We start from the raw sequence: 144179 nt of genomic DNA, 5'->3' as shown, positions 1-144179 counted from the left end.
CTCTATCTCACTCCAACTATATTTCCAGTATGTGCATAGATATATTTAATCACAGCACTCAAAATAGATCCTAAAGTGAAAGAATGGTTCCTCTTCCTCTTACCCATCATCCTTTGAGAAAGTAATAAAATGCCCTCATGCTCACTTAAAATAATTTCAAAACTTTTGCAAACATTCTGGCAGGAGGTGGGAAGTTTAAAAAAAAATCCCCTCAAAAAAACAAACTTTTGGCCATATTCTGCTCCCATTGAACTAAAGAGGAAGTTTTGAAGTTGACTTCATCAGGAGCAGGATTAGGCTCTCTGTCCTATTTGATCCAATTTCAAAAGATTTCTATTATTTTTCACAGCTAATTTATTTCAGATTGTGACAGATGCAAGAACCTTTCCTCAGAGTATCTTCCTTAACTGGCAGGTCAGCTTCTTAACTACAGTACAGCTTGGCTGATCAATTGTTGTATTTTTTGCCCCTTCATTTCTAAAGAAGGGTATAGCCCGCAAAAGCCGGATAAAAGAAATGAATGAAGTTATTTAACTTTGAGCAAATATGAGAGATTAACCTACCAAATATTAAACCCCTTAGCTAGCAGAGCACTGAGCTTATGGTTTCAGCTGTTTTCCAGCACATTATAGTGAATAATTACTGGCTTTAAAAGGCTGGGAGATGATAAAGAATAATGGTAAAGGTAAATGAAAAATGAATTTTTACTGCTGATACAAAGGAAGAGGGATATTGCATATAAGTATATTGTTTGGGAAGCTTTAAGACAATGAAAAGAAAACCCATCCCTGTAGATACCTTGTGACTGTGCTCTATATTATCTAACCTCTGGAGAAAGCCTGAGTTATTGAATGAGGAGACAAATCTTAAGTTGTTTTTCTTTATATTGAGTAAGCTATTTCAAGAAATGGAGCTTTTATCTGCGCACAGCTGAAGAGACAGAGAAAGGGAAACCAAAACCAAATGTAATGGTGAAGACAAATTTAGACTAAAGCAATGCAGAGAATGTTACATTTCACAAATCTGCTTAGTGCTTATCAAAGTAAACAGGGGCAAATATCCAGTAGCTCTCTGCTGAATCTGTGGCAAAGGGGAGGCGGGTGTGATAGGGAAAAGCATCGAGAGAAAGTGCAATAAATGGAGGAAGGTAAAAGTCATTGAGACAAATAATTTTTTTAAGCCCAGCCAATCACATTGTAGGACTGGGGCTTTAGTTATGATTAGAGATATGGTCAAAAGATTTCCATCAAAACTGTTCTCTCAGCGAAAAGTGAGTATTTGACAAAACAATTATTTGCACGAGATGTCTACTTTCTCTGAAAAACTTCTACTGTTTTCAATCAAACATCCAAGAACCAAAATATTTTCCCCAGAATCCACACTGCCTCATGAGAGCTGTAATTCAGTTCCTTCACGTTCACTTCTCCTGTATGGACCAGGCTTTCAGGTAGGACTACATCTCCCATGAGCGGGGCAAAGTCTTGCTTAGTGTTTTTAAAATACAGTCTGGAGCTTATCACATACACCATGGACTCCTTGCATTTCTCTTTACCCATCCATGAGCTACTTATGTGCCATCCCACCTTTATTTCAGACACTCCCTGCAACTCCCTATCCCTTCCCATCCTGTTATGAACCTGTTTCCCATTCCCCCCCTCCTTCCAAATGTAAAAGGCTTAGGTACTCCCTGTTTACAAGAACTACAAACTTTTTGATACAAAATGGTGTTCAAAAGTTATTTTGTCACATATAGGCAAAAGTGTCATCAAGTGGAATGTAGGCCCTTGCTTTGCTCAGCCAGTTATGTTTTCCTTTCTTGCATATATAAATTACCAGCCACTATTGTTAAGGAACTAAAAGGTACTTACAAAATAAACTCTCAGAAGTTTATGTAAATTCTATTTTACATTATTGACAGACTGGTATATCCGTGCTCTACAGTGGCACAGCTGCAGCTACACTGCTGTAGCACAAATGCTTACTACAGTGACAGACAGGTTTTTCCACCCCCTCAAGAGATGGTAAGTAGATCAACAGAAAAATTCATTTGTCCACCTACCTGTGTCTGTGGAAATTTTTCACAGCCCTGAGAGATGTATCTAGGTTGACCTAAGTTTTAGGTGTAGATCAGACTGAAGCCTAGATGTGTGAACAGTAGAATTTCATTATTCAAAGGAACAGTCACTTTATTGTTTTTTATTATAGCTTATTGCAACACAGTTGAAGCCCTGATTTCCCCCCCCAAAAAAAAGATTTATGCACATGCTTAACTTGTATGCTCTAGGAATACTGCCACTGAAAAGAACCCAAACTAACCACACAAACAATAATTATCTAATTTGCTGCATATAAATTAAGATTGTGGTAAATCTTTGTAGAAACAGAGCCTTGCATTAACAAACAATATGCTATTTAAAGTGAATTTTTTTTTTTAGTTTCTGGAGAGTCTCACAAGAAGCTTTATTTTACATTGATAGTACAAATGTCTAGTAATATTATCAGTAAGAATCTTATTATCTTTCATGTGTCTGAGTGTTTGTAAAGCAGTTCAGGACCAACACGCTAGTGCAATTTTCACTAATGTGGATAATTCCCAGTGAGTTATGTTGTTGTTAATTATATTCAATATCCTCAGAGTTAGTGTGGAAGAGTATCGCAGCAGGACAATCTAATAAATTGTTCAGAGAGGCTGAGAAAAACCTACCAAGATTATTTTAAGTATTTAACAAAAAAAAAACAACCCTACCAATCAACAAGGAATACCATCTCTAACGAAATTCCTACAGGCCCATGTTCCTCCAGGTGACCCTTCCTCCTGCAACTTTGACTTCCAGCTAAAAGTCAGGAAATTTTGAAAAGGGCTTCCCACCTAGAACCCACTGGGGGGAAAGGGAAGTCCCTCCCATTTCTCTGGCTGGGTTATCAATCACCCAATATCATTTCCTCCCTCCTGGCTACACAAGTGCTTCACCCCATCACAATTATCAACATATCCATTTTATAAGTAAACTCAGGCACGTAAGCGTCTCCTTGCTGGGGCTGAGAATAGAACACAAGAATTCTGACTCTCAATAAATCTAAAACCAAAATGGAACCAGATTGCTGGCACTTAAAATTAAAAAGGTCATAGAGCAGTTTTTAAAATAAGGGCTGGGGAAAGCTGACAGGTGCGGAGAAGCACGTGGTTCAAATGGTGACATCCCTTACGAGAGGATCTATCAGTGGAGATTCTTTATGTCCTAGCAAGGAGGAGAGGATGGAAGATGATAAAATACAGGTAGGCTCTGGATAAGAAACAGTCAAATGAAAAAAAAAGTCCCATTCAATTACATTATGTAGCAGACAGCTAAAAAGTGACAAGTTTTTAAAGTGCTTATATACCAATGCTAGAAGTCTAAATAATAAGATGGGTGAACTAGAGTACCTCATATTAAATGAGGATGTTGATATACTAGGCATCACAGAAACTTAGTGAAATGAGGATAATCAGTGGAACACAGTAATACCAGGCTACAAAATATATCGGAAGGGCAGAACAGGTTGTGCTGATGGGGGAGTGGCATTGTATGAAAGAAAGCGTAGAATCAAATGAAGTAAAAATCTTAAATTAAACAACTGTACCATAGAGTTTCTATGGATAGTAATCCCATGCTTTAATAATAAGAATATAGCAGTGGGGATATATTGCCGACCATCTGATGGTGATAGTGACTGTGAAATGCTCAGGGAGATTAGAGAGGCTATTAAAATTAAAAACACAATAATAATGGGGGATTTCAACTATCTCCATATTGATTGGGCACATATTACCTCAGCACAGGATGCAGAGAGAGTTTCTTGCCACCTTAAATGACTGCTTCTTGGAGCAGCTAGTCCTGGAACCCACAAGAGGAGAGGCAATACTTGATTTAGTCCTAAATGGAGCACAGGATCTGGTCCAAGAGATGAATATAGCTGGACAGCTTGGTAATAGTGACCATAATATAATTAAATTTAACATCCCTGTGGCCGGGTAAACACCACAGCAGCCCAACACGATAGCATTTAATTTCAGAAAGGAGAACTACACAAAAATGAGGAAAAAGAATGAGGAGTACTTGTGGCACCTTAGAGACTAACAAATTTTTTGAGCACAAACTTTTGTGGGCTAAAACCCACTTGATCAGATGCATGCGGTGGAATATACAGTAGGAAGATGGATATACACAGAGGAAATGAAAAAATGGGTGTTGCCGTACTAACTATAATGAGAGTAATCAGTTAACGTGAGCTATTATCAGCAGGAGAAAAAAAACGTTTTGTAGTGATAATCAGGATGATCCATTTCCAACAGTTGACAAGAAGGTGTGAGTAACAGTAGGGGAAAAATAGTGTGGGGAAATAGGTTTTACTTTCTGTAATGACCCATCCACTCTCAGTCTTTATTCAAGCCTAATTTAATGGTGTCCAGTTTTCAAATTAATTTCAGTTCTGCAGTTTCTCGTTGGAGACTGTTTTTTTTTAACATTTTTTTGTTGAATAATTGCGACTTTTAGCTCTGTAATTGAGTGACCAGGAAGGTTGCAGTGTTCTCTGACTGGTTTTTGAATGTTATAATTCTTGACATCTGATTTGTATCCATAGTCTCTACACAAAAGAATATCTGGTTTGGCCAATCTACATGGCAGACGGGCATTGCTGGCACATGATGGCATATATCACATTGGTAGATGTGCAGGTGAATGAGCCTCAATAGAAATTAAAAGGCACAGTGCCAAAAGTAAAATCCCTGCATGCTGCATGGAAACTTTTTAAAAACATCATAATAGCGGCTCAACTTAAATATATACCCAAAATTAAAAAACATAGTAAAAGAATCAATGAAGTGTCACCGTGGCTAAACAACAAAGTAAAAGAAGTAGTGAGAGGCAAAAAGGCATTCTTTAAAATGTGGAAGTTAAATCCTAGAGAGGAAAATAGAAAGGAGCCTAAAGTCTGGCAAGTAAAGTGTAAAAATATAATTAGGAAGTCCAAAAAAGAAATTGAACAGATAGCCAAAGACTCAAAAAGTAATAGCACTTTAAAAAAAAAAAAACAGTAAGCCTGCTAAACAACTGGTGGGGCCACTGGATGATCGAGATGCTTAAGGAGCACTCAATAAGCAATCAATAAGGCCACTGCAGAAAAACTAAATGAATTATTTGCATTGGTCTTCACGGCTGAGGATGTGAGTGAGATTCCCAAATCTGAGCCATTGTTTTTAGGCAACAAATCTGAGGAACTGTCCCAGATTGAGGTGTCACTAGAGGAGGTTTTGGAAGAAATTGATAAACTAAACAGTAATAAGTCACCAGGACCAGATGTTATTCACCCAAGAGTTCTGAAGGAACTCAGATGTGAAATTGCAGAACTAACCTATTATTTAAATCAGCTTCAGTACTGAATGACTGGAGGATAGCTAATATGATGCCAATTTTCAAAAAGGGCTCCGGAGATGATCCCAGCAATTATAGGCCGGCAAGGGACCAGGCAAACTGATTGAAATTATAGTAAAGAACAAATATGTCAGACACAAAGATGAACATAATTTGCTGGGGAAGAGTCAACATGGTTTTTGTAAAGGGAAATCATGCCTCACCAATCTACTAGAATATTCTGAGGGGGTCAACAAGCATGTGGACAAGAGGGATCCAGTGGATATAGTATACTTAGATTTTCAAAACACCTTTGATGAAGTCCCTCACCAAAGACTCTTAAGCAAAGTAACTGTCATGGGATAAGAGGGAATGTCCTCTCATGGACTGGTAACTTGTTAAAAGATAGGAAACAAAGGGTAGGAATAAATGGTCAGTTTTCAGAATGGAGAAAAATAAATAGTAGTGTCCCCCAGGGGTCTGTACTGGGACCAGTCCTATTCAATGTATTAATAAATGATCTGGAAAAAGGGGTAAACAGTGAGGAGGCAAAATTTGCAGATGATACAAAACGACTCAAGATAGTTAAGTCCCAGGCAGACCGCAAAGAGCTGCAAAAGGATCTCTCAAAACTGACTGACTGGGCAACAAAATGGCAGATGAAATTCAGTGTTGATAAATGCAAAGTTATGCACTTTGGAAAACATAACCCCAAATATACATATAAAATGATGGGGGTCTAAATTAGCTGCTACCACTCAAGAAAGATCTTGGAGTGATTGGGGACAGTTCTTTGAAAACATCCACTCAATGTGTGGTGGTGATCAAAAAAGCAAACAGACCATTGGGAATCATTAGGAAAGGGATAGATAATAGGACAGAAAATATCATGTTGCCTCTCTATAAATCCATGGTTCACCCACATCTTGAATATTGTGTGCAGATATGATCACCCCATCTCAAAAATATATATATATATATTGGAATTGAAAAAGGTTCAGAAGAGGGCAACAAAAATTCTTAGGGGTATGGAATGGCTTCTGTATCAGGAGAGATTAATAAGACCGGGATTTTTCAGCTTGGAAAGAACAGATAACTAAGGGGGGATATGATAGAGGTCTATAAAATCATGACTGGTGTGGAGAAAGTAAATAAGGAAGTGTTGTTTATTCTTTCTCATAACCCAAGAACTAGAGGCCACCAAATGAAATTAATAGGCAGCAGATTTAAAACAAACAAAAGGAAGTATTTCTTCACACAACACACAGTCAATTTGTGGAACTCCTTCCCAGAGGATGTTGTGAAAGCCAAGACAATAACAGGATTAAAAAAAAAACTAGATAAATTCATGGAGGATAGGTCCCTCAATGGCTATAAGCCAGGATGGGTGGGGATGGTGTCCCTAGCCTCTGTTTGCCAGAAGCTGGGAATGGGTGAGAGGGGATGGATCACTAGATGATTACATATTCTATTCATTCCTTCTGGAGCAGCTGGCATTGACCACTGCTGGAAGACACAATATTGGGCTAGCTGGACCTTTGGTCTGACCCATGGCCATATTTATGTAATAAAAAGCTGAAGGTGTTAAATTATGTTTTTATGGGTGTTAAAATGGGTATTACATCAAGTTAAATTTACAGAACTGAAATTAACTCAGCTGAAATATATACATCTTATAGGGACTTGCCTACATAGAGAAATTGACTGATGTAGCTCTGTTCTAAGTCTGCGGGTCAAATTTCCAGTGTAGACAAGACCCCAGTCTAGATAGGGCCATAGAAGAGTAGCAGGTTCTACTCATACAGCATGGAAAGAACTACAGAAGGAAATTAAATAAGAGTTCACTGCAAGCAGGTTTTTAAAATAGCAAATAAAGGGTCTCCTTATTCTTAGATTAACAATATATATAATCCCCAGTGACAAATGCAAAGGGAAAATATTCTTTATAAACAGTCAATAAGAAGATGGGAGGTTTCAAGGGTGCAGTAAATTTGTAAATAAAAGGCTAGTTTAATGACTATAAGAAAAGCTTTCATCGGGGTTTCCATTGCTTTCATCCATTGTTCTTAGAGTTTGTTCTTAGCATATTACTAGCAATAATCACACTTTGAAAAAAAAATGATGCAGGAGGGAGGGACCCTTTTTTCAACAAAGCAAACATTCCCTGACAAATATGAAGCTTTGCAAATTCATCTCTATTTCTAGAAAAGTCAGACACTCATACAGAGTATAGTTCAGGAGTCAGCAACCTTTCGGAAGTGGTGTGCCGCATCTTCATTTATTATTGAAAATCAGTTCAAATACTGCCTTTGGCACTCATGCAATAGGTTGCCTATCTGTGGTATAGTTGCTTCTTCCAATATTCAGCTTTTCTAAACAGGGACCAACATGAGTGTTTGCATGTGTGTGTTAGCATAAGCAACTGACTAACTGGGCTAATAGTTGTCAAACCACTCATATTTTGCAGACACACCTATAAAAATGTATATGCATTCACTCTATTCTTTCAGTTATTCAATACTGCATTTAGCAAAAGGTTAGTGTAGGTGTGGCAAGTACTCTATAATCTTGCAGGGTGACCTAGTAACTTTGTTAAAAGGCACATGTCTCTCCCTCCTCCCCTTCCCTTTTCAATTACAATGGGTAAAAAAAATACTTTTATATAGGTGATTAAAATTTGAGTGGTCTCATGCATTTTAGAACTGTTTACCTGTGATTTAAAACCAGTATCTGTTGATCAAAGAGATAAGCTGTCTCCGTTCTGTCTCGTGATTAGTACTTTCATAGGCCCTTCTCCACCTTCAGTTAATTTCTTTTAGTTTTACCTGAGTAAGAATGAATGGATGAATACAAGTTTGAAGTTTTCTATTATAAGTTGACATATTATTTTGCCTAGCTTTACATTATGATGTCTGATGTAATGGTTCTTCAATTTAAGTTTTAACAGCTGCTGCAGAGAATTGCAATTGGATAATCACAACCACACAATTACTTTGAAGTTGCCATGTCACAATAAAACCTGCAGTTTCTTGCTAATGCTGCACTGGGTGTTATTAACAGCCAGCTGGGGGAGAAGATTTTTTAACATGTCCTCAAACTTGTTAGCTGTTTCTGCTAACTTCATCTTGAGAACTGCAGAGCAGATAAATTAATACTGTATTCTTAATGGAAGTTTCACATGTAAAAGAAACTGAAATAAAGTTTGGCCTCATTTCCTTAAGCATTTGTTTATAACAGCAGAGCTGAAAGAATCTTACTGCTTGAAAGTCCATTTTCTGAATTAAGAAAAAATATAGTGCAAATTGCATTGAGATTGTGACACTTTGATAACATAAATAATTGACCTGGTTGAACATTAAGGATAGAAGAGAAACTCTGTCTATTTACCAGCTCCATCACAGAGAAAAAGTCATCCGCTTTTTCTTTACTATCAAAATATTTTACACGTACTGAAGGGTAGTAAATGTTACACTTCCCCACCCCTTGTCAGAAACTGCAATGATTAACTTGTTAGACAGAAAACTCTGGTATCACAGCCTCTCTCTGAGATGGGACATCATCAATGATTATAAATATTTACTTGAAAATAATGTCAGAGTTAGACTTAATTGAAATGCTAAGTCTTTGTTTGCTTCTCCTAGTTCAGTACAGCTGAAACAACAAAACCAGTTAGACAACTTTTTTTGGTCAGGTATGTACTGAATTACTGGCAATAAGCTTCAGAGTGCTTGAAAAAGTTTGTTGTTGTTGTTGTTGTTTTTTTTACAGCCAATTGATTTCTTCTTCCGAATCCTTACACTGTGGCTTCATTTGACTATCTTCCTTGCTTTTTTTAAGGGATGTTTGTTGCTGGTTCAGATCATTACAGTATCCATTTTGGAGCCAGACACATAGGATTTAGTTTAAAAAAAAAATAAAAAAAAAATGGCTGTAGCTTCCTTTTATGAAAACATCAATGGGCTACAATACAGGCTTTTTCATGATTAAAGTTATTATACATAGGCCATGTATACTTGTGGGGTGGGGGGACTGGGTTTTGTTTCTGTTTGTTTGCTAGAAAAGGTAAGGAATACTTGGAACATGAAGATAAAGGGAATTTCCTTCATGCTTTTTCACATATGTCATTAGAGATGTTTGTCTGGAATACAGCGCCTGAAAACAAATTTCACGAGAGTTTTTCCTGAGTAGGAATTTAGAGATTAACCAAATCAGTCTCAGAGAGTTTATCTAGATTAGGGAAATTTGCTCTGTCTGTCTGTCCAGGTACTTTTACGCCCCCCATCTGAGGGTATACCTACAATACTTTGAGAACGGTGGCAGCTGTCTCACTATAATATAGACGTTTCCGACGTTGATGGAAAGGGTTTTTCTGTTGATGCAAGTAATCAACCTACTCAAGGTGATAGCTAGGCTAAAGGAAGAAGGAGGACTTTATGTAAGGTAAGTGCTGTTATCCCCATTTTATATCAGGGAAACTGAGGCCCGGCTCCTCAAAGGTATTTAGGCACCTATGTCCCACTGACAGACTAAGGGCCAGATTTTTAAAGGTATGCATAAAGACAAAATTTTTCAAACCACCTTGGAGTCTAACTCCTGTTGAGTCAATAGATGTTAGGATTTTCAAAAGTACCTAGATGCCTATCTGCATCTTTATGCACTTTAAAATTCTGGCACTAAGTGACATGGCCAAGGTCACACAGGAAGTCTGTGGTGGAGCAGGCAATTGAACCCAGGTTTTTGAAGTCCCTGACTAAGGCCCTACCACTGGACCTTCCTTCCTCTCAGTCCTAGTGTGTTGATGTTGTTATTGTATCACAGGGAATGTTGCACTAATGGAAGCGGACATTCTCTTGTAATCTCTTGACTCCAGCAGCTGAGTCTTTAAGAAATACTAAAATAAAATAAATACTAGTTTCAAATATGGAAATACTCACGATACAATCACGAGAGTGGTCAACACTGCAAACTATTTACAATCCTGGTGCAGAAGGGGAAAAGTAACATAGCATTGTCTACATCTGGTCATTTTACAGGTGTAGACAAAGCCACAGAGTTCTGAAGATGATTTCTATATCATTAACTCTGAGGGAGAAACAGACAAAACTGGGACAATGTTCAGTCTTTTTTTTTTTTAAAGCAGGCATTGTAAATTGCATACCATAAAGAGAAAAATGGCTTTTGAAGGGCATATCAATTTCTGTTCTATAGACAATACCTCCGAAGAGTAAGTAGGAGTTGGTGTCAGAATTTTCCCACACAGTCCTCTTTTCACAAAGAAACAGAGGAGAAAAAATGCAGTTTATCACTGTGTATGTCAGAGAGTACGCGAAGATTCTCTTCTGTGTCATAAGAAAAATGTGGTGATGCATACCAGGATGTGGGTGACTCAAAGGTTAGTGCTAATATTATGCAAAATAAATGTGTGTAAGATGGGGAAACAGATCTACAGTAGAATGGTACACACTATATATACCCCATTAAACACACACAAACACACACAGGCAAAATATCTAGAAACTCATTAAAAACACATACACAGAGCCAGACAAATGTGTGGTTTTTTTTTTCAAACTATGACTTATAACTTCGAATAAGAATTTTTCAAAGGCTATAAATAGGTGACATTTATAGTTCTCTAATTGTGCTTCGTGAATTTGGTTGGTAAGGTTGTTTAACAAAAGCACGAAAGCACATTCACAGTGCTTCGTAAGAGCCAGATTCTGCCACTCTTACTCAATTGAGTTGTGTCATTGATTTCAACAGGACTACTGTACTTATCCTGCAAGGTACAACTCAGCCTGAATAAGGGTGGCAGAACCTAGCTCGATAATATTGAATCATAATCTGGATCATTTAGGGACAGTTATTGCCACCACTCTGCATGTAAAGTACCATCTTCCTCCATATTGATTCCAGTTGATTGCAAGATGACTCAGGGTATCAAAATCTAGCTGTTAGTTTGCTTCTTTCAAAATTTATTTTTATTGTGGCAGCACTTAATGGACCCAACCAGGCCTAGATTTCTATTGTGCAGAGCCCTGAACAAACACCTACGCAAACATATGTCCATGTTTTTACAAAGGTACTTAGATGCCTATAGATGTAGATTGATGCCTAGTGGAATTTTTAAAAGTGCCTAATCAGGTTAGTTGTCTAACACCCAATGAAAGTTAGGCACCTACCCTGCTATAGTGCTTCTGAAAAATCCTCCTAGGCATCTGTCTGTATCTTTAGCTATGTAAGTACCGTTGCAAATGTAAATGGCTCTATAGTCCCTGCCTTGAAGATCTTACAGTTTTGGTAAAGTATTTTCTCACAGTGGTAGAACTATTAGTGACAGAACTCACAGCTACTTCATACTGTGCTGTGACCAAAGCAAAAACAACAAATCAAACTTTCATAAGTCGGGTTTTCCCCATCTACAGAAGCTTACTAGTCTGATGTGATTACTGTGTCATCACCTTGCATATTGGAAGAGTAGGCCTCTGTGACTCAGAAAACAAAGGCAGAGTGGGTGAAAAGAGCCCATGACGTAATATACCAACCTTCAGAGAGTGAGAAATTCCATCTCGATAAGTAATGGCAAATCCAAATATGTGCAAGTCCAGCTTTTGCAATTCTGGACTAGATTGTGCAATTTTTAATTTACGTTAGTGTGCATTTACCTGATCACTTTGACACTGAGCTCAATAGAGTTACCCCAGCATCAGGAATTCTTGCATAATCTAGTCCTGTCATATGTTCTAATTGTACAGGATACTCAGGATAGTGAATCTGCCGCCCTTCCTCCCATTGACTGAAATTCACCCCGTGAAGAGATAGGAAAACCTTACACAATAAATACATGCATCCGATGAAGTGGGTATTCACCCACGAAAGCTCATGCTCCAAAACATCTGTTAGTCTATAAGGTGCCACAGGACTCTTTGCTGCTTTTACACAATATTGAGTCTCCCTTCTGGCCCTGTGTGCCCTGTGCTGACCGATGGGTGCATTTCACCCACTGTTGCTTTACTCCACAAGTATTCCTATTGCTCGACTACTCAAGTAAGTAAAGTACAACTCTAGGTGATTAAAGACAGCAGAGCAATGACTAATCCTACGGAAGCAGGTAAAAGGTTCTCAGTCTGGCACCAGAGTACTGCATTTGAAATGAAACCATTAAAGAAGTGCCTTTTATTAGGAGACAAAGAATTATGAAGCTGTTGTTAATGATGCATATGTTGGCTTCTTTAATGCTCTAATATTTAGTAGCAGTGAGGCAGTTGTTGTTTTTTTTTGTAGGGGGGTTGCCCATTTACTTTTTTGTTAAAGTTTATTGATAGGAGTTGCTCATGCAGTGCTGGCAATAGCAGGCAATGTTGCTTTCACTGTCATTAGATCAGCTTTAAGCACCTCTTAGAAACACAGAATAGTTACACACGGTGGTAGTGCTGCTTTTTATTAAATGTGCAACGTTGGTGTGTGTTGGCTCAAATGGCCCTACAAGCAGCAGTGAAGGCAAGTGGGTAGGACACCACTGTCTAAATCTGGAGACCTGAGTTCTAGTTCCGATACTGAGGTCAGTGGGCTCATGGGCAATTGCTGTCACCTCTCTGCCTCAGTTTCCCCAAATGAGGCTAATGATTCTTATTCACCTTTTTAAAGAGCTTTGCAGCTTTATGGGTGAAGGATAACATTTTCTAAAGCTCTTAAGTGACTTAGGCTCCTAAGTCCCATTTTCAAAAGTGACTCAGAATCAGATTTGCAAAGATCTTTAGGCATGCAGCTACATGCCTCCTGGGATTTTCAAAAGTATCTAAGCAGGTTTGCCATCTAATGACCATTGAAAGTCAATGAAACTTAGGTGCTTTTGTAAATCCCCCTAGACACTTTTGAAAATCTGGCCCTTGATCCCATTGACTTTCAATGAGACGAAGGCTTTGTCTACACTACAAAATTAAGTTGACCTAAGTTAGGTTAATGTAAAGCCATAGCGGTAAATATTGCGGTGGCTCATGTCCATGCTACACCCCCTATGTCAGTGGTGTGCATTCTCACCAGGATCGCTTCCAACGACTTAACTGTGTAGGCATTGTAGGGCGCTGTGAGCCCTGATGGGGGGCTGACAGCTTGGACTGTTAGCCCCAGGGTGTAGGGCTCTAGCTGTGAGCCCCATGCAGGGCTGACAGCCAACAGGTGATATAAGAAATGCAGTGTCTACACAGACACTATGTCGCCCTAACTGTATCGATCTAAGCCCCATGTGTCTTGCAAAGGTGGAGTTATTAGGCAACTTCCATTGTCAGGAGCAACATTGTAATGTAGACACTTACAGAGCTCGGTCGACATAAGCTGCCTTACTTCAGCCTAACTCTGTAGTGAAGACAAAGCCTTAGACTCCTAAATGCCTAAGATGCTTTCAAAAATGGGGCTTAGAAACTAAGCCATTTAGGAGCTTTTGGAAATGTTACCTGAAAAATGTTAAGCATTATTCTGTACTAGCTTCCAAGGTATCCAGCAAGTATACAGGCCGGTGATATTGTCTCCTGAGCCTCAGTCTGAGGCAGTTCATCATCCTGTTAACAGAGGATATCATTCCTTTTGGCGGGAGGAGAATGCAATGCATTCTGCTGTAGTGTAATATGATGAATGAGCAACAGTTATGGGAATCTGTTTGAAAACTGAAAAGTATATTTATTACCGATGCTCACTATTTACATTTGACAGATAGCATTTGCCTCCAACTTACTGAGCCAGAAGCAGAACAGATGTTCGGGAAAGCAAACTAATTTCCTGCCATTTGTGAACTGATCAGAAATTGAAACACTAGCATGCTGACACTTCTTTATTTTTGATCTTATTCATGTTTTGAAAGGAAAAGAAAAGACCACTAGGAGCTAAATTCAGATAGGAATGGACTGCACATTCTTGTTTCCTGTTTTAACCCAAAACCTTTCTGTCAAGGAAATAGAAAAGAGCGAGACTGATTCCCCACAACCTCTTGCAACTTGGCGTTACAAACTCTGTTTGTTTGAAATTGGCACAGTGAATAAGGAGGAAGAGAGAGAGAACAGGTTGGTGTTCTCTCTCACATCTAGCTACTATAACAATTGCTTTGTATGTAAATAAGGCAGCTTGGGCTGGAGTCAAATGCTGCTTGCAAGCAGGCAGCTGTGCTCTAAGAGTCATTGTCGCAAACCCAAGGCACTGCCCCATAATGAGGAACAAGGAATAGGGAACCTTTCCCGTTTGGGTTTTCAAAAACGTTGTTGCTGAGCTTCATTCAACGTTGTGACTGAAGCCAAACAATCTCTGTGTTGTAACAGCGCTACAGAATAGGAATTTAGGGCCAAATCCAAACCTGGTGTAAATGGGCTCAACTCCATTCAAAACTGCACCAATTCTCTAGCTCTAATTCCAGGGCAACTCCTTCGTTATAAACAATTTATGTATTATTATGAATCCCAGTGGGAGATCTCTGGGCATGTGTTTATGAGTTTATATTTTCCAGCCCTGAGAAGGCTTAGGATTTTCTCTGTCTTGGGTCAGATGAAGGAGGTTACATAACAGCAGTAGAAAGCACTGTCTTTTCCCAAAATTGTCTATCACTCTGGGAAACACTGGGCATATATTTGGAAGACCCTGATAGGTCATTTGGCCCATCAATATTCAGTATCCTTTGCCCATATTGCAAATCATAGTAAGATTCAGAGCTGGTACCATATCGGTTTTTGACTTCTTACTGTATACCCTGGCACTATAGGTTGCCAAATGGAAGATACGTATCTGATGAGCAGAAGGATATTCTGTTTAATGAGGGCAGACGGTAATAACTAAAGAAATGTGAAGCCTTTCAGAAGTTATGATTAGGTCTATGGAAAATCTTTCACACTGAAACCTAGAGGAGTTAGGTAAAGGGGCAAGGAAAGAAGCAAAAGCTGATACATATCTTGCCAAACTTTAATAGGTTTTACAAACCTGTCACTCCAGGTGAGTCTTCTTTACTGTAGCTAGAAAGTTTTTGTTTAGTTTTTGACTGAGTTTCATGCTTTCATAACAGATGGTTGGACAAATCCTCATAAACCCGCATGCATACAAAGAGCGTGACTTGTTTTGCCTTTACCATACTGAGTCGGAGGAACACACCCAAACTTACGAAACCTTGAGTGAAACTAACTCAAACGTTACCTCTCTCACAGTGTACAAACAATGAGGCTGTTACACACAGAATATTCTTTTCTGCATTTCATTCTGACTGTTCTCCACAGCTGGGGTAAACTTGCGTAGCTCAGTTGAAGTCAACAAGATTTCACATGCTTAAAGTCAAAACAAGTGCCTTGTTGGATTCAAAGCAGCATGCTTGCCTCTTGGCAGAATTGAGCCCTGTGTCTTATAAAAATAAGCACATATCTAAGTACCTTTGTTCATTCAGGGCCTGAGTGAATGCAGCAGCATTTCTCCTTCATTCACACTCCCCAATCACCTCTAACAGTAGTCAGCATTTGATAGATGCCCATATTAACTAATATCTCTAGCCCACTCACTTTCTGCCGTAGACAGAAATCCCCTCCCAGCTACCACAGCCATGTAACAATGAAACGTGGATTCTGCAGCAATCCTGTGGAAGGCTATTTGGTCTTGGGGGTTTTGGACCAGGCTCAAGGAGCATTCCAAAAGAAAGGGGCCCTCACAAAGAATGCTTTAGCAGCCGCTCACTCTCCCTTATCCTTATGGGGTCTATTAACAATGTCAAGAGAACTTGGAGAGCGACAACAAAAGTAACTAGCTTTCTGGAGGGATTTATTTTTAAGAAAAGGGTAAAAGAACTAAACATGGTCAAGTGGTGACTAAGGGAGGAGATGATAATTGTCTACAAACAATTTAAGGTTGTAAGTAGCAAGGAGTGCTATGAATAGTGTAGGCTAAGAATGAAATTGACCAAAGGGAAAATTACGCTGAATAGCAATGAAATCTTCTAGACTGGAATATTTTGTTAACAGGGGGGAGAAGGAGGCAGGGGGAGGGCTTGAGTCATTTTAAAACCAGACTGGATGAGGAACTGGAGAATATACTATAAGGAGCAAGACCGAGCTATATCCAAGGCTGAATTTCAAGCTATGAACCACTGGGACAGCTGTGCTGCTCTGGGGAAATGCAGATGACTAAGCCCAGGATGAAGTATGTGAGAGCTGGGCACAAAGCATTCATGATTACAGGGATCCAGCTACAAAATAATTTTCTAAAACTGACTTTGCAACAATGGAAGTCCCCCATTTTTTGCCTAAAATAGCTACGTCTGGAACATAACAATTGATGATTTCACAGGGGTAGAAAGGATAGCCTCCCTGAATGAAGAGCAAATTGGAAATATGTAATAAGAATTTACAGTGATCATCCTCATTGTCTTATTAAGTCAAAATCAGATTTTAAGTTTTTCCATGGAAGTCAATGGAATTCCATGAGGGATTAATCTGACCCTTTTTAAAATGTATAAAAGCAATTTTTGTACACAGTGAAGTTGATTTACACTGCTTTTGGAATATCTATTTAATCCATTGTGCTTTTCAATAGATGTCCTTTTGTGTTATTTATTTGAATTGAGCTTCATTAGAAATTAAAAAATGGAAAATATTTCTATTACAGCTGTGTAGAGGATAGCAGTTCTATTTTGCGAAGAATTTTGAGATTTAAAATTTGTCTTTGTTCCAAATCTGAAAATGTTGAGACGTCTCCCAATAAGAGACATTTTGGAGATATGTAGCTTGGCATAGGATAAATGTTTGCTTTTTTCACTCATCTGATCTTGCAGTATGTCTTTTTCCTTACTGTACATTATTGACGCAACTAATATTGAACCATGAAGATGGGATTATAGAAAGTTAATAATGCTAAAAGAAATTAATCTGACAGGATTAAAAGTTTTTGTTGGTTTGTTTCAAGACTATGCCACTACAGCTTGAGATGTGTGCTGATTCCTACCAATATTCTCATTTCAGCTGAAAAGTCTGATTTTCACAGCTTAGGTATGCAACTGTATGTGGTACCTACATACATACTTGTACCTCTAATTTGTGTATGCACACAGATATGTCTTAACAGACATTTGGCATGTAGTTACCCAATCTGTGCAAGCAATCCTAGGAGCAGAGTCCCAGAGAGAAATGAAGAAAGGTTAACACCTCCAAAAATGCCCCACAGTTTCCAGAATTTAAAGTTTTAGTTTAGGTTCTCAAATGGACAAAGATTCATAGATTAGTGCTGGCCAACATAGTAAAATGGTGTTTTTAAGTATACTTGTAGAGAGAACATACTGATATTAACTAGCTTGATATTGACCCATTTATTTGTTTGCTTGCAACTGAGCCTGTTTTTATACACAACTATGTTCAGTGAACATAGAAGTTGCATGAATCCTAGTGTAAATAAATATTTTGGTAGAGCATTCACTACCAGAAGTGTTCTTGTGGCCATTCTGAAAATCCATTTTCATTATTTGCCTAATAGCTAATTTGCAGATGGAACTGTCCCCCCAATATCTCATTTGAGTCATCCAATCAGGAAACAGAAATAATACATGACCAAACACATGACAAGAAAAATGAATTACAATGAATTCTCTTTTTGGCCAGTTCATGAACAAATGATAGGCTAACATTTGTTTGCATAAACATTTGCTGAATAGTTTTGAGTAACAAAACAAGAAACAAAAACAGATTTTAGGAACAGAAGAAAAGGCTAAATTGGATAAATCATTTACTGTGAATCAGTGAAATCTAAAAGTGGCTTATTACCTTATTCTATCAAGTTTTTATTTATCCAACAGATCCACCTATCCCAAATTTTCCCATTTATACAAATGGCAGTCCCAGGCACACCCCAGATGTGAAGTGAGCAACAATGAATAATTATTTGGATGAGAAGGGGAGAAAAGGCTCTGAACTTTTCAAACCTCTTAGTTCAGGTTCAGGTTAGTTCTCATTTTATGCAAACTAGTTTTCCCAAAGTTAATTTTCACTTACATTATCACTGCTACCCACCTTCCTCCGAAAGATTATAAAACTTTTCATGCTAGTATCCAAGTCTTTACTTCCTAGAAGTGAAAACATCAACTTCCCTTTGTGTAACCGTATATGCTGTTACATACAAATGGTTAAAGGCTTCTAGCTGTTTTATCTGTAGAGAAGGGCCTAGTCCCACAGAAACTGGATTCGGATCCAAACTTCCCTAGCTTTGGTGGCTTCCAGAACTGAGAGATTTAATTTGGTTCCATCTCTATTTATCAATCTTTTCAAAAAAAAAAAAAAAAAAAAGCCTGGTGCTTCTTGTTAAAAAGGGCCTGACCCTGCCAAGTACTAACCCCTCTCAACTTGGATTTACTTCATTTAGAGTTGAGAGTATTTCCTGCAAGGAATCATTCAGCACTATGCAGACTGCATCCTTAATTGTACTCTAGAGTAACATGTTTTCCTCTCGTAGAATTGTGTTGACAAACCTAAAATGAGTGTAGAGTTCTCAGAGCCAAGACGGTCTTTTTCCAAGAACACAGGTATCGCTTAAAAAAAAAAATCTGTACCAACTGGTTCAGAAGCATGGTACATGTGGGAAGCAGCATTTTGCACTCTTCTCACAATGTTGCATCCGTTGTGTGCAATAATAAAACCAGCACTCAGACCCTGAGAGATAAGTTGCATGCTTATTTGATCTTTAGGCTTTGATACTACGTTAACAGCTAGGAAATCTTTATTAGAAGCAGAGTAGCCCAGTGCGTTCTGTTAGGCAGAGGCAGATCTGCGGTGGTGTGTATGTGTGTTTCCAGTCTCAGTGAGTTGGAGCAGGCAAGCAGAGAAGTTTGTCCATATACATTGTGTATCTGAACACAATATAAACTGTTTACACTCTGCTTCAAGTTTTCATTCATTAAAGCAGGGCTATAGTCAGAGAAGTGATTCTTTAAAATACGCTCAACATTTCTACTCCCTTCTGTATCTCTGACTGATTTTAGTGGCAACAGGTTATTACTTCTGCTGTCTTACAGCGGTAGATACATGGGATCTTTAGGTGGACATAAAACAGACTAGAGCTGGTCAGCCAAATTCATCACTAGCATAGTGCATTCTGTTATGACAGGGGTGAATTTGGCTCTGTCTGATTAAAAAGTGGCCTTACCCTGGCTATGACTAAAGTATAGACATACTCTGTGAGTCAATGAAACCTCTTGTCACTTTGTCAGCGGACATGTGTGTAAGTACAATCTGAAGGGCCAGTGCCTGCCTGGATAGTCTGTTTGGAAAGTGGATACTTGAGTTAGTCTCTGACTGTCCTCTACGCTCTCTAATCGATCAAGGCGAGGGTTCTCCTTCTTTGCATTGTTTGATGGGGGGCATTTAATTCTTGCTAGCAGAGGCTATGTCTTTCCTACAGCTTATGTCTGCATAATTTATGTCCCTCAGGTGGATGAATAAATCACCCACCTAAGCAACTCCTGCTGATGTAGCTACTGCTGCTTGCAGGGGCTGGAGTAGTTAAACCAATGGGAGACCCCTCTCCTCTCAGCTTAGAGCAGCTATGTTACAGAGCTGTGGCCTTAGACTTTGTTCAACACTCCCCGTTCTCTGCCACCTTCTCCTTGCTGCGACCATGACCTATGTACACGAACTGCACTGGCAGAAGTGTTGCTCGAGTGGAAATGTGACAGGATTGCCTGAGCCATTTACACTTTATCTATTATGATATGTGATTCCAATAGACAGTTAGCTACAGATACAGCTTTGGAGTCCGACCAAACTTCTCAAGGTTTAAAAATGAAATTATAAGCACAAAGGCCCAGCACCATGTTTGCTTTCTTTTTCCATTTCACATAAGTACCTGTTCACACCCTGATTACTTCACCCACCCCTGCCAGCCATGTGAGTAAAGATTGCGGGACTGCTCTCATTTTTCTGGACAACAGGCCTGTATTGATACATCTATCAGTATCACTCTTGAGACCCCAGCATACTGTATCCTACCAGGTCAGTGCCAGTATCCTGAAATACTCACCAAACCAACAAAATGTTGAACTTGAACAGTGGATCCCACCTAATTAGTTAATGATAATTGAAGATCTACCAATCTCCTAGAACTGGAAGGGACCTTGAAAGGTCATCAAGTCCAGCCCCCTGCCTTCACTAGCAGGACCAAGTACTGATTTTTGCCCCGGATCCCTAAGTGGCCCCCTCAAGGATTGAGCTTACAACCCTCAGTTTAGCAGGCCAATGCTCAAACCACTGAGCTATCTCTCCCCCTCCCCTTTTTTAAATGGGAATTATTGATATACCTATCTCCTAGAACTGGAAGCCTAAAACACTCAGAAGAGAGAATCCTTTATTTTGTGGTAACTGCCTCTGCATAATGGAACACGTGCTTTTGCAGCAGATAACATCTGTCTCTGAAGCTAAAGTATGGGTCCCAATCCCACACATCCCACCCAGGCTTTGGAACTGGATCCAGGACTCTGTCACTCTCTGTAGTGACCTAACCAGAAGACTGAATCTGCACATCTGGAATTTTGCAGGGTAAAATGACTGGGGTCCAGACTCTTACAGAGAGCTCTCAAACCCATCTTTATTTAGAAGTATAATAGTCATGCAAGAGCTTGGGCATTTGCCTTTCATGAGTAAGGGTTGACTGAGAAACGTTTGGGTTTATTATACATAAATAAGCTCCCTCCCCTTCTCAGTTAAGTATTTGCATTACCATAGTGCAGCGTTTCCCAAACTTGGGACACTGCTAGTGCAGAGAGAGCCTCTGGCGGGCCAGGCCGGTTTGTGTACCCGCTGCGTCCGCAGGTCTGGCCAATCATGGCTCCCACTGGCTGCGGTTCACTGCTCTAGGCCAATGGTTGCTGCTGGAAGTGACGGTCAGTACGTTCCTCGGCCTGCACTGCTTACAGCAGCTCCCATTGGCCTGGAGCAGCGAACCGCGGCCAGTGGGAGCTGCAAACAGCTGGACCTGCGGACGGAGCAGGTGAACAAATCGGCCCAGCTGCCAGGGGCTTTCCCTACACAAGCGGCGACCCCAGTTTGGGAAATACTGCCATAGTGCCTAGAAGTCTGTCATAGATCTGTACCCCATTGTGCTAGGTGCTGTCCAAATACAGAATAAAAAGACAGTCCCCACCCGAAACAGCTTACAACTAAAGTATGAAGATAAATATTTCTTTATGACAAAGGGTTTCCACTGGTAAAAACATTTTCTACACTGGTTGTCCCAGTTGTGTTTTTAAAACCCAAATACATTTGCAGAATACAGAAAACATTGGCATATTGAAGCACATTTGTCACTTCTTGCTCGAGCAGGGGCTGAGTATGCTCCATGCTGAGTATGGACGTCAGAGTGGTTAAAACACCTGTTTTCTGTCAAGACTACTGCTTTCACTGTTGCTACAACCCAGGGAACCACATGGATGGTAAATTATGGATCGTTAGCTTTCCTGGTGTAGACAAGGCCTTCTTTTCACTAGTCATTGAAGTACTGGCTAAGTTCTGATTGTTGTAACATGCAGGCAGACATGTACAATTGTGTTCCTAATTTACACATGCAATCGCTACAATTGCACCTGGAAATTGGTTAGCGATGCAAGCAAATAGCTAGTTATACATCTCACTAGCCATCTACACACACACCTGATTTACACATGCAATCACAAATAACTGCAAACACAAACTGGTCATACATTTGTGTGTACCTCTGACATGTAGTTCTGAAAAATCACACTGTGAGTTTGCTTAACTGCTTACAATTTTTAGAGTCGCCGACCCTATTCATTTTGCACCAAGCATGCATTAACAGTGTCAATTAGTTATAGCTAATAGTATTGCTTTCTTCTTTAGAAGCCATTGGTAGGTAGAAAAGTGTTTTTTTTCAGTAACAGATATTTCTCAGGTCTTATACAGAAGAATGTAAGTTGTTTTCCAGGAAGGATATGATAAGTATATGTCACAATTTTTCAAAGCAATGTGGTGAAGCACACAGGTAAGTAAATGAGCTCACTGCAGCTGAGTTTCCTGCTCACTGCAAACAGTAGTCGATCTCTCACCCCATCTCTTGTTTTGAGTGCAACCTTCTCCTATTTTTTATTATTAAAATTTTGTTTAATTAAACATTATGTATACACAAATGGGCCAGCAAGACAAGAAGAGGGGGGAGAAAAAAGTTAATCACAAACCTCTTTCCATGCAGCATAATATAGTATCATTGGTTCTTCAGACCCACTTTTTTTTTTTTTTTTTTTTTTTGTGGTGGTGGTGGTGGTGGTGGTGGTGGTGACGGTGGTGGTGTAATGCAACAGAAGGAGCCAGGGGGTTGAAAAAGGTTAACTGGCTTTTTTGAAGGGGGGGAAAAAAAAAATACATTTTCCTTGTTTCATATAGTTCCTGTCATTTCTGTACTGCTCACTTTAGCTGAAGTCCCTTTTACGCAAACACAAACTTTGACATGAATATTGTGGTAATTTTTAATGATTTCACAATTGTACAGATTGTGGAAGTGATGTTTAGAGAATGGGAGGGGACAGCTGCCATACTCTTTTGTCCCTTTCTGTAGCGTTTTCCCTTGCCCATCGTTGTCAATGTCTCTGTTTATCTGTCCATATCTCTCCAACTTGATAAGCCCTGGTTCAGAAAAGCATTCCTCTTCAGGGGAGCACTTGCTTAATTTTAAGTCAATGGGACTTCAGCACATGTTCAGAATTAAACATGTGCTTAAGGGCTCACCTGAATATGCACATACTCAAGTGCTTTGCTGAATAGAGATCACTCTGAGGAGAAAATATTGATATTTATCTAATATGAATACTATCTCCCTTCACACAGGGGAAGTGGGCACAACCATCAATAAGTACATGGTGCAGTGATTACCAGGGACAAGAGAGAGGTTGACCTGTACCTTCTACCAAAGGAAAGCAAAGATGATAAAAAGGAGGATAAATAGGAGTGGAAATAAGCTGCTGCTCCACATCATCCACAGTTCTTAGCATGTGCCACCATTTTGTTGGGGCTGTGGAAGTGTTGTTCTTGTACAGAACCTGTGTGAAATAATACAGGGGCTAGTCTTGCTCATTATGAAAATGTGTGAGGGTCTGAACGCATTGGTGCAGCAGCCCCTCATCTGCCTCTCTCTGTGAGCAGAAGATTCTTAGAAACTAGAAAGCACAGAGTTTACCAAAATGGTGTCTTCCATTGTCTTCTCATGCAGTGATATTACATCTGATGCTGAGGGACCTGAAGCCACCTTCTCTCTATCCTGCTGATCTAGATATAAAGCTTTTATTTATTCTTCTTGGTTCACCTACTTTCTGAGCCAGTTTCTACAAGAAACAACCACCAGGTAAAAAGATTGCAGTGCAACTGTCTGAATAGTTTTAGTGACTCCAGCTCCTAAGAAACTAAATCCAACTGCCCTCTACTGGCCACCGGGGGAAGACATTTGGAATGATAGCGTGGGTGGGGAAAGGCAGTAAGAACAAGAGGGAAGTGAAATTAAGCAACAGTAGAAGGAAACTGTGTTAATACAATGGGCATGGCCCCAAAATTGCTCAGATAGCAGGACGAACAACAAAGCCTGCCAACAATTAATAATGTACAGTACATGCTGAGTACTGTATTGCTGGTATGAACACAATAACAAGCCAGGACGTGGAAACAACTTCTGTCTCGGGGAAAAATAGAATTGAAACCTGTTTTAAGTCATTATTTTTCCTGTCTCAGAAGACATTTAACACAGGAGCTTTGTGGCTTTGTTTTAATCATTCCATTTTGGTAGAGAGAAAGAATTGGGATTATTCAGTATTTAATGTCTGTATTTACAGCTAAGAAAAGCAGCTGTGCACAACAGTACCTCAGGAAGACAGGCCTGGAAACAATGAGATCGTGTGTACTTTAGAGAACTTAATCCATGAGACCCTAGAAACTGGGGGTTGTGTGGATAAGAGTATGCATACACACATGCACTGACAAAAGCAGTTCATGGAAAATCTGTTTCAAAAAGACAGGTCTCTCTGGATAGTACAGTTTGCCCCAGCCCTGTTAAAACAGCAGACACCTTTGTGAGGTTTTATTGCTCAAAGTGGTGTCACTGTGCTGATGGTAAGTTCATAACATGGTTTACTAAACTTGGGAGATCATCTATAATACTCTGTAATATAAAGGTATAAGAACACACAGAATGTATAGAGTGCAATACCCTTCAGGGTCTTCACAACCTCAGTAAAAGTTAGAAACAAACTGAACTAATACTGCAGAACAACTCCAATAATCTGCTGGGGGAAAAAGCAGAAAAAACAAGATGTATCAGTGCTGAAAATAATATTTTTTAAAAAATCTGGCAAAACTTTCTCATGTTGTATAATAGAAAACACAAATAGTGTTTTTATTTCTGCTTTAGTTTAGAGACCATGTCTAAGGCATTTATAAGGGAGGCAAAGACCTTGGGGAAGTTAGCAGTAAAGTAGGAGAACTGGGCTGCGACTTCAAATCATCATCTAATGACTAAGAATGGAGTTCAACTGCAGCATGAGGAAGCTACTCAGGAAAGTTGTAGTCTTGCCTTTGCAGGTGGTAGGGGGAGATCCTATGATCTGGTACAACCTTTATGAAACTGGATGGTATTGCAATTATTCACTGGAAAATAAGCAGTCAGACTATACATCTCTGCAGTTGTCATTTCATCTTTCTGCTTTACCACTTGTTGTGACTCAGGCACTGAACTGCATTTCTGACACAGGTTCTGGATAATTACCATGTTGTGATTGTAGGAGCTCTATGTGAGGCCTGATTCCAATCTCACCTACACCTATTTTATGCAGCTGTAACACCATTAATGTCAATTTAACTGAGATGAGAACCAATCCATACCTTCTAAATAATTGTAAGGTGTTTGAAAGAATAGCATCAAAACCTTGAGCAGAGTCAAAGATTCTTGAATTGTGTTGGCTAGTACTTATTACATTTATTTAGTCATTTATATTACAGCAGCACTCTAAGGCTTAGATCAAGGAACCTGGCCCCATTATGCCAGGCACCTATACAAATATGGAGTTAAGAGACCATTCTTGCCCTGAAGAGCTTAAAATTTTGATCTGCTTTTTGACCCTAAAGAGACTGGCTCTTTCTGAATAAAATGTATGTTTCTATCTAGCTTTTCCCACTGTCCATTCATAAAAAGGATTGTGGTTTTAATATAAACACACACAATAACATTATTTTCGATATTAGTGATGCTTTTGTCAGCTCCATCTTTAATAATTTACTGCTGGGAGTAGTCAGCCCATATGGCTCTGCAGTTGTTTGTTTGCAGTCCATCTCTCTCCATCAGCACCTCCCTTTAACAACCAGCCTTGCCTGAGTTACAGAACACAACAATCCTAGACTTAAAATCATGTTCATTATTTGGCTCATGCATAAGCCTCTCACACGCCGGATATTAAACCATAAACATCTCAAGATTAGTTTTAATATTGAAAAGTTGAATTTCTATAAAAAGCAATAGGGAAAAATTTGAAATGGAAAAAAGCTATTTTGACTAAGCTGTGGCTAACTGGATGCCTGTAACCAGAACACTCACTTCATTTGAATCATAACTTAGATGTGCCTGAAATATTGTTCCTGGGAGTCCATTGTTATCGGAACCGTCCATTGGAAATAGGGCTGGATTATGATATATGCCGAGAGAGTCTGCTTATATATACTCAGATGAAACATATATAGAAATCATTTTATATGTTCCTGGCAGGTCATTCTGAACAGCACCAAGGACTTGATTTGACATTGAACAGTGTTTCACTAAAGTTAATGGAGTTGAGAGATCATAGGATTAGGGTGCAAATTATGGACAAGGTCCTTATATCTGCTCTGGCCCCTTTGTAACAGGTAAAAGCCAGCGGAGTAACACAAGAAGTCCCTAAAAACCTAACACTAGAGTGAGGAAGGATTTCCTGGTGCAGGTACTGTGGAGGACACCATCACAAGCCTGGGTGTAGCATTTATTAGGGCCACGGCTGCAGCCCATAGGGCAGGCCTGGGAAGCCATTGTAATTTAGATAGAATCCCAGGACTGTCTAAATTATGCCAGGGGCCTTCTAGGCAGCCCAGGATTAGCAGGGCACAAGGATATCTTAAAGCTGCGCTAGTTGCCCCCTCCAGCTTGGCTGGGGTTTTTGCACTAAAGTGCATTATGAAATCTCACCCCATGAATATAAACATGCTACAATCTGGCTGGACCACAAATTCCCCTCTTGCAGTGGGTTCCAGAGGTTTTTTTTTTTTTTTTTTTATAAACCAGTCAACCAACCAACTCCCAAATCACAACATTTTGACTTCAGTTAAAAGAAACTGTACTACTTCTATCACTTGCTTCAGTTATTTGCACTGACTGGAATAGCATCATATTATCTAAATGGGAAAATCATTTTTGGAAGCAGATATTACCTTACCTTGCCAAATCTGATCTTTCATTGTAGCCCAGTAGAGAATTTTCTTGCTGGCTATACAGTAATATCTAAAGAACTGATTTAGAAAATCTGGAGCGGTCCAGTGTATATGTTAATAATGAATTAATACCATTGGTTACAAGAATTAATTTAAGGCTGTTCAGTGAGACTTTCAGAATTGTCTAAGAGATTTACGTGCCCAGTTCCCACAGACTTTTAATGAGAGTTGGATGCTTAACTTCCTTAGGCACTCCTGAAAAATCCCACTCATTAATGTTAGTTTATGGCTTATATTTCTCCCCCCAAACAAGTGAGCATGACAAGTGTAATGAGAGGAGCAAAACAACTCAAATTGTGGGGTGGAAGGAAGTATCAATACTCCTGCTCTGATAATATAAGGCTAGACTTTGATCTTAGTTACACCTGTATACATCTGGAATAACTCCATCAGAGCTATACTAGGTTAAAACATCACTGGAATTACTGTAAATTAAAATAAATATTGGGTCCATAGTATATTTTTCCAAAGCATATAGGATCCTACCCTGCGTTCTGCTAATCTGGCAAAATGAGTGCTGAGCTGGGATTGGGTCCAGAGTGAGTAAAATAGTTGCAAGTGACTACTGATTTTGGATATCCCAGTTCTTGGATGCTCAATTTAAGGAACTTTAAAGGTGCCTGATTTTCAAGATTTTCTGAAAACTGGCTCCCCTTTAAGGTTTCTCAGATTAGGCACCCCAAAATTTACGCACCCAAAATCAGAGTCTGCTCGGAAAATCTTGGTAGATTGTGTGCATGTAAAGAGACATCTGTGAACAAAAAAAGTTTAAGGAATATTGTAGGCAAAACTTGAAGAACTATTTCTATCCTAGAATAGAAATATTTACAAGTAGTTCTGTCAGTTCTCAGTTGTAATTGTAGTGGTGCTCATTTCCAAGCCGTAAAAAGCAACTACCCTGTGTAATTGACTAGGAATGGTAAATGCCAATGCTTGTCCTGCTGACAGTGGTTAAGATTTTTTTCCCCTAAAGATGGAAAAACAAAGCAGAAACTTGATGGAAATGGAGGAAAGTATATTCACTTCTTCCATTGGTAGCTGAAACAGATCCAAAATAAGTGTCTCTAAGCTAACACACTGCCATTGCAGGAGACATGAGGATGAACACTTAATTCAGGGCTAAAGTAAAATAAACTCTCTCTTACCATATGGCACCTTGACAAAAGCATATGCTTTAAGTACTTCACTGTCCATTTTATATCCCCTCACTTTGAGTCAGCCATAATGATTGTCACATGTCGGTGAAAGAATGAAGACTTTTGAATCCATTGAGACTTTCCTTAACCCCTTCCACACCACTCCGAATGACATGCTTCAAACAGACAGGCCCAACATCTTTCTCAGGCCCCTTTTGTCACTCCCTTTAAAGCCATTCACATTAGGAATGCCATACATTTAAAAGGAAGTGTGCAGCATCTAATGTGTTTGTTGTTAAAGGAGAACCACAGTGCTAATATAAACAATGAGGCAAGGGTGGAAATCTGTGCTAAAAGGCACCACTTAAAAAAAAAAAAAAAAAAAAGATTGAAGATAACATTCATCATCGAAAGCTTAACGTCCTCTTTAAAAAAAGTTACCCCTTTGTAAATTCTCTGCTACTTTCTGACAAAGACACTCCAGAATTTATCACTCTAACTTCAAAGATGTCTATGTCCAATGCAACCGTGTGTGTTAATGCTGTCCGTGTGATGCCACAGAGTAGTTCTGAAATGTCTTTTGAGAATTAAACACAGGAATTTACAGGGAGAAGCAATATGTGCAGTATGCTCTCTCGTGTATTCCTGAGTCAAGTTACAAATTTTAGCATTGTTGTTTACCTTTAAATTAATATTGACCGAGATAAGTTATTCCAATATAAGAGCCTAAAATTAGGCTCCTAAATCCATATTTAGGCACCTAAATAAAAGTGGCCTGCTTTTCAGAGGCAATGAGAGCCTGCCACTTCTTTTGGCCCTGCAGGCGCTCAGCTCTTCTGAAAAATCAGTCCCCCCCACTTCTTTTGGGAACTGCAGGTGCTCAGCTCTTCTGAAAAATCAGTTCCCCCCCCCCCCCCTTTTAGTGCCTAAATACAGATTTAGGAGAAGCTAAGGCCTGGTGTACAGTTGAAAGTTTTACTGGTATCACTGTTTCAGTGAGGGATGTGGTTTTTAGTTTAGAAGCTTCTGTGTGTATGTCATTATACCAGCATGAAAATGCCTTATATTGCTATAGTTATTTCTTATTCCCCTGCAAGAATAGTTTACTAATACGAAGCACCTCAATACTGATGTAACTGCATCCACATTAGCCGACAATAATGACACAGTTAAAGTGCTATAACTTTCTAGCTTAGATAAGGCCTAATTTTAGGCACTCAACTTTGAGCTATTGATATTGAGCTCAATTTCAAATCAGTCTGTAGAACTATGCCTGTTTCTCTGTCTCCATACCAGTGAACCATCTCAGTGAAAGCTGCCATTCTACTGATATTTCACAGCGGAGATTGTGTGATAATTGTAAAGCAGGGCTTGGAGATTCCAGGTACAATTAAATGTAAAAGAAAGAAGGGACTTTCAAAATAGTCACTGGGTTCTGTTATTTCTGTTAAGTGCTAACACATGAGCACTTGGTTATCTGCGTTTTGTTGCATCCTATCCCTCAGCCTTAAACTGTATGCTAGGATGTCTGCAAAGAACCTTGCATACCTTTGATGTTCAATGTCTTATGTTCTTTCTATGCCTACACAATGCCAATTTAAATTGAAAACCCTTTTAAGTCAGGGACCTTGTATTTTCTGTGTCTATTCAACCTCTAGCATATTTAGGTCAAAAATAAATACATAAAAAGAGTGAGTATATTTCTTCTAAGGCCTACATTACTCAATTAAATCATTTTAAATCTTTCTCAGATAGATTTAACTTAGGTGTCTACTCTAGGGATTTGCACTGGTTTGCCTAGATCAATTTTAAACCTAGTTTAGTTAAACCAATGCAACTACCTAGTGCAGACAAGGTCTTTGTTCTGTTGTTTGTATGTGTGCAGTTAAAACTGGCTTAAGTATAGCTAGGGTCTTCTTGTTAGCTGGTGTAGCCTGAGGAAATCATTTTGTCTGACTAGCTGTATTTAATCTAAGCTATCTATTCATTTACCTAGATATTTGCATCAGCAAAGCATTGTATATTCATAGATGATTTGATATCACTTGCTGGGTGGTGGAAGCAAGTGCCTGTCTGTTTATAATCCGATATTCAGAAGAAATATTGTAGAATATACAGAAGTCTGTTTGCTCACAGGGAAGTTATAGTCCCCTGCAGAAAGTCTGAGTGAAAGGGCTTTGGGAAGGAGAGAAGTAACGTAGGGATAGAGACAGGTTGCAGGACATCTGCACCAACAGGCTGCAGCTGCTAATATGGCTGTTGCACTGTAGTAATGATTATGGTCTGCTACATGCCACCCACTACCTCCCACCCCCATAAACATATCCAGGTGTAGGTTGAGGCCAGCAGTCATGCAGGCCACTGACTTGCTGGCAAAAACCCAACCACTCCTCCAGGCTGCTCTCAATAATACCACTCCTCATGCTCTTGGAGAGAGCTCCTGCAGTGTCCCACCCTTGTGAACACCCCCACTGCATGAGATACAGTAGAACCAGGGCAGGTCTGGTTTGAACTGGGCCTTCCAGAGCCAAGGTGGGGTGGGAGAATTTCACCTCCGGTGAGCAGACGTGTGTGTTTCTAGCTATCTTCCATACAGAGTTATGTAACTACAGCGGGTGGAGGCAGGTGATGTGGTAACCACACATTTTTTCCAACAATGCAAATAGGTGTGTTTAAAAATTTGCTTCTGAGACAGGTTTCATTTTACATGCAAATTTTCCTATTCGCAATTCCTCTCTTCTTCCTTATTAGCCCAAATAAAGTTAACTAGCCAAAACTGCAGAGAGAGATGTTCCTATGAATCCCATGTCTGAACGCAGTAGGACAGATGCTGATCTCATTACTGTGGTGTAAAACTGAAGTAACACAGGTGAAGTCTTTGGGGTTTCTCTAGACTTACAGCAGTGTAACAAAGCAGAATTTGGCTCGGTGTGTCAACATTCAGAGAAGATACCACAGATATTACTCACTGCTATCTTATATTTTTACTCACTGTGTAAACTTCTGTATGGTCAAATGGACACAGATGGCCAAGCAACACAGTATTATTGATATGTCCAATAATCTAATCAACTATTTGTAGGATTTGGCCCCAGAGATATTTCCTGATAGTTAAAAGACTGTTTAGTCTAAAAAAGGTTGTAGCATAAGCCTATGGGCAGCTATGATTTCTAGGTAGCACAGGTATCATTTATTTTAATTGTCTGTTCAGCATGTATTTCTGAAAGGAAGCCTCTGTATACTATTAGTGTGTCCTATGGACTGTCTGTTGGGGTTTCTTCAGCCAATGGCGTCCCCCCCAACTTGATTCAGGGTGTTAGGACAAGTCTACCTCAGTTTCCCCTTTGTTTGCCCAATCTCCATTTAGACCCACATCTGGTAATACCTCACTATGATTCCAGCCAGATGTTTAATAGTCTACCCCCTCTCAGGGCAGTAAATAATCTTGTGGGTCAGGAGACCAGTAGTGAAGGATCAGTAGTGTCTGGCTTTTGGGGGTTCAGATGCTTTTGTTCTTCAGGCTTTACTGCCATGAGAGGGGAGAGACTAGCACTGATAGAGGAACCTAGGGTTCCAATCTAGGGATCCTGTGTGAAGCACTCGGAATCAGTTTCTCCCATCCCTTATTGCTTTCTACTATGTGTCTCTTGTAGGCTATTTCCCATACTCACATACTGTGATCCTCTTTTGGAGGTCCGACTATCTGAGCAGTTTCCCACTTGTCCAGTGATGAAGACCCCTGCTCTCAGTGTGCTCCTTGGTAGCCATCTCTCCCTTCTGCCCTGCAGCCTTTTTATCTCTCCAGCTTTTGCAGGGCTACCAATCAGCCCTAGCTGAGGAGCTGTTAATCCTTTAATGTCTGTGACAGCATGGGCTCTGTGCACCCTATAACACAGATCCAAAGAAGGGCCAATTCATACAGTAACTTCGCATTGCAAGCAGAACCCGTCATGTTAAGTAGCCAGCAGAGCTTTCCCTCTGCCACATTCAAGGCATCATTCCTCTTTTTTGTAACTGTCAGTCGTTTAGGGTGGACATACTATATCATGGATACAGAAAGCATCACTCCACTACAAGCAGGGATCATCCACAGTTAACGTCACTGAATTATGATTTTCTGTTTGTTCTTCATCCCAAGTTTGTCCTGAGACCTATAACTAGTAGGGGCCAAATCATCAGCTGGTACAAATGAATGTGCTTCTGTGAAGTCAGTGATGTTAACTTACACCAACTGAGGATCTGGCCCTATAGCCAGTTGGAAAAAATTGACAAAAATAAACTTTCTGTGAGAAAAATTTAAATTACATTTGGTGAGAATTTTGCAAATTCATCCCCTGGCCCCTATTTGTAATGAAGAATTTATTAGAGTTAAAATTTATTTAAAAATTCTCTAAGTGCTTTAATTGGGGTTGATCTACAATGTTCAAATCTTGATCTGAACTTGTCAAAGGTCTGGGGTTTGTTTTCATCAGAGTTCTGCTTCCTGCCCTGCTGTACTAAAGACACATGCAGTTAACAGACTGCAGTAATCAGAAAGTGCTTTTCTCTCCTTTCAGGAAATTCTGCATGTTTAAAAAAAATCCTTAGATAAGAGTGGATAATCTCAAATACCTCCAGTGCTGCGTTACCTGTACACAGTGCGGTGAGATAAGGAAGAAGTTTGGACTTTATTCTTTACCGATTTAAACACAAATGGTTAATGCTTCCTTTCATGTAGCTTGGATTCTTTTTAATGGTTTACTAGGCAACAGATTTAATAGGAAATGATTAAGTAAAACTAAGGAGTCTTGATAAGAGACTTATTCTCCAAGACTTCTCATTGGTGTGGCTTTTTTAAAAAACAGCAAACAATAATGCATGCTTTATGCTGAGGGATCTTCAGCCTTAGTCAGGGCTGGTGCAGAATTTCCTGTTTTTGTGCTGTCAGAATGGCTAAACTGCTCAAACTGCCAGTAAAGACCTAGGGTGTTTATCCAGAAGAGGTGGAGTCTGTAGCCATTCCAGGCTCTTCACTGATATTCTCAAGTGCACATATGGAAGTTAGAGCAGTTCCACATGTAACCCCCGAAACATGGCCAAATCCCTCTGCAGATGCTAGTAGCACTTTCTGCTTGTCACTTCACAAAGGATGTACTGTTTTTGTTGTTTTAAACAATGGATTTTTTTGCGTAAATCAGCTGAAATGAATCTTGTGAACTGCTATAGGCACAACAGACAGCAGGTTAACCATAAAAACCAGTGCTCTTACTCACATTGCAATTTGAAATTCATCTGCACATGCTGGCCAGTGCTTTGTTACCCACTTGCAGAGCTAGATTAGCATCTCAGATCTGAATCTGGCTCCTAATCTCTTAAAGCAAAGAAGCCATTGCACACAATGGGTAAGATTCTGATCTGATAGGATTCGGATCTGACTCACATAAGGATGCTTTCGATTAAGTGCAATGTAAGGCTATATTTACACTAGCACTTTTGTTGGTAAAACTTTTGTCAGACTATGTCTATACTACAGCCAGGATTGACGCTCTGAGATCAATCCACTGGCGGTCGATTTAGCGGGTCTAGTGAAGACCCACCAAATCGGCAGCAGATCGCATGCCAGTCGACCCCTGTGCTCTACCCCAACGAGTAAGGTAAGTTGACGGGAGAGTTTCTCCCATCGACCCCCTGCAGTGTAGACCCCGCAGTAACTCAGTCTAAGGTGCATTGACTCCAGCTACATTGTTCACGTACCTGGAGTTGCGTAGCGTAGCTCGACTTACTGCAGTAATGTAGACCAGTGGTCTCCAAACTTTTTTGATCATGCACCTTTATCAGTAAAAATTTTTTGAGCATGCACCCTGTGCCACGCTGCAGGGCCGGTTTTACTATTTTTGCTGCCGCACGCAATAAATAAATAAATAAAGCCGCTTGGGCTCCCAGTCGAACTGCTGAAGCAAAAAAAAAAAAAAAAAAGCTGCCTGAACTTCTGAAGCGGCACTGCTCTGGTGGCACTCCTCCTGCCACACACCTGAAGGATCCTCTTGCGCACCCCCTGGGGTGCATGCACGCCACTTTGGAGACCACTGATGTAGACATATAGGGCTGACCGATATAAGTTTCACTGACAGAAGCACCAGTGTGGACAGTGCTATAGCTACCGCCGCTCGTTGGAGATGGTTTAATTATGCCGATGAGAGAGCTCTCTCCTGTTGGCAGAGTGGCTACATGGGAGATCCTACAGCTGCAGAGGTACATCTGTAAGGTCTGTAGTGTAGACATAGCCTAAGTAGGATGACCAGACAGCAAATGTGAAAAATCAGGACGGGGGTGGAAGGTAATAGCCTATATAAGAAAAAGAACCAAAAATTGGGACTGTCCCTATAAAATTGGGACATCTGGTCACCCTAAGCTTAAGTGAGACCAGAACCAGGCCCTATGTGGTTATTAAGGGCTTGTCTACACTGGCACTTTACAGCGCTGCAACTTCCTCACTCAGAGTCCTCAGCGCTGCAAGTTTCAATGCTGTAAAGCACCAGTGTAGACAGGGCACCAGTGCTGGGAGCCATGCTCCCAGCGTCGATAGCTACGCTCCTTGTAGAGGTGGTTTTCTTATAGCGCTGGGAGAGCTCTCTCCCGGTGCTGTGCTGCAACTACACAGCCATGTTAAAGCACTGCTGCTGTTGCTAGTGAAGACATGCCCTAATATGAAAATGTTAAATATACAATAAGGTGTAAATCTTCAACAGAGCCACCACCTGTATAGGCACACACCATGAGCAATTCTACGTTTGCATGAAGTTCAGTTTGGTTGTTTGTTAAAACTTTTTTTCCTATCAGATAAGAATGTTATAGGAGTAATATCTATGCCACAAAGCTTCCATAATTAATCTACTTTATTTAATCTACTGAATAGTTTTTATTTCTTTTTGATTTCACTTCAGTAGCATCCTGGACAACATGCCTTTTTTAAAATATAAGCATCTACAGAACTTTATCTTGATCTCTAGTCACAGACCAGCCTTCCTCTTCTTGACCCACATGTAGGGAAAGCCAGAGAAAAAAATGTAATGTCAGTAGCATTAATAATTCAATCAGAAAAGGATCTTGCAGGAACGGCACTGAACTAGGACCCATTTAAACCAAATTCAGTTCCCAGCTGCAGATTCCTTGAAGGACTCTAGGCAAGTCACTTAGGGTCAGATTTTCAAAAGCCCTCAGTCTGAATTTTGTTGTGCCTCAGTTTCCCATCCATAAAGAGGGATGATGACACTTAATTTTCCCCACCCTTTGCCTGTTTAGATTGTATGGCCCAGATCTACAAAAGTATTGATTTTAATGGAAGTTAAGAGCCATTTGTGGATCTGGGCCTAAGCTCTTTGGCAAGGAGCTCGTCTGTGTCTGTACAGTGCTTAGCACAATTGTTGATTTGTATTCCTGTAGCACCTACGAGATCCAGTCATGGACCAGGACCCCATTGTGCTAGGTGCTGTACAAACACACAGCAAAAAGGATGCTTTCTGTCCCAAAGACTTGTCTAAATAGAAGGCAAAAGACAACCATTATATGCAGGCAGCCAGACAGATGGGGGGAAGAATGGGGCTCTGTTTTTTACAGGTCTCTAGGCAATACTTAGTACAGAAATAAAACACTAAAATCAAATTCCATATTTTGGCTGTTTTTAAAATTCCGCTTCTATTTCTGCATAAAATCCACATCAGACTGTTTGACACTGGAAATTACATTGGTTTACTCAAGTTGTGCTACTGAGTCAGCTCAGGACAGTTCCAGGCTTGAAAATATCAACTATTGGCCTCTCCTTGTTTAACAATGTTGGGCACCTGGCCAGTTTCCAAAGAAAGAATTTGTTTGCAGGTTGAAAAATCTGCAGCGCAGAACTTCACAAGAATCTAATTGTTTTTCTGCATTTCCAGTGCATAGCCTGGCTGAAAGAAAACTAATCCTGTAATGAGCAGAACACATGGCTGTGGAGCGCAAAACAACTTAACTGTTGAATGAGCTCTTTTATGGAGGGCAGTCCATAAATCACTGTCAGTTGAAGGGAGGCATTTCTTATGCGAATGGCAGCTATTTATTTAAACTCATTTCCTAGGAAGTTTACTTATTCCCGAGACAGCAGTTTTGGCTTTAAATTTTTATTTCTTTAGAAATTCTACTTTAAGATCACTGGATATTTTGCAACATTCTGATGTAGTGTGATTTGCTATTCAAAAGCTTAAATATAAAGATATAGCTGATTCAGTACAGTTCTTCATGTGATTTCTTGACAACTGGGGCTCAACACAGTATTTTGGTCTGGGAACCAAGAAACATTAGCAACCTTTCCCTTTGTCTTTGGCTGTGGCTTTAACAAAGCCCTACCTCCCGAATAAGCTCTCAATCTTTACTTTATGTGAACATCTACCATCTAAATAATATTTAAATTTAGTAACATGGCACTGAGATCGAGGAAGCTCAACTGAATGGTCGATTCGTCCCCTACAACCTTTTTTTCCTCCTAGGGCTGCATGTTGTGCTGCTTTATGAGAAGTCTGATGCTGCTTCTTCAGAGCTTGTAATCTTCCTGTTATCAGAGAGGAATCAAATGAAAGGGGTAGTTCCTGTGTAAGGGGGCCCTGCCAACGCTAACCACTATTTCGTCAGTATTAGCCACTCAGTGGCATGAAATCATCTGCAATTGCTCTGGACTTTTTTGAACTGAAAAATTGTTTGTGTGACTGGTTTCAAAATTTCCTTAAATTTGACTTTAAAAAGGTTGAGATGGAAATAAAATGTTTAGATTTTGTTGAAATAAAAATGTTCAAATTTTTTTTACACTTTTGATTTGTGCCACCCTATACCCACCCAAAAAAGACATGAAATGAGTTCCCCCCCCTAAAAATGTCAGTGAACAAAAAAGAAAATCCTTTATTCATACTGCTCTGTGTGGCAGTCACTTCCCTGATTCCATTGTAGAGATAAATTTCTCTTCTAAGGAAGATTTGGCCTTCACACAGACTTTTTAGCATTATAACAAGTCAGCTTAGGAGAGTGACCTTTTGTTTTGTTTTGGTTTTTTTTGTAACTGAAAGAGTTATTCTGCTACAACCTCTATTGTGGCTGCAGCTATACTGGTATCAACATGCCTTGCATCAGTGAAAGTAGCAGGCTTATTGCTGGTTTCGTGCCACATTAAACTTTCTTGTGTGAAGTGGAACAGTGAGAAAATGGGACGTTAACTTAAATCTGATCAAGCTGGATATAACGGGACTGATTCTCCTGTCATTTACACCAGCGTAAATGAGAATTAACTCAATGCAGTCAATGGAATTACATAGGTGTACAACCAATACGTGGATCAGGCCCACGACGCATATAGTGGTTTTCTACAATTACTCTTGATTTATATCACTATACATGACGTCAGATTAAAGGCCCATTGTGGTTGGGAGAAGAACAGACAGTGCTGTAATTATTAAAAGACCATTGTAGCTTTCTGATGCTGGCGCTAGTTTAGGTAATCAGTTGCAAGACTATGGGTTTGAGAGGCCCACTGAAGCATTATCTTCTACCTACAAAGGATCCTAATGAGAGAGACAGATCTCTTCACCTCTTCTTTCATAATTCTAATCAGTAATATAGTTCTGCAGATGCTACAGAATCCATCTGCCTACAATGATGATATCTGGAAAGGACTGAAGTTTCAAATCTGAATTCAGTTCTAATCGATTCTTGCACTGAGGGAGTATGACATATTTATTCCACTGCCAAGCATGGTGTGGATGTGTAATTTATCCTTGCTTCCATATCAATGATCAAAGAACAGGGACAACCTGAGTCCCTGTATAAGGATCTTCAGTTAAGGACTAAAGATGCAAATGATTTTTTTTTTAAAGGAAACACATTTGGTTGTATATTGATTTATGTATGATTTAATAATCTATAATTCAGATGCTACTATGCATTAAAATGTCAGTCCCACAGTTCCCTGTTTGAGTTAGTATAAGGGTTTAATTAACCACAGAAATCTGAAATCATTTGTAAAATTTATTAACCCTGATTATTACAAGAGTTTGGTAAAGCAGGGAGAATCCTGGTAAGTTTTAGGGTTGCTTTTTATTAGGATTAATTACAGATATGAATGGAGATGAGTAACTGACAAAACAACTAAGGTTTTTATTTTTTCTAAATCTGAAAAAAATTAACAAGATTATAGAGACATCCTCTGAATTAGTAGTAGAGTGGAGATACTAGCGCCCCCTTGTGCTGTATGAATAGTTTAAGTATTTGTATTTTTTATTCTACCTCACCAAGCCAAAAGAAGAAACTGTGCTTTAAATCATTTCAAGCCTTTGCATTTTAGCCTTTTAATTTACATTAATAGTATGCAGACCAATCTGAAGCATAATCTTAAAACCACTGATTCTATTATACTGCAGATCTTGCTAATTACAGCATAATGACAAACTACATAAGGGTTGGTTGGTATTTACTTTTAAATATAAATTTTATCAAAATATGATTTTTTTTCATGACTGCTTTAAAGCTCTGTAGCTGAGAATTCTTTGTTTACTGCTTTGCCACAAAAACTGTATTCCTTTCCTCACATGCATTTGCTCTGCTATTCATCTTTTTCACTGCCACTTGCTGACCTCACCTATACTTCCTCTCATCCCCATAGACTTAAAAATCATTCACATGACCTTCCTTTAATTATAATATTACAGATTGTTTGTTTCTCAGTGACCTTTACAGTTACTTACTAACATCTAATGAACAAATTCTGTAAATGATACACCTCAAATGTATACAAACTTTGCCTTTAGCCTTCAGCATGGCCCTCTTTTGATGATGGCCATATAAAGGAAAATAATGAGACATCTTTACTGCACAGGAGCTCAGAGAGAGTGGCTGATTCTTCAGCAGCCAAGCATATTCATTACTTGGATTTTCCAGCAGGTAGAATAGACACTGGATCTGTTTGCACTTCAGCATCTGACATCCGTTTCGGCCCCTGAGAAAGAATATATAGAAACGTAAAAATAATTGAACAATGCCAAAGAACAATTACATCTGCAATTATGTTTTAGTTCTTTGATGTTACTTCTCTTCTCTCCTCAATTCTCCTCCTTTAATCAGTTTTAAATACTACTGAGAGCTGGAGCCACATCTGCACACTCCCCACAATGGGAGTAAAATGGTGCAAGCCACAACTATACCTCAACAATGGCTGTTGCTCATTCTCTCTGGTTATTGTTTTCAGAGAACTGCACTAACCAACCATGCTATATTATTGTGGTTCTAGAATAGTTCTCAGTAAAATATCATTGTCTAAACTGGTTACTGCACCCAGGGCCGCCCAGAGGGGTGGGGGCAAGTTGGGAAATTTGCCCCGGCCCCTGCTGGGGCCCCGTGAGCCCTGGCCCAGCAGCGGTCCGGGTCTTCAGCCGCATTTTGGCGGTCGGGGGCCCTTCAGTGCTGCTGAAGACAGGGAGTGACTGAAGGGCCCCTTGCCACCGAAATGCTGCCAAAGACCCGGACCGCTGCCGGGTGAGTACAAGTGCCACAGTTCCCCTGCTTTGTCCCAGGCCCCCTGAATCCTCTGGGCAGCCCTGACTGCACCCATACTAGAGCCCTTCAAAAGGGCTTAGGAGTTCTGCTCCCAGTTTAAAGGAACATTTACGTATATAGGTATTTGAAAATGCCATAATGATATTGCATTAGTAATGCCCTGTCTACCCTACAAACCCAACTGTTCTGGTAACTGTTCATGACACTCTTCTGTCCCGATTATAACAACCATGGGTGAGTTGCATCAGCTCTAGTCACAACACAGACATGGCTCTGTCTTACATTAGGTGAAATTTTCCAAGCAATTAAACCATACTGTAAAGCCAGTTTTAGGTGATTTGGGGTGCCCTGGCCCATTTTTAGTCATCTTGAAACCAGCACAATAAATAGAAATATGCAAAAATCAGTTTAATAATTCTGAAGGACAGGCTTCTTAAACAGTCTAAATCCAAACCCATGTCTAAACTACACAGCTAATCTATTTTAAAATTTAGTTTAGTAAACCATATTTAAAACCAGTTAAAAGATTTCCTGCAGTAGACCAGTGCTATGTGTTAGCTAGGCTTACACAGCCATACCTACCATTCTGTCAAACTGTGTGTATTTAGTACGTTATTGGAAAATCTAGACATCTATCACTCACAACTTCAGCAGTGGGTCTACTGCCTGGAGAGGACATGCACACAGGGTGGCACCAATAATGCATGGAGAATTGCACTCTGGGACATAGTTTCACAGAGAAGTGGGAGAAACGAAGACTAGCCAAACTAGCATGGTTAGGGAATCCTCCCCCTTGCTCATGAAGCAACAGCAGGTACTTTGACATGTTATTGACTTGCTGGCCATTTTATTTTTCTTGTTCTAAAAAATTGCAGTATAACACCTCTTCACCCTTAAGAATCACCACCATCACCTCAGTTGGCCAAAGAGGGCACTGTTCTGTCCTGTGCAATCTGTGTTGAACCAGATGCAGGCAGGTGCGACTCCAGTGATTGTAACTGAGTTGCCCCCGCTTACACCAAAGTTGAATTTGAACCACTGTGTCTAGAACTAGATGGCTTCTAACTGGTTATGCCCTGCAGGCAGCACAAGCTGTCTTTTTAAATGCATCAACATTGGTAGTTGACCATAATTATAAATCAACACAAAACAAGCTAGTCATTCCAAATTGGGCCAGTAAAAAGAGTCTGAACATCAATTAAAAGATTTCCCAATGTTAGATGATTAGCTTGAAGTCTGTTAGCTGTAACTGTGTCTGTGCAATGCATGAGTACAGTAACTTGAGAAATAAGATACTATTGTTTGCCCTGTTTCCTATAAATACTGCAGGCGAGAAGTGAACTTATTTTGACTGACTGAGCACACTTGCCAAATAGCATCATTTATTAATGTTCACCTTTAGTATATCCTGATCGCACCCATTTTCAAAATGTCTTGCTAAATAAAACTGGAAGCTGGAAAGGACGCTGGCCTGTGATTCTTCTTATCTAGAATTTTCAAGGCTCTTGTGTCTATGAAACAAAGTGTTGATACCTCTGTGGTAATAAGCAAGTTCCAGATCTGCCCTCAGATACGTGGGCATGGTTCCCATCAGTCCAAACTCTGCTCTCAGTTATTCCTGGGCACCCTCTTTGAGGGCTACCCTGTAACACATTTAATTTGGATTGTATCTAAGTGTGGGATCAGGACTGTAGTGATAGAATGGCAGTTCTGATTCAGAGTGCACTCAACAAAAGCATTGCCTCCGCGCACACTGTACTGAAGAGACTGATTCAGATAGTTCCTGAGAATGTTTTCATGTGTGGAATACCTACAGGTTCCATTTATTTTATTTTGAGTTGTCCTATTTCCAAAAATCAGGCTATTAATCCCAAGCTTTAGTAAATGTACATTTTCCTGATTCTCACTCTACCCTAAATTCCTTTGCAGTTTATGTTGTGAATTCCTCTTTTGCTTATGTAACAGACACAGAATTGTGTAGCTTTTTTCAATGAAATTCAGATAGTCAGTGACCCTTGTTCTCTGACAGACCTGTGCTATCGGTGTTGTAATTTTGTCTAATAGCATAATCTGTTCCACTAGTAGCTAGGAACAGATGTCTGATCTCAAGTTCCTAATCTAGTGCATCCCTGCACGTTCCGTTCCCTTTATATTATATCCTTTTCCAGAAGAATCAATACTTTCAGGGCACAGCGTTTTTTAAAACAGCTGGCCAGAATTCAGGGGACAATCCAGTGGACTTTGCCATGAAAATGCACAATAGAGACAAGTAAGGTCTAGAGAACCTCCACTTCTGCTAAAATATCTTCTATCCCCATTTTATCAGTCCTGAGCTCAGCACTTTATCAGAGAAACTGTTACCAGATTTCTGGACTGATGCTTTGAATGGACGATACTATGAGTGGTTTATGTATAGTCTAATACTCTGAGTTTAACCATTACAATTTGTTGTGTGGACTTTACCACTTTTTTTGGTTGGGTCTCTTCAGAACTATCATTGTTATATTGTAAAGTGTTGGTCTTTGGAAGGATTGGGGATTGACTTCCTTAGATATGGGTAAAAAATTGAGTTATAAATGTCTGAAGGAGTGGTATTATGCTGTCAAATATTTCAATCTGGGGAACACTTCTGTTTTGAATGCTGAATATTCTTCCTGATTGGAGAGGTCAAAACATCCTCTCCTCTGTGCAGCAAGATCTGGTAGTGGATTGTCTTTCCCAGTTGAAGAGCTAGCCAGCTGGCCAGATAAACTATAAATCTAAAACCTTTCCACTATATACATATATATATATATATATATATAAGGAGTTATTCTGCTCACGAAAGAGGAAAGATACCAGAGTATTTTAGGGCTCTGTTAATACAACAGAAAATGATGCATTGCATGGCCAAAGTATTATCAGGCAGGAGAAATACAAAGTAGCAAAGAAAAATATCTCAGACTCTCTCTTTTTATTCTCCCTTCACTTTACTTGCTTGTAGCAGTATCCCTCTTTTTCTGCACACAATCTCACCTCTCTTGGTGCAAAAGCCTTCTTTACTCTGTGTCTGAGAAATCCTCCTGCCCCACTGACTCTCATATAAAAACATATTCTCTTGTTTGCCTCCTAATCTCTTTGCAAATATTCTAATGCTATCGCTATTTAAGGCCATGTCTCCACTTACAAGCTTACAGCAGAACAACTGTACCAATACAGCTGTGCTGCAGGAAGAGGGCTCATGTAGCCATGTTATGCCAATCGGAGAGACCTCTCCTGTCAACATAATAACACCAGCTCAAGGTGGTAGCTATGTCAGTGGGAGACCATCTCCCACTGACACAGTGCCATGCACATGAGTGCTTATACCAGCAAAATTTGTGGCTTAGGAAGGTGAGTTTTTTTACACTTGTGAGCGACAAAAGGTTTGCTGATGTAAGTGCTAGTGTAGATATGGCCTAGCTGTATGAAAAGTTTCTGGATGCAGCTTGTATGAATGACACAGTACAAAATAAAGAACTATTGTCTACAAATACAGAAGCCCTTTTTCACTCATTGACTTCAGTGAGAATTTTGACTGAGAAAGGACACAGTATTTAATTTCTGCAGAATTCAAACCATGCAATTCTCCATTATCTCTAGAAACAATAGAGGTAGTAAATATTTGCCTGGTCAACTTGTAACCCATGTGAGGACTCCTTCTACTCAGTTCACATAAAAGGTTAACAAATCTACTACAGCTGCCAGCTAAATCCTTTAGATCAGTGCTTCTCAAAGTTGGGCTGCCACTTGTGGAGGGAAAGCCCCTGGCAGTCTAGGCCAGTTTGTTCACCTGCTGGGTCTGCAGGTTTGGCCGATCGCGGCTCCCACTGGCCACGGTTCACTGCTCCAGGCCAATGGGGGCTGCAGGAAGGGCGGACAGCACATCCCTCATCCCGCGCCACTTCCCAAAGCCCCCATTGGGAGCCGCAGTGGGAGCCGCGATCGGCCAAACCTGCGGACGCAGCAGGTAAACAAACCAGCCCAGACCACCAGGGGCTTTCCCTGAACAAACAGCGGACGGGCTTTGAGAAGCACTGCTTTAGATCAAGCAATAGAAGCGCAAGGTTTTACACCAGAAGGTCTCAGGTTCAAATACTGCATTTGGCCAAAATGGGATTGGTTTCAAATATACATAATATGAGCTGAGTTTTCCAGACATGTGAACACACTGTATGCTTGTCAGTCATGTGGTGCATACACACACATTTATATACTTGTGCATATTGGAGACTTGTACACAGATTTGGGTGGGTGGGAAAGTACACACACACTCGGGAGCACATGTCTAATAACTGGGACCAGTTTGTACAAGATACAAACAGTAGGTATAAACAAGATCCTGCTTCTCCCAGAGAATGCTGAGCAACAAGATCTACCCTTGACTTCAGTGGGAGCTGCAGACTGGGCTTTATTTGTAATGAAAGAGGTGCTGCAGCTCAAGCAATTTTTTACTTTCATAACTGACGTAGTGAGCACAGTGGTGCTGGGGCTATGAACTGCCAAGCCTAGAGATGTTGGGGCTCAACCCTGGCAAGCCCCAGCATGAATTAATCACTGGCTGCAGATGAATGGAAGTCAACGGAAGTTGTTATACTTAGCATCCCTGAACATCTGGGGTGAAATCCTGGCTCCATTGATTTCAATGGCAAAATACCCCCAGATTTTAAGGAGGCCAGGATTTCACTCAAGGCCTCTAAATAATACATATATGTTAAAGAAGGGGAAAAAAATTGTAAGTGGCTTCATTATTATGAAGAGATCATGCAGAAAGAGTTAAGTTTCTTTCGTTCTCCTTCCCTGGCCAATATACAAATTTTTTGTAATGAAACTAGCACAGTGTAGGATAGATCACAATTCTGTGAAATGAATGTAAATCAAACACTCCTTATGATGTGGAAAAACGTCTGCCACAAACTGAGTCATATTGTTCTGAACAACATCTTAACTTTATAATGTAATGTTCGAAAACGGCTAGTTTTCAAATCAGTGTCAATTTAAATTCTGTTCTACTTGCTTTTTCCTCTTCTAGGCAGTGGTGGTTGGCTCTGTTTTATTTTCTTTCCTAGTCACCTTATGAGCAGAGCCGGGGGGGGGAAAAGTTTAAAATTAACCTATCACAACCAGATTCATCACAGCTAAAGTGGCCTCATCGTTTTGTGTTCTTCCCAGCAGTGGGTATTCTTGGCAAAGTCCATTTGGGATGTAAAAAGATGTGGCTAGCCTTGGATGAGGGTCTGAAGTCAGGAGTGATCCCATAGCACATTGTACTCAGTCTCTCTGTTGTGGTAGGGAGAGCGGAACAAGTTGCTTCCTGCCAATTGATTTTATGAAAAGCTACTAGAAAATGCTTGAGTCCTCTGTTCTTGGCATTGGTTGTTTAGAGAGAAGGCTTCTTAACAGAGGCAAGTGGCTATCTGTGAACTAGCTTTTGCATTGCTCACCATGAGAGAGAGAGTGTCGGTGAGGTAATGTCTTTTATTGGGCCAACTTCTGCTGCTGAAAGAGACACATTTTTGAGCTAGAGAGAGCTCTTCTTCAGGTCTGGGAAATGTAATCAGAGGCTCCCAGCCAAATACAAGGTGGGACAGATTGTTAAGCATAAGGAGTTAACACATGTTGCAAGAGACTATTCACAATGAAGTGGGCAATGAACACCTCTGCAGTCATAGGACAAAGGGGGATTAGTAGATTGCAGATTGTTGTAATGAGACATAAAATCAATGTCTCCGTTTATGATTTTTAATATCTAGCAAGATTATGAATTTTAGCTCCCACACTCATCTTTTGAAGGTGTGGTGCAGCTTTACTTTGAGGATGAGGACTGAGAGGTCAGATATGGAGAGTGATGGTTTTGTAAAAAGCATTCACCCGCAGGTGTTAGGGTATTTCTGTCTTATCATTTTTTTCTGTGTCAGTTCATTTGAGAGCTTAGTCGTTGTCTGGTTTTACCCACATTGTTTTTCTTTGGGGGACTTAATAAAAGATATTACCTCACCCACCCTGTCTCTCTCATATCCTGGGACCAACACAACAACAACAACTTTGCTCACCAAGCCCTCACTAGATGAATGAGAGAAAGGAAGCAGAAGGAGCCATACCCATTGTATACGCCGAACAAGCACTAGATGTGCAAGCATCCCCCAAGCTCATGAGAGTTCAGATGTTCAGTCAACAAAATTTTCCCAAAAAATCTAAATTTCAGGGATGTGAAATGCCACACAGTAAAGTGGCAAAGAAAAATCCACACACATGTTCCCAAGATATTTTCCATCTGCTCTAATGTTGATTGGCAGCTATGTTCCCATTTTCCCCTGCCTCTGGCTGAAAATGTGCTGCTGTAAGGCCCTGATCCTGAAAGCTGCTCCATGTAAGTGGACTCCAGTGCCGCCCCATTGAAGTTAATAGCATGTACCAGTGCAGGGGTCTGCTCACAAGAGGCAGCTTGCAGGGTCATTTAAATCAGCTGAATCCCGATTTTAAAAGCAACAATTAATTTAACGTACTAAGCCCTTAAAAAAGCCTCCAAATGACTGTCTCTTCTCTATTTTCTTGAAGGTTGAGTCCTTTGCAGTGTCTCCTCCATTCTGGATTGAGGCGGTGGTTATGGTTTGCTGTTCTCTGGAGTCTTGCTGATCTTGGGTTTCCTGTTTGCTCAGCTCTGTTGTAGACGTTTTGTCTTTTGAACTCTCCTTGCTCTTCTGGCCCACAGGTTCACTTTCCGTTGGGGCGCCTGGCCTCTCTGTGGAGCCTAATGTCTAAAGCAGTTTCAAACAATGGTTATTTTTAGTGGAAAATATAAACATTGTGGCAGGAGGTTCATAAATATAGTAAAAAATCAAAGGCCACCTCCAATGTACAGAGCTCGGGCCTGATTCAGCAGCCTTTACTTAGGACAGTAGCCCCAGTGAGACTGAGATCACTTATGCGAGTAAAGACTGAGGATCAGGCCCTTTCTGCATAGCCTTTATTTTTATATATTTCTATGGTGAAGCTTCTTTAGCAGGCAGCAGCATGTGATTTAAAAAAAGAAAAGACTGTATATTTATAGATCTAGAGAATTACATGCATGCTGTCACAGCTGCAAAGATATAACGGTCTCTGCATCCCAAGCTGCAAAGTCACTATAGAAGCTCGAAAGTGCAAGGGAAGGAGCAATAAAGACAGGTAGCAGGGTGCCTGAAGCAGAGGTAAAAATATTCCATCTATAAAATTACAATATTCCACCAGGTGATTAACAAGCCATGATTTGGCCATGGAAGTCCAGTGCCGTAGAAAATGCTGCATGGAATTGCAAAAGGAGACACTGTGAATTCCTTAAAACACAAACAACATTACAGAGCAGACAAATAGAGTGAAGGCAAGAACTCAAACTGAGAAAACAACTGGAGAGGGTCAAAGTTCACGAATCAAGATTCAGATCTGAAGAACAAATAAAATAACTGATGATTCTGTCAGTTTATGTGGTGGCAGATTACTGGTTACATTTGTGCTAAAACAGTTGCTTGCAAATGGGAATTTCTTTTTGCATCATATAAGACTTGTCAAAACTATATTGACATCTATTCAGTTAAAAAGAATCATGGTAGTGGAGCATACAAATTAGACGTATTTAGACCATCTGCAAATTTGGCCCTTGCAGCCTAGAGATGCTCTCATGGTTTAACAAGTTGCAGTGTTGCCAACTCTTTTGATTTTATTGTGAGTCTCGTAGTAGTGGTTGATTTTCTTAAAGCTCCATATCCTGGAATCATGTGATTACAAGAGAATATCAGCTTTCATTAAAAACAAAGTAAGTCTTTAGTTATCATGGTTACAGAGAAAGTTCAAAAAGTATAAACTCTAAAGGCTCAAAAACCAGGAGACAAAGAAAAAGAACCCAAAATCTATTATTAAAAAAAAACCATCATGATTTTTAAGCTGATCACATAATTTTGGGGGCCTGATTTGTGATTTTTGAATTCCTGGGGTTGGCAATACTACAACTGGTCTATGTCACATAAATCCCTCTTTCCTTTGCATCATAGAATCATAGGGTTCGAAAGGACCACAAGGGTCATCTAGTCTAACTCCCTGCCAAGACTGCAGGATTTGTTGTGCCTAAACTATCCAAGACAGATGACTATTGAGCTTTCTTTTGAAAACCTCCAGTGAAGGAGCTTCGACAATCCCCTTAGGCAGTCGGTTTCGTTATCCTACTGTTCTTACAGTTAGGAAGTTTTTTCTGAGATTTAATCTAAGGCTATGTCTACACTAGCATTTTTGTCAATAAAACTTTTGTCGGTCAGTGATGTGGAGAAAAAGACACCCCGCCCCCTGACCAAAATAAGTCTCACCGACAGAAGTGCCTGTCTGGAGAGTGCTGTTGGTGGGAGACGCTCTCCCACTGACATAGCTACCATTGCTCATTGGGAGTGGTTTAATTAAGCCGACAGGAGAGCTCTCTCCCTCCAGCAGAGAGTGGCTACATGGGACACCTTACTGCAGCACAGATGCAGTGGTACAGCTATGCCACTGTAAGGTCTGTAGTGTAGACAGAACCTAAATCTGCTATGGTGTAGTTTGAACCCATTGCCTCTTGTCCTGTCCTCTGTGGCAAGAGAGAACTTTTCTCCATTTTTAAGGCAGCCTTCCAAGTATTTGTCCTCCCTTAATCTCCAAACTAAACATACCCAGTTCAGCCTTTGCTAATATGGCTTGCATTCCATCCCTTTGACCATCTTTGTTACTCGCCTCTGGATCCATTCCAGTTTCTCTACATTCTTACTATATATATACAGCTCACACCAAAATCTTGCAGGTCAGAGAACCTTTGATTCTATATCCATGTCAATTCCCCTGCTGTTTAAGACTGAACAACTTAATTCTTTGACTAAGGCTACATCTACACTACAGCCTATGTTGGCATAATTTATGCCACAGGGGTGTGAAACCTCCCCCCGAGCAACATAAGTTATAAAGACATCACCGCTCATCTGCGCAGCGCTGTGTCACAACACAGCTTCTGCTGCTAGCGGAGATGGTTTTATGATGCTGACGGGAGAGGTCTCTCCTGTCAACATAGAGCATCGAGTCTTCACCAGACACGCTGCAGCAGCACACCTGTATTGGTACAGCTGTGCTGCTGCAGTGGTGTCCTTACAGACATGGCCTCAGTTATATTGTCTTTATTTTCAACTGTGAACCCTTGTTCCTTTTCTTTTGGGTAGGTAGTATGTCTATGTATTGCTTGCTCATATATTGATTTCTCAACCTTTATATAAAATCAAACCTATATCATTTCTCTGGAATTCCCTCATTCTGCTTTGGCACATAAGCCAATCCATCAAATTTAGAGCTATAATTGGGTTGATCATGCAGTTTGAGCAACAGCACTATACACCATGCTGAGGCCAGCAGTGTCTCATAGGGCAAAAGAATATTCTTAAGGCAAACTCAGAGTTCTTCAGGAACTGCCAGATTTATCTACACAGACACTACACTGTATCTTGTAAATAATTGCATATCGGGTAAAAAAGCTGGTTTTTATGTGTTCCGTGGGCACCCAAAACTTACAAATGGGGTTTCTGAGGGTGCAAGGAATGCAAGGAAAAGTGTTGCATAAAAACAAATTTAATTCTGTCTATCCTTATTCTGACTAATTTCAATGTCAAACGAGAAGCACTCATTTGCTTGCCTCCTGCTTTGTTTGACAAGATACTTGTCTCTCTTATTTGCCATAGATTGCTTTTTGAAATGTCACTATTTAGTGGATTGGCAGACCTGGATGAACTAGAAATAATCAAAGTACAAAGGTTCTTGTGCTACAACATGGGATGTGTCTGAGGCCATGTCCACCCTACAGGTGTACGGTGGTATAATTGCTTCCGTCATTGTAGGAATTCTGCCTCCCCGAGTGATGGTAGATAGGTTAAAAGAAGCATTTTTCCATCGACCCAGCGGCATCAACATAGGTCAGCATTGCTAGAGCAGTCAATGGTGTGGATTTTTTCACGCACATGAGCACCATGGCTATGTTAACCTAAGTTTTAAGTGCAGAGTAGGCCTAAGTTCCAAGATGTGAGGACAGAGTCTAGCCCTGATTAACACCCTATGAAATCAATGGGATCATACAGGTTGTAAAGTTAGGGCAGATTCTGGCCTATCATGTTTATTCAATTGTGTGAGTTCCTGATAGTTATTGTAGTTTTTCAGGCCAAATCCAAACTGCCTTCAATGAGAGTGTTCTGATAAATGTATCAAGCGGATTTTGGCCTTTGCTGTTACTCAGAAAAAGCACTTTAAACAATATCAGTAATATTTTTTTTCAGACCAAGCAGAAAAAAATCAGATAATCTCTTTGAGGTGTTTCATATTAATCTTGAAAGGCAGGAAATTGACACATTTAATATTGATGGGAGTGACATCAGGAAATACAAACTGAAACCTATGAATAATGAACCATGTTAATGTTTCTCATTTTAAAGGCTGATCTTCATCTGACAAACTGCATTACTTTTTTTGGAGTTAATTTACTCCCACGGAAAAAAGTAATAAAAAAGATTAGCAGGATAGTATTTTTCCTGTCATGTTTTACTAAGGCTTGATTCAAAGATTTTTAAGTCAGTAAAAAGATTCCTGATGACTTCATCGAGCTCTGGATCTGTCCCCTAATGAAGTTATTTCCCATACAACATGTCAGTAATGAAGAGAGAAATGGAATCAGAGCATTCCAAGAAAAACTACAAAAGATAAATTAAGGCAGGTGTTTGATACAACAGCATAACCAGTTAAAAACAGGGAAAAATATTAAAATAAAGTGAACAATGGACTGATTCTTCTCAATGTAAGTGAGAGGAGAATCAGGCCCAATGCATACATGCTTTTTCTAGAAATATGGTAGGTAATTGGTAGCAACTGACAATTTAAAAAAAGAAAAAGAAAAAAGTACAGAATATGAGTCCAGGACGGTAGTCATCTGAGAAGCCTCATTGTAAGTAAAGAATTGTTAGCTTATAAGAGTAAAGGTTTCAGAATCAAACCTTATATCTTCTGTGATCTCTATAAGAGTTTAAGCTAATCTTAGCTGATTATTCTATCAGTGGATGTTACACAACAGAAAAACACTTTCCTGATGATAAAAATGAGAATGAAGAAAGAAGGTCTGATAGGTCAAGTTTCATCACAGCTTTAATTTTGCTACTGAGTTACAGAAAACCATAACAGTCCATACATGGCCAGATCCTTAGCTAGTGTCAGTTGATTTAGCTCTAGTGACTTAAATGGAGGTCTACTGATTTACCCCAGCTGAGGATCTGGCTTATAGTAAAGATGACAGCTTTTGAGTTTCTACTAGAAAAGTCAGTGATTTTATAAAGAAATCTTGGCACAATAAGGAATATAAAGGGACACGATCGGAAGTTTTGGCTCACGCTTTAGGTTTTGTTTAAAGAAAAACAAAACAAAGAAATGTTTTCCTGATTTTTGTTAAATTTTAGTGAAAGTTTTTACTTTAAATTTAATTCTTCTTCCATAATGTTTGTTGGAAAATAATAATCTCTCCAATATGCATGTGAAGCACTAGAAAATAACCAACTCAAAAGAGATCTGTTTAATTTCACTGTTCAAGGTGATTGAAGTGCAGAAGTAAACAAATAGCATAATGGCTGTAAAGGAAAATAGGTTATAAAAATTGGTTCATTTCACTAATTATTTGATTATGAAAATGAAAAACATGTCGAATTTTTTTTAACCTTCATTCATCCCTGTTAAGCAACAATGAATGGAAGAGATTCCATAGACATGATACCATCTTTTTACAATCAGTGATTTTTTGTACTAAAAAGCCAATCAGATACATAAGTGGGAAATAAGCTACAGTGAAACCCATCACCAAGAGATGAATAAATCCAAACACTTACTTGGTGACTGGAGTCTGGGCCGTTTACCTCTTCTGAACTGGTAACCCCTCCATCATTTTTGACTGACTAAAATAACAAAGGAATATAGGTCTTCCAAGCTTTAAGCATCGATTCAATATTAACTCAAAAGTCTAAAGCAGTGGTTCCCAAACTTGTTCCGCCGCTTGTGCAGGGAAGGCCCCTGGCAGACTGGACCTGTTTATATACCTGCCGTGTCTGCATGTCTGGCTGATCGTGGCTCCCACTGGCCGCGGTTCGCTGCTCTGGGCCAATGGGAGCTGCTGGAAGCAGCACGGGCTGAGGGACGTACCAGCTGCTGCTTCCAGCAGCTCCCATTGGTCTGGAGCAGCGAACCGTGGCCAGTGGGAGCTACGATCAGCCGAACCTGCGGACGCGGCAGGTACACAAACCGGCCCAGCCCACCAGGGGCTTTCCCTGCACAAGCAGCAGAACAAGTTTGGGAACCACTGGTCTAAAGGCTTAATTTAAGCACATCATTCCTAACAGCGTAAATGCAAAACAAAACCATCACATCTCAAAGTATCTGCAAACACTATTGAAATAGATCCCCTTCCATGGCTGTATCTCCAAGATAAATTTTTGCATATGTATTTCAATGCAGCTCTGTAGTCTTTTGGAAGGCAATTTTCCTGTTGAGGGCTGTACAATATCAACAGCGTCTCACTGGATTCATGATTGTGTAATATGATGAGTGGGATGGATGGTGCTATCATCCCTGCCATCAAAGTTAACTAGGGACGTGATTCTGGCTTACAGCTCTAAAACAACTCACCTTTATAGGATTATCCTCTTGAGAGGTTGTACTTGTACTTTATTTCTACATATGTGCTTAAAGCTGCGGCTGACAATTTAAAACCTGTTGAGATTTGCACGTTTTCACCATTGCTCTACATTTCCCACCCCAAATTACGTATTCTGTTTTATGCCTTAGCTCTCAAAGAAGCGTGTGCATATAGGCAACAATCCTTCTTGGCCTCAGCTCTTCTTGGCCAGAATAATCAAAGTAGACCCCAAGGCTGTAGCAGAGACGATGTGTTCAAAGTAAACCTTGACTCTGAATTACATTTTAAAAGAATGATCCAATGTACCCATATTTTTATAAGATATATAATTAGTTTTATGGATGGATATTATAAAAGGATTCATTAAAATTTGGGTTAGGTTTTAGATTGAAATTAATGTTTAAAAAATTACTAGAACAATGTAAAAATACGTCTAAGGGTCTGACTGGGTTCTGTTTCCAATAATATAACATGGTATTCTGTTACACATTGCTTAGCCATGGAGTATAAAGTGAACCCCAGTATTTCAAAGTTCCCAAGCTTGAATTTCATTTTTCATTGCATAAGTGCAATGAAAACAATGAAAGGATGTGACTTTTTTGCTCTAAAGATAGACTAAGTGGATTTGTGGTTTTCTGCAGCTTGTAGATTTATCACTTGCAATACAACATTATCAGCTCAATCCTGAGTGCAATCTCATAGCAAAGATCTCTTTTTGGTGTATGATTCTTTTCCTTTCTCTCTAGCTGTTGAAAATCAATACTAAATAGGAGTTTGTTCAAAAGCTAAAGATTTTAAAGGGGTTTATTATGGGTAACCAAATTTGGGGAAAGCATTATTCTCTTAGGAACAGGTCTTGGCTTGGTTGATCAATTATCTAGTTATATTAATGATGGTTACTATCTGTGGGAGAGGTTGAAGAAACGGGAGAGAGGAAGCAATGTGTGATCTTTGTTACATCAAAGTTAGTACCCAAGTCTATGGTGTATGACGATTGTATAGCGATAAGATCGAGTTTGCATTTCTATTTCAGTGACTCTTATTCATATATGTTTAAGATGAATTTTAACAATAAGTAAGTTTACCAAAATAGGAGTCACTCTACTGCCTTTTATACATAGGAAAGAAGAATAACTTTAACAAACCTTCAGTAATCTCTCATAACTCAAACGACTAATTATCAGTGGAGCACAGTTAACCATGGGCTAAATTAGTGGTGGGCAACCTGCAGCCACATACAGCATGTCAGGGTAATCCGCTGGTGGGCTGCAAGACAGTTTGTTTACACTGACTATCTGCAGGCACGGCTGCCCGCAGCTCCCAGTGGCTATGGTTCACTGATCCTGGCCAATGAGAGCTGTGGGAAGCGGCATGGGCTGTAGACCACAGGTTGCCCACCACTGTGCAAAATCCTACAATCCTTATCCAAGGAAAATTCCCATTTGTTTCAATGGAAGTTTTACTGAAGACTTCACCCTAAAGAACTGCTCTTTTCTTGTGTCCCACTTTAACCAATTTAGGGTTGCTATTGATAGGCTTCTGAAAGTGTTTCCATGACAAGGAAGGTGGGTCAACATGACAAGATAGTGGACAGGGTGGGGACAGGGAACAGCTTTGCTAAATACAGGCTACACTTTTGTGAGTAATGACTGTTAGTTAGAATTGGGTCAGTGTAAAATACCTATATCAATACTATACTTGAGGAAGTTGTTACTAAGGACCTGACTACACTGGGAAATTGACTGGCATAGTTATTCTGGAATAACTCCCCACATGAGCACTCCATTCTGAAACAAAATGTGACTTTATTCTGGAATAATTACTTTGCTTCTGATGCAGATTAGTAATTCTGGAATAAAATCTCTTTTTTATTTCAGAATAATGTCCACATGATGGAGTTATTCCCGAATATCTAAATTATACCAGAATAGCTCTAGCAGAATAGTTTTTTTGGAATAGGTAAGAGCATAAGAACATCATAACTGCCATACTGGGTCAGACCAAAAGTCCATCTAGCCCAGTACCTTGTCTTCCAACAGTGGCCAATGCCAGGTTCCCCAGAGGGAATGAACAGAACAGGTAATCATCAAGTGATCCATCATCTGTCACCCATTCCCAGCTTCTAGCAAACAGAGGCTAGGGACACCTTCCTTGCCCAACCTGGCTAATAGTCGTTGAGGTATGCCAGTCAATTTCCCCCACATAGAAAAGAACTCAATCCCAGTTTTTCCATTGACCTCAGGTTTATCGCTCCACTCAGTGTGATCAGAGAAAGGAGAGAAATTTTATACTGTTCAAAAGTTTCCTCATAATATCTGTAGATATTCATGGTATATGATACATACTTGTTTTGATCAATTAAGCCTGAGTGGCAGGTCAGGATTTGGGATCCATGCTTGATTACAGATGTGGCCTATAGTTGAGCAAAATAATGCTGACATTCCTTTATGTTTAATATTGTTATAAGGGGTTGGAGTGAGTCAGTACTTGGTGGTCTGTCCTACTAGGCCTTCCCTACTGACTCCAGTAGGTGGTGGTGTATTTACTCTACATAACGAGGTTTTAGGATTGTCTCTCTCTGAGTCACTCTGAAGGTTAAAATGTATGAGTTACTGTGGAATGATGGAAGCAGCTACAAGCATGACTGAGAAGCACTTTTCGCTCAGAATATCACCAGATTTAATCATAACTGGGTTTCATGGTCTGTTACAGCTCTATGTTTAGTTCTCATACGTTTATATTTCACAAATTACATCTGTGTGATGTACAGATATGGTGTACAGCTGTGCCATGCTAAGAGTCCAAGACCATTATGATATCAGAGGTAACTCAACCGAACACCACCCTTTCTGTATAGCTAATCTGCATGCAACAATTTCATAGGTTGTATGAGGGAGATTGTACAGCTGGGGGCCAATTGCCACTCATACAAACCAGCATAAATCTGCCAGCACAACCCCTTTGGGGGACACACCATCACAATCAACCACACAGCTACACAATAACTTCAAACACGTATAGTCTCTCACAGCAGCACACACCTCTCATCCACCACCCACACAAATCCATACAAGTTTCCCAGCACAATACAACACAATTAGCACACACAACCTCAAACATCATTCTGAAGGCTAGAATGTCTGTTGAGTCAGTGTGAAGCAATGGAAACAGCAAGAAACATGTCTGAGAGCTCTTTTTGTTCAGAATATCATCAGGTTCAATCATCACTGCAGTCTCCTACTGTCCAGTTTTTAAGTTGCCAGCCATTTTCAGCTTTTTTTTTTACCTATGACATTATGAATTACTCTGACAGTGTTTCATTTAAAAAAACTCCACACATATTTCTAGCCCTTATAGTTCTAAATGTCAAGAATGTTAGACATACTAATGCTCATAATTTTAGCAGAAAAGCCCAACTACTATTGACTTGTAAGTGAGGGTTATGCTCTTGGCAAAACTTGGTTTGAGTAGAGTAGCACCACGTTCCCCCACCCCCCACTCTGCCCCCTGACTGTTATTAGCACTCTTCTCACTCACGGTGAATTAAGGGAGAATGGATTCCTTGGGACTGGAACCATATGATTGCAAGAGAACCTATCTCGGTCAAAAGCAGAACAGCAGGTGGACCAGAGATGTTCTGTCTATACTCTCTTGTATAAAAGAATAATCAAGAAGTCAGGAATAGAAGAAAGACAGGACTTCATCTAGAGCAGGAACCTGACAGGAAGAATCTAGTCTAGGAGAAAGAGGAACAGTCCACCCAGGTAGTCCAAAAAGTTTTGTTCTACTCAGGCCTTGGTTAGCCTTGATCAACCTCTGTCCTCACTGTATTGGACAAACCTCTCCTCTTCTTGCTCAACTGAGGGGCCGTAAGAATATTTTCACTGTCTAATATCCTGTGGACCATAGATGACAGAACATGTGGTCCAAGGCATTTCTCAATAGGCACACAGGAAATAATAACTTGTTGTATTTCCTCTGTGGAAATCTAATCTATGAGTTATGAAAAAATAGGGACCTCCTTCTGTCACTAGTAATCAAAGATAAACTATATAAATCTTCATCAAATAACCTAAGGCTCTAAGGTTGTCTCTTGTGTTCCATTAAGGAGAGAGCTCTTCTGCTCAACCAAAATGCTAGAAGCAACACTAAAACTGCTGTAGGCTCATAACATCTCAAAACCAGATTTTTGCCTCCAATGAAAAAAAGACAAATTCCACCATTCTTGCATATAACTGGTTCATTTTGAATAACCTTTGGATGGCCATTGGTTTTTGTCCTCAAGTTGCCAAATTGCTCCAGGCTCAGGACCCCCATTTGTGAAAAGTCCACTAGGGAGATTATTGTTATGGGAAGTGACTGCTACCTCCATGCTGATGGGAAGGCCCACACTGCCCAAAAGTGGTTTGCTGAAACTGGAAAGGGGTCATGCCTATGGTGCATGGCATGTACTGATCCCCTGCAGTAGCTTCTCCCAACAGGTTTCATACAATCCTGGAAGTCTATGGTGACAATACTGACTGTCCGCTCCCTTGCTAAGTATCCTTCTCAGGGTGCAGGGGGATTAGTTGATTGAATCCAGGATCTTTGATTTTTCTTTCAAAAGTAATAATTCTCCACAACTGCTCTCTTTTAATGGAAGAAGAGCAATTGTAAATCGCTCCTCCATCTGGAACATACTTTACTGACAGAGGAAGGTGTTAGAATCCCTGTAAAGTTTCCAATTATGGAATAACCCACCATAGGTTAGTGCTTGGTCGGTTTGTATCTATCAAGGGCTGTATAGAGCCCCCGTCACTGTAATATCTGAATACCTTACAAACAATCCTTCCAGCACCCCACCAATTGGGGATAATAATATCCCCATTTTACAGATAGGGAACCGTGGTACAGAGAGATTAAGTGACTTGTCTAAAGTCACATAGGAAATCTGTGGCAGAGCCAGAAATGAACCCAGGTATACTGAATCCTAGTCCATAGCCTTAAATAGAAGACCATCCTTCTCTTAAACTTCAGGATTAATATCTCTTTTTGTTTCGTGGGATAATATAATTGTGGATGTTCTCATTTATTGTGGATGTTCTCATTATCAATATAAATATATGCTCTGGTTTTGAATCATGCTGAATGCTTGGCCCTGATGATATCTTGTAGCAGAGAGTTCTACTGCTAAATTATTCATTCATTTATATAATATATAGAGAATATTTCCTTTTGAATAATGCTTAATATTGCTGCTTTTCATTTTTATTGACTGTTCCTTTGTTTACCTACTTCAGTAAATAGAGGTGAAGGATCCCTTTACTTTTCTGACTCATCAAGTTAACCTGAAGGTGTCAAATGAAACACAACATAGACAAAATCTCGTATATTTGTGGCAATTGGGGAAGCGAGAGCCTTTTGGATCCCCTTCCACGAGCGAAGGGGAAAAAACAGAAACCCAGGTAATCAGTTTTAAAAATAAGAAAGTTTCTACTTCAATAGCTTCAATAATTGTAATGATACATCTATTGCCTAAAGGAATATAACAACAACAGCTAAGCTAGAGATAAACCACTACCCAGCCAAGAAACTTGTGGCCTGCAATCATGAGGCCCTGCAACGTTCCATTCCAGATACAAACTCCCCTTGTAATAATCATTTAAGTATCAGAGGCCTTGAATAAATATTTTTTTAAGATACTATCTCTTAAGGATTTATTGCCTGTTCTACCCATGACAAGGGAACAGGAGATTTTCCTAAGGAAGTGTCAGATGAGCTGGTGGCCTGTCTCAAGTGTGTGGCACATCTTGTACAGCCGAGGGTATTTCTTTTAGTCATTTCTCACAGCTCCAGTAGCCTCCTTGCCACAGTGTCACATGTTATGACTCTTTAGTTGTAGTATCAGGAAGCACATTTTGGCACAGGTTGGGTTTTCTCCTATTTTGTAGGCGAGATCTAAACACGTAAGTCATTGCTTTAGCTTTGGAGCTTTAGGTAGCAGGTGCTAAAGATTAAACTCATCACCCACATGTAGGAGGCATATAGGCAGCAGTGAAAAGTTGAAAGGTACACTCCAAGCACCATGTGCCTGACTGTTCAGTCAGACATCCCATAGTGTCCTTCCCAGGGAGACGTACAGATGAAATCGAATAGCCTTTGAGTAGAAATTACAGCTACTAGCACAGGTCCCCATAATATCCAGCTGTTCTGTTCAAAGAGATTACCCACCACACACATCTCATATCTCTGTACAGTACCAAGCACAACTGGAGCACAGGAACTTCTCCCTCCATGTGGCCCCCTGGAGTGGAAGATCATGCAAGGGGAGCAGAATGAGGTGGAGAGACATGAAGCTATAATTACCCAGCTCTAGACAACAGCTGGGGAATCCTAAACACTTCCTACATACTTAAGCATGTGATTATTAGTCAAAGAATGTTAGGAAAGTTTGTTGTTCATCATTTGTTACCCTTCTGCTTTTAAAAACTTTCATCCAGTTAGAGAGCAGAAATAACACCGTGCAACTTAGGTGACCAATCACACATCAAATAATATGCCTACTCAATATCTAGTATTCTAGGCAACCAGATGGATAATAGCCAATAAAGTGAAAATTATTCAGTGAAATTATTTGGTACATACTTCAAGAACAACAGAGGAAATCAGGGTCTGTTTGGGAAAGATTGGATACACCAAAATGGACTAAATCAACAATAAACAGTTCAAAATGCTGTAGGTTCAGTTATGCGATTAGTACAGTTCTATTTCCAGCATGAGGGGATATTTGTTGTCTTCGTAGTTCCTTGTTTTTATTCCTTAACAATGAGGATAATATATCAGTTTCTTCCTCTTTTAAAGAAGCAGAAAACAGAGAAGCTGAGCCAAGACCAACTCCTTGCTCTGATTAGAGCAGGGTTACATCTAGTGCTTTTTAACAGAGTCTTGTTTGTTTTGCCATGGTGACTTAAGATGTGCATGGAACAGAGCTTTATATTTAACCAGTGCTACTTTTTTTTTATTTTTCAGTAGGAGAGATGTTTTGAAGTTATGGTAATCTCAGAATTGAAGCATGGCTGCTGAATCATATGGCTTGCTTTTCTAAGGAGTTAGGTAGGCATTCATTTACAAGCTTACATGATCAATTGGGTGACACATTTTTATGTGCAATTACCAAATGTCCATTTGCAAACAAAGATTTGGGGATGGAGCTGGGATTTAAAAAAAAAATTCCCCAGTGAGTTAAGTGCCCAGTTCCCTTTGAAATTAAATGGCTGTTGGGTGCCTAACTTCTTTAGATACTTTAAAATATCTTAAACTAGATCTCAAAGTAGCAGCCGTGTTAGTCTGTATCCGCAAAAAGAACAGGAGTACCTGTGGCACCTTAGAGACTAACAAATTTATTTGAGCATAAGCTTTCGTGGGCTACAGCCCACTTCATCGGACGCATGCAGTGGAAAATACAGTAGGAAGATATATATATTGGCCAAACCAGACAGTCTCTATGTAAAAGAATAAATGGACACAAATCAGACGTCAAGAATTATAACATTAAAAAACCAGTCGGAGAACACTTCACTCTCCCTGGCCACTCGATTACAGACCTAAAGTCGCAATATTATAACAAAAAAAGTCAAAAACAGACTTCAATGTATTGGAATTAATTTGCAAATTGGACACTATCAAACTAGGCTTGAATAAAGACTGGAAGTGGATGGGCCATTACACAAAGTAAAACTATTTCCCCATGTTTATCCCCCCACCTCTTCCCTCAGTTCCTTACATCTCCTTGTCAATTGTTGGAAATGGGCCATTTTCATTACCACTACAAACAGTTCTTTTTCTCTCCTGATGATAATAGCTCACCTTAACTAATCACTCTCCTTATAGTGTGTATGGTAACACCCATTGTTTCATGTTCTCTATGTATATATATCTTCCTACTGTATTTTCCACTACATGCATCCAATGAAGTGGGTCTGAAGCGCACAAAAGCTTATGCTCAAATAAATTTGTTAGACTCTAAGGTGCCACAAGTACTCTTGTTCTTTAAACTAGATCCTAATTGTATTGCTAATCTGCATGGTGTGCTGGATGCCTTCCATTCAATCTACATGGGGAACCAATTAAATCCCGCTTTGTTCAGTGAGCGATAGTGGAAACAGGGAGTTTGATTGGACTGCAGTACTGACTATGTCATGTGTGTCAGAAAAGAAGCAGAAAGCTAGCACAAAAGCCAGGAGACAGCCAGAAAAGCACTTTTAGGATGGCCTTAGGAAGAAGCAGAGAGAGAGAGAGAGAGAAAGCGCTTTGGGGCAGAGTGCTCACTGGAAAGAGGCTTGGCAGTGCAAGCCTGCTGTGTTCAGGGAAACAGGACTTTGTGTACATTCTTTGTACACAAACAAGTCTGTACTTAAGAAATTCCTGACTCCATCATCAATTTCGCCTCCTAATGGAAACAACCCACAAAGCCCCAAGCATTGATTAACCACTCAGACCTAAGGGACAACAGTATGAGAACTTGTTCTCTTTACTGTCCTTCATCTCCACTCCTCTCCTGTTTGTCTCAGCCACGTTTCATCATGTCACAATCAAAATGGTGAGTTCTTTGGGGCTAGTACTCTTCTTAATTACGTCTGCATAACTCCTAGCACAATGGGCCTCTGATCCTGTATTGGTACTTGTAGCTGCTATTGTAAACATTTCTCCCAAATCTTCAGATCTACCTTTCTGGAAGCTGGGGATCTCAGAAGTATAAGGATGCACAAACCAACTTCTTTCTTCCAGGAATACCCAGTGCACAGAGGTCTAGGACCAGGAGATTGTGCAGAGTTGCTCTTTCAGCACTATGCCCCCTGGATATCCCTTATAAATCCTCAGGTAATTGGTTAAAGCAGCTTTCTAGCTGCTTTCAGCAACTGGAGCAGACCCAAGAATCCACATGTGCTGAAAAATATTTGTGAATTCACTTGTGGCAATGGTATTTTCAAATAAGACGTGCAGTGGTCCAGCCAAATGCATACCTAACTTGTTAAAAGAAAGTAGGGTGATCCAGATATGGCTCAGATTCCAAAAACTGTGTATCCACCTAATTTCTGCGTACAGATTCCACAATTACGCATGCACATATTTGAAAACATGCCATTCTGACAGGCTGAGCCATTATATGATGTCAGATAAAAGCTAAGTTTTATACAGCTCTGACTCCATATCAGGTAACTACTTAACCAATAAAACAGCATCTGAACCACCTTGCCAAAACAAATAAAATGCTATTAAAAGTCCCAGACGTGATAGTGTTTTAATCAGAGCAGCAGGTTAGTTCTATACTAGGACTGTTTTCTTTTCTGCTTCTTTAGGATCATTTGAAGAAGTGACCTCAACTGCAGTGAATGAGTGTACAATTGCCAGTTAGATTACTACACTGTCATTTGCATGTGCATTCACCATGATAGTGGTTCATGTCCATGGAAATAAGAAGATACATGCCACTTATTACCTTGATCACTTCCTTGTATTTTGTTCCCATTTCCACCCCACTTTGTCAGCAGTTGCGGGTTATATTTTGATTTTGTCTTTTTAGACTGGTGAAGTAAGGTGCTGTATCTAGGTAACTAACCCTGGTTGGGCTCACAATGGGGTTTGAGCCTGATACCTAAGCATAACCCTCTATCTCTGACCTAAAGAACTAGCTGCCTGATTCAAAGCCCACTGAAATTAGTTAAAAGACTCCCATTGACTTCAATGGGCTTTGGATCAGGCTCTATCTCTGCTACTTAGGAGCTGTTAGCTCTAGCAGACCCATAAATGTTCATGGAGCAGCCACTAGAGGGAGATATGTAACACAAAATAAACATGAGTGACACTTTTATAGCACCTAGCACATTTTGGGCTCTACAGAAATATAAATGATGATATCTTATGTGCAGCAATAGTAATTTCATATGCAAATAGGCACACAAATGTTTTCAGAGTATTGCAAGAGCATTCACGTGCCTCTGGTCAGTTATAGAGATTGTCTCCATTACTTACATATGTAGCTTTCATTGCTGTATGCAAACAGAATTGTAAACTCATTATGAGAATTGTTTAAAAAGTTACCATCCACAAGTTTTGAACAAGGCTCCCTCAGATCCTTTTGTTCAAAGACTCTGCTTACCAGTTTAAAAAACTTCCTCAGGTTTGTTTTGGGGGTTTTATTGTCTTCTCTTCTAAGTTTTACTTCTGCGGTTTCTGGGCTTTTAGTCTCATCTTTGTCAGGAGCCACTGCTTCTAAAGATGCCTCCACTTTTGCATTGATTACAACCTCTGTGTCTTCTGGTGCAGTCTAGGGTTATTTTTGACAAATATCAAGAAGGCAGAAAATCATTCATCTGTCATACTCTTTAAATCAGTACTTTTAAAAATACTGTTATAATGTAACAATGATGCCCCGAGTTAGAAATGCAGGAATTCTATACAGAAAGAATGAACACCAAGTACAATTATTCTATGAATTGTATTACATCCTTTAGGGCCAGGGTGACCAGATGTCCCAATTTTATATGGACAGTCCCGATTTTGGGGGCTTTTTCTTATATGGGCGCACCTATTACCCCTCCGACCCACTGTCCCAATTTTTTACACTTGCTATCTAGTCACTCTGTTTAGGGCCCCCAGTCAGGAAAGCACTGAAGCATGTGCTTAAGTCCATACCTATTCAAGAAAATGTTTAGATTAGTGAGATTTAAGGACAAGCTTTGTTAGATGTGTTTGAGAACTTTCCTGAAAAAAGTGCTTTCTTAAATTCCCAAGTACAATATTCACCTTTACTCAAAATTTAAAACAAAAATTTACTCAACAAAGAATGTGAACACTTATGGTGGTATAAATCAGGAGTAATTTCATGAAAGTCAGTTATACCTCTATAAAATGGGCATGAGTGAGAGGAGGATCTGGCCCAGGGGGTTGTAATAAAAAATGGGAATAAGATTAAATAACTTGTGAAAACAATAGTGGGTCTGATTCTTCACTGGCTTTCACTGGATTAGTCACTCACACCAGTGAAATGAAATGTGGGGTGGATGAAAGACATCAGACTCAGAATTCTCAACCCAGTCATATCAGTAGTGCTGTCTCTCTCTCTCTCTCTCTCTCTCTCTCTAACACACACACACACTTTGCACAGGTGTAAATAACTACATGAGATGCAAGGTAATAGACAATCAGATCTATTGTCTTACCAAGAATCTGATTCTATGGGGACTAGACAGGACCAGCTCCAGGTTTTCTGCCGCCCCAAGTGGCGAAAACAAAACAAAAAAATAACAAAAAAGCTGATTGGCAATTGCACCGCTCCATTTTTCAGTGGCACTTTGGTGGGTCCTGAGGGATCCACCGCCGAATTCCCACCGAAGACCCGGACGTGCTGCCCCAATAGCAGGCAGAGTGCTGCCCCTTTGAATTGGCTGCCCCAAGCACCTGCTTCCTTAGCTGGTGCCTGGAGCCAGCCCTGGGTGTAGAACCCTCCTGAGTGTGCTCAGCTTCCACTGGAATTCATGAAAGTTAGCACGTGCTCAGCAATTTGCAAGAGGTGCTCTGCATTTAGCAGGATTGGGGTTCAAATGAGCTCTAAAGTATTAATGAAAAATGGTGTCTATTCACTTGAATGCCTCATTCTACAGCCTACTCAGGGCCACACTTCTGAGAGCTTATTGTGTTCAGGTGAGCAATGCAAACTGCACAATACAGAGAACACAACCAGGAGAAACATAGGTGCCTCATCGATGCCTGTATGGATGCTTCAGAACCCACCTGGACATGGGGCTAAACCTGAATTTCCTTGGCTGACTGTTGTCTCTTTTATAACTGCCCAGGTACATAGGTGCTGGAACTAGGGATGCTCCTGTACGCCCTGGTTTGAAGGGGTTTCCATCATATCCAGGGTTTACAGTTTGGTTCAGTGGCTTTCAGCACCCCCACTATTGTCTGCTCTGCTAGACAATAAAAAAGACTTTTTCCTGTGCACTAAAGAAAAGTTAATTAATTTGAAGCTGATAGTCACCATCTGATGAAGTGGTATTCACTCACAAAAGCTCATGCTCCAAAACATCTGTTAGTCTATAAGGTGCCATAGGATTCTTTGCTGCTTTTACAGATCCAGACTAACACGTCTACCCCTCTGATACTAGTCACCATCTAGAGAAGCACCTTCCTTCCTGTCTTAGAGACCAAACTATTAGCATGGAACTAACCCAAATAATTTGTCCCGAACCCAGCCTTTGCAGCATTTTACAGCCAATTGCAGAATGATGCATAACATCATAAATGCATCTTACTTTGCATTCAGCACCTTAAACACCAAATTAAAATGAAAGTAGTTACACTAGACGTTGACATTTAGACATGACCTGCTGTTTACATTGCCAACAAAGCGAATATAATTTAAAATATTGTAAATGTGTCACAACAATTTATAGACATGCATGCAATATTTATGTACACTGTATAGTTACTTTTAATGTGTGTGCCTATATGATGACCTCCTCTTGGCTTACACACTGGGGATTGAATTGGAGACCTAAAAAGCATGAGCTGCTTCAGTTTGAACTAAACAGCCACAGCTCTATTGCTATGGCTGTAACACGTGCTATCCTCTTTGTCCTGGGCACAGAGCGGAGCTGTAACCTGCACGCACAGGTGCCCATGGTATAAAGCACATCATTTGAATTTTTGAAAATAGGGTTGGCAGAGTGCATGAATAATCTGCAGTAAATAATCCTGATTGTCTGGATATAATGCAACCTTTTGTGGGTGAAATGCATGGAGACTGGTGCGGGGAGGGTTTCAGGGGAAGAAATTTATTTCACACCCCCACCCCATCTCAAAGGCTCTATAGCACAGCCCCCCCCCCCTTCCCCACGACTGTTACTTCAGCTGATGAATGTCAAGTGGCTGTAGACTCTCTGCATTGCGCATGTGAAGGGCCCACAGGAGCTCTATAATTGTTTATCCCCATTGCCAACACCGCCCTTTCTTATGATTTTGTTATGATCATTTAGACCCATTAAGGTCAACTGCAGCTTTGCTACAAGCCCCCAAGAGCATAGTCACGCTGCCTCAGGACCAGGCAGTCACAGTCTGGTTACTGGTTCTCCCCAAGCTCCAGGAGAAAGGTAACTTGAGCCAGCCCTGTACCTGCAGATAACTTCCCCTGCCATCCCTGCTCCACTGTTCCAGAAAGCACACTCGAGGCTCTTCTAATCCCAATGCTGCCATTGGAATGTGTGTATTGACCTCCTTACTCCCCTGCTCAGTACACAGCCATGGTCACAATTGTGCCCGAAGTATCCATAGGCCCAGTTTTGCCACCCTGATTCACACTGCATAGCACCTTCCCACACAGTAATCCCACTGATTGCAATGATACCACTAACAGCACCCTCCAATGTAAGTATGACAGAATTGGACAGTATATGAGTTCAGAGAAATTAGCCTCAGATTTCCTAGCATGCATTGAAACAGATTGTGCTAAATTGCTAGACATGAGTTTGTCTGATCTATTCTTCTCCTGGGTATTTTTTTCTTTTTTCATTGGGATGAACAGTATTTTGATAGGAATCAAGATTAGATGTTCAGAATCGTAACTTTTTCCAGCATTACATTTAATTGCAATGTTCCTCTTATAGAAATGATTGTGTACACCTAAAATATGTTTTAAAATTACTCTGTGAAAAGAATTTAAATGTATGAAAGTTAATGAAACAGTTAATCATTAGTAATAATTTTAATCTGTATTTCTGTTTGATCTGCCTTATGAATACACACAATCATTTCACCATTTCTTTGCTAGAAAGAAACTGTTCATTGCACGAGCTGGAAGAGTGGCTCAGTAAGGCAGTGACTTAGCTTCTAGGAGTTCATCTTTCAAAGATTAGCATTTGGGATCCTATTACGGCTACTGCTGTTACAGCTGCAGTCGGAATGAGTTTTCTGTCAAGTGCTTTCTGTGCAGGGGGTTTAGTTTCTCTAGTGATAACAATTGCATCCTGGAAGGAAATGCCAAATACTGGAGGGAAGGAAGGAAGACAGAAGTGCTGTCTGTTAGAAAATATTACGAGATAATCAGCCATTCAGAGGGATTAATTTGTTGAATATTCCATGCCTCACAACACTATGCTTACAGTAGTGAGGTACTTTTATTCATTGATCACTAGACTGTACAATTTAAGAGTAGGAAATTTAGAGTTAGGAAAGTTAAATAAAACTTCCAATTTAAAAATAAATCAAACCTACTTTTTAAATGCAACTATAGAGGCAGATATTTTAAAAAATAGGCATGTACAAAATACACATCTAATTTGCAGTGATGACAACTGCATATGAAATCTCTCATTTTACCTGGGCAATGTTGCTAATACACATTTTAATTAGGCATCCCATAGTCTTCCTGAAGAAATTATAAGGTGCCTTGTCTGCAGTTCTTAGCCTGCTATTAAGAATGACATTTTTATAATAATTTGGTTATAATTATTATGAGGAAGGAATCCTGTACAATTGCCTATGTGTGTGCACATACACTAGAATCCCCTTTACAGTTTTCAGAGCTTTTAAAGTATTTCCATTAACTTGACGTGGAATAGTTTCTTTGAGGTGAAGATTTGTGTACAGTTATCACATCAGGGTTTCTTTATTCTTACTCATATACATCAAATCTAATTGTTTTTAAATGCTAGCTATGTGCTGGCTTTGGAACTCAGGTCAGAACTGTGAATTATTTTTCAAATGTAGATGTTATTATATAATGACCCCTTACTACCGCATTCATACTTTATATTACATACACGTTGATCCACTGCTCTGTCAGAACTTTGTGTGCACTTTAGAGGTTGTACATTTGTGTGCCTAATTTGCACAACCCAGTACTGCAATTGTCAGAGCTTCTGTGCTAATTGATCATCACGGGTGAAATTCTTACCCTCTTGAAATCAATATGAGAGTGTTCTCGTTCCCTTCAACTGGGTCAGGATTTCACCCCCTGCATCTAGCCAGTCACTGATAGATGAAATCCCTAGAGCCCTTCTGAGTGCTGTTACTAGATGTGTGTGTACATATTAGATGCGGCAAAGAGTTCTGTGGCACCTTATAGACTAACAAACATATTGGAGCATGAGCTTTTGTGGGTGAATACCCACTTTTTCGGACGCACATCTGACAAAGTGGATATTCACCCACGAAAGCTCATGCTCCAATATGTTTGTTAGTCTATAAGGTGCCACAGAACTCTTTGCTGCTTTTACAGATCCAGACTAACACTGCTATCCCTCTGATACATATTAGATGTAAACTTGCATGTGTTTTTGTCATAGTGTTTTTGTCAACCTGAATCACAGGGTTTGTGTATGCTACAGAGATTCATATTGGCATACTATGCCAGCATAGCTCTGAAGTGTAGATGCAGAAGAGGTCTTTCTGTTGGTGTAGGAACACCACCTCCCTGAATGATGTTAGTTACATTGACAGAATCTCTCTTTCATCAGCATAGCTGAGCTGTGTCTATGCTGTCGGTTATGGTTGCATTGCCTCATTGGTCAGGGCTCTGGTTTTTTCATACCCTAACTGACATAGCTATGCTGATATAACTTTCAAGTATAGACCAAACTACACTCTCCCTCTCTCTATTTCCTATAGCATTGTATACTGTAGATACACCTCTACAGCTTCTGAAGTACAGGCCTGGCCAGTTGTTTCAGCATGATGAATGAGACAGGAAAATGACTGCCTTCATCCTGTCAAGACCTATTTTGTGTGTTTGAGAGTTCCTTGTTTTCCCTCAGCCCTGTAAGGTTCAGACCTTTCATATTCTTGTGGCTTCTATTATGCTTTACATTCTCTAATGATGATTTAACTTTCAGATCTTATTTTAAAATACTTCACTCCAGAAAATGAAATTCCTTCAGATTGTGCTTTTTAAATAAAATCTGAAAGAGCACACTAGAGCTGCTGTACAAACAGCAAAATTCACTCCATTGCTACCACGACATCACAAAGGAAATGTCACTCCTATAACTATGAAGATAGTTTCCAAATGGCTGCTGTGATTCTGTTAAGTTCCAGTTTTATTTCAACCTCTTGGTTGACATACCGAAGCTTGGCTTTATGTAGTTTCTCCATGCAGGATGTTTCAATGGAATGCAAAAGCTTTTAAACTTACACATTTACATGCAAAGCGAATTCTTACTTTCATTGCAAAGTATGACTAATTGGGCTCTGTAGTAGGGACTCCATCCATGGGTGGGGGAGGGCACCAGACATAGGAAACCAAAATCTTTTATAGAAGACTTATCTTCTCGAAACCCTGCTGACTCATAAGGGGTTAATGCCCAATAACATATTCAATATTTAAACAGTTATTGTCTTCATACCACTAAACCTCAAAAGGAAGTATGGGCTACTGGTTACTTGCCTGGGACTCTGGAGATCCTTCCATACTCTGCCACAGACCTCGTGTATGACCTTGGGCAAGGCACTTAGGCCCAGGAGGGATTCAGAGCTCAGACAGTAATTTACACACACTCCTCACCATTTTACCTAAGTTTTTCTATTGAAAGAGGAACAGGGAACAATAGGAGGTTGAACTGCAATGGGAGCTAGGCACCTAAATATCTTTTGAGGATTTGAATCTTAGGGCTTGTTGAAAAGATGCATTAGTACAGGGGTTCTCAATCTTTTTGTTTCTGAGGCCCTGCTAGCGTGCTATAAAAACTCGATAGCCCACCTGTGCCATGTTTATCTGCATGTAAAAGGCAGGGCCAGTATTAGGGAGTAGCCAGCAGGCAATTGCCTGGGTCCCGTCACCACAGGGGGCCCTGTGAAGCTAAGTTGCTCAGGCTTTGGCGTCAGCCCTGGGTGGCAGGGCTTGGAACCCCAGGCTTCAGCCCCATGTGGTGTGGCTTTGGCTTTCTGCCCTGGGCCACAGCAAGTCTAACGTCGGCCCTGCTTGGTGGATCCCCTGAAACCTGCTTGGGGGCCCCTCAGTGGGCCCTAGATCCCTGGTTGAGGACCACTGCATTAGTCCACACCAGACTGGCTGTAAATTCTAGTATACACCAGTGTGTGGCACACTGTTTGTGTCAACCCCGCTGGCTCAAACTTAAAGTTCCCCAGTACATGTTGATGTATTGGGACTATGTCAATGCTCTCCAGAGAACTTTTAGTGCAAGCCAGCAGGGTCCACATGGACAGTTAGTATGCAACACACAGGTGTACAATGGAATTTACACCTCCACTAGTGTAGACTAACACACCATGTAGACAAGCCTCATGTCTCTGTTTCCCATCTGTAAAATGGGATTAGTAGTACTTCCCTACTTCACTGGGATATTGAGAGTGATTCAGACACAATGATAATGGGGGCAATGTAAGTGCGTAAGATTAAGACAAAAAGGACACTGGTCTATGATCCCTGACTTTGGATATCCCAAATGGTGTCTTTTTATAGTTGCTCAACAGGCTCTAGAAAGAGGCTCTGAAACATTGATTTGGATTGTAAGTAGGATTTAAAGTCCATTCACAGGGTGGTATTTTATCCCCTATGAATTTTTATAATATAGTGCCAAGAAAGGTTAAGTTGATTTCTTTTAGTAATGAACGATATGAACCTGTTGGGATTATTGTTCAATTTGGAGCGGCAAAGCAGCAATCCCACAAAACACAGTAAGAACGTCCCCAGAAATCAGGAGTTATAAATGATTAGATTTTTCTTTTGTGGGAACTGCCAATGCTATTGGCAGCATAGACAAGACATTACTCCATGCCCATCACAAGGTTTTTCTTAATAAGACAGAACCATATTGTGTGGAGTAATGCAGGATGTGCTGCAAACTCTGATCTTCATTGAAATATTGCTCATAGGTAACATTTTCAGAAGGGCACAAGTATCTTTCACTGGGACTTAGTTTACACTACAGAGTTTTGCTGACATAACTTGGAGTGTGAAAAAAAAATCATGCCTCCCAACTGTTAGCCAATAGATATAGCTTATATGCCCCACCCAGAAACACACATTAATAGGTATTATGCACCTGGTATTTATATATTAAATGAGGGTATTGGGAAGTCATGCTAAATTGTATTCTGCTTACTTACTTATGCTAAAGTATACATCCTACGATACCTTTTAATAGTACAATTCAGTATTCGGCCTCGGCAGATAGGAAACCTGTCAAAGTCAAGATACATAAATGTTCTGTCCTGGTACAGGCTTGGGATGTGCCTCGACACCCATTGGCACCAGGGATGTACTGTCCAAAACAAACGATAATGAAAGGACAGAACTGGTTATATGGACTGGTGGGTTAAAAGTCAGTGACGTATGGAAAGCTCTAACTTGTAAACGCTATTTGGTATAAATACAAGTAGTTTTGGAGGCATATTTTGGGAACAGATCTTCTGTGTCGGTGAACTGAACACCCTGCAAGAATCTACTTCCTGGAAGGATTGGTGACATACTAACTCTTTCCTGTACTGTACTGCTTTGTCCTTAGACAACAAATTGGCTGTTTGGTTATATTTTTAATATCAGACTGCAATAATCAAGCAATTGGTTAAACTTTGAGTTATACAGTTGACATAGTTATGCTGGCAAAATCTCTGGTGTAGATGCAACTATGTCAAGAGAAGAAGGTTTTTGTTGGCTTAGCTAACATCGTCAACGTACTGTAGATATGCAAGCCAAACTTCTGATGACTTATGCTGCATCTCCACCAGGGGGCTATGCCAACATAGCAATTCCAGCCAAGGCTGTGCAGTGTACACAAGCTGTTCAACTGTCACTACGATGGCTTTGAACGTTATACCTGGTATGTTTTTTAGGCCCTGGAACATTCTGAAGGGTCCTGAAGGGTTTATTAGGCTATTTTGTGAAACAATGAATCTGCATGGTGGTTGAAACCACAAGTAGCCTTTTCAAAATGTACTTATAAAACAACAATTGAAAATGCTGGAATGATGATAGCTTCCTAAAGAGAGATTATCTTTAGGTAGGCTGTCTCTCTAATGGATGTTCTTACATATAGTGCTGACTAAATTAGAAATCAGAGTTTGTGAAGAAGAGTCAGAGCAGATATGCAAACCTGGCATTATATAAAAGGAAACTTTAAAGGCACCACAAAATTCCCATAAGGTAAGAGAGGCCGAGTTGTCTTACATTTTGCAGATGGGGTGGCTCCAGGCACCAGTGCACCAAGCGCGTGCCTGGCGTGGCAAGCCACGGGGTGTGGCCTGCAAGTTGCTGTGAAGGCGGCAGTCAGGCAGCCTTTGGTGGCATGCCTGCAGGAGGTCCGCTGGTCCTGCAGCTTTGGTGGCAATTGGGTGGCAGATGCGCCAAAGGCACGGGACCGATGGACCTCCCGCAGGCATGCCGCCAAATCTGCGTTACCAGCAGACCTCTTGCAGGCATGCTGCCGAAGGCTGCCTGACTGCTATGCTTGGGGTGGCAAGATACATAGATCCGCCTCTGTTTGCAGATTCCTGGAATCTGACAGTATGTTACAGAATGGATATAACTCCTCTTAATTTTAGAGAGTGCTGTGCACAGTCTTCTAAAGGCAAAACAACCCCTCCAAATTACAAGGGTTTTTTGACATACTTTTAACTATCCGCTTCTGATGGAAGGCCAGAAGAAATGTTCCAATTTACCATCCCAAAGATCTTGAGAGATGCTCTTGACAGCAGCTGAAGTTTAATGGAAAGAACCTGACAAAGATGAATAGTCAATAAACTTTGAATGATTTTACTTTAACTTAAATTCTCCTCTAGGGTACAGGCCTGTCTTCCTCTTTACTCAACAAAGCAATAATAAAAATTAAAAATGACACTATGCTCGGCGATTAGTTTTATAGGCAGAATCTACATTTTGTATAATAATATATTATAGGTAGAACAACTATATTGATCTTGAATAAACAGTGATATTCCTATAGCCATAAATTACATTGACTGAGCTTTCTGGATTTATAAATTGAAATTCTGCTGTCAGTGACACTGGGGTAAATTGGAATTAATTTCACAAAAGTCAAGAGTCTCTCCTGATTTGCACCAATGTGACTGTGCTTAAATTCCTTAAAAAGAGAGAAAACAGACTTTGCAGAGTGCAAGCCTAAACCTTGGAATAGTATTTCAAGGCAAATACCATGTTTGAAGGAATAAAATTAAATCCACCCACTAGCCTCACTATTACAGAGCTACCATTGTATTTTTGTTATTTAAAATAATCATTTTCTCGGCCTCTTGTTGTGTTTTATAACAGGATTTTACAGCTTTTTTGCTTCTTTGTTAGTTGGAAAGTACTGTTCTACTTCCTATAAGATACTGTTCTCTCTTCCTTTTCCTATAAAAACTTAGTGAAAGTGGTAATGGTGGTATCCATATAAGTTATTGTCTAAACTCTGAATTCTTCCTCTGACTTACAAGACTTTCAAGCCTTCCTACAATTCAGTAATTGATGTTGTACTACTACCTAGGAGTTTTCAGTTCAGTGTTTTCTTTTGTTAGTACTGTACAAAATGCAGTGAAAGTGAGAATGTCATTTATTTTTGGACCTGATATAATGAGCTGGCTCTAAGACTTTGTTTCATTTACTGAGCAGCCTTTCTTAAGTTTAAAGTAAATCCTACACCTTGCCTTCTGTATTATCCTCATATGGCAGCTTCAGCTTGGTGCTCCCTACCTGAGTCTAATCTCTACCCAACATAAGACTCTATTTCTCTTGGGCCATGCATTTGCTAGCTAACAAACCAAACTATATTTTCTTTTAATGCATAAGTATTAATTAATGAGCTCATCTTTTGCAATTTTTTTAATTTAAAAAAAATGCAGCTGGGTGTGATTTTGATCTCTGCTGCTTAAGAGGCACATGGTAGAACTCATAGCTCAGTGGGAGAAGTAAAATGGCTTTAAGCCACTTTTGTGCCCTTCTGATTTTGGGTGGCCCCTGTGTAACTTCGAAAGGGTCTGTTTAAGTTACTGCAGCCTGTCCCTGCCTGCTTACGGGAAGTGGCACTGTCCAGAACCACTATAGTGCTATATGCTATGGCCCAGCTCTTGATACCCGTCCCATCCCTAGTATGCCCGCTACATTAGGACTTCCAAGGGACTCCTCAGAAATCAGCTGGGCCTGTGTTCCCCAGTTATTACACAAGGGAACTTCCCTTTTAACGCCCCTTTATGTTGCTTTGGCCCCTCTAGTCAGGGTAAAAGGACCAGAGTTCAGATGATACCCTCACCCTCTACTCCCATGCAACTTTGCCAGTAGTACATTCTGTAATGGAGATTGACAAAGCCCTTCAGGGACTTGATAAGGCCTGGGTAATACATTATAAACACCTTCTCCACCCAAATATTCATTTTCCTTCTCTATGGCACCCACCTTTCAGCTACTGTTTGATTCGCAAATCCCATGCTAATGACTCAGTGCTGAAGGGTGCTGTTTGGTACATGTTGATCATACCTGCTGGATAGCTGGGTTGCTGGCTATACTGTCAGTAGATAAATCCTCCCATCTAAGTAACAAAGGCAGGTCTTTGGCTGATACATCTATGACATCAAAACTGTAACAGCTTCAAATTGTGATTTTCCCCTCCAAAATGTATCCATTATTTGAGATAATTTATTGACCAATTTCCCCGAATCCTTCTTAGCCTGCAGCTGGTTTGTAATTATTCTATATTCAAAATGGCCATATGGTATATTTCTATGCCTAGACACGTTCAAGTCCTGGAATCAGGTTTCCAGTGCAAATACTTGTGATTACAAATGCAAAATTTGCTTGTCCGTTAATAATCATAATTTGCTTAAAAATTAGGCTACATTGGCAAACATTCTAGCCATTTGTGAGAATATTCCTGGAAAGCGATCAGAAAACGGGGCCAAACACAGCAGAAGTGAATTAATTTGGAAAGTTAAACAAGCATTCACAGATATTTTGCACTGTTTGCCGAGCTCTAATTAAAGCATTAGCACTACAGTCTGTTGACAGTCACTTCATTCGTTCTATTTTGAAGTGAAAGCTCCTTCTAGAGATAAGCAAAGCAACTTGAATTTCAGGCTAACCTATGAGTCTAATCATTTTATGCAGTTATGCATTTCTTTGGCCTTAGCTGATTAGGTCACCAAGATTCCTGGTTAAAGGAAATAGAATATCTTCCTCTATCAAGAAAACCTAAAGAAGTGACACAAATCTTTTGCTGGTAAGGGATAATCATTCAAACCAAACAGGTAAATTTTTTTTTAAAAAAACAACTAAATATAAACGCCAGATTTTGTTCTCAACTACATCCATTTATTTCTCTCGTAACTCCATTGAATTCAGTTCTCCCTGGTCCAATCAATGGAGTTATTATGGAGTTTGCACCAATGTAAGGTTTGGATTTGACCTACAGTACCCATTTCTCAAACAGAGAGAAGAGTAAGATTTTCAAAAGACAAAAAGCCTAAATTTCCCACTGGTTTATACCCCTGTAAACAAGATAAACTTCAATGACTGTAAAACAGTGTCTGTGGGAGAAGAACTGGGTCCAAAGATTAGTTTAAATTAACAGAATATAGCATCAGAAGCTCAGGTGGTGTAATTTATCATTGTTCCACTGGAATCAATGAAGAATTAATTCAAACCAGCTGAGAACCTGGTTCGTATTTTTAATTAGCCTAATTTTGATTGTGCCTGCCATGTATGAGATAAGATAAAATAATTCTTCCATGACAATCAACCTTTCTTTGACAACAACTAGTTCATTAATGGAGACAAAAGATATATTTTCATATATTTTTAAATCAGCTACATTACAATGAGAGAGAGCGAGGGAACATGAATTAACATGAACATCCCACAGGGAGTTGTAGACTGGTGCAATGCATTATTTCAATCATTAAAGCCAAGCCAGGAATTTTATTATGAAGTCATTACAATATGTCTTGTTTCCTACTGAGAAAATAAAACATTTAAAAATAACACCTGTTCAGCTAACAATGCAAATATTTTTCAACTTGTCTGAGAAAAGTCAAGAGACTTTTAAAGCTAGACAAACACTGGTTTGGATTAAATAAAAGACAAGACAGGGCTTTCAGATAAAATTCAAAACAGAATTGTTCTGAGCTTTGTAAAAGTTGGGCAATTTCCCCAATTTCTCTTATTTTTCATTATCCCTTTATTTGGCTCCTGTTAGCTCATGATATTTCTAACCCATCTGGATGCAGGAAAGACTAGAAATCTCACAACACATCTTGTTCTCATAAGACTTCCAGCCAAAGTTTGCAGAATCAGGAAGTTTGGATAGTTCAAAATTAGGCAGAAATGGACCCATGCAGCAAAATTTGGGTCCAGGTTTCAAAGACCTGAAAAGTTCAGGGGTCTTTAGAGTCAGACATTTGGAGAAGGCCCATCTATAGTCAAAGTTCTGATGGTCACCTATATCTGCTGCCATCTATGTTAGGTCTGCACAGAGATATGCTGAGCTCTCTCTAGCCCCTGTTCACTACTGGGGCAAATTTCCACTCTGATCACCCAAAACCATTTGGATGGTGAGGAACATAATAAACCCAAAGCTGGAGTGAGGATGGAGCCAGAGCACCTGTGGGACTCTTGTTTTGCAGTAATAGTGTTTATTTTTGTTCCAAATTTTGAGGGCCACAAGGAACATTAGGTAGGATGGTCAAGCCCTTTTTGTGTGCTCAAAGATGTCCGACATGCCTGGAAGGATCTTGAGATGTCTTTAAACCCCTTCAGTCTCTCTTCAGATTGACAGAGGTTAAAAAAAAGAAAAAAAAATGGAGGGAGTTGCCTGGGTGTGACATATTTGGGCAGGGTTGTGGTGTGTGAGGGAAGCTGATATTCACACTGGGTGAAACTCACCACAGTGCAGAAGGCCTCTGCACTACTTGAGTCCAATTGAAGCCCTCAGACGAAGACTTTAGTGGGACTCCCCTAGTGCAGAGGCTTTGTAGAATCTCATTTATTAGTCCTAATGGAATTTTGGCCCATAAATCTTCAATGAGAGTTAATGTTCAGGGACAGATCTCCATTTCCCTTCTTTCCTCCTCTTACACAGTAGACTAGGTTACTTATTTATTAAAAATTGACAACTTGGACTAAGTGAATTTCTGGTACAACTCCCATTGATGAAAATGGATTCACAACATAATGGATTTGTCCCTTTGTCTTCAGCTGTTTCTCTTCTTATCCCATCCTGAGGCTCAGTATGCATCTCTGCTGAGCCAAATATATTCAGAAAGTGGATATGGCTTCCGTAACAATATGAAAGCTCTCAGATATCTCTTTTCTCACTCTACAGGATTCCTTTTATTACAAATACCTGATTCAACCAATGCCATAGCAAAATAATATACCCAGACAACTGCTTTAAACTGCCTTGGATGTGAAATGAAACAAGCAAATCATGCTTGCTTCATCTGTGAACTAGTAAGCACCATAAATGTTCAGTGTTAGTGGCATACACAAATTATGTCTCCAATTCCTCTGTCCAGCACAGAAATTATAGACTAAATGAAGTGCATGCACTTCATTTAATCAGTATCTATTTATTTGGGAGCATTTCATTTTTGGCATCTAAATCTGAATAGTAGCTCAGGAGAGCAGTTACTCACAATACTATGATTCAGTATAGTTAAGTGCAGTTCCTCTGGTAAATAAAATTAGTAAGGGCTCAGCTTTTTGTATACATATCACAAAGAACCATAGAAATTGCAGTTTAATTTTCATAATTCCTGCTAGTTTCTATCAAATATAGAACTAAGGGCTCCCAGACGGTCAATCTGAACCCACAAACGTATAAGCAAGTTCATTCTTGTTTGAAACCCAGTAGAAGAAACAGACCCAGAGAGGGACAGATTTTCAGACAGTTAAACAAATAAATCAAGTGATTCCTATAAAAAGAAATAGACTTCTATGGAAATTACTCTAAAAACCTATAGAATTTATTAAAGAATAATATAATCTCTAAAGGATTTTTAAACCAATCGATATCATTTAATAGAGATTTATATCACCTATTCATAGGGTTAGTTCAAAAATTCTACAGAAAGTTATTACTCTTTATTAAATCATATAAGACTTTTCCAGAAGAGTAATAACCACACATTAGTAAAGTAAATACATGTGCAAATAACCATCAATAGCCATTTGCACATGCAACTGCAAAAGGCACATGCAAAATGGTGGTAACTGCACAGACATTCACACTTACCTACCTTGTTTAAAAATGTGACTCTGCTTAACTTCTTGGCTTTGGTTCCTTCATCAGGAGTCCAGTTATATTATCTCCCAAAACTGGGGAGGTGGGGAGCAGAGGAAACAATTCTGAAATCTAGACATACCTTTTTCCAGAAGAGTTTGCTCAATGGTGTTGAAGTAGGTGCAGATCTCTCCTTAGTCATATCTTTAGGGGCTTCGGTAGTTGCTGCTGTTGCCTGCTGCTGAGCTGCAGGTTCAGAGGCTTTTGCATTCTGCTTTGTCGTCTGTGATTCTTGAGCGGGAGGGGCATTTTTTTCAGATTTTACATTGACAGAGGTGACAGGCTGTTCAGCACCCTAGAGACATACAGAAAATCGTTACAGCATCATTAAAACTTTGTAAGGAAAACAGACTCAAAACACACTCAAGCATCACTCATGACAATAGCTATGACCCAATGAACCACGATTACCCAAGAAATATAACATGGTGCAACACAACTTGTACAGCATCACCCATACAAATTGCATTGCCATACGCTTCAGAGTTAAGTAATGCAGTGAACTCACGGCAAGGAAGATGTAAATGAAGTAGAAATCCATCCATTGCAAAGACGGTTAACTGTTACATTCATACATTGTGTCAGACTGGATGTGGCAGTGACAGTTAAAAAAATGACAGCATCATGTATGGATGATTATAAGTAAACCTACTCACTTGGGTATTAGTTGTCTGTTGGGCCTCTTTTGTGGACTAAAGGGAAACAAAACACAAAAGCAAATTTGTTTTGAACAATACCATTCTTCACAGTTTAGGAATTGGTTGTATCTCTAATCATTTTCTTTTCAGTGAATATTTGTGTGTGTGAAAGTCCAGACTCTGGCTGCCATGGAAATTGAATTGGACGCCCCTGCTTCTACCTACCCGTTTTAAGAAACAAGGCAGCTGTAGTCTGAGCAGCTCCAGCAATAAACCTTTTGCTTGACCTACAGGAATTGCCCTTTAATAGAGAATGATACACACTACATCAGCTCTCCTTACTGTAGTAGAGCTGGCTACTAAAAGGTGTTGGGCTTTCATACTTACTTTATGGAAATCACCAAACTCAAACTCATCTACTAGTACACCAGTCACCTTTATTTGGTGCATTCTGTGTCCTTTCCCCACCCAATTATTTATATCTTTAGAAACACTGGAGTTTCATGTCAGGTGCTTTGTGGCCAGGTCTGGCGCACTTATTTTCACAGACTTGTAACTCATTTCCTAGTATAAGTTATAACAAATTAAAAAAATAAAGTAGACATAGCTTTTCAAAGGCACACATTTGTGTGTGTGTGCCTGCATATGCGCGTATGCACATGCAACCCTCAATGCATGTGTACAAACCCTGGTTTATGTTTACAGATGGGGACTATTCGCAAAATGGTGTCTTTGAAAATCTGGGTCTTAATTTCTGGGATAAGAAATGTTGAGTGATAAACGCTATACTGCGGTCTATGTTTTGTAGCAAAATGCAGATAAGATATTTCAAATAGTGCTGCAATAATTGCTTAATCAGGCCTTTAAATGGAGCTGGATCTGATTATACTATGTATGGCTGATGTAGAGAATTGTCTAGGATGGATTTTGGGCCGTGTCATATTTGTTTTTAATTTCTGTTTTGAGGCCTGGGTAATATTTGAGTTATGCCCATTACAAATGACAGTGAAAGTTGATTTTTGTTGTGATGATTGTTTGAGCATCAGGTCTTATTGCAGAGTTTTGCACAGCACTGTACGCCCTAATTCAGTACTGAAGGCAAATGTTCTGTACTCTTGAGAACTTTAGGGAGTAACATTTACTCAAGTTCAGAAGGTCTGCACACACCTTTAAAGCACTTGCGTTTTGAAGTAAAGCTATGCCGGGGGAGGGGCGGCGAAGAGAGAATGGTCACACAGGGGGGCATCTCTGCACTTTAAAGGCCATGGAGTGTGCCTGGAATATAGCATCTCTGAATATGATCAACAGAGCAGACCATTGGGGCAGCCTAGGGAAGAATCCAGGAGGTCCACACTTATGTGGACCCAGGGGCTAGGAATTTCCAGTCTGTAAACCAGTGTTGTGGCTACCAAGAGGCGGCACTGGTGGTTGGAGGTTGATTCCATTGCCCCCACCCCTCCTCCCTACAGAGTTCCCTATCGGGGCCAATTTATAATTTTATGTAAAAAATCAGGCAAAACTCAATGGTCTTGGCTGGGATTTGCTTTTTGATTTGGGAGTTTGTTCACATGACAAGTGTGATCTTTGGGTTTATTGCGACACTGGCAGCCTTGCAGCATGCAGTTTATGCAACCAGATCCAAACTTCACGGAACCAGTTATCATGACCCTTGAGCTGCTCACTCCAAATTATAGGGAAGCTTATATTAGGAAATTCTCTTCCTTTTACAGAATCCAGAAGCAATAAACTAGAATATAGACAAATGCTCTGTGCTTCTCTAATTCTAGGCACCCTGCCATGCTGTTGGGAGATTTCTTGAAAGAACAGGTGTGAGTGTTCTGCTGGAGACATGAACTTCCCCTTTTGTGGTTAGCTCCAATGATCCAGAGTAATTTACAGAACTCCAGGGTGAATGCTGGAAGCTGACTTCAACTGTAGCACCTGAAAGTTAATTAACTATTTCTCGCCACCCCAGATGGAATTTCATAAATCAATCAATTTAAAAACTAGATCTGAGCATAAAGCGACATACACTCAGGATCTGAAATTAGTGATGCGCAGGGATTCAGCTGGGAGAATCCCATCAAAGCTATTAAAATCCCAGGGTACCAGGCTTAACATGTTTCTAGTTACTGCTCACAAGCAACATTGGAACTTGTTTTTAAATATGCTTATTTTGACTAGAAGTTAGTATTTATAGAAGTGACAGCACTGAGAAACAATGGATTTTTTAAAAAAATCTCAACCATTGCTATCCTCTTTCAATTAGGATGGATACTTCAGGATTATTACTGAAGCTAACAAGACTATTAAATGCAAAAAACTCCGAGTAGCCAAGTGTTCTCAAAATGAAGTGTTCATAGTTACATTTCATTAAACCAATTAGCCATCATTTAAAATACATTAGTACTTTATCTAATTGCCTAAGAAGATGTCATGTTTAAATTACAGTTTGTCATGTCATAGGACCAGAAATTAAGACACGAGGCACTCCATTGTTAAGTTACTAATGTCAGTAATTTCAGACTTTGAAGCAAACCAACACAAAGGACTGACATTGCTGTGGTGGCACAAAAGGTAGTGTCCTGATTTGAGATCTTTGCCACAACTAATGGGGTATGGTTTTAGCCTCAACTTTGAACTTTCTACCTTTTTCATTGGCGAGTGTCACAAGTTGTAGTCCCAATATTATTTACACTTGTTTTATAGTGTGGTAATTTCTTTTATATTTAAATACAAAACACCCCCACACTTTGAAAAACACAATAAAAAATCCCCACAGAAGGAGGAGTGAGATTCAACATAAAAAGTGTGCATTTATAAATACCTTTTAAAAACATATTAGCTAGTCATGTTTGACACTAGTGGGAGGTCTATGGGGTAGATGTGACCAGCTAACTTATTTTAAATGCATTAAATACTCTACACTATTTAAGAACATGTTAGTTAAAACATGTTAGATGTCATGTTTTCAAAACATGACCTATTTTCCTAGTCTAGACAATCCCCAACAGTTTTAACTGCAGCGGCAAGACTGTCATCCCTTCCATGAGATTTAATGAGACTGAACATTTCCAGACTAGAAAAAAATGAAGGAACATGGAACTTTTAGTGAACAATGGAGAAAAAAATGTTCTTTTTAGTTTTGAAGGGGTTCCTCCCCACCTCTAGCCCTTAACATAGTTACTTATTATAAAAGCCCCCTACTCTCAAAACATTGCAAGTAGGCGTCTGAGTGGATCGATTTATCGCGTCTAGTGTAGATGTGATAAAATCGATCCCTGATCACTCTATCGACTCTGGAACTCCACTGCGGTGAGAGGCAGAAGTGAAGTCGACAAGGGAGCAGCAGCGGTCGACTCGCCGCTGTCCTCACAGCCAGGTAAATTGACCTAAGATACGCCACCTTCAGCTATGATATTCATGTAACTGAAGTTGCGTATCTTAGGTCAACCCCCTCCCCCCAGTGTAGACTTCTGATTCTACATTCTTTGGGATATAATGCTACTGTTCTTTGCCTCCCAGCCACAGTGCATCACAACATAAATCTTGATCGTCCTTGTTAAGACAAAAACTTTAATTAAGATCTAACACACTGAATGCTACGACTGGGTTGAAAATTCTCTGTCAACACTCCTTTTTCCTATGAAAAACTGGATTTTCAGCTACATGAAATTTTGTAAGGGAAAGTGTCTGCTTTCCTCAAGTTTTCATTAGGAAAAACGAAAAAGATTTTTAACCAAAAACAAAATTCAGTTTTCAGCCAAAAAATGTTTCAGTTTTACAATGAAAATTCAAGCATTTCAGAGGAAAAATATCCCATTTTCCAACCAGCTTTACTGAATTCATGTTTGGGGTTATACGCCCCAGTTCAGCAAAGGATTTATGCATATGCCTTACTTAAGCATGTGAATAGACCAATTAAGTCAATGGGAATTTTTTCATTGTCACAGTCGAAGTTGGATTGGGCCTTCAGAGCTAGTATCCCACTGAAGGAAATCTTTCCCCCTCACCAGAATTCATTGTTTGTCAGTACCAATCTTCTATGTATTCTGGTTATGGCCATTGTAAGTTTAGTTAGTGTTAATGACTTATTACAATAATAAAAAAACATAGGTTTTAGTGGATTAGAGGGATTCTTTCAGAATCCTGAATTCACAGATGGTATATGAGGGAAGTTTTTCCATATTGCAAAACATTTTTTCCCCATAGGTTTTAGGTATATGCTCATGTAATTATTTTTCAAAGTATTTAAGAGTTGACCAGATTCCGATCTCAGTTGCACCATATTAAATCCAATCATTTTAATACTTCACCCTGCGAGAAGAGCCATCTGTTACTGTTCAGGGTTCCACTTTTGCTAAAATCATATACAGACCTTATGCCTAAAGAGTTTGCTAAATGTTTTGTGTCCTAACTTGGGATTCTCTGACTTCTTTTTCTTGGCTCCTTTAGCTCCTTTAGCTTGGGATTCTGCTGCTGTCTTCTGAGCGAGATGCCCACCATGGCCCTTTTCCACTTTGGATTCCTTTTGTGCAACAGCATTCATAGTCTATTATATACTCCATTTCCTTTAATGCATTATTAATTATACATAATTAAGTATTAATTAATACATAATAAAACACTTACATGTGGTGTATTAAAGCCAAACATTTCATTTCATCCACTTGGACAATAACATGCCAAAAGAATGTTATATGTTTTGTTTAAGAGTTATCTCTCAGTTCCCATGGACTTTGTTTTAGGTGAACAGTAGCAAAATTTGGCAGTCATCACTTGGCAAACCTCCTTCTATTACTTCAGTGGAATTTAGGTGATTTGAACAGAGTTACAAATGAGAGACGAATTTGTATATGAATGTTTAATCTGAGTCCAGTGGGCCAAAGTCTGAATTAATTTACACCAATTAAACCCAAGATTAATTTCACTCCAGATTAAACTAGTATAAATGAGATCAGAATTTGGCCCCAAATTCATCATTATGCTAAGGCCGCAATTCTACAAAGATTAAAGCATGTAGTTAATTTTGAGCATATGAATAGTTCCTTTGAGTTCAGATGGATTATTCATGCACTTAAAATTAAATGAGTGTGCAAATCTTTGCAGGGTCAGGGTTTATCTTTATTATTTAGGATTTTTCTAATGATGTACTGCTGATAATATAAAAAAGGTTTCTGAATATTATGTATAAATAGTAAAGATGCATTAATCTTGCATTAATGCATTAATCTAAAATGCATGTGCAAAACATTCTGAGATATATGGAAATGTGTAAAACACTTATGCAAATATCTACCAGCCATGTTGAAAAAAACAGAGAAAATTAGGAAGTAGGCAGTTACTAACATTCTTAAATCAGGAAGTAAATGTTTTAAAGTCACTCTATTGTATATTCCCTTAAGAGGACATTGCTTCTGGAAATGATCTTCCAACCTGAGCATGAATCAGGAGTATCCTACTCTCTGATACCAGAGCTAGAAGTATGGCTTCAAACATCTGGAATTTCCAGACCAAAACCACTTACAATACATTGACTGTCTGAGGAAGGCTGGTCTGTTAAAATAGCTAACCGGTCTGGGACTCTGGGAAAACCTCTTGAGTGGAGCTGCATGAAAGCTTTCATTTGGAATTCTTAGATAAAAAATGGCTTTTTTCAAAGCTGAAAACTTTCTGGATGTTGTTGAAATTTTCCTATTTTTAAAAGGGAAAAAAAACCCAAACCCAAATTTGTGATTTATTTCCAAGTTTTTAATCCCTCCACCTCAGTCTTTCTCAGTGGCAAAATAATAAGAGGTGATGGGGAAGGGAAGAGGAAGAGAGAGAATGTGGTGGTGGTAGTGGGGAAATCCTCTCAGACCAAGTTTTTCAGGGGGGTTTTCATGAAAAAAAAATTCTTGAATTTTTATTAATTAAAAATAGAGAATACTATGTTTTTGCAAACCATGCATACAACTTTTTGGCCAATTCAATTCCTGAACCCAACTAACCCCATTAATGTAATAACATTAATGCCAATACTCTATGGAGTTCACAGGTAACACCAGTTAAGATTTCTCCTTTATCCACCTCTTAGAAAAATTCAGCCATTTTATAAATGTATGAAAGTAAAGTGATGTTCAATAAAAACATGCAGTGTATTATACATGCTCTTTAAGATTATAGATTATAAAGCCAGAAGGGACTATTGTGATAATCTCATTTTAGGTGGAATGGTAAAATGTTTCATTTTATTTACATTTTATTTTTTTATTGAATATATTTAATTGAATATATTTATTTAAATCTACATTTGTTTTCTTTGCTATTTGCAAATGTCTTAATTCTGATCTCTTATCCCACTGTAACTTAATTTGTTGCAAACAGGGTACTCCTGATTTATATTTATATCTACATAAATGAAGTCAAAATCAGGCCTAATACATTCAAAAGTATGAACATGCCAGATTAGACCAATCAAATCCAAAATGAAAACAACTGATCACAGGCTTTTGACCAATCAGAGTTGACTGACTTATAGAAACCACAAGAAAACTGAGCAGGGTCGGCGCTTCCATTTAGGCGACCTAGGCGGTCGCCTAGGGCACCAGGATTTGGAGAGGGAGGCAGACTGCTCCAGTGGACCTCCTGCAGGCATGCCTGCAGACGGTCTGCTGGTCCTGCGGCTCCGGTGGACCTCCCGCAGGTGTTCCTGCGGACAGTCCACTGGTCCCACGGCTCCGGTGGGAGCATCCGCAGGCACGCCTGCGGCAGGTCCACTGGAGCCGTGGGACCAGCGAGCCGGCCCTCCGTCTAGGGTGCCAAAAACCCTGGCGCTGCTCCTGACACTGAGTGATCCAGGTCCCAAAGCAATAAATATTGTTTGGCCTACAGTGCCATCAATTAAATTAAAGACACTATTGTTCACTGGATCATGCAGGATAATATGAAGTATTTTGCAGGAAGCTCTGAAGCTGACATAGAATTAGATATCATCCTGACACCTAGATCTTTCCTTGATATGTAGTTGCCCCTAACTGTTGCATCCTATTTCTTGGATCTTTTATATATGATAGTTGAGTTTGCTATTAAGATTAACAATGACCAGTTCTTCTTTACCTTTTTCTGTTCTGCAGTGCTCTTGATATTCCCATTGCTCTACTAAATGGTTGAACATAATGGGACAAGTTCAGGAGTACTGTGAAGGGTTGAATAGGGTTGAATAGATGGTTCAGTTGAGGGCAGATTTGTTCCAGTCAAGTGGATAACTTTGGCCAATAACAACTTGTAAAAAAACAGCTAATCCTATGACAGTGTGATTCAACTCAACAGAAGAGGAAGGTGATCAGGAACAGTCAATATGGATTCATCAAGGGCAAGTCATGCCTGACCAACCTGATTGTCTTCTATGATGAGATAACTGCCTCTGTGGATATGGGAAAAGCGGTGGATATGCTATATCTTGACTTTAGCAAAGCTTCTGATACGGTTTCCCACAATATTCTTGCCAGCAAGTTAAAAAAGTATGGATTGGATGAATGGACTATAAGGTGGATAGAAAGCTGGCTAGATCATCAGGCTCAATGAGTAGTGTTCAATGGCTCTATGTCTAGTTGGCAGCCAGTATCAACCGGAGTGCCCCGGGGTTGGTCTTGAGGCTAGTTTTGTTCAACATCTTAATTAATGATCTAGATGATGGGATGGATTGCAGCCTCAGCAAGTTCGCAGATGACACTAAGTTGAGGGGAGAGGTAGATACACTGGAGGGTAGGGATAGGGTCCAGAGTGACCTAGACAAATTGGAGGATTGGGCCAAAAGAAATCTGATGAGGTTCAACAAGGACATGTGCAGCATCTTGCACATAGGATGGAAGAATCCCAGACACTGCTATAGGCTGGGGACCAAATGGCTAAGCGACAGTTCTGCAGGAAAGGACCTGGGGATTACAATGGATGAGAAGCTGGATATTAGTCAACAGTGTGCCCTTGCTGCCAAGAAGGCTAACAGCATATTGGGCTGCATTAGTAGGAGCACTGCCAGCAGATCGAGGGAAGTGATTATTCCCCTCTATTCAGCACTGGTGAGGCCACACCTGGAGTACTGCGTCCAGTTTTGGGCCCCACAGTACAAAAAGGATGTTGAAAATTGGAAAAAGTCCAGCAGAGGGCACATGATTTATGAGGAAAGGCTGAGGGAACTGGGATTATTTAGTCTGCAGCAGAGAACAGTGAGGAGGGATTTGATAACTGCTTTCAACTACTTGAAAGGGGGTTCCAAAGGGGATGGAGATAGATTGTTCTCAGTGGTGGCAGATGACAGAACAAGGAGCAGTGGTCTCAAGTTGCAGCGGGGGAGGTCTACGTTGGATATTAGGAAACACTATTTCACTAGGAGAGTGGTGAAGCACTGGAATGGGTTACCTAGGGATGGAATCTCCATCCTGAGAGGTTTTTAAGGCCCAGCTTGACAAAGTCCTGGCTGGGATGAGTTAGTTGGGGTTGGTCCTGCTTTGAGCAGAGGGTTGGACTAGATGACTTCCTTTCAACTCTAATCTTCTATGATTCTATGATCCAAGTTACTTTGTCGTCACTGTGCTGCACACAGTTGTGTGTCACTAAGACTTCTGGGGGCATATCCCATGGTTCTTGTGCTGCAGTAAGAAGAGATGCTCTATGATTCCTTCCCAGTGAATTGTGGGAGAATCTGTTTGTCCTGGGGGGGATTGTGGGAAGACCCTGGAGGACTATCAGAACTCAAATGCATCCTCACTGCAAAGTGGATGGGTTACAAGTTCGAGATGAAGTGGAACCTGGACTCTAACCCATAGTACCAGCTGTGCCAGCTAGCTTGGGTTGAAAGCACAACCGAAGTTGGGTGAGGGCACGAGTGGATTTAGGGGCAACATGCAGGTAAGAGTATGGGCTAACTCTGCAATGAAGACACATACTTAGAGAGAACTTATTCTGTGAACAAAGTGGTTGCACTATAAAAACTGTTCCCTGTTGTATTCATGAAGAAAAGCCTGCGCCTGCTCCCACTGAAATTGATAGTAAAACTCCCATTGATTTAACTAAGGGAAGGACCAAGCCCTAACTAGAACTAGGGTCAAATTTTAGTACTCCTGTTTGCTGACAGGGTTTTTAATATGGTGAAAGTGGCATAATTCCTGTTTTGAGCAAAATCATTGATTATGAATTTATCACTATCATAAATTCATTATTTGTTCCTCGCTCTTTTCCTACCAAACAGATTTTGAAATGGGAGGGGAGGGGGGAATAAAATTTAGTGCAAAACAAAACAAACACACAAAATGTTATCTTCTTTTTATTTTATTTTGTTCTTGAATTGGGTGAAAATGTGATTTCTCACCAGAAGTAAGGATTTATTTGTCTTGCCAATCTAAATGCTTAGTCGTGGTTTTACTTCCAATAATCTTTTTTCCAGAATTAAAAATGTGTTCTTTGTAGAAGCACTCCCAGCAATCTCTGTATATTGTGCACAAAGGCTGATTTTCATATCCTGCTAGAGACACCCGGACATGTTTACTTTTACAGGCGTGTTAGCAAACCAAACCCAAACAGCATATTTGTTTCCAAACTTGAGTGTGCCTATATCTACACTCATATGTTGCAGAAATATCAGGCTGATTTTCACAAAGTCAGGCATGCAACTGTCTATGTAGGCTGGGATTTGAAGAGGCTCCTGAGACAGCTAGGTATCCAAATCTCATTGAAATTCAATTGGATTTGGGTGCGTTACTTCTGTTGTCTCCTTTGAAAATTTCATCCCTGGTAGTTAGAGGCAGTTGACAGAGTTGTGTGGACAAGTTAGGTAATTGTGTGCATGACCTATTACATGTCCAAACTGTCAAAATTTGACTGGTTGTTAAGAATTAAAGGGACATAAAGAATAGCAGGAAATTGGTATAAAAGAAGAAATACATTAACGGTTATTTTTTATTACTGAATATACAGAAGTCCAATGCTACTTTTTAAACTGTTTTATTCTCTTTATGCTATTTCCCTGAATGCATTTGATAAAATCTAATTAATAAAAATAATATAGGAGGTTATTTAGTTATAGTCATATGAACTGATTACCAGGTTCACCGGGAATTCTTGTCTAATTCACACTGTCAACAGTTTTCCTGTAGGCTACATTATACATTCTGATGGTCCAATTCTGCCACTGATGAAGCCATTAGGATTTTTGACACTGATTTCAAAATGGGATCAAGAGCAGTCCTTCAAGGCATACTTGTTTCTATTAGAATGATTTGTACTTTTAAAAACAGCTTCCAGAACATATGCAATCTTCACAAATTAGATGTATACACTTTGGACAATGCCAGGTTTCAGATCTGCACAATAATAAGACTACTACCATAATAATGCTTCACAGAGCTACAACAACAACGATTACTGTAGCTCATCCATTTGATGGGCCAATTTTTGTTCTGTTACATCAGTGTAAATCCAGAATAACTCTTCTACCATGAGCGGCAAGACTCTAGATGTAACAGCATGTAGAAATTGACGCAACGGGCCATATCTTCAACTAGTATAAAGGAGCGTAACTCCAATAAAATCTGTGCCTATATAGATTATGCTGATTTTCATGAGCTGCTAGGCAGTGGGAAGGCAATGTCACTGTAGGCGAGACTGCAGTCTGCACGCTGTATTACATTAGAAGAGTCTGGACATTCTTTCTATCCTATTTTAAAATCATCATGGAGAAACTGACTCTCGCCTCCCCATGTCCTCTAATGCCTGAATCAATGAGGGAATTATACAGAGGTGGAGGGGGACAGAATTTACCTCAAAAACCAGGAGCAGGGTGCAGGTTTAAGTTACTTACAGGAACAGTACAGCCCCTCCAACTACAGCATGCTCTTAGTGTAGATACTTGTGACCAATGAAGGTGTCAGGTCTGGTCCCACTGAAATCACTGGAAGTCGTCCCACTGACTAAAATGGCAGTTAGATCAGACCACTTGTGGGCATGTTCCCACGAATGGCATCTGGTTTAGACCCCCAGCTCCAGCAAGAGCAGAATGTGTTGTCATCTTCCTATGGACCTGATCCACAGCTGGCCACACCCTGCACAGAGTAGCTACAGTTCTGCTGTGCTGAAGGACTTCTGTGACCCTCTGTACAAATAGGTGAGAATGTCGCCCTGTATGCAAGGCCTCAAGAAAAATATCTATATTCACCGGCAGCTTTGCATAGCTGTATACCAAAATCATGAAGAAATCCTGACCTTATAGTAGTTAATGGGAATTTTGCAATTAAATTCAGTGGAGCCAGAATTTCATCCAGAAATCCCAAACTCATCTAGTTTGAGAATCTAAACAACTTCAAACGTCTAACACGGGAAGTGGATTAAGTAGTACATTCAACACAGTATTTGAAATGGAATGGAAAAAATAGACTAGTCTATGGTCATCTTTCTTCTTTTTTATTTTATTTCTGAAAGGTTACTGTTTGTTTCATACAACAAACAGTAACCTCATGTACAGAGGAAGGGAAGGCACAGGAGAAGAAAGGATAGCATTGAAGCCAATCTGAGCACACTGTAATGGTAATGACAGAGAGAAAAACATCAAGCAAACTGCCTACCTTGTCCTCAGAGTCACTTTTGGCTTCTGATTTGCTTGGTGAAACCTTAAACATTTGAGAAAACAAAATACTGTAAGAGTGGATGAAATATGTCCAAATTCAACTTCTTTCAATAGGAAAGATCTGAAATTTCATCAGTTAGTTAGAACCTAGCAGGCTTATCTATGACAATAAGGGAAAGAATACACATGTAACCTACAAATAGCAAACTCTACTTTGCTTTCCAAATGGGAAAGACTTATTGCATATTAATATGAGGTGAATTCATTTCCTGAATGTAATTTTGAGACAGTGTCTGAAAAGATAAAAAATCAAAATAAAAAATACATTAGACAAACCTGCAGGTTGTATTATTCCCTAAAGGTGAACCCTATCATGACCTATGTCATTTGCTGTCCTTTTGCATTGCTAATTTAGTATTTTCATTACCCAGCTTTCTCCCTCATTAACAACTATTCTTCTTCTTTGTACTTAATGGTTTTCCTGTCTCTTCCTTGACTTACATTTGTGCAGTCAGTAAGTGACAATTGTTTTGTTTGTATATTTAGACATTTTCAAAGCAAGTTTTAAGTCACGGAAAATATTTTTAACAGAACTGAATGACTTGGGTTCTAAAACAGTCTGTAAGAGCAGAGGACATTTTCCTAATCAATACCTTTAAGTAACTATGGCATAGTCTCTTTCTCTTCCTATCAATCTAAGCATTCTCTAAGGCATCAGTTCAGTTTTACAACATTAATCTTTGATACCGAAGATAATGAACATATTAGATATTCATAAATGCATATAGATTGGAATTTAATAAGCAGTCTTTGTTTTTAGGTGTTCCCTATAGAGCAAAACTGTAGGCAAAATCTTACCAGCGTTTTAAAGAAACTCATGACAGAATTATTGTTGTCTGTTGTGGCAAATGCCTTGGGGTTCTCTTGTTTTACTGCTGCCTCCTCAGTATTGACACCTGCTGAGCCTTGCTGCACGGCTTTTTGGTTGCAATCCTCTATGTCCTAAAAAAGGAGCACAGTTTCTTCAGACCCAGCTTGTTTAATTTCCAGTGGAATGTAAAAGTAACAGTTGTGATTTGCATCCTGTTGCTCTCAAGAGTCACAACCCCAATTCCAGCCATACTTATCCAGCCTACATATTCAGAACAATTGCGCATTTATACAAATCTTTTTGCCCCTCTCTTCTAATGTACCAAGCATTTGCAGTTGGCAAGAGGAACACTGTTCTGAGCCACAGAATATAACACACATAGCAAGCATCCAAAACAACCCCCCTTTTCTATTTAACATAGCTTAGCACTTGTGAACGGTAACAAATGGCTGAGATTTTGGCCTTTGAAGCTGCAATGTTTGATTACAACATACAAAGAAAGCTTCTGCTCCTCAATATACTGCAATTTCCAGAAATAACTTTTATCTAGAAATCACAAACAATATTAAAAAAGCCTCTCAAACCACCAGCAAACATCAACAATAACTCTAGCTTTTTAAGCCATACAGAACTGTCTCTCATGTATGAGGGGCCAGATTTTCCAAACAGAATAATCAGGACAGTTCTTCCTATGCTCACACTCAGAATTGGAAATCTATTTTCAAAGACGCGCTTCTCATATAGGCAGTGAATAAAGGCCAGATTTTCAGAAGTGCTTAGTAGCTGCCGTTAGCACATTTACAGCCTAATTTTCAAAAGAGCGCAATATCCACCATGTTAAGCTTTTCTGAAACTCTGGAACTCTTAGAAAATGTGGCCCTTAAAGACTGTTTTCATAATTTACAATTTTGGCACCACTGATGACTCATAAACTATCTAAAGAGCTGTGCAAAAAATTCACCTCCCCCTTCCCAAATATCTTTTGCATGAAGGCCTAAAAGGAATAACATAAAAGCATGAGTCCTCACACATCTTTAGGTCTTGACCTTGCAATGTCCTCAGTGCATCTTGAGAGGTACTGACCATCCCCATCTGCACTGAAATCTGTGGACGTTGAACACCTTGCAGGTTTGGGCTCTGGGCTTTAGGGGCTCAGTTAGCAGACAATTCAAATGCAGTGGTTCTCATTGTAACTAATAAACAACAGTGTGATTAGCAAAGTGCAACCAGACCAGTTAGGGATCTGCTCCTAGTAGATAACTTTGTATTTGTTAGCACTAAAGAGAGTTAATCATAACTCTGTGGATTTATACACATGAAAATGAGTCAATTCAATTTCAGTTTACAGTGTCTTACATATAAACGACTCTGAATAATGATTGGGCATATTCTTCTTTCCCCCCTTTATTAATATTCAGATTCCCTTTCTCCATTAATAATCTATTTTAGGGGCTTGCTCCTGCAAATCCTACTTATGTGAGCAGTCCTGTTGCAGTAAGTAGGACTGATCACATAAGTAAAGTTTTTAGAAGTTAGTTTGTGACCCCACAAACAATAAGCCAGGTTCCCTCCCCTGTTCTAGCCTTTCCATAGTGCTGTCTGTGATGGCATCGAGGGCCATGGCTATAACTGGTCAGCTGAAAATTCCTGGCATGGGGGAGTGCTCAGCTTGTGTTTCTCTGCCTGGAACAATAACAAGTGATGATTCGAACTGCACTCTATCCTGAGAAGGGAACACATTACAGAGACGGGCTGTTTCCTCAACTCCTCCCCTTTTGGGCTGCCCATATCCACCTATCTTGAGGGAGCTAAGCTTTTTCCAGAGGGACAAGAAGCAACTTCACAGTGGGTGCACAGTTATCTCTCACTTCCTTGGGGGCTCCCCACTCCTATTCCATGTGTTTAGGGCAATTCTGCACCTTTCCATACTGCAAAAGGGGAGAGGAGAAGATGGCCCAATTGTGTTCATTTCAAAAGCCTACATGAAGAGCAGCAGGACGTAGAAGATCAATCAAGAACCCAAAAAAAGAGCTCTGTGTAAGCTCAACAGCTTGTTTCTCTCACCAACAGAAGCTGGTTCAATAAAAGATATTACCTCACCTGCCATGTATCTCTAACAGAAGATCACAGTGAGAAAGCAAACGTCCCACCAGTTAGGTATGCAAGTACACAGATGGATTGGGTATGCAAAAGAAATGTTCATACAAGCTGAGGTTGGGTTGAGGTTCCACTGAAAATTGGGCCCCATATAATTTTAATCGAGATAGTTTTCTGTACTTTGCTTGTATCAAATGTCTCTGATTAAAGACTGAGAAATGCGCCTCCTTTCTAAATAGATCATAATTATATAGTGGAAGTCAGCGCAGCCATGCCTATTTACACTAGATAAATATCTGACCTTTGAACCCTCAGGTAATTAAGTTAATCATCCTTCAAATTTATTTTTTTTAAACTACTTAACAATATAGCTTGTTTTGTCCCTTTTCCTTAATATGTCATACAATTTAGTCTTTATATGTAGACACTAGGATCCTCATTCACCCCCCAGTGTGTAAATTACCATGTCACATTGACTGTTCATTTGCAAAGTAGGCATTTACTTCTGTTCATTTTTGCACATGCAGAGTTTGGAAAATCTGGGTCCTAAGTTGTCCCTGTCTTAATGTCTGGTAGTTGGAAATCATGTTACTTCATGTAAAAAGTCACATAGCTAGTTATATATTCCATTTTCCAATCAGCTCTGGTGGTTCTGGACATGAAGTTATTTTCATACCTTGGGCTTCTTGTTGTTCTAAATTCTTGCTTGATGCTGATAGAGCGCAGAGATGAGATTTACATAGGATGTTTGATCCTGCACAATTGAAGTCAATGGCAGCATTACCATCAACGTCAATGGACACAGGATTGAGTCTTTGTTGAGATGCACACTCTGCTTTTCTGCATGGGGGAATGGTATATGGGGAGACCGTGGTGTTATCCACACTATAGAAGGGAGACGCTCAGTAGCCGTTCATTTGGAAATGGGTATTTCTGCTGGGAGCAAGCGTGCAGCCCGGGATGCACTATACCCTCCCAGGATGAGTAGCTCCTCACCAAACTGAATAGCTGTCTTGCCTACTAATGACTCTATTAATGCACTACCCTCCTTTTCTCATAAGCTCTAATTTACCACATGCAGTCCTTTGCTGTAAGGACGCCACCAGGCAGTTGTTCCCACTGTCAGTTTGCTTTCTTGTAGCACCATCAAACAAACTAGTATAAGATGCAAAGAAAGAGATTTTGCTGTTCTTAAATACTAATAATTAATAAGGTTTGCCTTGAAAATACCAACACAGTACATTAGAAAGACCAGCATCCAGGTCAGGGTCCAAAGTACAGCTCAGAGACCTGTTACTAACCCTGCCATTTCTTCTTGCTCTTCCTTTTCCATGGCAAACAGCACACTCCATTGGCTTTACATGACTCCAGTCTGTCATGCTTGAAGGAATGACAACACATGCAAAGTCTGTTCAGAGGTCAGATAACCAATATGGAGCCTGGAGCCTTTAACGCTTCTGGGTTGTTTTCTGTTGAATGAGTTTGTGGAGTTTTCTTTAATTTTTGCTTACATCTCAGAAACAAAGCTTCATTATTAAACATAATAAAAAAATTAGAAACTCTTTTGCAAAAAAAAAATTCATTTTTTTCTTGGAAATGTCAAACCTACAATTTTTTGACAATCCATATATTTTTTGTAAAACTAACTGGAAAAAAATCAAAAACTTTTTTACAAATTTTGAACGTTCAAAAATTTTCAACCATCTCTAATGATAATCTACTAAAGCATGGCAAGAGAAGAGATTTCATGTGGGAATGATGTAAGTGTAGTCCATTCCTGTATTCAGTTCACTGATGTTCTGATTCAGCACTGTTTCAATGCATTGTTGACTTGGGGCCTAAGATCTTAACAGTTACTAGTTTTTTACCCTCCATTCCACACGGCTATTAGAATGAAAAAAGGAAAGAAACCAGCAGAAAGAGAAATATTTCCGTACCCTTTGGTGACATATTCACTAATGAACTAAATAAACTAAAATTGAAGTGAATTTTCAAATGCATTAGGACATACTGCCCTTTTCACTCCCTCAGCTAAGTTTACCTCCTCTCCAGGCTATAATTATTGGCATTTTGAGGAGGTGCTTTAGTGTCTAGGTAACTATAGTGATGAGTGCAGTAGAGTGCAGACAAATGCATCTGAACTCATATTGATTCGTTTACTTATAGTTAGATCAAGCTGTCTGCTCCAGGATAAGCACAGGAGCTCACTAGCCATCAGTGGAATCTGCTTCCTCCTGTGCTACAATCCTGCTTGATGGGCTGGTACAGGGAGCATTGGGGACCCAGCCCCATCTCCTCCCTGCCACTCCCATGGATAGCAAGCACCTCCCTGTGAGTAGGGAGGAAGGGGTTTTTTGCACTCAGAGAGCACAGGGACTGAATTTAGCCTTGTCTCTAGATGTACTACATAAGTTGGGGCATAAGGAGGGTATGGAAGGAAGGTTCCTTGTGCTCTTGTACCTCCACTTCTTGTGGAGCAGACCACTGTTAATTGCTCGGGGGGCAGGATGTTTAGCATGAAGACTCTATATAGAGCTGTGCTTGAGTCCTAAAAAAAGAAGCCCTGATGTCACCACTGTGAGTTGACGTGTTCACTGGCAGCAAAAGGGGGATGAGAGGGCTCTATACTCCTGCCAGGGCCCTTCAGCCTGTGCAGCAGTATGGGCCTCCCCTCACCCTGGGGGGAAGAAGGGGGCACCTGTGGCGCTGACCATAGGGAAGGCAGGGACAGGGCACAATGAAGGGGTGCCCAAGCCTCCCCCTTGGCCGGCTCTGAGTGTAGACCCAGTGGCTGCCACCTCCCTTCCTGGCCATGCCTTGGCCTCCCCTCCTAGCCCACAGTGCCAGAACACCAGCAGGGGCTCCCTATTGGGTGAGGATGCAGGCAACTGATCCCTCATTGCAAAGCCACCCCACACTGCTGCCTTGGGCATGCCCGTGATGAGAAGCCATGGCTTCTGGGTCTCTGCTCAGACCTGGCAGTGGGGGGGGACCCGGAATCCTTATCCCCCTTTTTTGGGCCTCCTGGCCTCCTTCATTGTGCTCCCTCTTCATTACACCCCATCAGAAATACCAGAACACCATTCTGGAACATTCTAGCATCGCTCAAGTGCTGATACAGGGCCTGTCCACACCTCTTGCACAGCACTGAGGGACAAGATGAGAAAGGGACACTCATGGAAATCCGATCACCAGAAATCTCTGAGTAGTAGGGTAGGGTCTAGACTTGGGAAATTAGGGTTTGTTTCTCAGCTCTGCTATAGGCTTCCTGACAAATCACAGAGGGCCAGATTTACAAAGGTTTTTAGGGACCTAAAAATGCAAATAGGTGCCTAGCTGTAGATACAAAAGCACCTTTGGAGATTAGGCACCTAACTCCCGTTGGAAGTCATTAGGAGCTAATCATCTATCTGCATCTTTAGGTACCTCAATACCTGTGTAAATCTGGGCTTTAATCTCTCTAAGCATAATTCCTCATCTGTAAAGTGGAGATGACATTAATATTACATTTCTCCAACCCTTTGTCTGCCTTGTCTATTTAGATGGAGCTCTTCAGAGCAGCGGCTGTCTGTCTGCACACAGACACGCATGTACATACACACACACTCAGTAATTAGAGTGCCCAGCACAAGGGGGCCCTGATCTTGGCAGTGGCCTGTAAGTGTTATTTCAGTACAAATAACAACTTATAATAATACAGTATATTTTCTTGAAACTGCTGTATGGATTTACCAGAGGCAGAGAAAACAGTGACACAAGTAGTAAAAGCCATTAGGAGATGATGTTCCCACTTTGAGGCACAAAATTGAAAAAAAAGTTGCCAATGTATCTTCGATAGGTAGTATCTCTGAAATACCTTGAGAGAAAGGACTAGCTGGTGTTATAATGGCACACAGGAGGTTTCTATCAACCTGCCATTAGGCTTTTTTTTAATCAGTCTCCACTTTTTCAAAGAAATATTCCTTTAGGTCATGTTTCTGAGATTTTCTTCCTCTGTGTCATAGAATTTTAAAAGAACTATTTACATATGATTTACAAAGGAACATATATTTGTATGGGCAAGTGGTGGGCTAGGGGAGAAGGGGTGAGGAATTCTGAGCATGTGAAATCATGAATGCAATTAAAAAACTTTACTAGAGGGCTTCTTTGGTGCTGTGAAGTGTGCACAGAGTGGGGTACATTCTTAGACCTGTATGCAAGGAGTTAAATACACAAGTTTCATCAGCAATAACAGGATTTTACCTGCTTAAATCTCTAGCCACCATTTTGCAAATATACCAGAGAAAGATATACATCGCAATGGCTCAGAACATTTTAACAGGCTATTTAGAAGTTTCTTGCAAGGACCTGACACAATAATCTGTACAGCAGCCAATTACAGGCCAAAGCCTTTCCAAGAACAGTATGTTCCCTGCAAAACACATGCAGTCTGTGCCAGTTTCAGTGACCATTCTTCCAAAGATGCCGTGTATATTGGTACTGGACATGTGATAAAAGCTAGCTCTACTTCAGATGTGAAAGGGACAGTAAAGTGTGAGGCACCAGGCCAAAAAAAAACAACAGGATGCAGAATATACATTGCTAAGCAAAACTAGCCTCCGCAGAGTGCTTGAAACGGGTGACATCAGCAAAAGAACTTCAGTGAGAATTGTTTAGTGACTTTAACCTGAGTTTCTCTCTCTCTGTCTCTCTCACACACACATTCAAATAGAAATGAAAGAGAGAGAGACACACACACACATAAAACCAAGCACCATCATTGGTCAACTAGGAGTAGGTGTTCTACTTTCCTACAGCCCTTCCAACGCATCTCATTGCTGACCTGAAACACTCTTTATGAGAGCCAGACTACACAGTGTAGAGAGAGGTGAAGGATGTAAAGAGCATGAGGCACCATGCTACCCAGAGCCACCTCAAAACCCAACATGCCACAAAGCACAACTAAATCCGCTATCACCCTTTCCCCCCAATAGACACACACACGGCATAAGTAAGCTCATATTTTCACATGCAGGCAACCAAATTGCATCAACAAAATAGGTGCACATAGGAGCAAACAATCAAATTGCACTCATAGGAGACACCTTTTTCTCTGGACAGTGGACAGTTTCACATACAGTTACCTTTTTGTACTGTAATCACCCTTTTGGTATGAGAAGCTCCCCTAAACTATTAGCCTCCATCAGCATTCAAGCTGTAAACTCAGACCCATACCTGGGTCTTCATAGAGGGCTTTAATTGTGGCCCAGTGCTACCTTCAACAGCTGGAGTAAGGAATGCAGCATCAGGCCTTTATAGCATAAGTCAGGAGGAGATAATAAATATGGAACCTCACATTCTAGATCCATATTGAAATATCCACAAAAACCTCTGCATCAGCGCATTCCATAATGTGCTGTGCAAAGACATATGCTAATGAAAAAAACCTCTGGAAATAACATAGGAGAAAAGTCAGCATCAGGAGCTAAATGTTGCTGTATAAATGCATTTCTGTAAGGAGCCAAGCTTTTGAGTAATTAAGGACTTATACTATAATCTTAGTTCGGTCATTAGAGAAACGTATCAAAAGAATGTATTCCTGCCAACACTTTTGTTTGTATGAATCCTGGCTCAGTGAAACATTTCAGGCAAATAATTTATCTTTTCTTTGGCTTAAATTGCAAATTCTTCATCAATTCATGAATCCTGTCCTTGTTTTAATTATGCTGTAATGTGAATGTAGTTTTGTAGACCACGAAAATAAAGACTGGTTTGTCAAACACTGAATGCTTGTGCAACTCCTAAGCTAAAACTGTGGAGTCTATCCTTCACTTACCAGCCGTGTTATCAGTTATTTGTTGGTGCTCACTTTCAGTGATGCTTTGACTAGAACAGGCTCTTATAGAGGTTACAAATCACAATCCAGCAAAAACGATAATGGCCAAGAGCAATAACTTGAGTTTCTTTTTCATGGTGTAACATTGTGCAGAAACAATTAAGTTAAATTAGCAGCTGTTTGGGAGAAATTTTGATGTAATTTTAAATCTTAATCCTTCTGCCACAGTACATGCAAAGTAACCAGTTTTACAGGAAACATAGTTTGTGTGTATTTGAAGACAGAGGCCAAGCCTTAGTTTAATCAGGTGGAATTAAAGCAAAGCTCAGCAACTCAAGGATAATTATAAATTTGACAGCATTTTTATCACCTCTTTTAATCTGGCTATAAAATGTTCATTCCTGGCTCATCATAAAAGGTCTCAGGCTCCCCCGCCTCCTGCCTTTTTGTGTTCTGTCTCTCAAATATACAAAGAAATGCCAGGAAATTCAAGGCTAAGGCTGAAGTTTCACTCTCACATTGAGTCCAGTTGAGGCCCTTACCCTACAAGCACCTATGCACATTTCTGACTTCACTGGGACCATTCACATACTTAATGTTAAAAGTATTTACAGACCCAGGGAGTTAGTCCACAAGCAGTTTCACTGAATTCCAAAGGCATTATATGAAAACTAAGGCCCCAATCCTGCAAATACTTAGGCATGTGCTTAACTTTACTACTCCAGGTAGTCCCATTCATTTCACTTGCATTGGTCTTTACAGGATTGGGGTTGATGGTAGTATTCAACATGAGTAAGGGTAGCAGATGTCCAAGTAGCCAAGCTAGAGCTGTGGAATAGAAGAAACATTTCTAACGTGTAATTGTTTGAGTTGGAAAAATTTACTTTGATTGTGTTTGTGATGCATTGATGTTCACTTTTAGCAAACACTCGCATGCTTGAGATTTACACATGTGAGAATTTGTTCACAACAAGCAAATGTTTAACTCAAATTCTTAGTGAAAAGCTACTTCTGTTTATGTATTGCAGTGTGCAATGCATGCTTCACATTTCACTGCTTGCACCAACCAACGCAGCATGAACTGTACACTGCACATTCTATAATCAAGTGTGCAATTTGAAATGTGTGCTTTGTGGTTGCTTAAGTCTTAACATAAAAAAGGAGAATCATAGGCCAACTAGAAGTGTCTGCCAGTCAGCGAGGAGTGTGATTCTCTACAACATTTTTGTACCAGCAAAAAGCCCTGCTGTAGATGCAGTTATACCAGCAACATTGTTTTGCTGATATAGCTTATTTTGTTTGGGGAACAGGCATAAGCTATAGCTCTAAAAATATTCTTTATTTCTGGTATAAGTTCTGTCTTCTCTCAGGGGTTTTGCCTATGAGCAAACCATTCCTAGTAAAGTGAAATGGCATAGGCCTGGCCTAAAGAAAGTAACAAACAAAGCATGAATTGTGAATTTTATATTTAACTGTAAAGGTAACAATTCTAATCAGCTATAGTCCAAGACTTAATCTTGAAGAAATTAGTAAATATTTGTGAATACTAGCAGAATATCAGTCTTTCCCTGGATAATCTGCAAACGGAAAGAAAAGGCAATATGTACTGAATACATTATTCATTGTGGATCATTCATTCAGCTCTGCTTTAAACAGTGAGTGATTTTAGATTCCATGAGTCCAAGTCAGAACACAAATACACAAGTGTTCATAGGCACTATATCCCATGTGTTATAAATTAGCTGTCTGAGATACCCAGTGATGTGCACCATTTTTGAAGGACAGGCATAAAAACACATTTGCTATCAATAAACTTCTATTCTTTCACACTCTTATCTTAAAACAAACTGGCAAACCTTTAAAAAAAGAAAAGAAAAGAAAAGAAAAGATAAATAGATTTATTCTAGGGCTGAGATCCTCCAGAACTGAGATACAAAACCTCAGGTGGGGGAGAGGGGATTTCAGAGTAGAAAAAAGAGAGACTTATTTTAGAAACAATATTGCAATAATATATTCAGAAGGCAAACAGACCTGTTCAAAGATATGGTCAATGCTGTTAAAGGCAGCAGTTAGTGATACTCTACCATTAGTATAAGTAGAGGACTTAAGCTAGAGCTATCAAAATAATAATTGCTCTTAAAATTGCCTTTTCCTCCATAGATTCTGGTAAACAGGTGTCCAGTTTTTATAATCTCCTTTTCCCCTAGAGGTTATAAAAATATTTGAGCTAGATCCTCAGCTGATGCAAATTAGCACATTGAAGCTAACAGTGGAGTTACACCACTTTACACCTGTTGAGGGGCTGGCCCTTTGAGCAACATAGCCATCCTTTGAAGTGCCATGATATGCAAAATCAACCTCTAGTAATTTTGATGGTGTAAAAATTTACAGATGAAACCTGAACTCATCCTTTAGAAAAAGTTTGGGCTGGATGCTCAGGTGTTGTAAAGTAGCATTACTGTGTTGAAGTCAATGAAGCTATGTTGATTTGTCCCATTCAGTTTAAGAACCTATTAATAATCATTTAAAACCAGAAAGAACTCTGATTACATTTCCTCCTACATTCCACTAATTCTACTTCAGAGTGCTGACAGCCCTTCATAAATAAAAAATACAATAAAATTAATAATAAACCGCTGCATGTTCTCCTTGCTATTACTCACTATTCTACAGGAAGAGTAAAAAAAGCCAACACATTTGAGACAAGTATAAAGCAACTCAGCAGTAGCGTCAGAACAATTGCTATAGATACAAAACAATTGCTTATCTCAGATGCTGAGATCTTAGCTATAAAGCGCACACAAGAGAGTCAAGGTCTATTTCCAGCTATGCTACTGACTAGCATATGACCTTGGGCAAGTCACTTAACTTCTTAATGCTTCATTTTCCCTGCCTCTAAAATTCATTCCTATTCATTCTAAAGAATTATCATTCTTTGGATGAAGAGCACTATCTATATACAAAGTGCAAAGAGTTACTACGCTATTCTAGTCTTCACTAAAGGTTGTGACCTCATATGTATGATATGCAATAAGTAGCTAGTGCATAAAATGAGTGAGTTAGTATTTTATAAGCTTCATGTGAATATGCCTAAAGAATTTCCTAAAACCATTCAATATCAGACACTGAGCTTCTGAAGCATGGAAGTCACTTATGCTCCAAGGACATTTTTTACACTTGCAGCCAGCTGGTGTTCATCATCTAGACTAATGAAGCATGAATATAGCTGTCTTGCCCAGGTCTTTGGTAAAAATACAAACGAACTTCAGCTGTAGGTCAGACATTACCAATTTTGTCATGAAACAGATGCCACAGCTTTTATTAGTCTTCCAGAGATTGTTAGATTTCCCTGATAAGTAGGGGAGTCACACTACAAAGCAAGAATATTTGCTGCCTAATTCACACAACCATCAGAACATGGTGCTGTCCTGCACCATTGATATTCCTAAGAGATTTCATTAAGGAAGAAATTGATATTCCCATTCAAACACTTGCCTTCCCCTGTGGGACATTGTTTGGTGTGCTCTGTAATCCAGCAGCCTCTTCCGCTGTGATGCCAGCTTCAGGAATTTCCGTAGTCTGGCTTTCGTCTTGGGTTTCGACTTGTGTCTTACTCTTTTCTTTCTCCTTCCCCTTTTCCAGTTTGAAGAGTCTGTCAAAGAAAGTCACTTGTTTTGTCTTTGATGAGGCTGCATCCTCTGTCTCGGGTGATGCTAATGCTATTAGTTCAGTGTCACTAAGTTCTGCTGCAGAAGGGGCCTGGCTTAGGTTTTTATCAGACCCTTCCTCCAGCACAGCTGTTGCGGAACTATCTACTTTCTCACTTGATGCTTTGTTCACTTCAGGCATCTCTGAACTGACATCAAGCTTAGCTGATCCAACTGATGAGTCTGTAGCTTGCTCTTCAGTACGTCCTGGTACAGGCCGTGAAAAAGCAAAGACAAAACGAGATTTTGCAGCTGGCACGGGTTTCTTGGCCTCAGTCCCAAGATTTTTTCCATTTGCATCAGAAGTGGAGCTTATCTCTATTGTCTTCTGGGAAGAAACGGCCACATTATTCTGTTCAACACTTGTCCTTGCATCCACTGCAAATAGAAACATAAAACAGCAATTATCCAACAAAGCAGGGAAGTTATCCTATTAATCGTGGTGGTCTAGAGCTTTAATAAACTCATTCTAAAATGCAATGCCTGCGTGAAGACAATATATACTGCAATGTGTTAAGTAAATGTGATGTTCTCTGGTACAAAATGTGAGCTTCTGCTTAGCTTTGAGGCCTGATTCTCTGAGTTTTTGATGTTCTCTGTTCTCACTGAAGTCAGTGGAGTTGTGGTGCTCAGCACCAGCCTGGGATCAAGCCCATTATTTCTTTTCTCAGACTTATACCCTAACTAGAAAAAAGACTAACAAGGGGAGGGAGTAGAAAGTATTCCTAGCTCCATTTTACAGATGGGAAACTGAGGCACAGTGAGATGGAAGAGGAAGAATGGCCCGGTGATTAGGGCACTAGCCTAGAACTTGGAAGACCCAACTTCAATGCCTTATTCTGCCACAGACTTCCCATGTGATCCCTTGGGCAAGTCACTTAGCCCCTCTGCCAGTTGGGCACCCTCTACATTTTTGCTTTATTTATATCATGGCAGCACCCAAAGATCCCACTCAGAACAGGATCACGTTGTGCTAGGTGCCATGAAAACATGCTTTGCTGTAAAATTTGCTAAAATGCCCATTTTAACAGAGAAACGTTAAAAAAAAAATTCAGATGTTGAAAGTCCAATTTCAAATGTCAAATTTTAAAAATTTCACTTAAAATGGGCCAATTTTTGCTTTGAAATGGGCTCATTCTTGGGGAAAGCACCCATTTTTTTTAGCCAAAACCCCATGCAAAATTACCAGTTTTTCAGTAAAACGGACTATTGTCTAGTTGGCAATGAATTGTGAAAAAAAATCCTCAAATTTCACCTTGTTTAGCATTTTGCCTTTAAGTTTTTGTACACTTCAGATGAAATGTTTGAAAGGCAACAGTACTAGCGGGTATCACCTAAGAAGCAGTGGCATAATGAAGCAGTTCACATTCAGTGACATGGCTGAGATGATGGCTACCTAGAATATTTCATTTTGATCCTTTCCCGTTGCGCACTAAGGAAATCATAGTCCTTGAAGATCAACAGGATGGCTCTGCTGAGATTTTTCTTGATAGGGCACAAGAGAAATCCTACCAATGGCAGCATGCACAGTGTAGCTAAGATGAATATATTATTATTTATATTGTGGTAGTGTTTAGGAGCTCAGTGGTGGATTGATACCCCATTGTGCTAGGTGATGTACAGATACAGAATAAAGACAGCAAAGAGTCCTGAGGCACCTTATAGACTAACAGACATTTTGGAGCATGAGCTTTCGTGGGTGAATACCCACTTCGTCGGATGCATGTAGTGGAAATTTCCAGGGGTAGGTATATATATGCAAGCAAGCAAGCCCCTGGAAATTTCTACTACATGCATCCGATGAAATGGGTATTCACCCACAAAAGCTCATGCTCTAAAACGTCTGTTAGTCTCTAAGGTGCCATAGGACTCTTTGCTGCTTTTACAGATCCAGACTAACATGGCTACCCCTCTGAGAAAAAAGACAGAACAACGAGGAGTCCTTGTGGCACCTTAGAGACTAATAAATGTATTTGGGCATAAGCTTTCGTGGGCTAGAACTCACTTCCTCAGATGCATGGAGTGGAAAATACAGTAGTAGGCATATTTATACACAGTACATGAAAAGATGGGAGTTGCCTTAGTAGGTGGAGGGTCAGTCTAATGAGACAATTTAATTATAAGTAGAATTCCAAGGGAGGAAAAATCACTTTTGTAGTGGTAATGAGGCTGGCCCATTTCAAACAGTTGACAAGAAAAGAGGGTTCGCAGGTCCATACACAACAAGTACATCAAATTAACACTCTGGTCATAAAGTTAACTCTTTGGGTAATTAGTTTAGACAGCAGACACTGCTGTCTCCATTCCACTACTGCCTACCAACAAGCAGTAGATGGGAACCTTCCATAAACTGGAGTGACAAGAAAAACACAGAGCTTTAGGAGCCAGCTGATATGCCAGGGTGAATGTAAATTGAATTTCTTGAAAGGCTTGCCAGCAGGGAAGGAAACAGCCGATGAAAACGGAGGGTTTTACGATGAGATTCATCATCAAGGCAAGGTTCTTACCAGATGCCAAAAGGGCCTGTTCATTTAGTTTCTCTACTTTTACCACTTTCATTCTGGTATTTTCCTCCCCCTTCTTCATGTGGGTGTGGATGTGGGTGTGGGTAGGTGTGTTTCAATAGCTTGTGTTTTATAGTTTGTTAATAAACAGATTTTTTTTCTTTTCCAGCTCTGTACTTTAAAGGGTAAATTGTCTCACATTTTAGGCCCTTCCTGTTACTGCTTATGTAAGAAAATAACTTATTCTGGCAACAATTTTGTTAGCCTTTAATAAAACAATATTATCTAATTGCTTCTGCAATATTGAGTGTGCATCTGTTTGAGCATTGGTGATGCAAAGAGAAGTTATTCAGTAGCTACTCACCTGATCAATTAAGGTCTACTAACTATTGATACTTCTCTCTGTGCTTACAGGGCCAGATTGTTAAATGTATTTAGGTGCCTAAATACGCAGATAGGCACTTACTGAGATTTGTATAGGTGCCTGGTGTAGATTCTGAACTTCCTCAGGGGTTTTGCCTGAGAAGGGACTGCAGTATCTGGCCTTCACTTAATAATTTAGAGAGAGAAAACTTGAGAAGGAATTTCAGGACCTCAGATAAGAATGTGGAAGACAACTCAGAAAAAAAGAACAAAAATGTAAATAGACACTCTTTTTCTTTAAGTTAATAACAAGACCAAGAAAAGTCCACTGGAAATAAAGAAGCTTATATCATAAAAGATTCTGTGTTTCTGATATGTGTCATAGGCAAGCACTTTTTAGGAAAAAAATATTTTAGTACACAAAATAGGAAGACAATCTTGTTAAATGCTCATTTTTTAGAACACAGCTTGTGAAACCAAGAAAATACTTATGTCTCTAATTACCATGGAAGGAATGAAAGGCCTGGAAAGTATCATGGATTTTGTATTGAATTTGTATTAAATTCTGGTCATTCACCGCGCAAAAGCAGGTCGTGCCACCAAAAAGAAGAGCAGTTGCACTGGGTAAGCTTGGAGTTTTTCATGTCTTGAAAGGAAGGTTGAGAATAGCCATGTATACTACTCCTACAGCCAGGGCCGGTGCTTCCATTTAGGCGACCTAGGCGGTGGCGTAGGGCGCCAGGATTTGGGAGGGTGGCATTTTGTCGCCCTCGGCGGCAATTCGGCAGTGAGGGGTCCTTCTGCGTCTCGGTCGTCAGCAGCAATTCTGCGGCGGGTCCTTCACTCGCTTCGGGACCCGCCGCCGAAGTGCCCCGAAGACCAGGCGCATGGAAGGACCCTCTCCTCCTGCCTAGGGCACCAAAAACCCTGGCGCCGCTCCTGCCTACAGCCAACCAATCAACAGGAAAAATCTAGTTTAAATCCATAAATACAAAGACATTCCAAGCTGAATCTTCTACTCTTTAATAGCCCCCGGTCATTTGGGTCATCCGGGACTATACTAACAGATGATCACAAATGAGTTTTATTTGACAAATGACTATGAATTTATAGTAGTTAATTTTGGTTAACAGACTAGATGAATTGCCAACTAAAGCAAGTACATGACTAGTGCTAGTTGAATTTTTGACAGAATAGTTTCCATCACAAATTGCAGTTTTGTTGCAATCAAGATGGTTTGGGGGATCCTGTTGATTTCAACAAAATATTCACTATGAAAAGTCTAATAGTTGAATTTCAACTTTCTTGTTTAGTTTCAATAATGTCAAAATGTTTCATTTTTACTTTCTCATTTTGATTGATTTTGTTTCAATTTGTATATTATATTAAAATATTAAATATAACATCATATTTTAAAAATGTTTTAATATCAAAGTCTAAATAAACTGACTAAATGTTATCAAAATGAAACACTGCAATGGTTTCAAATAAAAAAAAAAGATTTTTTTTTCTATTGGAAATTTCCAGAACTTGGCTTTTTGTTCTGATTCTGAATGAATGTTTTGTAAATGTCTTAATTTTCCAAAGAATGGAAATTTTGCCTTCCAACTAGCTCTACAGGACATGATAGCCATAAAAAATGAACAGAGAACCCATGAAAGGTTTCATAGTCTATTATCAGCAATGCATGCTAATCAGGACATGTAAACTCCTCAGAAGAGGGACCTTATCTTATTATCAAAACACTTTCAGGTGCTGTATTACAGTGAGTACAGTAAAGCTATATTATGCTGGTTACTAACATCAGTGGAATAATCATTGTCTCCAAGAAGCAAGTGTCAAATAAACTATATTTACACATAGGAATAGATGAACAGGAAAGCAGCATTACCCTCCACACCCAGCCTGACTCATAGAAGACTTACTTTTTTACTATGTCCACATGCAAACTAAGGGGTTTTTTTTGTTTGCTTTTGTTTTGTTTTTTTAAAGGGTCCTTAACCTAGCACTTTACTTTGCAATTAAGTGTGAAGTTAGGATGCAAAATTGACTGTGGGAACAAATCCAATTAATTACCTCATTTCTGAGTGCAATCAGGTACTGGAATGTATAAATACTAACATTTACCTTCACGTTTCAATGCACATTTGCATTTTGCAGATGCAAAAATATGGTCACAAAATTAGAGAGCATCTTCACAAATTTAGCGTGAAGTTTCCATTTTCACTGAATCCTCTTTGTGACTGTCTTACCTAACTAAGGCCGATCCCAATAAATTCAAAGGGAATTGAATTGGATACCAAGTAGCACAATAGCTCCCTTTCAGCATCTCCCAGCAGTTCTCTTCTCTCTCAAATGCCATTCGCATTCAAGCCCTCCATTCTTGGTCTCTCAAAGTACATTTGCTAACATCGTATTTCTCTAGCATCTATGGTCTCAGGACAATGATAATACCTAGCTCTTATATAGTGCTTTTTATCAGTAGTTCTCAAAGCGCTTTACAAAGGAGGTCACTACATTATCCCTATTTCACAGAAGAGAAAACAGACACAGAGAGGGGAAGTGACTTCTCTAAGGGTATGGCTACACTGGCACTTAACAGCGCTGCAACTTTCACACTCAGGGGTGTGAAAAAACACTCCCTTGAGCGCTGCAAGAAACAGCGCTGTAAAGCCTCAGTGTAATCAGTGCAGCAGCGCTGGGAGCGCGGCTTCCAGTGCTGCACGCTACACCCGTAGAGGATGTGGTTTACATGCAGCGCTGGGAGAGCTCTCTCCCAGCGCTGCCGCTCCGACCACACTCACACTTCAAAGCGCTGCCGCGGCAGCGCTCCCGCAGCAGCGCTTTGAAATTTCAAGTGTAGCCATACCCTAAGATCACTCATTAGGCCAGTAGAAGAGCTGGGAATAGCACTGGGTCTCCCCAGCCCCAGTCCAGTGCTCCAAGTACACTTATTCTCTTCAGCACACTCCCTCTGAGTAAAATCACTCCGTATCACCTAGTGACTGAAATCAATATACAGTGATCTACAGCACTGGACACAGTGACTAATGTTTATTGCATTTCACCCTGCAACATATCTTGTACTTGTTGCAAGTACTTAACAAAAGAACCTAATGCCATAAGAAATTTGCAGGTTTGTTTGTTTTTTGTTACTCTTAAAACCCCAGTTCAGCAAGGCATTTAAGCATGTGCCGAATTTTAAGCACACACCTAACTTTAAGCATACAAGTAGTTCTATTTAAATCAAGGTCAATGGGACTTTCTACTCTAGGTCCTGAACAACTCAGGGTGACTAAAGTCTAACCTTTTTACTGAGAACACTGAAAGAGAAACTAGCACTTCTATGCTGGTGTTAGTCTTCAAAGCACTTTAACAATGGCTTAACTAATAAATACATAATAAATAATAAAAATAAGGAACAAGAAGAGTAATACTATTTTGTATTTCCATAACTCTTTTCATCCAAAGATCACTCCACATTTTGCAACAGTGGGCCAGTATTCTCTCCATTTTACAGACGAGGAAACCAAAGAACATTAAGAAAACAACAACAACAACAACAAAGTCACATAGTGCATCAACGGGAAAGCCAGGAACAGAATCAAGGTCTCTGATCATAGTGTTGTGTTCTTTAAGCACATGTATTTTATAGTGTATTATAAAGATAGTGCCAGATCCTCACCTGGTGTATATTGGCATAGCTCTATTGACTTAAGGGGATACCTTTTTAAACCAGTTGAGAATCTGGTTCCTGATCTCAGTTCTTAGCAACACTGCCCACCCAGACTGGGGTTTTAACAAAGTCATAAATGAAAAAAAAGGCGGGGGAGGAGAGGGAAAGAAATAAAAACCAGTCGTTCTCTTCTGAATTTATTTCATCTATTTTATTTTTTTTGAACAAACACACACGCACTTTTTAAGTTCTGATGTATCATTTCTGTGATCGACCAAACCAGGTATGACTCAGATCACACCTGCCAGATAAAACCTTAAAAAAACAGCAGTGTGATCAGAACTGCTCCCTTTCAGGAAGGGGCTCCAATAGGGACTTGGTAGAATAGAATCCTGGCCCCAGTGTTTTTCTGTCTGCTGCAGATAGAATTACAGGAAAATTAATTATCTCCTATTGAAGGCAGGGGAGGGAGAAGAGGAGCGGGGAGAAGTACAGAAGAAAATAGCTTTGGGTTGTCTTTATTTTTTGAGATGAATGGAAAATACGTGACAGGAAATCACAGAGGTGCTCACTAAAAAAGTCTACATTACACAAGACTAAATAAAGTGTGATACAGCATAATTTAGTGGCCTGATCTGAAACACTTGAGACAACCTATAACCACAGGAGGGGGTCAGTTCAGTGCTTCATATCCTCGAGCAGCAGATGAACTACATTTTCTGTGCGGAGAGCTTTCAGATACAACTCTTAGATCTTAAGCAATATTTTTGGAAGCACCTACATGAGTTAGGAACCAAACTCATTGACTTTCATGAAAATTAGGCGCCTAAGTGCTTGTCATGTTTGAAAATAGGATTTAGGCATATTTTCTGCTCTACATGGACATTAAATCTGGGCTTGGATGATATTTTTGCAACTCTTGTAACAAATCACAGTTCTTGCACAGTCCCATGAAGTCATGTGGCTGCAGAACCCAGGGAAGGAAGAAACGTTAAGGGACAGGCTCCGCAGTCTTCACATTGAGAAGCACTAAGGGCTAGTCTATACTGGCAATGGTAAAGCGCTGCCGCGGCAGCACTTTAACATGGCTTGTGTAGTCACAGCAGAATGCTGGGATAGAGCTTTCCAAGCACTCTGAAAAATCCACCTCCATGAGAGGTGTAGCTACCAGCGCTGGGAGCACGGCTCTTCCCCAGCGTTGGTGCACTGTTTACACTGGTACTTTAGAGTGCTGAAACTTGCTGCGCTCAGGGGAGTGTTTTTTCACACCCCTGAGCGAGAAAGTTGCAGCACTGTAAATTGCCGGTGTAGACAAGCCCTCAGTGTAGCATATACGCATTCATATGAATGCTTAGGGCATGACTACACTTGCAGTTGCAGAGTGCTGGGAGTTAAACCAGCCTTCGGAGACTGCAGCGGGGAAAACGCTGCCGAGTGTTTACACTCTCAGCTAGAAGCGCACTGGTGTGGCCACGTTAGCAGCTCTTGCAACACCACAGAGAGCAGTGCACTGTGATAGCTATTCCAGCATGCAAGTAGCTGCAACATGCTTTTCAAATGTGGGGCGTGGAGTGGAGTGTGACAGGGAGTATGTTGTGTATATGTGGGGGGAGAGAGAGTGGGTTTTTGGGAGGATGAAAGCATGTCAGCATGCTGTCTTGTAAGTTCAGACAGCAGCAGATCTCCCCCTCCCCCGCCTTTCTCACTCACTCAAAGCAAGCAGCATTCCTTTGTCCCGGAGCAGATAAGCATCCAGCTGTCAGAAATGGAGCTTTGAAAGAGCATGTCCGCATTCCGACAGCATTCTTACAGCGAGTTCAAAACAATGACAAGAGTGGCCACTTGACTTAAGGGGATTATGGGACATTTCCAGAGGCCAGTCAGAGCTCAGTAATGCAACACCTCGTTCACACTGGTGCTGTGGTGCTCCAGTGGAGGCGCAGCAAACATTATTTCACTTGTTGAGGTGGAGTACCAGGAGCGCTGTAGCCGCGGAGTCAGAGTGCTCTACGTGCCTTGCCAGTATGGACAGGTAGTGAGCCAGTGCACCCAGGGCTCCCTTATTGCGCTGTAACTCACGAGTGTAGCCAAGCCCTTATTTGGCAACCTGAATAAGAGTTACTGAATCTGGCCCTAAAATAATGTAAGTAGACCCCATCATAAGCAGACAAAAACTGAAGACAACATATGGGATTTTTGACAAACCTCTATTTTCAGCAGCAATGCTGAAGGTATCTCTTGAACAGGCAAAAGATAAGGCTGGCTGTTGAGCAAGACACTGCATGATAAGATAAAGCCAGAGAACTCCATATGAAGTAGCTTTTAGAGGTGGGGGGTTAATGGTGTATCTGATGGGGTGTTTACCCACAAGCCCTGGATGGGTTAAGCTGGCTAACTTGGCCAGTTAACTGCCCAGGCTGCACCTGGAGGAGGAGCAGGGATTAATGACATGAGATGGATGGGAGCAGGAGGGGCCTATATAAAGCCCAATAGCTGAAAGCAGCTGCTGGGTGTGAGGCTAAGCTGTCTTGACTCCACTCCACTCCCTGGGAGAAAGCAGGTGTGTCTGGGGCTATAGAGGCAAGTAGCCTACAGTCTCTTCCTAGGAGGACAGAGTTTGGACTAGCAAACCCCAAGAGGAGGGAGAATTGGAAGATCTCAGGAGAAAAGTAGCAAGGTATAGGATAGGGCAGAGCTTGGCTGCTGAGCAGAGGACCCTGAGGTTGAACATGGAATAGAGGGCAGGCCTGAGTTCCCCTACTAGCTGTTAGGGAAGTGACACATACCAGGCAGTGGAGTGTGGACTGCTTGCCTGGGACAGTTTGCCCTGAGAGATGTTGATACCTTGGGAGGGGAAAACATGCTTGGTGACCTGGCTGGAGGACCAAGTCATGAAGAAATCTCTCCAACCATCTCTGCAACTTCTGGGGCTCCTGCTAGAGGAGGGCACAACAACTGAAAGGAAATAATCTCCACAGCTTTTAGTAAAAGGCATCCTAGTGCTGAGTGGACCCTGTGACAATTATCCTTTGTAGGGAGCGTTTTAAAGCAAAACTGAACGTTTACATGTCCTTTGCTGGGAAAAGTTCATTCAGATTCAACTGGTGGAAGTAAGAGCTGTTTATAGTACTCCATTGAAGAATCAGTCACTAAAGTTTCCCTTACATATCCCACTTCGAGAGTTTTATAACTAGTCATAAACAATAGTAGTCTGCTGGAAAAATTAATTGTTATACAAGTTCTCTAACTGGAAACACATGTTGGCTTAACACAGTGTATCTGAGACCAGAATCTTGGTTAAATCTTAACCTAAGGCCCACTGTCTGCTTTTAATTTGGCCCCTTTTTGTTAGTGGGGTGTAAGGCATTCTCTATTTCTCATTCCCATACTTGCCTCTCCCACTTCTCATCTCTCAAGCTACCACCTTTAGATCCTTCTTTAACAGTCCCCCCAACCCTTAACCTTAAATCACACATCTCAGGTCTGGTGAGCTATATGTGCCCTCATGACTGACATTTGTCTGTGGCATCTATCTAGTCTAAAACCCAATCTTGCAATCACTTATTCTAGTGACAGGTTTCTGAGTAGCAGCCGTGTTAGTCTGTATCCACAAAAAGAACAGGAGTACTTGTGTCACCTTAGAGACTAACAAATTTATTTGAGCATAAGCCCACGAAAGCTCATGCTCAAATAAATTTGTTACTCTCTAAGGTGACACAAGTACTCCTGTTCTTTGTTCCAGTGAGACATACCTATTTGCACAATTTGTCCATTGACTTCAGTATGACTACTCGCATCACTAGGGGACTGGACTCTTAGGTGGTGACCTCTTCAGCACAGAGACCTTGTCTTTGTACATGGCTTGAAGAAAAGCTCTGGGTAGCTTGAAAGCTTATCTTCCTCACCAACAGAAGTTAGTCCAATAAGAGATATTACCTCACTCACCTTGTCTCTCTTACTTGGTTGCAAAACATACCAATGATGGTAGGATAATAAGTTCATTGTTTCAGATATTACAACTTTCCTACAATTCAAAAACATCCTTATGTTCTTAAACTAAATTTTGCATGTCAGTCTAAAATGTGGTTTGATTATTTAGTTCAAAATGTGTCTGGGAGGGAAACGGGGATTGTGTGGTTATTTTGGATACAAGCACATGACAACCAATGTAGACATTTTGTTTAGAAATGTAATTACAGTACTGCAGTTGCATTATCTGGTTCCTAGCAGTCCATTGAAAATCAGAGAGAGAACAGAGTTTAAAGGCTGTGATGAGGCCATTATGGACTCCAGAAAACATTCTACATTTTAAAAGTCCATCAGTGTTGACTAGCATGATGGGCTGTAATAGCCTTGAATGAGTCACTACAGTGTTTCTGGTGAATAATACACATTTTAAAGGACTCTAAATATGTAGTCATACAAGAAAGATTTTTTCTATTTTAAATTTTCACCTTTTCATTAATTTTCGGTGTATCTAATCAGTGTGTGTGAATTTCTTCTCACAGACATGTAAAATGTCATTGTTATTGTATTAAAATTGCTATACATTTAAGAGTCCCCCACTGCTGTATGTATTTACATATGCAGAGTTGTTGGTCCCAAGATATTAGAGAGATAAGGTGGGTGAAGTAATATCTTTTATTGGACCAATTTCTGTTGTGAGGGACAAGCTTCCATAGACCCGCAGAAGAGCTCTGTGTAAGCTTGAAAACTTGCCTCTCTCACCAAAAGAAATTGATCCAATAAAGATATTATCCCACCCACTTTGTTTGTATTTACATGGCACACCCCAATTGTTTGCAAAGAGAAGTTATGATCTGACTAAAAGATCATCTGTTTTCAAAGGTATTAGAGCCTCATTTATGAGCATAGTAAATTTGTTTTCTTCCTTTTAAAACTAATATTCATTAAAGAATTTCAGAGGGCTAGCCGTGTTAGTCTGTTTCAGCAAAAACAACGAGGAGTTTTGTGGTACCTTAAATTTGTTAGTCTTTAAGGTGCCACAAGACTCCTCGTTGTTTTTTCTTTAAAGAATTAAATTCTCATTGAGAAATCTATGTTATTGGGCAGTGTTTCCCAAACTTGTTTCGCCGCTTGTGCTGGGAAAGCCCCTGGTGGGCCAGGCTGGTTTGTTTACCTGCCCTGTTCACAGGTCCGGCCGATCGTGGCTCCCACTGGACGCAGTTCACTGCTCCAAGCCAATGGGAGCTGCTGGAAGTGGTGGTCAGTACGTCCCTTGGCCTGCGCTGCTTCCAGCAGCTCCGATTGGCCTGGAGCAGCAAACCACGGCTACTGGGAGCCAGGATCGGTTGAACCTGCAGACACAGCAGGTAAACAAATCGGCCCGGCCCACCAGGGGCTTTCCTTGCACAAGCAGTGGAACAAGTTTGGGAACCACTGTTACAGGACAAAGTTTCAAACTGGTGGTAGCTGGATGACTTTGCTCCATGACTGTTACTTACTTTAGAATTAACTAGCCAAATCAACACTTGCTTCTTTACAATGTACACCTGAGGTGTTTTATTTAATTTACTTGTTTTCGTGAATTTAACAAATGAGCTGCTTTCATCCTGCCCAACCCCAAAAGCAGTGCTCTTTACCGACTATATGCAACCAGCACTCTTGATATGTAACCATTTTTGGGTTGCAATGTTGTAACTATTTGACCACTCAGACGCAGCATTTTACAGAACAAGCAGAGAAGACTGCCATTTGTTATAGTTACCAAGCTAACTGCACTTCTGATCCCCTCCTGATCTCTTTGAATGTACCCCTTCAGGTGTCGGGCCTTGAGCTGTTACTTCTTGGATGGGGGAAGAGAGGGAAAAACTGTATGTTTCTTCTAATCTCAGACCAGTCCTGGGGTGGCAGTGGCCTGTATATGAACTGTGGTTACTTCAGCAGATCTGAATTAGGTTCAGTACATGCAGTTCTGTTCTCTCCAGTAGAAATGACAGTCACAAGGCAGCCTTCTTAAAACAAAGTATTTAGAACAAAAGCATTTCAGAGATTTTAAAACACTGAACCAATCATCTTCCTGGTAAGTCTAAGTTTCCCATAGACTGCCTCTGCCCCAAGCCCTTGAGACTGCTTGAGTCTGGGTTGCATAATCTGTTTCTTTAAGTCACTAACCAGTTCATTCAGTCTGCATGAGGGAGAGGTCTTTACAGTTGCTCAGTCTTTTGATCACCCCATCCAAGAGTCAAATCACTTAATTGTTTAGTGTCTCTTTGCTCTCTAGACTTGGAAAACAGCTGTGTAACTTTGGGCTGAAGCCTGGATCTAGGCCACTGACCTGCAATTTCCCCTGAAATATCTGTTGGGAGGTTGCTTATTGAGCACCATTGTGTTACTTTCCTTTTGTTTTTCCAACAGTCCCCTGTTAGACTAGATCAATATGTTCATGCAGAAAAGCTTTACAATCCAGTATAACTGTACTGTAACTTTACCTCTCCCTCCAGCTACCAGAGCAGTATACCTAGGGAGGCGGCCACTGATCCACCCACACTGATGAGTAACAGATGGCAATGGAGCCTTCCAAATAAAGTTATTCCCTTTGGTTGTATCACAGGTGTAGTTTAACTATCTGGATTACTTTTGTTATATTAGCAGATGGGTGTGTGAAGTCTACCTATTTACCAAATATACTGTTAAATACAAACAACTCTCACATGGTAAGGGTGTTGTTGGAAAGCACAGTAAGAAATTAACAAGATAAAGATTTGGACCTGGTAGAGATGATGTATAATTGTTGGCGGGGGCGCAATTGAAAAGTTCTGGTGGTATGCAGTGGGGTTAACAGGCTATTTAAGATTTATTACAGCTAAACAGTATGGAATTAAGGCTCTGCACCATAATGCAGCTGAACATTCTCTTACTGTTCCAGAAAACCGTTCAAAGGCCAGATATTTCTATTGGCTGTAACGTACTGGTAGTTTTCACTTACTAATAAGGTTCTAGATAAGACTGGAAACAACATTTAATAGCTGATATGTGTAATGTCCCAGGCAGGAGAAACATTAGTAACATTCACTCTGCTGTATCTGTATAAGATGTGAATTGAAACAATAAGGCTACCAACCAGTGCTTTCTCAGCACGTAGCAGGATGCTTGACAAGGCTTCAAAAATAACAGGTGGGAAGAGAAATTAAACAGGTTTCAAAAGGAAAGCAAAGAGACATTTAAAAGCTGTGGTTGGCAGCATGGAACAACTGTTCCTGAGCACTTGCAGCCAAAGTTTCAAAATAGCTCATGGTCAAATTTTCAAACGTTCTGCACCCAGAACTGGGGCCAAACTTTCAAACAAGATCAGCTCTCATTTAGGCATCTAAATAAGGGCCAACTTATGACAGTGCTCAGCACTCATAAGGTGCCATTGTGATCTTTACAGACAGATTTTCAAAAGAGCGCAGCACCCAGCATGCCCCCCCCCCGCAATATGCTGAGCTTTTTTGAAAATCTGTTCCCTGTTGTTGGTGCTGAGCACTTTTGAAAATTGTGGCCTTACTCATCTTTATTGGGATTCTTTAGAAGTCAAAGGGTCTGATCCTTCACCTGTTGAAATTGATGGAAAGCTCTCATTACCTTGAGTAAAATTGACCCTAAATGGCTTCTTTTTGAGAAAATGCACGTTACCACCACACACGTATCACTGGGTTCTTTTCAGGCTGATATTTACAAAGCTGCCTAAGGATTCTGGATGTCCAATTCCTATTAGAATTAATGGGAACTGAATATTTGGATCATCAAGGCAGCTCTGAAAAATCCCTGCCTTAAATCATACCATGCTTCTAATTTTTCTAACACATCAGACATTTCGGCTACTGCCTTGCAATGGTCTCTAGATAGATCCCTGACATCAGTGGGGCTCTATGTCAGTTCAGGAATCCATCTAGATGAGATTCATTGCAGGATTTGGGCCTTCAGGGACAATTAGGAGTATACGGTCACTATTTCATTTGTCATTTGTTTTCTCTGTGTCTCATAGATATACACTAAAGATATATCAGAGAGACATGATGAAATGCAAAACTACCTACACATCAAGATTTACGTATTACCTCTGGTAGTTGATTCTATGGAGCAAAAGTGGGGCAGTAAAATCAGTTTTGTTTCTAAGTGAAAATGGGCCCTTTGAGTGATTAATCTGAAAATTAAAACTAAACAATATAAACAGGTCAGGGGGCTGGGTTACGTGCTGTTTGTCTTCAGTTAAATAAGTCTTGATCTTGCAGTATAGATGTGATTGAGCATGTGTGTAACCATATTCCTAAATTGAAAATCTAAGAAAAAAGCATGTTTTTGGTACTAAAATACCCATTTTGTTGAAATTGCAAGTTTAATGAAATTTTGGGGGGAGGAAGGATGTAAAACTGACATAAAACATCAGTAAGGCTCAGAGCAAAAGGTTTATATTAGGTTATTTTTTAAAAAACCCACAGAGTTTGTAGGCACATTATGTACACTCATACATTAACTCACCAAGAATCAAAAATAAAAAAAAAATACGGGAAATCATGAAATTCAAAATCATGGAGCAATCTTACCTTGCTCTGGAAAAATAACTTCTGATTGTAAGTACAATTCCCTGCTTCATAAATTTCACCACGCCTTTGGCTAATACCTTAACTAACTGCCTGCCAGCTCATCACACAGATGTATTTGGAGAAAAACTGCATGTTGGTAACAATGGGAGGGGTATGTATGTATGTGTGTGTGAGAGAGAGAGAGATCCATATACAAAGTCGATTCATATTTACACCAGTGGGGATCTAGCTTTTTTAGCAAAAGAGAGGTGCACATACGCAATTTTGAAAACAGTCCATGCATGTATCAGTAACTAATCAAAGTTCCATTTCCCCCTCCCTGGCAATAACTCACATAAGGGAGAGGAAACCAGCCAAGTTTTTGACATTCTTGCACTGGGGATTTGAACCTCTGTGGAATAAGGTAGGAGTTCCATTGACTTAATCTGCAGGCTTCAGGGAACATGTAGGAGACAAGGTCATACAGGCAGGTGGTTCTGCTTTTGCTCTGCTGTTGAGCCCCATGGACAGGAGTCTTTGTGGATTGATCATGAAGGTATATGGGTAGCACACACTGACCAGTGGGTTCCCTCCCCATCCCTCAACACACACATGTGCATCTCTCTCTCTCTCTCCTCTCTTTTTCTCACAGTATAGTTTGGAAAACAGGAAGGAAAAGGGAGCTGTATGTGAGCTGAATCAAGTCAAATAGTGTTAATCATTCAAGTATTGAGCTAACACCCGCAATTTATACATGATATTGACATATGTTCTATGTACAAAAAGACAAGGCTCCACCTATGTACCGTAGTTATACACAAAACAGTAAACTCATATCCAGGGCAGACTATTACAGTCAAACGGGTCGGGGCTGAATTACATTATGATAGTCCCCACACACAGATAAAATGATTTAGTTGGTGTTGGTCTTGCTTTGAGCAGGGGATTGAACTAGACAACCTCCTGAGGTCTCTTCCAACCCTAATATTCTATGATTCTACGTAAACAGGCTTTGGTCTTGCAGTGTAGGTGTAACTGAATCCTTGGTTAACCATATTTTCAAACCATGCTACAGTCCTGATGGTCACAGATGTAGTTATGCTGTGTTATTGTAACTGTGTCTGTTCCAGGATATTAGAGAAACAAGGTGAGTGAGGTAATATCTTTTATTGGACCAACTCAAAATATATTGCCTCCCCCCACCTGGTCTTTCCCATACATAGCTATGTAAATTATGATTTCACTTCTGTGTACTGTACCTTTAAATTTCTAGACATCTAATGAAAGCAGCTGCCATTTTATGTTGTGTTCAGGAGCAGCCTGTTACAGAGGAAAGACACAAACTGTGTTCTCCTGGAGAATTTACTTTATTTAATAACTAAGTGTATGGGTGATCTCTGTAAATAAAAAACACTGTTAAAGTGCCAGTCAGTGGCACAAATCAGGATCATGGTCAGGTGACCTCTACATGGCAAAATAGATCCATATCTTAATCAGGTCTGGGGGACAGTCATGTTATTACTACTTTCCCCAACACATTCTGTGTCTGTACTGTAGACAGCATCAAAAACAATCAATTTACTAGTTTACTGGCCTTTTACCCACTAACATCTCCTGTGTTAAGGCTGTTAGGACTTGTAAACATCTTGCCTCAACTTATTGATTGTACTAATATAAAAATGTAAAAGAAAGGAGGTTCTAATAGTTTTTTCTCCACACAAATAACTAATAATTTTTCTAGTCAAAACAATATCCCAAGAATAACCAAGAACATAATCAGGAATCAGAAAATGAGTCATGAATGTTTACTAGGATATGAGCATATGCAATATTCTTACCACAACACTTACTAAGATTGTTATAGATCAAGCCAGAGACACAGATTAATAAAAATGTTTATTGGATGTGTTTTCTGTCTGGAACAAAAAAGTCAGGGCTCTGGAAGCTCACTTCTAAGCCTGAGTTTGCACATTCCCAGCCCTTGTATTTGTCAGCAAGGTGATTTTTTTGCAATCAGTGTGCTGATTTTTCTCCAATTAAGGAGCTCTGACTTTTGTGTTCCAGACAAAAAACTCATCCAACGTGTGAGATTGTACTTGTTTTTAGCCAAAAGTTGAGAGGAGATGATAAAAGAGAATGTTTACATGTTTTTTACTGAAATCCCTAAGGAACAGTCATTTGGTTTCTAAACTTTCCTTTCATTTAACACCACTTTATTTTGGGACCTTATAAAAGGGTTCTGGCCAGGAGGTCCTGAGCCAGGCCCCTGAGCCCAGCTCCAATTAAGAAGCATTAATTGGGGCTGGCTGAGTATGCCATGCTTAATTGCTAGAAGGGAAGGATTTGCGGGCCTCATTAGCCAGGGGCTATATAGGACTGCAGGAAGGAAGTGAAGAGGGGAAAAGACTGGAGGAGCTAAAGGCTGTGTAACCCCCCACCCCCGGTTGCTAGTTTGGTGTGGACTGTAAATAGGTGGTGGTGGAAACTGACACCAAAAATAAAAAGCACTGGTGATTGCACTCAGAAGATTTCTCTGGCTGATTTGATGTGAGGGCAAGGCTTGTTACAGACCTAAATCATTTATATATACTAATAACCGCATGTTTTGGTAGTTGTACAATACCATGCATCTTGCCCTCCCTTACATCTCAGCCTTGTTAGCAATCTAGAAATATGCCTTAAATCCTGAAACTTTAACAATGTATGTGGATGTTGGTAGAACAGAATATAGTCATTCTGTGCAGAATAAGGTCCAGACCACTGAAACTAGGTTGATTTATACTAGCTGAAGATCTGGCATGAAACTTTGCCCTTCTCCCATCTGATTTCTTTCCTTTGATCTTATATACACTCTTAATGAAGATCAAAATAATCAACCTGTATAACTCATTAGCAAACAAGTCAATATTGTCACGGAGCTGCAGTATTTTTTCAGCTCATTTCACCGGCCTCTATCAATATCACATGCATCTGACAAAGTGGGTATTCACAAAAGCTCATGCTCTAATACCTCTGTTAGTCTATAACGGGTGCCACAGGACTCTTTGCTGCTTTTATCAATATCAGGTGCATCCTAACTTTCAATGTTTTGCATGATTCTGCCACACCTATGTTGATACTACCATTAGAGTTCAGCTGGCAATTTTAGAATACACTTTTAAATTTAGGGCATTTTATTGGCATTGTTTTTATTTATAAAAAAAATGGATCATCATACATTTATAGTCATTGTAACATACATATAAAGATGTATTATATATATGATACAATGACTGTAAATGTGTGATGAGCCAATCCTTGAGCAGCCCTGAGCACCTGCAACCTCCACTGAAGAATACTTTTGGCAGAGTGGCACAGGGACACAGATTAGGCAAACATTTTATTTCGGGTAGGTCTGATTCTATTAGAAATGGTGGGATAGGAGCACTTCAAATGCCTTAACATGTTTCTAACCCATGCAATCCCCATTCTTCCAACCCAGCTGGAGTGGGGGTATCTACCCCACACAAGGGCATGAGTAGGAAAAAAGGGCCAATTAACCCCATGATAGGCTGCACCTGGAGGAGAGTCCAGACTGATAAGGCCTAATGGCTGATGAAGCTGAGCTGGGTTAAGTACAAAGAGGAAGTTGGTAGTGGGAGGAGACTGTAGGGAGGAACTCTGGAGAGAAGGGGAGTTGGAAAGAGAAGAGGAGGAAGGAGTCCTAGAGAATGTATGCCCTGGCATCCTGCCTGTGAATGCAGACTCTCTAGCCACAGAGACTAGAGAGAGCTCCAATAGTAGCCTGAAGGGCTGAAGAATGGTAGGATGGAGCCCAGGGAAAGAGCAACAGGGTGTGAGATTGCATACATTGTGGCTGCTCAATATAGGGTCCCTGAGATGAAATCTGGAGTGAAGGATAGGACCAGTTCCCCTACCAGCTAGTGGGGAAGTGGCACATTCTAAGCAGTAGAACAGAAGACTGCTGGTTGTCCAGTGGGACACTGAGACTTTGGAAAAGGAGAGCTATAGTGACTTAGCAGGAGGGCCAAGCCATGAAGCAGGAGCAATCTAGTCTGGAAAGTGAGAGACACACACACACCACATGGCAAGCAACCAAAGGAGAAGGCATCAGACTTGTTGAGAGCTAGTCCCCTGATGGGTCCCTAGGAGGCACTCCTGCAGTGAGTAGTAAACCTCCTGACACTATCTACCATTTATTCTCCTGCCTCCCCTTTCTAATGATCAGTTTCTATGCCAGTGACCTGTACATTCCCCACATGGCATAAGAGCACAAAGAAATCGCTTGGTAACTCGACACTGGGTATAACTGTTGCTGCTGCTGACTGTTGCTTGCAGGAAGCTTTTGCTCCATCAACATGTTACATATTCTCCTCCGTTCCATTTGGTGACACATCTTCCCATCATCTACCCACAATCTCAGAGCATCTCTAAGGGGTGGATTCATCCCTTCACTGGCCTGGGTGCAAGCACTGGCGTAGAGAAAAGGCAGTTTGGGCATCTCTTCCAGAGCTTGCAAGGGTTGGTGGGGCCCTCAGGGCTGCCCTCACTTGTGCCTCTTGCTGCCATGACTTTTATGGGGCTATGCAGGGGCACAAAATACTTGGGAAGAAAGATGTCCCAGCCACACTGCTTCCCAGCCCTAAATCATTTCCTTCCTTGTCTTCCCCACCTACACCAACTCCAGTCCATCCTCAGTCCACCCCCGAACACCCCCTGCAGCTTGGGCTCAGGCAGAGACATAGGGCTTGGCTACATTGGCACTTTACAGCGCTGCAACTTTCACGCTCAGGGGTGTGAAAAAACACCCCCCTGAGTGCTGCAAGATGCAGCGCTGTAAAGTGTCAGTGTAATCAGGGTGGCAGCGCTGGGAGCGTGGCTCGCAGCGCTGGGAGCGTGGCTCGCAGCGCTGGGAGCGTGGCTCGCAGCGCTGGGAGCGTGGCTCCCAGTGCTGCACTCTACACCTGTAAGGGATGTGGTTTACAAGCAGCGCTGGGAGAGCTCTCTCCCAGCGCTGTGGCTCTGACTACACTCACATGGCAGCGCTTTGAAATTTCTAACCTAGCCAAGCCCTAGGTCTTTACATCCATGCTTAATCCCTTTGTGCTAGCCTAGGACAATGATTAATCAGGTCCTAAATATTCAGTCTACCATACAGCTTTTTATAGTTTAGGTGGAATTTGCAGCTGCAAACACCTAATCTGATTAAACAAACAGCTTAATGAGAGTATTTGAATTAGCTGCTCTCTTTGCTATCTAATCTTTGTGAAAGGCCAAAGCTTTGAAAACCACAAGTGCTGGTTCACAAGTCTGAGCTCGCACGAGTTAATCTTTTCATCTGACACTAAACATTGCTTCTTATTGCATCAGCTTTAACCTTGTATCTTCCTAGCTGCTAGCAAAAGCAGAGTGGATGTGACAGTACATACCTTTGTCATTTTCAGAAGAAACAGTCTGTGCAATCTGAATTGTGACAGGCCCATTTTTAGCACTGGTAGGAGGTTCAGACACAACCTGAAACATCAAATAATATATTGTTCAGCTGCATGCCTTAGAACAGGGGTAGGCAACCTCTGGCATGGGTGCCGAAGGCAGCACACAAGCTGATTTTCAGTGGCACTTGCACTGTCCAGGTCTTGTCTTTTTTTCTGGGGAGCTCTGCATTTTAATTTAATTTTAAATGAAGCTTCTTAAACATTTTAAAAACCTTATTTACTTTACATACAACAATAGTTTAGTCATATATTATAGACTTATAGAAAGAGACCTTCTAAAAACGTTAAAATGTATTACTGGCACACGAAACCTTAAATCAGAGTGAATAAATGAAGACTCGGCACACCACTTCTGAAAGGTTGCCGACCCCTGCCTTAGAATAAATATTTGCATAATTTGCACACACCAGTGTAGCAGAAGATACCTGGTAAAAATGTTTAAAGCATTTAAGTGACTTCGAAGCCCAAGTCCCATTTTCAAATTGACTTAGAACCTTAGAAACTGAGTGGAGCAAATATCTTTAGAAATCTGGGTTTTCATGCCTAAGGCCGCGATCTTAAGGCATTTAGGCACTTAAATCAATGGAATGTATTGCTTTGTTGTTCCCATCAAAGGGGACAGGAATGAAATTCTGGTCTCAATGAAGTCAATAGGGGTTCCCCTATTAACATCAATGGGGACAAGATTGCACTTCAAGATTCTGGTGTCCATGCAGCCTTTCCTCCCGCACTATACACATGAGAACAGGGAATCCAGAATCCAGCCCTTAATATAGGAAGGTTGTATACAATAAAGATGGGATTTTCAAAAGTAGAAAAGGGAGTTAGGCACCCAAATTCTTGTCCATTCTTATTAAGGTAACAGTAGCCAAGGAACATTAGACTGAAGATTTCTTGGTTACCTGATCATTCTCCGTTGTGCACACATTATCTTGGTCTTCAGCTTCTTCTTGAACAGTCAAATTATTTCCCATATTTGCTGTGCTATGGAGAAAAACAGTTTATTAGTACAAAGCTGATGCATGCCTGTGAAATTAAGAGAAGGCAACTGACCACAAGTTTTCACAGGCACCTTAGAATTCCTAGAAAGTCCCATCTGCTTTGCAGAAAGTTGCTTCTTTATTACATCACTGTCTCTTTGATGCTACAGGCCTCATTACTTGGATACAGCTGCCCTTACTGACAACTGCTCACCAAAAATGGGGCAGATTCACATACATTTCTGGCTTCTTCACAAAGTTTAGTTGCAGCTGACACCTGGGTTCCTTGTTAAGACTATATGAACTGTTAAGATGTGTGAAACAAGAGCACAGAGCCTATGTCTGCTAGCTGGAAAGAAGGCATAAGGCATGCAGGGAATTGCTTATTATTAAGACAAAAGGCAAAACACCCGAGTACACTAGTACTGAAACAACCAGGGGGTGGGAGAAACTATCCCAACAGCTTTCACACAACGGCCAATTAAAAGAGGAAAAAAGCACGCATTTAGGCATTTTGAGAATCTGGCTCTTGCCAGAGGAATGGTGTGTGCAGTATGCAAATCCTACAGGAGATGTTCTTCCCCCATTCCTCCCGGACAGCCTCACATGCCTTGCTAATGGCATATAGAGAGTATAAAGGCCCCAGACGGTGTCAAGGAGAGAATTCCCCTGGCACAAGAGCAGTGTAGACCCAGTTGCAGCTCCAAATGGGGGGGTCATGTCCAGGTGGGGTATTTTAGTTAGGTAATAAGTTTAATTCATTAAGGACCTGATCCAACATCTATAGAAGTCAATGAAGAGACTCCTATTGACTTCACTGGGCTTTAGGTCAGGCCTTAGATGAGTGGGTTAGGCATAGGCAATAAGTTTGAGTTAAGAGGTCTCTCTTTGACTGCAGTATATCATCTGAACTCTCCAGGTCTTTAGACTGTAAGCTATTCAGAGCAGCTTGCTTAGCACATTGGGCTCAAAACAAAACCCACTGAAATCAATAGAAAGGTTCCTATTGCCTTTCATGGGCTTGGAGTCAGGGCCTATATGCTGCCCATGCTAAATAAAGAAAAAGGAAAGAGTCTGGACCAGACCTTAAAACAGGAAACTCTCGAGTGTTTTGGGACTGTTCAGTTCTACAGTCACTGGGCAACTTCATAGTTCATTCCACTTTATCCCATTCCATTTATTAAATGATGGTATCTGAGTGCCGCACAGAAGTAAACAAAGCAATCTTAGGCCCAAATTGTCAAACAGTGCAGGCAGTTCCATGTTTCCCTCTTTGAAAATGTGGGATCCAGTTTATTATTTTAGTTAGGCAGTAAGTTTCTCTCACTTACTCCCACATGACCCTAGTCATGTTGCACAGATATACGTCTGAGAAGAGATTTTTCTAGGTGTTTTAATTAGACCATCTTTCAATATTCAAGAGGGAGGAAATCCAGAGTTGTTATACTTTGTTGGTCAGCCTTTGGTTCTGCAAAACTTGTTCAGAAAAAGGTCTCACTGTAGCTGAAGCCACCAAGGTTGGAGGTTCAAATAATTGGTTACAGTTAGGTCCCAAATTCTGCTTAGAGAGGCCAAAACCAGGGTAGTTTTGCTAAATCTCATCAAGTAAGGTTTTTTCCCCAGGGATAGTTCAGAACTGGTTCCTTTTGTATGCAAACTCTTCAGAACTGGTTCCTTTTGTATGCAAACTCCTAAATTTGGTGAGATTATGGCTGAGCCTCCTTGGTTACTGTGTTTTGTTAAAGGCCTGATACTGGACTGAAGTGAACACTGAAATAATCCCATTGATTTCAGTCCATAAACACAGCTAATCTATTTATTTCAATAAGAGTACCTTTGTAAGTAGCACTGAGCCCTGACTTCAGACTGCAGAGAAGTTTTACAAGAGGTTTATCTTTTCAGCTGATATTTCAACTATGTAGCAGAACTTTTGACTTATTGTGGAAAACAGCCAACATTTCCCCATAGATGTATAATGGCCCCTTGTCCTTGTTGGGTAGTTCTGTTGCCTAGCAACAAAGTAGCATGCTATCTGGAGATAAAAAGTGGTTTAAAATCCTACTGCTTAATCTCAGTGGGGAAATTCAGGGTCTAGTTGAATCTGAAGAATTTATTTCTGTTATCCATGCACAATGTTACCAGGCTTACCTGCTCACACAAGCAGATGATACAATTTACACAGTGTAAGCAATATATATATGGCTACACTGGCACTTTACAGCGCTGCAACTTTCGCGCTCAGGGGTGTGAAAAAACACCCACCTGAGCGCTGCAAGATGCAGCGCTGTAAAGCCTCAGTGTAATCAGTACGGCAGTCACTTCCCTCCTATGTGTTAGGTGTAACACGTGCATTTGAAAGAAAAAGAACACAGTATCTAGTTATTTTCACAAGAGTCTGGAGTCTGACTGTAATCTCACTTGCACCAGTTTGATATCAGTACAACTCTAATGATTTCAATTGCATCTGAGTGGTATATTACTGAGATCAGAATCTGGTCTCAGAACTTTACGTTCCTACATAGAATTAACTTTATAAATTTGATTGAAAAAATATAATTCCAGCTGAAATAAAACATCTTTTGTTATTAATCATGTATATTACTTTAGTGCCTCAGGGCCAACCCAAAATGGGGCCCTGTTGTGACAGGCAATCAAAATAACATTCACACTGAAATTCAAGAAATCCTCAGAGCTGTCTATCTCATGGAAACCCAAAAGAGGTAAAAGCTCATTTGAAAGCTGCTTTTGATAAAAGGCTGGGATTAACTTGTTACCTTATTGGCTTGGATGATGTTGAAAATACTCACACAAAAAGCCAGAGAAAATTCCATCATGTGAGTGTTTGTGATATTATCCATTCAGACTTATCTCAGGTCACAACAATTGGTCATTACTATGTATTACCAATGGCTGCTCTACAATCTAAATGGAAATGTGCTTACTGAAAAAATTAGGTAATGAGTCTCTTGCAATTACTATCTGGGTATAAAATGACATTGCCTGGAGTCAAGATATGACTCTGATTCTCCAATATTGCTTTAACCTGCCCCCACCCCCCCAACCAAACATACATGTTGCTGATATTCAAGAAAAAGTGATATTCAAGCGAAAGGTCACTGCCACCTCTAGACAAAGCTAAGCATCAGTAGAGATGATTATATTAACACATATGCATATAACTATGCTAAACCAGCATCACTTACATTTGCCACAATAGTCTGGTACAGACTTGTGGTTGCCTCTCTCCTGTAATCTTGCCATTATGTTTAGATATCACTGCAGCAAAGATTGATATGACAGATTTTCAGCACCCACATTTGGAGCCAGATTTTCAAAATGAAATGGCCATGTTGTTTTGGTTTTTTTTTCTCAGAAGTGCTCAGCATCCAGAGCTCCCATTTTTAGGACTTTTGTTCATCATAGCAAATCTACTTGTCCAGCTTCAAAGCCTTTGCAAGCATACATACTACCCACTGACTTCACTCTAGATTGCCAAACAGTAACATACAACTAGGTTGCCAGCCTCAGAAGATGCTACGGCCCCAAGATGCATTTTGTCAAACTTAAGGTTTCACAAAGAGCTGCTGTATTTTTTCAAATATCCAAATATTTCCATCACCTGGCAGGGTAAGTTGCCTCCAGGAGGTTGGTTAGGTCTATTATCAAAATAGTTAAGTCAGCTATCCAATTCAAATCAAAGCTGAATTTCTCCAGGTGCAGGGCGACTAGGCTCAGGGCCCCATTTAGGGACCATTTCTCTTCTCCTAACCTATTTCCCAAGGAAAGCGCTTGTTTGGCAGGATCTTTTTGCACACATCTAGTCAGAATGGATAACATCTTCCCAGGAGGCTATTTCAGCTCAGATGACAGATGCAGAACTCAGTTTAAGACAGACCGTCTCATTTTTAAGGCTGGTTAGCAAAAGAGCGGAAGCCCAGCTCCATTAACAGAATGTGAGTGCATAATATGTGCACAAGTAATTGGTGCAAACCGTGACTGACTGCCGACTTGGCTGGTTAGCAGTCCAAGCGGCCATTTGTGCATGCAAATAGTTATTTGCACATGCAATTTCAGTAAATGCACAAATTAGGCGTGAAAATGCACACACTAGTTTACATGTGCCTAAGAGGGAAAACCTCATAATGGCAATTAGGAGCATTATTAATCCCTGCTTCCCTCAGGACAGGCTGAGCCTGTCAGCTGAGCACCATGTAATAAGCAGTTGGGCCAGTCTGGCATTGCAGCACATTACCTAAAGTCACAGGACAATCCCGTATAAAGACATTAAGGTGGAACCCCTCTTTCTCCAGCCCAGCGGTATGGTGATTTGATGGGTTGCTGGGTGGAGGATGCGTGCACGGCTGCATTCTTTGCTATATTTGTTCTCCGGACTTTACTCTCCAAGGCTGTCATGCCAGCTCCTTTCAGCAGCAGCAAACTTACTTAGACCAGTGTTTTTGAACTTGGGTTGCCTAAAGTTAGGCTCCAGAATCCATTTAGACACCTACATAAAATGGTCATCTAAATGCATGACTTTCAAAGGTGCTGAGCAGCTGCAATTCACAGTGATTTAAGTGAATTGAAAATACTCAGTACCATTCAGGGACTTTAAGCAGAGTATAGGCAAGGTTTTGGTGCTGAACCAACTGAATGCCTGAACCCGCAGATGAACTTTACTTTAACTTCTATGATCATCTGTAAGTTTTCTTTTAAGCAGAATCTGATCTTGTCAGTCGCTGTCTGAGAGCTGTTCTCTGACTATGGACACTTTTTCTCTCAGAGCTCCCAGTTGGGGTCTCCTCATGTCTTCAATCAGATTTCACATTTTACAGGTGCATCACTTTCTATTTATTATATATTATAGTTATTTCTACAGTGGTAGCACCTAAGACCCCCCAGTCATGGACCAGGACCACATTGTGCTAGGTACTGTACAAATACAGAACAAAAAGATGGTCCCTGCCCCAAAGAGCTCGTACTTTTTAGATACAGGCAAAGCATGATTCCACATGAGATTTGCTAGCAAACTTCTCCCAGACCTAGGTTGTTGTGGGGGTGACTATTGATTTTTTGTAGAGAGACACACCATCATGGGAATAAAGTTGTAGAATAAAGTCCTTGCCATAGTATGGAGGGAGTATAAAGGTAAATTTGCCATCAGCCTGGAGGTTTCTTTTAAGAGGATACAGATTTTTATATCAAGTTGCAACTGTAGCCTTGCAGGAGGATCAATCAAATCTGGAGGATAGGAATGTAGTCTAACCGGATTTAAAAGGAAAGCACGCTATTGAGATCCAAGTCAGACACAACCCATAAACAGTTCCTCTTCTGAACTGTTTTTCACCTCTTCTACTGGGAACAGGGAAAATAAATCCCAAAAGAAATTTTTTTTTCTTTTAACCATAGCATTTTCCACAAGGGAGAAATTCAGTCCTTGTGTGGCTCTCTATGTAAGGGTGAATATCACCTTCCCTTCCCCCACCATCCAAAAATCATAGGTTTGGTTCTGCTGTGTGTATATGTGGTTTTGCAGAGTAGAAATTGAGAAAGTAATAAATAAAAAGTGATCTCTTGCCCATGCTATGTGAAACCAGTCTGAAACTGACCCTCTAAATAAATGCCCTTTATTGACCAATCTAAGATTATTACAGCAAGCTGCATCATATAGCATTCCACAATACAGGAAAGTACACAGTGAGCTCAGGCATTCAGTTAATACAGCAGTGAAGCAACCCATATGTTTTGCTTAAAATCAATCAGGCTCAGTTCTCTTTTTTAGTTATGTTCTGTGCCTAAGGAACAGCAAGTTTTTCTGCTGATCTGAGCCATATGCAACCAAGAAAAGACTAGGGCTGGGACAAGGCCTTCAGAAACCCCCCTCCTATCTTCACAGAAGTCATCCAGCTCTCAGTCACCCTTTGCAGAAGATAGCTGGGACAGGAGTTGGGTTCTAAGGGGGGAAGGGAAACAGGACTCTTGAACCTCAGCTAAGGAAGGAGAGTTTATTCACCTTACAGGGAACGGAAGGGATGGGAGGGGACAAGGGAGGAGTGAAGTTACTCACTCTGAACAAACAGGAACCACCCTAGAACAATTCAAACAGCAACTTCAGAAAGTGCAAAATTAAAGTCCTTAAGGTTTCACATTCAATCTTCACAAGACAGGAGTGCATTGCAAGACATGCATTAATCAAACGGGAAGGGTAAACTAGCTAAGACTGGCATTTACAGTCACACCTCAGGCTCTCATGGCAAATCTTACCAGGGAAATGACAAATCAACAAGTACCAAGAAGGGTTTAATAGTCCCATGCAATTTGGTAAGAATCTCTTTTGGGAAGTATGTTTCCTTTTGTCTTTCTGTCAATTTGCATTAAGCATCAGGTAGAAAATGCTGATACACAGGAAAAAAAAAAACCCGTACACCAGCCACAGCCACGTTGAAGAATAAACAAGCCAACACACAGCTTCGCAGCTGCATACTTGGCAGAAGTTCACATGAGAACAGACAGATCTAGGTTCAATCCTGGGGTAGAAATGGTACACTATGAAAACAGCACAGCCCAAGATACAGGAGAAATCATAACAGTGTAAGTTACCTTGTACAGGTTCTTGCCAAAGAGTCCCACGACCACTGAGCCAACCTGGAGCTGTTCAGGTGGAGGTGCTGCAGTCCCTTAGCAAACAGCTGCCAGCAGTGGCTTGTGCCTTTAGTAATCTGCTGTCAGAATACTCACTAACACTAGGTGCAAATATACAGAGGGGTGGAGTGCGCTACTCCACCAGCCCTGTCAAACTATTTTCTGTTCCTGGACTTTAGGGACACTCAAACCTGTTCAGTTACATCCATTTGCTTCATTTTTTCCCCTGATGAGTTCTTACACTGGGCTGTCCCAGCAACAATAAATTCTCTCTCCTCCCGGGAATAACAACTGTTTGCTGAACACTGTTTAAAAAAGCACAATTCTCCCTCACATTGGCAAAATAGGGCAAGTGAAAATTATTCACTGCTTTTCTGTTCAGGGTAGATGAGATGGATCTTAAATTTCCATCTGGAAAGTGCAATCATATTTAGCAATTTAGAGCATTGTGAAATATTAACCATTTAATCCTGCTGATGTTCTTAGGTAGGTATTACTTTTCATTCAAAGACTTTGGGACAGGGACTGTCTTTTTGTTCTGGGTTTGTACAGGGCTGAGCACAATGGGGTACAGGAGCATGACTGAGGCTCTGTTGTGCTCCCACAATTCAAAATAAGTATTTCCTGTTTTACAGATGGGGAAAGGGGAACACACAGGAGTGAAAAGATTCACACAAGGACACACAGCAAGACAGTTTCAGAGCTGGGGTTAGAACTCAGAGGTTTCAGTTTCTCGGCCCCACACATAGAGTATTAAACCATGTCGCTTCACTTAAGCAACAGTATAAAACCAGGAGCTCGATGGTTCTTCAAGCTGTAGTGGTGTGACATACAATGTGAAAATTATCTTAAGTTATTACTGGAGTGTCATGTGGGAGCATTCCCAGAGGTTCTCTCTCACGCTCCCTCTGCAGCTCTGTCAGGATGGCACGGATAACCTATCAATTTCAAGTGTTCAACTCTATTAATCAGCTTGCTTCTAGCACTGCAGTGTCTGTGCAATATCTGATTTCAGAACTCAGCTGAATTAGGAAGTTAATGCATGACATACATTTCTTTCCATGTCTCTTCTTGCTCATTTCTCTTTTATTATTATTCTTGATACAGGAAGAGACCCCTAGTTTAACTTCTGTGGCATCCTGTCCCCAAGAGTGTCAATGCCAGAGGCCTCATCCACCAGAAAACCACACAAGTAAAGATCCCACATAACTGTGTAATATACCCTTGGCCGAGGTCTATTGGAGTGGATAGGAACACATCCTGATCTCTGCTGGTGATCAACCCATACAATGAAGCATACGGATTGTCATTTCACCATAGCTAATGTCACTTCAGGTGCTGTTTTTGTTAAAATAATAAAAAATAAAAAACAACTATTTTTTTTAGCTTTTTATAACCTTACTAAGCTATTTGCCCAAATAACACTGTACATCCTGGGCTTACAATCCCAGAGAGAGCATAATTTGATTGTTGTGTCAAAAGAAAGGTTTTCACTGGACAGCAATTTGGAAACTGCTTATTCAAAAGTGAATGGTAAATTGAATACAGAGTTACAGTATAAACCAACTGCCAAATTCTAGTTACATCCATTATAACCTGTCAGTCTCTGTTTGTTTCACTTGGTCTCCATTGGCTATAGTGGGATGACCATTAGCCCCAGAAACCTGCCTACTTATGAAACCTAGCTGGGAAGCTTGAACCCTCAGAGGTCCTGGGGGGTTTTCGCATTCCTCTGCAGTGTGGGGCATGGGTCACTTGCTGGAAGCTTCTCTGCACCCTGAAGTCTTTAAACCATGATTTGAGGACTTCAGTGGCTCAGATGTAGGTTTGATACAGGAGTGAGTGGGAGAGATTCTGTGGCCTGCATTGTGCAGGAGGTCAGACTAGATCATCATAATGGTCCCTTCTGATCTTAAAGTCTATGATTCTAACTGAAAATTTTCAATTAGCATGCGCTGTATGGCTCTCTGTACTTGCCCTATATTATCAAAGAGCCACTAGGGATAACTTAACATTTATTAAGTTGGGAAGGAAGCGTATTGTCCATTCTGGGAGAAATGCCACAAGTTGGATTTGTTTTCTCTGTCTGAAACAGAATGAAGACAAACATTATGAAATTTTCCATAAAACAATTCTGGGGAAAAAAATGAAATTTTTTTTTCAATAAAGTTAAAATGCTTTGCTCCACTTGGACATATGTCATTTTTATAATACAAATTTTTTAAACAAAAAAAGCTGTTTTGAAATGAAAAACAAAACTTCTGTTCCAAAAATGTTGAAAATGAATGTTTTGATATTAAAACAGTTCATGATTTTTTTTCTAAAATGGGGAAAAACACATCAAAATTGACATTTCCACAAAGTGCTTTGCTTTTGGCAAATTGGCAGTGTGATGGAAAAATGTTGTCAGAAAATTTCTGAGCAACACTAACATTTATTCCCTGATTTAAAATCTAGGACAGGGGTGGGCAAACCTTTTGGCCTAAGGGCCACATCTAGGTATGGAAATTGTATGGCGGGCCATGAATGCTCACAGAATTGGGAGTTGGGGTGCAGGAGAGGGGGCGGGCTCTGGGGTGGGGTCAGAAATGAGGTGTTCAGTGTGTGGAAGGGTACTCCAGGCTGGGACTGAGGGGGATCAGGGCTGGGGCAGGGGGTTGGGGCATGGGCAGGTGTCAGGGGTGCAGGCTTTAGGTGGCACTTACCTCAAGCAGCTCCCAGAAGCAGTGGCATGTCCCTTCTCCGGTTCTTATGCGGAGGCACAGCCAGGCAGTTCTGCGCACTGCCCTGTCCACAGATGCCTTCCCTGCAGCTTCCATTGGCCATGGTTCCCAGCCAATGGGAGCTGAGGGGGCAGCGCTTGGGGCAAGGGCAGAATCCGGAGCCCCCTGGCTGCCCCTACACATAGGAGCCAGAGGGGGGACATGCCATTTATTCCAGGAGCTGCAAGGAGTACGACAAGCTCCTGACACCTCTCCCTGGCTGGAGTGTCAGAGTAGGACAAGCCTCAGACCCTTCTCCCCAGCGGGAGCTTGAGGGACGAATTAAAACGTCTGGAGGGCCGGATGTGGCCCCTGGGCTGTAGTTTTCCCACTTGGATCTAGGATCTTACCTTGCAATGATTTTCTTAGTTTTTAAGTCTACTTTTTACTCTGTCTTGACTCAGGCAAGTCTCAGTTAATAGATTGTCTGAGTAAGCACTGAGATGAAGCAGAGCAAGGACCCTGGATTTCCACACCACAGTCTTTTTCAGAATTCACTATATGTTATCCAAAAAATAATGTTGACTGTCATCTGCATCATCATGTATAGCACACTGAGACAAAACCAGTCCCTGTCTCCCTGTCAATAAGCTGAACATTCTTCGCATTCAGCCTCTAACCCGTGGTATTTACACTATAGGCTGTTTGCTTTCTTTATTTACCAAAGGATTTTCTTTTCACTATTACTTATCCAGGCATTCTTCCTCACTGTGTCACTGGATTTGGTTTGATCTGGGTGGAACTCATATAACATTTTAATCTAAATGCTTGTTCATTTTCTGCTTCTCTGCAGACATCAGTGGCATGAGGCAGCAGTTAAATCTGCTTCCATTATCAAACTAATCCTAATTCTTCCCACCTTGGAAGCAAAAGATGGAGTTTGGATCTCTCTCAGATTCCCAGCATGTTCACAAACAAGCTGATCATACATAGGGTGACCAGATGTCCCAATTTTATAGGGAGAGTCCCGGTATTCAGGGCGCTTTCTTATATAGCCATCTATTACCCCCACCCCCATCCCAATTTTTCAGACTTGCTGTCTTTTATCTTTTATTTTATCTTGCTATTAGGTCATCCTAATCCTACAAGGTGCTCAGGTCCTATATACACTGAAGTTAATGAAGTTATGCCAGGGATGAATCTACCTTGGTGAGGGCCCAGATTCACTTCTTGTAAATTCAGAGCAACCTTTATGAAGTTAGTGGAATTCCCACTGGCATAATTGAGAGCAAAATCTACTCTTATTCCTGTTAAAAGGGTTTTATTTTTCACAGACATCTCTTAACGTACCATTACCCACTGCCAGACCATAGCTGCTTCTGAGAACTATTTCAGTACCACTTTTATCGTTCCTTTCATATCCAATTCAAAGATATTCTAAATATTCGTACACTGAAAGAGATAGGAGCTGATATCCAGTACAGACCAATGGCCCATCTAGTCTAGTATCCTGGTTTTGATAGTGGTTCCTGCACAATGCTCCTAATTATTCAGTTATTTACCCTCAATAGAGGGTCTGGGGGGAGGGAAGTAAGTGCCAGGGAGAATTCCATCTTGAGGAAAGGAAACTGTGTGCTGTCCTGGCACAATAGCTTCAATTACCTCCCAGCAATCAAAAGTGCTGCATTTTCTATTAGGAATTTTTAATAAGACTGTCACTATTGATATCTTGTCTAGGAGATGCTTCCCAAAGCAGCTCAAACTTGTGCATCTGACAGCTTCATAAACCTTCCTGTTACATTATAAAAGGGTGCTGGACCTTTAATCAACTACCTAGTCATTTTCATTTATTCAGGGCCAAAATTTATGGAGGCAGAAACGAAATGTTTACAACTGAAGAGAGGTTTAAAAAGTTAGTCCATTTGTGCACCCATTTTGTTGCCTACATTATCTGTGATCATGTAACAGGGCTGGCCCATTGTTTTGGTATGGGCGTAGGGATTGTTAACAGGCTATTCTATTTAAAGCTGATTGAATGAATAGGAGTAAGTAGGTAACAATACATACATACCAACACTAGAGGGAGCTAAGTAAGGAATCTAGGGGAGAATGGTGGAGAAAAACAAGGTGGAGCTGTGATTCAGTTTAATCCTTATTGACTAATTGCTTATTTCAACCAAAGTGCAACACAGGCTATAAATTGTCCTTCCCCCTTCAGTCCAATTGGCAGAGGGATAGGCTGGGGTCATGAGCATCTCACCTCCTCCCCTTCTGTCAGTAGGGCTAAGACTGAGTTAACCCTTGTGTTTTCCAATCTGCATAGGGACCCCAAAGGACAGGATCCTGTGGTGCTGAAAGCCTTCCATCTTCTCTAAGCAAAGTCACTGACCGTGAAGTGAGAGAAGAATCAACATTCCTTGGTCCCTTGATAGATCTCTAAGTTTATTGTGGCATGACTCATGAGTTCAGCTATGAAGTCTGAGTCAACTCTCTACTGATGCTTGTTTAATTCACAATTACTAATGGGCATTACAAAATAAAAAGATTTCCACAATGAAAAATTCCAGGTTCACTGAGTTCAAGTACATTATCACCCAAGATGCTTGAATGGGGCAATCTGTAGGCATTTCTGACACCTTTAGGCGCATCTCGAGAAAACCAGTTAACATTCCCAAAACTCCTCAAGAGTAACTTAACTGGGATGAATCTGATATAGTTACAAATTGTCCGGCAAGAGGACAATAATTCTATTTCACAAAAAGTTGAAGTTACAAAATTTGAGCTCTTTCCTGTTGGAATGAAACCAACCCCCTTTGGAATTTTTCCACAAGAAGATATGAAAGAGACAGCCCCAGAATAATTACTAGCCCTGTGGTTAGAGCACTCAGCTTGAATCTGGATCCCCCACATCCCATGTCAGTGCTCTTGCCACAGGGATATGGAGCAAATCTCTCTGGACCAATGAATATTTAATTACTTCTACAGAAAATGTCTCTCTAACTCAGTGATCAGAGCACATACTAGGAATGTGGGAGAGCCAGGTTGAAGTTGAATGTCCTAGTCACTGGGCTATTGACTATTCTGGGGGTGGGTCACTCTCTTAGACCAGAGATTCTCTCCTGGACATGAGAAACCTTCCCCCTGAAAGTTTATTCAAACATATATTCCCAAGAAAAGTTTTGGTATTTCAATTAAAAAAATCATCAAAAAATTCCTGAGCAGCTTTAGTTACATATTAGGTGATTCCAGTGTCACTATCTACAAGTATTTGAAGGGAGCGTAGGGCTAAAGGAAAACAAGGGGTGAATAAGGAGGCATCATTAGTAATAGTGGGCTAAAGCTAGTGGAACTCACTCAGCAACGTCCCCACTCACTTCTATGTAGTCTTTCTACACCACATTTAACACCAAGGTATTTGAATGTCTCTGTGAGACTTTTTCCTACTAAAGGCATTAGGATTTGGCCCCATAGGATTAAGAAAGCTAGGAAATTTTATACTGAATATCAGGGGGAAAAAACACTTTCACCTTGAGGGCTGTTGCCTGGTCTTGCAATAGAAGTGGTAGAGGCACCAACCTTGCTAACATTTACATCTAAACTTGATAAAGCCCTACAAATTATATTATAAGAAACAATGGCCTGTCTTTTTCCCAGCTGTAACATTGTTGCTAGGAGAGTGAGACTGGGAACTCCCAGGGTCAGACAATTTTGTCAGTTGAACATACGTCCCTTACTTAATACTTAACCCACCCTGGGTTAGTCTTCTAGATACCCAAATGAAATGCAATGGATAAAGTTGCTATAGCTTTTATGCTTAGTGATCCCTGATGATAACCGGAGGAATTTCAGCTTTCAGCATCCAGTTGATTTTTTTTAATAGACACCATAATCATTGTTAATGATGTATTTTATTTAGACACTGCCATTTAAATAGGTAATGAAAAGCAGAGAATAATTGCCTCAGCACAGGAAGCTCTAGGAAACCAGAATCATCAGTAATTATTGCCATACTGCCACTATTTCTCTGTGGGAACCGAGAGCCAAACTGTTTAGATCTCACTGATCTAAGTAACTTCACTGACCTCAGGGAAGTCTTTTCATGTTTACTTTGGGGGTAAGAGCAGAATTTGGCCTAGATATTTCAGTTGAAACATGGCTGAAAATAAAAAGCATTTGCTAATGTTCTTTAACAGACAGTCTGGAGTGTGATGTTACAATTTCATATAATAATTAATCGTCTCTGCTGTTAAATGGGAAATAGGTTGTTTTCCTCTTCCGCCCCAGGAGAAAAAGTTTTTTTCTGTTTTTAAAAGAGCGTTACAAAATATAAACCAGCTATTTCTTCATGTGGGAGCTTCCAGAACAGATAATAGGTTACTGTGTCAGAACCGAAACAGGGAGTCATTGTATGTACAGTTGTTTAGTGGGTGGAACAGGCATTTGTAACCACAATCATTCTCCTGTATGAGCATTTTATGTTCCCACCAAATATGCACTGACGATAACAGTACAATGTTAAACATTTCATTTCATTAATACAGCTTCTGCAAAGCCCAAATAATTATTTTCACCAGCTGTCAGTGCTTTTGAAGCTCCATGACTACAGCGTTCTTTTTCACATCTTCCATCATCCCCCTCAGAATGACACATGAAAGACCCAATTTCTGAAAAAATGGCTTACTAATGTCTAGGCTGCAGTATATCAATCTGCACTTTGCTGAGAAACTAGCTTTTTGGCAAATCATTCCTATTGAGCAATTCAGCAGCAATATTAACAAGAAGCGTAAGTAATTATAAAGACCATGACTGCATTGGTATGGATGGATCATAGGCACGCAAGCTAAAGAAACATTGAGAAAAGACCAGGTCTGTGAAGTTTAGGATGTGCAAGTACAGTATGGGATGTACAAGAATGTAGGAGTATGGTGTCATTGGAGCATTACTTTCTCAGCTCCGCAACTTGGGTCTTCTGCCTACAAGCTCATAACACCTAAGAGAGTTCTGTGCATACTATCAGCTTCAAGGTCCTGACTTCTAACCTGGGTTTTCCAACCAACTCCTTGCATGGCTTTCAGCAAGTCAGTTTGTTTCCCCTTCTGTAAAATTACTCCCATTTTACACAAAGGGATAATACTTACCTGCTTCTGAAAGATCTAGTGATGAACAGTTCATGGTTACAAAAGGCTTTGAAAATCTCCAGGAAAGCAATTTGCACAAACTATCACAGAATACTTTGCAGAGTGAGCTAATACAGTCAAATGACACTATAGTTATTTAATTTATGGATCTCTTTTCTACTAGAGTGGAGAACTGTCACTGAAGGCCAAGGCTGCTGGAACCATTTTTTCCCTTCAAATATTGGTGTAGTAAGTTAACGATAATGAAGAGTACAAGACAGTATATACAAACAAGACAACTGTAGCTGTAGTGCACTGGCCAGATGAAAACTTTATTACTGATTACTTGAATATTTTTTCAGTTAATGAATACAAAGCGCTTTATAAGCAGGAAGATACCTTTACTACTATTGTTAGGATTTGGGATTTTAGTTTATCTATTTCTGATACCCCTTACAAGTCAATGGAACTATGCTGAATTGTTCCAGCTGAGGATTTGGCCCAACACTGAGATATAATCATAAATAGTGAGTTGGGAGGAATAAGGGAGAACTTACAACTGGGACGAGAAAGTTTTCTGCTAGTCTTCCCAATTCCAGAAACTGTTGTTTTCACATCCCAAGGGACATGACACTAGTACTGTATAAAATCCAGGATATATGTAGCTGACTAGGCTTACTCTACCCTTTTGCAGTTTTAAATGCATCATAGATATATTTTTATTCAGTTGTTTTCCCCTCTGACATTTTCTAATTAAAAAAATCAATTATAAAGGGGAAAAAAACTTGCCAATGTACAAAAGTGACATAAAAAGGAACCATAATATTCTCACATTAATCCAAGATTATATTGCAATTAATGAGTGAAAGTGCACACCTGATGGCTATAGCTCACTATAAATTCACCAATATTTGACATAAATGTCATTTTTGTAGGGGATACAATTGCTTTTTAATATACATTTTATGAATGAGTTTAGTATTTAAGGCTGTGAGGTAATAACATCGGCTACTATTACCTCTACCTGCCAGTAGGAACAGTATTGGCACAGACTTCACACGCAGCTCTGACACAGCTTAGCTCTAACGTACCAGTGCAGCATTTTTGCTGTGTCCTACAGCAGTGCTTCTCAAGCTATCTGATGGGGGGGGGGGGGACTGGCAATTTTTTCCCCCAATGTGCCAGGGACCAGTGCCATATTATTATCTTATTCAAAGCTCTTATGAGGAAACTCACTGCGGACCGGCAACCGATGGCTTGCGGACCGGCACTGGTCCGCAGACCACCACTTTGAGAAGCACTGTCCTACAGTATGCAGAGCTGTGCTCAATGGTGCACTGGTACTTTTGCAATGTGGGCCAATTTCCAGTAGGGGCAGAGAGGAAAAAAGCTACCAAGCTGATTTTCATTTCTGACTAAACTGACAGTTGAACTAGAGCTTTGCAAAGTTAGCAGAAACAAAAACAAAAACAGTCTCCTGGCCTACAGATTTAGCTTTTAAATGAAATTCACTGAAATGACTTTTTGCACTGAGGTGATGAGTCAAGTGTCAAATGTTGTGCTTTGAAGCTGAATCTCTCTCCTTCAGCATAGCAGTAGTTGTTTCAATTCAAATGCTGACTGAATCTCAATATAGTCCAAGGGAGACTTGCAGCTGGATTTGATGCTGCAATGTTATTCACAAGATTTTTTCTAATGCAGCACAGCCGGTTGTATTTTCCGAAAACTAAGAACCTCATAGCTTTTTTCTTTCCTTCATTTTACCTGGATTGTCTGAACCTTAGCTTCTCTGTACTTACTGGGTTACTGTGCCACAAAAGAGCAGTTGAGGTTTCTGTTTTGGACAGGAGCTAATTTAATTTTCCATTTTACACACTATCCTTTTGGCAACCTGTCTGGAAGAGCCAGAACTTATCATGTATGATATTGAAGCCTGAGTGAAATGGCATTACCATGGTTTCCATATGTTTGGGCCTGTTTCTTGTGGTGATTGTGTTGAAACAGCAACACTGAAAGTCAGAAAGCTTCACAACCGAAGAGGCTCCTTGATCCCACCTACTACCCTCTACTATTATATCCTGGATACTTATACTTAAACTAACACAGGAAGAGCCTCCAGTCCCATTTTCTTTTAGGATAGATAGCATTCAGGGTGGTAACTTCTCAAGTGAAAAGCCTTTTCTTTATTGATTCCACAGACAGCAAAACTTTCCACTCCCACAAAACCAACTGGATACACCCATGAGTCAGAGCTGAAGTAAAAAGAAATTCTGATCAAGCCCCACCTATGGGCTGGTGATATGCCTCAGAGATTCAAGCCCAAATTCCCAAAGGTATTTAGGTGCCTATCTGTCTCAGTGGGGCCTTATGTCCACCATTTAGGCACCACTAATATTTTCAGAACTAGCACTCAGGTGCCATGTAACCCTGAAGGCACCCAAGTCCCTTAAGTGCCAGATTTCTGTTTATAGGTATGTGCAGAGCCACCTAAGCCCTGACACCACTCTCAGCTAACAAGCAACTCAGAGCTCTAGCTCACACCAAAGTATGGGAGGCTCTCTAGTGGCATTCTCAGCCTAGATGTGGGAAAGCTATCTTACCAACTAAGCATGATCTGGTGGGCATGCTCCAAACATGCCTAGAACCGGATACTTGTCAGACTCCACCACAGGAAGGTTGGATACAGGCCACAGCACCTGCACAAAAGACAGGCTGGGGCACAGAGAAACATAGCAAGGGTGAGAGAGTATTGAGTGTGGAGATAGGGTATATGTATGTAGCAGATGGGCCAGTGCCTGCCAGCACAGGTAGATAGACATGCACTAGGTCTGCTTGAGCTAGCACCCTCAAAATAGCAGTGTAGCCATGGCAACATGGGTAGCAGCTCAGGTAGCAATCTAAGTACAAACCCTCCCAACCCACAGGGTATATATTCGGGTGGCTAGTGTAAGCCAATGTGGTCACAATACTTTTGGGAATGGGCACCTCAACAGCTCACCTAGATTAGGTGACTAATTCCGGAGGGGGGTTGCAGCTAAGGAGCCTCAGTAGAGAGGGAATGCCTATCTCTGGCCTGTCAGCTGGGCACACCAGGGTCAGCGGCTTAGGCACCTAAGCCCCTCTCCTCAGCTTTTCACTTATGGCTAGCTTATGGCTAGCTTAGGTTGCTGCCATCTAAGGATCTCTTTCTTACACACCTAACTCTCCCCATGCCCTCATGGGGATCCTGGGCATCTAGCTTAGGGCCAAAGATTCCACTAGGAGGCAGACAACACTGAGCAGAGCAACACCAAACTATCTTTGAGGATCTGGGCCCCAGTCATTTTCTCCCTCACCATCTACCCCAATAATTTGCTGCCTGTACTGTAACATGGGCCTCCTGCAACACCGCCCCCCACTGAAGACATGGATGCTGGAGAGTGAGTTTTCCCGTTTCAACAAAGCCATTTGTGTGACAGTGGCACCTACAGAAATTGTTCAATACTCCCTCTCATTGTGCAAGGCACTGTACATGCATACAGTAAGAAACTATCTGCCTGCCAAGAACAATATAAATAGAGAAAAGTGGGAAAAAGGAGCACTGTTATCTGCTACAGAGGAAACAAGGGCCAGATTTTTAAAGAAATGTAGGTACCTAGAGATGCAGATAAATGCCTAGTAGGATTTTCAAAAACACCTAGGCCTGCACAGGTGCCTAAATACCTTTAAAAATCTAGCTGAGAGATTAAGAGCAAATTCTCTCCTACCCTAGAGCTTTGCTTGTTGTAGTATAACTTCCAGACCCTAAGGTCCCGCCTCACCACTGACATGCATCCCAATGCTATATATTTCCCCAGGAGTTCAACTCTGAAGACATTCAGCTACAGCAATCCAGCTGATTGTGACTGCTTATCCAGAGCCTTGGAGAGGTGCTGTCAGGGAAACCTGGGTCCCAAATCAACTAGGTAACCCACACCTTGATTAGCACATAGAAGCGAATGTGGATTGGGTAAAGAGCAGAGAACATGGGAGTTATAGGCTCACATTAGCCTGCTTAGGTGCACTCTGTCTTCAAGAATGCCCCAGACTGAGTGCATTATAGATGTACAGACTGTAGGCAGAAAAACACATTATACAGCTGACCTCAGTTATGGCTTGGATTGAACGCGTTCTGTAGATGCCCCCAAATATTTTAGTACTGAATGAATTTAAACCCCAGCAATTATATTAGGTGTAACTGAAGCATTGACATATCCCAAATTATAGCAAAATACTTTTGTAACATAGTCACAGCTGCTTCCTTCTAGACACATGTTGGCTGCATTGGACTGAAAATGAGATGCATTATTACAGTCACTTAACGGTTACAAGTGTGAAACAGGGTTTTAAATATTGTAATGAAATCTACACAAATCCAGGCTCCCTTGGCAATAGACACTCCCAATAATAGGAAGTGGCTTGAATACCTGGGCCAGCAAACACCATTTATTCCAGAAAAAGCTAATGAATCAGCAAGTTTATGCTTAGGAGAGCACATCCCTCTACCCACTGGTGAGCATGTCTATCAATCTGAGCCTGAATGCTTATATCAGCAAATTGAGGATAGGCAAAGATTTAACTGCTTAGAAACAATAATACTGTTTACTAGCATTTTTAAAAGGAAAAAAAAGTTTCTTTGTGTCTTTATAACTACTTGTTCAGAGGAAGGTGAGTTTTCACAATTACCATTTTCTGAATGTAATGAGGCATGTTTTGCACCCCTACTCTTAAATTAAACTTCTCACCCCATAAATTCACAGCTTGGGTAAAATCCTATCCCCACAGGATTCAATGGGGCCAAGATTTTACCTCTTGTTTAAGGGATGGCCTCAGTGATATAGTGATACACTCTTACTCCAGCAAACTTCAATACAAGATTAGGGATGGACATTCTAAAATACACATTTCAGTCAGCCTGGTCTGGAGGAAAACTGAGGACAATGGCCCCAATAGTACAAAAACTTATGCATGTGTTTTAACATTAGAGAGTATTCCCATTGAAGTCAATGAGACTACTCCCATGCATAAATGTGTGTTGGGCTGGGACCACTGTTGGAAATGAGGAGTTTGAATTCTAATCTACCTCTGCCACCAACTTCCTGTGTGGCCTTGAAAATGTCACCTAACTTCTCTACCTCAGTAGAGAAGTAAATCACACCTAACTATTCTAACACGATGTGGTTTAATCTCATTACCACTATTAAAATCTTGTTTGATACACTCAGAGTCTTGTTCTAAGCTCTTTGGGGCAGGAAATGTCTCTATTCATGTGTGTGTACAGAACCCAGCACAATGGGTCATCATTGCTATGGGTACCTCTGGTAATAATACTGCCTGATTTACCCAGTTAGACTTAAATGTCTGAGTAATGGGGCTTCCACCACTTCCCCCAAAGTTCACGCTAACACACTGGATTTCAACCTGTGACCCACAGACTCCTGGGAGTCTGCAGACTTTCTAAGATTTCCAAATGGGTCTGCACCTCCATTTGAAAAATGTTAGGGATCCGCAAATGAAAAACGGTTGCCCTAATAAATAGGCAAGAAAAAAATACATTCTTTACTGCTAGGAAGATTCTAGCTTCTAGAAAAGAACACATTAGCTACCAAATTCCCAAGAACACCTACCTCGTTAAGGTATTAGCTCAGTTAAGCTGGACCCAACTCCATTTCACTAAATACTCTGTACATTAGCAATGCCTCCATTTAGGGCCAGCAATAATGTGAATGTTATCTTTCTCCCTGCCAACCAGGCTAATATATCCTGTCACACCTAGGTGTGTCATGTTTTATATTGACAGAACGTCTATGGTTACATGGTTACTTTGTGCTCCCCTGTCTGTCACATCCACCTATCTTT

General features: G+C 40.4%; 1 protein-coding gene across 1 annotated transcript; it reads right to left on the bottom strand.

The window, feature by feature from the left end:
- Positions 1-38043: 38043 nt before the first annotated feature.
- On the bottom strand, positions 38044-130616 carry BCAS1 (brain enriched myelin associated protein 1). The gene is made up of 13 exons (XM_032774711.2): positions 130442-130616; positions 123767-123848; positions 122799-122883; positions 102087-102676; positions 90667-90810; positions 89807-89851; positions 82588-82737; positions 78228-78263; positions 77654-77866; positions 62445-62612; positions 51504-51569; positions 46110-46361; positions 38044-39028 (listed from the first exon to the last, which is right to left on the bottom strand). Exons 2-13 carry the CDS (start codon positions 123836-123838, stop codon positions 38954-38956), a joined length of 1896 nt encoding a protein of 631 aa, XP_032630602.1. The 5' UTR covers positions 123839-123848; positions 130442-130616; the 3' UTR covers positions 38044-38953.
- Between the last annotated feature and the right edge of the window lie 13563 nt (positions 130617-144179).

Source organism: Chelonoidis abingdonii, chromosome 14 (genome assembly GCF_003597395.2).
Source record: "Chelonoidis abingdonii isolate Lonesome George chromosome 14, CheloAbing_2.0, whole genome shotgun sequence".
Taxonomy (NCBI): Eukaryota; Metazoa; Chordata; order Testudines; family Testudinidae; genus Chelonoidis; species Chelonoidis abingdonii.
The sequence above is the reverse complement of the archived record's forward strand: the minus strand, read 5'-3'. Positions and strand labels throughout refer to the sequence as shown.

What these genes read in the sequence shown, in the direction of transcription:
- BCAS1 (XM_032774711.2), bottom strand. Translation starts at nt 123,838, where the DNA reads ATGGGAAATAATTTGACTGTTCAAGAAGAAGCTGAAGACCAAGATAAT. An exon ending in TGAGTTTCTTTAAAACGCTG is followed by an intron (nt 89,852 to 90,666) that starts GTAAGATTTTGC and finishes CAAATGTTTAAG; the next exon opens with GTTTCACCAAGCAAATCAGA. An exon ending in GCAAACTCTTCTGGAAAAAG is followed by an intron (nt 62,613 to 77,653) that starts GTATGTCTAGAT and finishes AAATAACCCTAG; the next exon opens with ACTGCACCAGAAGACACAGA.